The sequence below is a fragment of the Conger conger genome, chromosome 16 (assembly GCF_963514075.1).
Source record: "Conger conger chromosome 16, fConCon1.1, whole genome shotgun sequence".
NCBI classification, from domain to species: domain Eukaryota; kingdom Metazoa; phylum Chordata; class Actinopteri; order Anguilliformes; family Congridae; genus Conger; species Conger conger.
In genome coordinates, this window is record NC_083775.1 from 12,597,952 (window position 1) to 12,742,130 (window position 144,179).

The window sequence follows — 144,179 nt, forward strand, 5'->3', positions numbered from 1 at the left end:
ACAGAAACGCCTTGTTAATGAGAGAGGTCAGAGTAGAATGGCCAAACTGGTCAAATCTGACAGGAAGGTTACATGCAGAAGAGTGGTATGCAGAAGAGCATCTCTGAACACACAACGCATCATAACTCTAAGGCTACAGCAGTAGAAGTCTCCAAAATAAGTCTAATAAATACCTAATGAAGTGCTCACTGAGTGTACATACGAGACAGTCACTTTGTAATGGAAGTATTTATTAGGAGTCATCCTGAATGGCATTGTATGGAAGTCTTTCAAAATGTACAAACAGAACCAGGCAAGACCAGAAGATTCTGGCTATTTTGGGTATTCCTAATTTTATTAATCCCCTTTGAATACCTTCTCTCAGCAAAATATTTCAATAACAAAACACAGATGTCCACAAATATAAGCCTATGCAAATTATCTGTCACCACGACCCCTTCCAGCCATTTTCTGCTTTCTCAGACAGACTCAGAGCTGTACAGAGGGGGTTGCTTTCCTGCTCTTGAGTGCTCTCTATGCTATTTGCTGCACTGGCGGCAAAGGGGGGGGTGGGGGGTGGGTGCTGTAGTGTAGCGTTTCCTAAACCCTTTTCCTTTCACGGCACACACTGAATTTCATGGTCTCAAAAGCAAGCAACATCGCACTGACGTTGATGTGACGTGAACAGTAGGCATAAATGTTCTTTCAGGGTTTGAAATATTATTCTCACAAACTGTAAACCCCCCGCCTTCTGGTCCGCTTACTTGGCTCATTTGCAGCAGGCGAGATCAATAAAGCACAGAAAAGTATTTGAATCCAAAACAATTACGTGTTTGTAGGTCAGAGTGCGGTGGTACACTGGCTGTGAAACCCTGCTGTGGTGAATTGGGCTGGAAGATGCCCTGTTCTTGTACACTGTATTACACCATGAGAGAGGAACAGGGATATGCATTAGAGGAATTCAACCTGCCATAGACGCTCTGGATTTAGTCCCAGACCAGGGAGTATTTCACAAAGCAGGAGTTAGCTGGATAACTGTGCTGAGTAAAACCCATTTCTGAATTCAGCAATGTATTAAGTACAGATATATGCTCAGTGACCACTTTATTAGGTAGACCTGTACACCAGCTTGTTAATGCAAATATTTAATCAGTCAATCATGTGGCAGCAACTAAATGCATACAAGCATGCAGACTTGGTCAAGAGGTTCAGCTGTTTTTCAGACCAAATGTCAGAATGGGGTTGAAATGTGATCTAAGTGACTTTGAACATGGAATGATTGTTGGTGCCAGACAGGGTGGTTGGAGTATCTGAGAAACTACTGATCTCCTGGGAACAGTCTCTAGAGTTTGCAGAGAATGGTGCGAAAAACTAAAAAAAAACATCCTGTGAGCAGCAGTTCTGTGGGTGCTCACTGAGTGTATAATGTATTTGTATAGTTTTGACAATACTTGGGAATACTTTTTAAAATTATTTGAAGGTCTTCTGTTTATTTATGATTGTGCATTACTTTTTTATATAGTTTTTGTGTCACTTTCTTTCAGGGTAATTCAAACTTGGATGTTTATTGTTTTCCCAACTTGGCAGTATGCCTGTATTATATTCTGACAGTGTAACTATAATGTTAGTATTGTATTATGTAGGTTAATAGTAACAATCCTTGTCTGTACTAATTTGATCACTATAAAAGTATAAGGCATAGTACTATGTAGCCTAGTTATTATTGCAAGTTATTTATGTAGAAATTATTGTCACAAAGCAAAATACATTAAAAAGAGAGCAAGATATAATTCATGGCAAATCATCCGTTCGCCTGTTCGGCTCCAGGTCGTAACAGACGGTTCAGATTGTTTACCTGCAGGTTCGCGCAAAGGTCCCCCGTTTGCGTCACCCGCTTCCCCACAGACGCACTCACTGGCGCGTCAGGGGACCGCCAATCGCCTTGGCGTCGTAACCCCGTGCAGAGCGTCGGCGACATCGTTACATCATACCATCAGGCTGTACCGGGGGTGCATTGCAGTGCCGGTCCAGCAGTTTCATCATCCCCGCCTTCTCCATCGCCATGCGTCTTGTGATTTGCTATTATAGGAACGTGTTATTATTACCGACGGTAAAATGGCACGATGCCTAATTCCACCAATTTTGCTGATTAAATCTGAGACGTACATGCCTTGCAGACGGTGCCATTATATTATCTTGCAATTTGCCGGTTCAGTGCGTCTTTTACCGTGCATTTCGTCCCACCAAAATAATAACGCCGAAAATAATAACGTTTTTACGCCAGGTTTAACAGAACTACTATATTTTATATGTTAACGTTGTATACCTATGAAAAATGATGAACCAAAATATATTAAGGTCAAAAATAAATAGTGAATATTTGTAGATAAAATGTAATCATAAATTAAACATAGGAATACATTATAAATGTATAGGCTACCTCACATACAATTTCGTTGCTTAATTGTTTTGTCTGTTTGCTCAATTAGTATTTAGATATTTGGTAAATATTATCACTATATACTGTGTATGTATATGTTATTTTGAATTGATCCAGTATGGACAAAATAGCCTATGCTCCTCAGTGGCCAAAACAAGCTTGGTTTTTGAAGTCTGAAATGGACCTCAGTCCCAGCCAAAAAAAGGTGTGGTCAAATAAAAATAAAAAAACAGCGCAGATTTTAAATCCCTGATGTGCTACACAGGTCTTGCAATTTATACAAATGTGTTTCAATAATAATCAGAGCAAGCAGGTACCTGGCTTTAGGTGAAATGTTTGACTTGTTTGACTGGGTGATTTGGAGTTATGGTGACCACTACCAGGGAAACACGGCTCCCCCAGGGACTTGTTCTGAATGTTGTTTTCAGGCATCGGTGCAGTTGAGTTTCCTCACATTTCTTATTCTAGCGTTTCTGGAAGCTTCTTTCCTGAATGGAATTGTGTCTTTCGTGAAAAGGTTTGTGGACAGAAAGGGCAGGTGGTGGCAGCCTCTGGCCAGGCGTCCGTGGTCTGGATCCCCTGCACTCTCAGCCTTGAGGAGTAGGAGCTTCAGATGAACGCTGAGACCGGGGGAGACCAGTAGGAAGCGAGGCCTCCCCCTTATGAGCGCTACCTAAAGCACCCACCGTTTCCATTACTCCCTGTACGGTAGCTCGAGAGAACGTCCGCCAAATGGAGCCGTTTTCACAGCCTGCAGACTCACGAAAAAACCCCCCATTTTGCAGCCCTCTTACAAGACCATTCACCCCTGTGCGACTGTGATAATGAGGAGATGAGAGCAAAGAGATCGTTTAATAAAGGTATTTTTTATTAAGTTGTAGTCAGTCCTAATTCTACAAACACTGTTTGTGTGGCACAGTGCAACGCCGCAGGAACCATTTGAAGTCTGCACTATATTTACTTATTCATGACAGTGAGAGTAAATTGGTTGTTGCCAGGAGACCATTCCTCAATTAGTCGGCTGCTAGTACATGCGGCAGTAATTGATTTATTTTTCATTCAATTTCCCTGATATGGAATAGCATTGTGTACCAACGTGCTGCATTTTAAACATCATTGTGCGTTTAAGGTTGCTGTGATCTTTTCTGTTATCTGGAGAGATGCTGGTTACCGACTGGGAACATTTGTCTGCCAGGCCCTTCACAAAACACAAAACGGTCTCAAAATGTTGCTGCTATTTAGTGGCAATTTTATAACATTGACAAAACATTCCAGTAACACCGTGAGAACATTTGTGTTTGATGGAGTTTTTGTTCCCCTTCTCCCATTTTAACACAATGAGTGATCAAGCTTCTCTGTCCAGGTGCTCAGAATGTGGAATTCTTTACCAAAAATGATGAAGGTCTGTCTTTTAAATCCCTTTTAATAATTCTTTCTTATTTTTTATTTATCCATAATTTTTGTACGATCCACTTTAACGGCCATTTCCCGCTTGCCCTTTCCTGTCTTGTTCTCTTGTTTTTATTGTACATTGCCTTTTATGGAAAGCTCTTTGGTTGCCTGTATGAGAAACATTTTATGAATAAATAAAATACATTTCTCTACAGTTCAAAATGTAATTTAGTCCTAGGCTTGCTCTTCTGGGGGTTTAGGCCAGGGGTTTCTGTGAAGCGTGTTGTGATAATTGATTTTGATAAATATATTTTAATTTGATTTGAATGCAATTTCCTCAGAGTCACAGCAAGCTGACAGACCAGGGGCTTATTCCAAGCCCATATCTTTCTCTACTTGTTTCCTTTCCTTGCTCCTGACCCGGAAATCGATCAAGCTCCACCATCTTCCAGGACATTCCAACCCCTTAAATGCCGAAGTAGAAGTTAGGAACTCCCAATCTTTCCTTTGAGCAAGGAAACATCAGCACATCCTTTGCGGAAGTATTTTTTTAGGCAGGCCCGACTTATAAACGATCGACCTGTGGATCCACCTCTCCCCATCTGCCATGTATGGAACAGATGTGGCTTCAAACTGACATTTTAAGGAGCGAGGGCATTCAATTTGCCTAATTCACGTTTTTCTTGGATACCCCGTCTTTACTTATTTTTCTTACATGAAATAAATTGAAGATATGGTAAGGATGCCACATAACCCAGCCCAGTGAGCCCCTGCAGTAGTTCTGCCACTCTCCAGTGCACCAGGCCCATGTCTCTGGCCTGAGGCGTAGTACTGAGGAAGGGTTTGGCCTGAGGCGTAGTATTATCTGTAATGTTTCCTCCAGGTAGCATCTTTGTCTTTAAACGCCGTGAGAGAGGCCATTAGCCACACCCCGGGGAGTTTAGGGGGCTAACCGCGGAAACGAAGAGTGAACAGGTGTCCACACATTTTTGAGCTTGCAGAAAAGGGCGTTTTTGTTCAACATTGTTGGTTTGGGGCTGCTGAGTGGCTCATCTTGTTAGGGCACTGTTCTCATGTGGAGATGGGCCCCGTTCTTGCTTAGTTCCTGTGGCCAGGATCTCTGCAGGCTGATGCTCAGTCGGCTGTAGTGCCGCTCAAAAACGGGAGTTCTTCTGTTGGCCATGATGACAGCATTCCTCCAACTCGTGTCTGTGCGAGCCTGGCTTTGTGAATTGCGGTGAAGCTCGGAAGTGCAATTTGCGGGGAAGAAGCATTAAAAGTTGGCTAGTTGTTCCTCAGCGCTCCTTTTCCCATGATATAGAACAGTCTGTTATAATTACCTCTCTGGAGGAACTGGCCAAAACGCTCAAGTTTTATAGCCCTCAACATTTAATAGTCGGCCCTGTTCTCTAGGTGTGCGTTTTCTTTCTCTTGAAATTGATTTATCGTGGTTTTTAGAATGTCTTCTTTTTCTGTGTGTCTTCATAGTGATTATGTATGTATATGTGGGAGTACTCGATTGACTTAAAGAACGTAAAAGAAAAAAATACTGCGAAAAAACGGTACCTTCAGGTGTCCTGGAGCAAATTCTGCTTCTCGTCATTTCAGCGCTTACTGAAGGCCAGAATGAGCAAAAACCCATACAAACAAAGCTGTGTTACTAATATGGGATTCACCTGAATCATTCGTCTGACCTGCCAAAATATTCACTCTTTTATGTGTGGTGTGAACGTTAGCCAACAGTCTAAGGCAAACAAAGATGGCTGCAGATGAGGAAGACACAGAGAGAGCAAGTAAAGTGACTATCATTTGGTTCTTATAATTCACTGTGCCATTCATGACAGTGCTGGCTGGACTTGTATAATTCCCATCACATCACGACCGTTATCTGCATCATTAATATTGCGGAAGTCGAAGTGAAAATGACCAACCTGCTGTCTATTTTTATTTTTAAAAAGTGTTGGTGACAAACTAAATAGAATGTTCATTGAAACTTCAGTGCGAACATTTGCCTGATTGAACACACGTCTGCCAAGGCAGCACTGGGCATGAAAATGAGAGATTACAGGATCAACCTGCAGGTGAGGCTTAGATGTTATTCCCTGCCAGATACTCCACCCGAATAGCTATTGGATGTTATGGATGGATTACGTGTGTATGCTAGGCAAATGGGTAATTGTGTGATGTCATTTTAATATCTGGCACTTAGTATGGAAGGTTAAACTGCATTTACCCTGCCGTTCCCATGGTCATAAGTATGGAATTGGCTGCGTTGAAACATAAAATGTGTTTTTGCAGGCATTTTCTCTTATCCAAACAGCCTGTTTCGAACAAAACCTTAAAGAAATTTGAAATGCATTTAATTATAATTCAGCTGGCTTGAAAAGTGTGCATAAATAACCAATGCAGTCAAAAGGTCTGTTCCTAGCGGAATAACATGCCCATTTGCTGTGTAAGAACATTGGGCCTCATCCAAGAACCATGTGTTAAGACTCTTCCTGGGATTAAGAAAATCCATCATTTCATCAACAGAATACAAAAACCCGCAATAGTTGGCGCTGTTTTTATTCCACATAAATTAAAAGAGATGATTTCCGTTAGATCCCATTTACGAGGCATCTCGAGGACTTTTACATCCCATCCTTTTTATCCTTTTAACACAAAACAGGAATACACCACAAATCAGCGAGGTGTACTTCTAACTGTTATACAGTGAGTGGTGTGTGATTTTCAGAAGAACAAAAGTAACAAACTAACTAACCAAGCATTAATCCAGTTTAAGTTTTTATGAATGAACTGAATGCTATGTGGTTATGGGTTATTAGTGTTGATTGACAGGGGGAGACTCTGATTGACAGGCCAGAGACAGTCATGTGACCTCTCTCCACAGGGTGCCAGTTCTCCCATATCCCAGCTTTTTATGAAAGGGGAAAATTCCATTCCTCTTTTCTTTCTCCCTCTTTCTCTCCCATTACTTCACTCACTTTCTGTGCCTTACTGCCTCTCTCTTCTGTCTCTTCTTCCCTCCTGCCCCTGCAGTGGATCAGGTGGCAGGTGGTACGTGTGGGAGCCCCAGGCTTCAGCCTCGACCTGGGGGAGGTGCCCTGCCGGGGTGTTGTGCCACAGGTTGTGTGTTTAATTGCTACAGTGTTTGAGCCCAGCTTGCTGGCGGCGTATGTTGGAAATATGCTATTAACTCCAGCGATGGAAGCAGGCAGCCGTGGGTAGAGAAGTCGGGCCGTACCATCTCTCCATGCCAGGGGGTGGCCTGCGGTCTCGCCCTTATCTGTACACCAGTGGCACGTTCCTGCCACACACAGAGCGAGCAGCCAGTACTCCACTGTTCCCAAGAGGCCTAATGTTTTTCTCTGTAAACGCATGTGTGTGTGTGTGTGTGTGTGTGTGTGTGTTTGTGTCCGTGTGTGCACACTGGTAAATCCCTAGCTAATGAATCTGCCTCATCCACTCATCCATTCACATCTGAAAGTGCATAGCATGGCTCTGTAAGACAAAACCGAGACACGCGGATTCCAGATCATTCCGAGCGGTTACGCACCTCAGTTGACTGTAGCAGCACTCCTCAGTTCTCCTAAAGCGGGATTATCCATCCTGTAGAATGTCTTACAGACCACACATAGACTGAGACATTGCTGAGGCTTATCGGTCTTAAATTGTGGTCTGAAAATAAGCCTCTCGCTGTGTGCAGGGCTTAAAGAGAATGAGACCCATAGTTTCTGCGATGCTTTTCCTCCATTCCCTCCCCAACATGGAAAATTCCCTTCTTTATTTAACAGTACTCAATCTTTGCCTTGGATTTGTGAAAATGCATACAGGCATGTGTCTGTTTGGGGGGGCGGGGGGGGTCTAATTATTTTGTGTGTTTGTTTAGGGTTTTATTGTTACTATGTATACTAAGCATGTAGACCTATACTTAAACGAACCATGCAATAATCCAATCATTTTGGTTATGATTATGAATGTTTAATGAAAGTAAAGTTCTATTTCTCTGTCACTTATTGCAAAACACAAACAGTATTATTGTTTAAAGATTCACAGCGTACCTGGATGAGTGGATTGTTCGGTGCCCTGGCTTCTGAGTGCAGGGCAAGGGTTAGGTGTAGTCATGACAACTAGCAGCAGTGTTTTTGCACTTTACGGAGAGTATGGCAGCCACGACTTTCTCTGCACATTGGGATTTTTTTCCTATTTTTCTGTGGCATTCACACTTATTCTTGAGGAGACAAAAATAGAATCAGTAATCCACAATATAGTGTAGTTATGGAACATTGCACTTGCAGCTTAGCACCCGGAGAACAGCTCTCTTGATTGGCTGAGAGGATGTAATGACTGAGAGCACCAAAACACAGGCAGGTGCTGCAGAACGTGGAGCAAATAGCACGTATGAATCTACCGTTTTTTTTCTCTCTGACATTGCTATTACACATATTAATTTAATAATCAGCTGTACTTGTATTTTTTGTGAGTTAAAATATAATTTGCACAAACAGCTGAAATATTATACGACAACACACAGAACAGCTTTGTGTGGTCCAACAGAAAACATCTGAAAAAAGAAAAAGGCATAGCCCATCTGATATATCACATTGTCTTTGATTTATTGTGTCATTTTCCAAAAACCATACTGAAATCTTACAGGTTAAAGTTGAAGCATGGAGTATAAAAAGCAGCTGTTTAAGATGCAACACTTTCAGTAACAGTGTTATGTATGCTTTATAGCATCTTGTAGGATGTGTGTGTACATATGACCATAACCATGATTCTGTTCAGCAGAATTAACTCTCCCAGACCCCATAGAACTGGCAGAGCCTGCAGAAACCTGTGTGTGACTGTGTTTAAATAGCAGAAACCTGTGTTTGTGTGTGTGAATGTGTTTGATTGGCAGAACCCTGTGTTTGTGTGTGTGTGACTATTTGAATAGCAGAACCCTGTGTTTGTGTGTGTGTGTGACTGTATTTGAATCAGAGACCCTGTGTTTGTTGTGTGTGACTGTGTTTGAATGGCAGAACCCTGTGTTTGTGTGTATGTGACTGTGTTTGAATCTGAGAACCCTGTGTGTGTGTGTGCCTGTGTTTAAATAGCAAAACCCTGTGTCACTCTCTGACTGATGAGCGCCGGCCTCTATTTGTCGGTGTTTTGTGTTTGTGTGTGTATGATAGGGCCCTGTGTTGGTGTGAGAGACTGGGTTTTTACATATGCTGTGCTTTCCAGTATCCAAGGCAACACATTTATTTGCAAAAAAAAAAAAAAAACTGTTCCCAGACATTCCTCCAACATTGTGGTAGCATTCTGTCAAATCCTGAAGTACACACACGCGTGATCACACTCACACGTGGTCTAATCCTGAAGTACACACACACGTGATCACACGCACACGTGGTCTAATCCTGAAGTACACACACGTGTGATCACACTCGCACATGGTCTCTGAACACTGAAATACTCTGCAGCACACACAAACAAGCATGCACACCCACCCACAAGCAAAATGGATCAATTCCCTCTTTTCATATAAAAGCACTTTCCCTTTGTTAAAAACACATCCGACCCCCGACCACTTGCAGAGCTGTTTGATAGTCCAAAAAAATAAAATAAAATAAAATAAAATAAAAAAGCACAGATACCCAGGGCATATCAACCCCCTCAGAGAACCCCAAACTCCCCCCTCCCCTATCTATTCCTGCTTACTGTTGTCCACCCTAACAACTTCATTCTCAATTTAACAGACGGCTCACCTATAGCCTGGTGGCTGAGGCGCTTGACTGGGACCTGGAAGATTGGTAGTTGAAGCACCAGTGTAGCCGCAATAAGATCACTGCAAGATCATGTTGGGAACCTTGAGCAGGGCCCTTAGCCCCATATTGCTCTAGGGGGGGATTGTCCCCTGATTAGTCACTTTGGATAAAAGTGTCAGTGTAAATAAGGAGTGTAACCACCCGACCCCACGGGACAGGTCCGGGAATGGGACAGCCTCATTCCCAGACCCAGTCATCCCGTTTCCCAACGCCCCACTTCCACCCCGAGGGGGGCGGAGAAGAGCCACGCGTGTTCACATGAGGGGCCCTCAGTGCTGGGGTTCAGCTCGGTCAGAGGAGAGAGCTGTGGTTCAGTACACATCTCTCAGGAACACACACACACACACGCACACAGACAGACAGACACTCACGCTCGCACACACCTGTTAAGCGTTACTAACTGTCACCACCACACGGATCAGATCCCAGCCTGTGAAGATGAGAAACGACACACACACACACACACACACCCTGTGAAGATGAGAAACGACACACACACACACACACACCCTGTGAAGATGAGAAACGACACACACACACACACACCCTGTGAAGATGAGAAACCACACACACACACACACACACACACACACACCCTGAGAGGATGAGAAACCACATACACACACACACAAACACACACACATATCAGGCTCTTCGGGTGTACCTCTGCTGTTTTTCTTTTTAGAGAAATGATTCTGAAAGAGAGAATTATGGTTTGTTTGGGAGAGGAGGTATTGTAGGTGAGGGTAAATAAAGAATGTGAAACACGTAGCAGGCAGGGAAGGGATGAAAGCTTTCTCTCTCACTCTGTACCCCCCCCTCCTCTTGAGGTCCCTGTTCCCTGCAACAGCAGGAGTTTCATTAACCCCTCCGACCATTCCACCCGCCTCATTACCAGCCACTCACGCTGAGGGGGCGTGGCCTACCTCATTACCAGCCACTCACGCTGAGGGGGCGTGGCCTACCTCAGTACCAGCCACTCACGCCGAGGGGGCGTGGCCTGCCTCATTACCACCACTCACGCTGAGGGGGCGTGGCCTACCTCATTACCAGCCACTCACACTGTGGGGGCGTGGCCTACCTCAGTACCAGCCACTCACACTGAGGGGGCGTGGCCTGCCTCATTACCACCACTCACGCTGAGGGGGCGTGGTCTGGCTCATTACCACCACTCACGCTGAGGGGGCGTGGTCTGGCTCATTACCACCACTCACACTGAGGGGGCGTGGCCTGCCTCATTACCAGCCACTCACACTGAGGGGGCGTGGCCTGGCCTGCCTCATTACCAGCCACTCATGCTTAGGGGGTGTGGCCTGGTCTGCCTCATTACCACCACTCACGTTGAGGGGGTGTGGTCTGGCTCATTACCACCACTCACGCTGAGGGGGTGTGGTCTGGCTCATTACCACCACTCATACTTAGGGGGTGTGGTCTGGCTCATTACCACCACTCATGCTGAGGGGGTGTGGCCTGGTCTGACTCATTACCACCACTCACGCTTAGGGGGTGTGGCCTGGTCTGGCTCATTACCACCACTCACGCTGAGGGGGTGTGTCCTGATTCTTCAATCAGAGCAACACATATGGATACTTTCCCCCTTTATAATGTTACATTGCTACCCGGAAATGAGCTGGCGAGATACAATGAGGTAACGTTAGCTGGATTCTACCAGTCTGTCAGCATGCTCTCCCTAGCTAGCTGGTGAAAGAGTCTCACTGTGAGTTTCATATGAGTTTCACGTGAAGTCATTGTGGTAGGCGTATTGAGAGCCCAAAGTCTTAAACTAAATAAAAAATGTATTTGCTATATAATGCAATTTTGAGGAGTGTAAAACATTGCATTTAGCGATGTGCTAGTTTTTGAAGCACGTCTATGGGATTCCCCATTATATTACGTAACGTAATGCAAACATACTAAATGCAAGTCATAGTTTTTCAACAAGACTAAATACAAACACAAAAAAATAGAAACACGCTGGTCAACACACTGTCTAGGCCTCCAGCAGCACTCCCATTCACCATGGGGAACACACTTCTGCGCACATATACACACACACACACACACACACACACACACACACTCTCTCTCTCTCTCAGTTTGAACTGCACAGTGCATCTACTCTAGCGTCACCTAAACCATATTTTCTAAGCAGGTTAAGCCTGTCCCCTCCGTCTATGACACAGGCCTTACAGTTAGACCACAGGGTGATCTTATCATCCACGCAGTTACCATAGCAGTCCCATAATCCCCCTCTGCCAGCTAGCGGCACCGAGCCGATGGCAGGGAGAGAGGCAAGGCCCCGTGTATCAGCACGCCTGTGTGTCAGCGCGTTTAGCACACACACTGTTCGCTCTTCTTCACTTCTCACTGCAGCGTCTTCCACGTCTGTTTCATGGCCTATCCCCTTTCCAGCTCCCCTTTTGAATCTGACAATCAAGAGAGATCAAATCTCTCTCGCCGTCTCAATTTATTCTATTCAATATGCATTATTACTGCAGCAAATACTGCCAGAACATGATATACAATACTGTGCAAAAGTCTCTAAAAATAATGAAGTTTCTAAATATTGGGAAATTGACTATTAAGAGCAGTAAACCTAACTAAATCCTTCACCTTTAAAACTGCATTAATTATCTTAGGTATACTGTCCTGCAGTTTTATAAGAATGTTTGGAAGTCTGAAATCTGCTATTTTCTGCTGACACACTACTGCAGAAAGCAAAAAAAATTAACATCTAAGACCAAATTTATATAAAGGAAGTCTAGGGGGCCCTGCGATGGACTGGCGACCTGTCCAGGGTGTATTACTGCCTTTTGCCCAATGTATGCTGGGATAGGCTCCAGCCCCCCTGCGACCCTGTTCAGGATAAGCGGGTTCAGATAATGGATGGATGGAAGTCTAGAGGACTTTTGCACAGTACTGTATGAAAAACAAAATAATTTGAAATATAAGGAAAAAGAAACACAGAAAGCATTTAGTTATTAACTGTAATTATAATACTTGCACATAACACATTGTACAGTGGTTATGCTCTTTCTGGGTGGTTGCTCACAGTCCTTCAGATTGTGACAGTTCCTTCAACTGTCAGGGAAGGAAATGTGTTCATATAAATTTAGTTTATATAAATTTAGTATTTGCTGAAATATTTCTCAGAAAATTTCTCACAGTCTAGGAGGAAGTGCATCAATGTTTCCATCTCTCTATCACTCACAGTTTCTCAGACAGACACACATACACACACTCACACACACACGCACACACACACACACACACACACACACAGTGATAACCAATGTTTCCACCTCTCTATCACTCACAGTTTCTCTCAGACAGACACACATACACACACACACACACACACACACACACACACAGTGATAACCAGTTTTCACCTATCACTCACGGTTTCTCAGAGACAGGCAGACAGACACACACACACACACACACACAGTGATAACCAATATTTCATAACTTCCTTTTCCTCTCCATACAGTCTGTTTATCAGTTAAAAAGCCAACACACACCCTGTTTGATAAAAAATGCCTACATTTTAGCGTAGAATGGGTGATATCTTGATGATTTCACAATTGTTTGTTGACGAACATGCTCACATCTGCCAATCAAGCCATCACCAAATGTATATAACGGTTAGATTTTGATATCTGTGGTCTCATCAGCAGCAGATAATCTCACGGAGCTCTGAAAAGTAATTTTATGCACGTCCTCCCAAAATGCACTACACTCACGAGTATTCATTTTCTCCATGGCAACATACCAGATCAGAGCTGAGCGCACGGTGAAATCCACCTCTCCGATTGGCTGCTGACAATAGACCCAAATACACACGCGATACGCGCACAGTCGCACGCCAGCTCACAGAAGATCAACACATGTACATTCAGAAGCATGCACACATGCACGCAGTGGTCTTGTGCGGGGGGACTACCCCCCGAGGTGGTCTGCCGTTTTTAGGCTCCTGGAGGGCTCCTGTTTCCCAGCTAAACCCAGCTAGCCCCGGCTAACCCCGGCTAGCCCCGGCTAACCCCCTAATCTCTGTCAGTTTCAGACAGAGTGGCTGTTACATGACACTAGTTGTTTTGAAAGATTGCACATCAAGAGAGCGAGGCGTTGAGTTGCTAATGTTACATTCTGACAGCAAATTTGGGAAAGATCCCCCCCACCCACCATGTTAGAGTGGCACTTAGCGCACCGCAGAGAGGACTGTCCTCGTACTCGTCCCGCTCGAGTGTAGGTGGAAAGACTACAGATTTAATCCTTAACGCCCTCATTTGCTTTTCTTCTCCTACCATAACATTGAATGAAGTTTCCACTAGGGCCGTATCTTCGCCCGGCAGGTGTAGTGAGGGGGTGGATTTGGCAGCTACCATTCGCTCAAATTACCATTCCCATCCCCAACACGACCGTCAAATATATCGCACAGAAAAGGCAAAGAAAAAAACGTCTCAAATACTGTCGAGTTCGGTTCACCCAAGGTTCACCTGACAGCCTTTGCTTTTGCTTAAATGTGTAAGCTAACGCGCTAATGCTAGTGCGAGAGGAGGGGTGCGTCCCAGTACTAAAATATATCCTCCTTTCTTCCACTCATCTCCCCCCTCCCATACTTGCAGTGTCAGCAGATAGGATGTGACTGCAGGAAAGAAAATTTTCTTTTGTATTGGGACACCCCCTAGGAGTGTGTGTAACGTGGTCAGTAAGGGTGCTAACACTGTGACTGGCAGTCCTCTGCTGTGTCTGAACAGAAGGTGACTGCTGCAGCGTTTTCACTAACAGGAGAAGTTTCAGCAAGCCGCTCAGACCTTCGCCAGCGAGACACGGGTTCCATAAATCGCCTGAGAAACTCCACTGAGTTTCACCAGCACTAAATGGGTTTGATATTGCCCAGACCCCAATAAAATTCACCTTATTGCCTCGTTATTGCAGGTTTTCCAGTTGCCGCCCCGCTTGTGACTCCTGAAGCAAACGGTCCTTTTCAACCGCTCTTCTTAAAAGCAATCACGGTGTTGCTGCAGGCATCGATCTCAGCGGTCTGCCAGCCCCAGGTCCCGCCCGCTTCTGTTCACACCTTAAAAATCAGCCACACCCAGCGGTTCTTCAGTCTGAATGTGGTGAGTCAGCAGCGTTAACTGACAGCTGCTTTCATCGACAAATAATAGATGGATTGATAAAAGGGTAAAGTAAGGGTGTGCTGCGTTTAGATTTGGATCAGAACTCAGAAGCGGGTGGGAAAATGGCAGTTTTTTTTATCCTAATGTAGTTACGAGGAAACTGGCATCTGTGTTGTTTTTACTTGCTTTCGCTCAGAATAAATGTGCAGAGAGATTTGTTTGATGAACAGATACTGAACCTGCAGACCCCTCATGCTGAGCGACCCCTGAACACCGCTTAGCACCCTGCGGCTTTCCGGGGCCCAGGGTCACAGCGCCCCGACATATCTGATCCTCTCTCTCCTCTCCGGAACATTCTGTCCTCTTTACAGAGGTGTAAAAGTGTCCCTGTCTCTCACCCCTTGCAAGGCAGAAAATACAAACATTTCCAGGATGAGAATGAGAGCTCGCAGCGTCTCAGATGGCTGCTGTCTACGGGATGACTGCTGGATGGAGACGGCGAGGCCAGGAAGCTACCCCGCTCCATTCCGACAGAGGCCGTTTCTCACGTAAACAGATTCCCCTCCTTCCCTTCAAGATCCTTCTCTCCTTCAGCAAACAAGCCGCACCTATGGCTCTCGTGGTGTTTTCATGCAGTTTATAGGATTCGGGAGAGCTCCAGAAATGGAGTTGTGTCTGTATGTATATACTGTACACAAGGCTTTACCGCAAGGATAAGTCTGGTAAAAACAAACAAAAAAACCAAACAAAAAAAAGGACCCACGCGTACAAAAGGCCGTCTGATAAGATCGAGACGAGTTTCAGCCAATCAGGTTGCAGAAACAAGTTTATACGTGTATGTAAGGGGGGTATATTGTTATACATGTTGTTGAGATGCACCGTCCAGCGTCCAAAGTCATACCCAGACTTACCCATCCGGCAACAGCTCAGAGGTCTGCCCTCTTTTAAAAATAAGATGAATATACTGTGTGGCCCAGTGTCTCCCGGGGCTAGCTAATGCTAGCGTCCTCCTCCCTGGAGCCAGTACAGGGGCGAGTGCGGCCCCCTGCTCATCAGCGGTTTCAGTTTTAGAAAAGGAACACAAAGAGAAGGTACCCTTCCCACCCCCTGCACCCCCTGGTAGAGTGTTGATTGTAAAATGGCGGGGGGGCGGGGGGGGGGCAGCAGCGGGTGTTTTCCTCATTATTACTTTAGTTTTTTTTGCACCCTTTCTCCTGGTCAGCCCACACTCAGGACTGCTTTCTGAAGTTGAAGATGTCCCTGGTCTTGGAGCCCCTCTTGCCCTCGGCGGGGAGGGCCGGGAGCGGGGAGGGTGGAGGCGGCAGGGGGGTAACGGTGCCTCCATAGGGGCAGCTCTGGGAGTCGGGGTGCTCGCCGGAACATTCCACGGCCGGAATGTAGCGGCTGTCCCACATGCCCGGGCCGCACAGCTTGCAGAGGTCGTGTAGGCTGCAGGGGATTCTGGGTAGGAGGCGGAACTGGTACAGCAGGCTGCGGGCCTGGGGGAAGGGGGGGGGGGGGGAGCAGAAGCAAGAAAATAAGGGTGCAGACACATTTGAGAAAAAACACAGACAAATGACAGGATCCCAAAAGTATCCCAATAAAATATTTATTTTTCCATCTTGGTAAACAAACATGAGCCCTGCTGTAGGCATGATGATAACTCATGTGGGATTGCGCTCCCAGGAGAGGCTACTCCTACCAAGGGGCTTCATTAAGGCTCCACAATGCCAGGAGGACAGGCCTGGATGTGCTGAAGGGCCTGATCTGGTCATCATGCACCTTCACCAACCTCCCTAGATGACTGACTGTGGTATTACCTCATGCAGGACCAGTTGATCATGCATACTTCCCTAGAGAAGCACATCATCTAGTTTGCATCTAGACTAACACAGTGGCCGCTGTGGCCGGTTGTGGCATTACCTTGCGCAGCACCAGTTCTCCGTTCATGTGCATGGACAGATTGCTGAAGTGCAGGAGCATCTGGTCGGTGGCCAGCTGTTGCTCGGTAACATCTTCCCCGTACAGCACGATGATGGCCACGCACAGGAAGAGGTGGAAGTAGTCCGTCTGTCGGGCGGGGAGTGGGGGAGGAGGGGGATGAGGGGTTAGGTTGTGGCTGTGTTTTGTGATGAAATCTATCAGTAAAAGAGTGCACCTGCCAGTAAGTGCATGCATGTGGTAGTGCGTGTATGGTTACCTAATGTGTGTGTTTGCATAGCTCAACGGTGTGGTTACTTAGCAGTAACAGCCTGCATTTCCACCTGCGTGTATCTGTCTGTCTATGTACACGTATGTGTGTTGACAAAAGTGTGTTTACCCAGCCCTGTGTATTTAAACTTTGAGTTTGCGTTCGCATGGCTGCGGTTTGCATTTAATCCTGACAGTGTGTCTGCTGCAGGAACATGCACACATAGACCTCGAGAGGGGATCTCAAGCCCCTGCCCTTCTGCCCTCTCACTCAACGAGTGCCCTTTTGTACGCCGGTGTTTATAATTCGTATTTTATATATGCACAGGAGCTTTAGTGCCATGCATAAGCGCTCTTTGGTGACCCCTCAGTTGCAGTAACAGTGCTGCCATTTTGTCTTGATCGACCAACAACAGTTGCCCACATTGTTACGGATGCGCACTGCTGTACTGATACTGTGAATTTACTACTACGTACCATGTCATTACAAAACTATCTCCATTGAAACAACACTTACAAGGCTCAAAATAGAATAAGCTGTATTACAGTAGTCGGATTTGCCAATTTTAGATTAGGTTAACTTATTCTACACTAACCCACAAGCAAGCTAGTCTAGCTAATTATGGTTAGCGATAATTAATGTCAATAGCCCTTTTGTCAAGCAAGACAGCTTACAAATACGCAATGTTTGAAGCATGTAGCTAAGTTTGGTGATTGTTGTAAGTGTGCCCTTCCTTTATGTCATGGACGGTAGTCAATTTGTTTAGAATCATGTTTTAAATTAATGGTTGTGGCACGTTGCTAACTTAAAAAATGTAGCCTGTTTAGCATGCCATTGGTTACTCAGAACATAAAAAGGGAAGTAAGATTCGGCATTACCGATATTATGGGTCAAAGCTGACAGTAAGGTGACAGTAACGCAAATGACCACACATTACAACAGTGGTATGCAGAAGAGCATCTCTGAACACACAACGCATCAATCTTTAAAGTGGATAGGGTACAGCAGCAGAAGACTTAATTATTAGACTTAATTATTAGACTTAAGTCTAATAAGTCAAATAAATACCTGATAAAGTGGTCACTGAGTGTATATTGGATGTTGAAATCATCCCTCCATTGTGACCCTGTTGTGCTTTTAGTGAGTGTGTGTGTTGTGACCCTGTTGTGCTGTTAGTGTGTGTGTGTTGTTACCCTGTTGTGCTGTTAGTGTGTGTTTTTTTGTTTTGTTTTTACCCTGTTTTGCTATTAAGAGTGTGTGTGGCTCAATGCTCTGGCTCGCTGTGTTATCAGTCACTGTAGGGGAACCGCTTCCAAGGTCAGGTGCCTCTTGCTCAGAGGGAATGCTGGGATATTAGGGTCAGAAGGAGGTCAGTGGTTGCTACAGAAACCGGTGCGTGTATACCCGGCTCTGATAAAGCACTGAGCACACAGGCTTTCTCATGGGTCACTAGTCTATTTACAGTATCACCTATGAGATATGCTGGGTTATTAGAACCACAGGCATTAAGTGTTCTTTACCACCTGACCTGAGTGATGTGTAGATAATGCTGGCTAAGGCAATGTTGTGTGCCTGCTGGGTCACATGAGAGAACTACTGGCTCTGTGATCATGAATTAGGAATGGGAAAGCCCAAAGGTACAACAGTTTGTGTGACTGTGTATGTGTACACAGTGTGTGTGTGTGTGTGTGTCTGAGTATATGTAATGTAATAATGTAATAATAATAATAATGTAATAATGTAATGTAATGAGTATGTGTACATTGTGTGTATAGTGTGTGTATTGCATGTTTGTGTACAGTGTATGCTGTGCATGTGTGTATACTGTGAGTATGTGTAGTGTGTGTGTGTGTGTGTGTGTATGCTGTGTATATGTGTGAGTATGTATAGTGTGTTTGTGTAGTTGTGTGTATAGTGTGTGAGTATGTATAGTGTGTGTGTGAGTGTGTGTGTCTGTGTGTATACTGTGAGTGAGTATGTGTAGTGTGTGTGTGTAATTGTGTGTATAGTGAGCGAGTATGTGTAGTGTGTGTGTGTAAACTGTGAGTGAGTATGTGTAGTGTGTGTGTGTGTGTATACCTTGAGTGAGTATGTGTAGTGTGTGTGTGTATACTGTGAGCGAGTATGTGTAGTGTGTGTGTGTGTGTGTGTGTGTGTGTGTATACTGTGAGTGAGTATGTGTAGTGTGTGTGTGTGTGTGTGTGTGTGTATACTGTGAGCGAGTATGTGTAGTGTGTGTGTGTGTGTGTGTGTGTGTGTATACTGTGAGCGAGTATGTGTAGTGTGTGTGTGTGTGTGTGTGTGTGTGTGTATACTGTGAGCGAGTATGTGTAGTGTGTGTGTATACCGTGAGTGAGTATGTGTAGTGCGTGTGTGTGTGTGTGTGTGTGTGTACCTGGTAGTGGGCCCAGCAGGCCTCCCACATGCGCAGGGCCTCGGTGTCGGGGAACTCCCTCTTGAAGCAGAGCAGGACCCAGCGGTGGCAGAAGAGCAGCTGCAGCCCGTCCTCCCCCAGCTGGGTCAGGTGCTGGTGGAACCTGGGCAGCATGAGCCGCAGGAGCTCCCGCAAGTACATCTACACACACACACACACACATACACACTGTCATCAGCTTTACACACACACACACACACACACTGTCATCAGCTTTACACACACACACACACACACACACACACACACTGTCATCAGCTTTACACACACACACACACACACACACACACTGTCATCAGCTTTACACACACACACACACACACACACACTGTCATCAGCTTTACACACACACACACACACACACACACACTGTCATCAGCTTTACACACACACACACACACACACACACACACTGTCATCAGCTTTACACACACACACACACACACACACTGTCATCAGCTTTACACACACACACACACACACACACACTGTCATCAGCTTTACACACACACACACACACACACACACACACACACACTGTCATCAGCTTTACACACACACACACACACTGTCATCAGCTTTACACACACACACACACACACACACACACACACTGTCATCAGCTTTACACACACACACACACACACACACTGTCATCAGCTTTACACACACACACACACACACACACTGTCATCAGCTTTACACACACGCACACACACACACACACACACTGTCATCAGCTTTACACACACACACACACACACACACACTGTCATCAGCTTTACACACACACACACACACACTGCCATCAGCTTTACACACACACACACACACACACACACTGTCATCAGCTTTACACACACGCACACACACACTGTCATCAGCTTTACACACACACACACACACACACACACTGTCATCAGCTTTACACACACACACACACACACACACGCACTGTCATCAGCTTTACACACACACACACACTGTCATCAGCTTTACACATATACACACACACACACACACACACGCACACACACACTGTCATCAGCTTTACACACACACACACACACACACACACACACACACACACACGCACTGTCATCAGCTTTACACACACACACACACACACACACTGTCATCAGCTTTACACACACACACACACACACACTGTCATCAGCTTTACACATATACACACACACACACACACACACACAGACACACACACTTCCATCAGCTTTACACACACACACACACACACACTGTCATCTGCTTACACACACACACACACACACACACTGTCATCAGCTTTACACATATACACACACACACACACACACACTGCCATCAGCTTTACACACACACACACACACACTGCCATCAGCTTTACACACACACACACACACACACACTGCCATCAGCTTTACACCCACACACACACTACCATCAGCTTTACACACACACACACACACACACACACACTGTCATCAGCTTTACACACACACACACACACACACACACACACACTGCCATCAGCTTTACATACACACACACACACACGCACACTACCACCAGCTTTACACACACACACTACCATCAACTTTACACACACACACACACTACCATCAGCTTTTGTATGTGGGTGTGTGTATGTGTGTGCGTTTGTGTTCACCAGCTGCCTCTCCATGTCCTCGTCTCGGGGGGAGCTGATAAAGATGGTGTTCTCCATCAGCCCCACGAAGCACCAGAAGGTGTCGCTTTCGTCCTGCACCTCTGTCAGCAGCGGGGCCACCAGGTCCGACATCCCCTGGCAGTACCCCATATCGGGGTTAAACACCGCGTAGTTCAGCAGGATCCGCCTGCACAACCAGAGACCGGCCAGTCACAACATTTATACACTTACACCACTTCCATGCGTCTCCTGGCCCAAGGCTAGCAGTAATCCTGAGCTAGCTTCCATCACACTAGCTTTCAATAGCCCAGGGCTAACTAACTAGCGGATTAGCATAGCCTCCTAATCCGTTTTGAGAGGTCTCCCCTCAACATCAGTGTTAGCCTCGCCCCCTAGCGGGGCAGCGGTAACCCCACACTATGGCCAGTGTCATTCCACACAGGACGCAGGTGTGATACAAAACTTAGCCTGGGGGCCTAACAGCTCCATTAGCCCGAGGGGATGAATCTGCTAGAATGTTTTTTAGCACCAGGGTTACGGAACGTCTGAAATTAGCCCCATCAGCAAGCCATCCACAGTTTGGCCATAAACAGAATGACTGCACGTGCAGTGCATTTAAACATCATGGTGTGTGTAACTGTAGTGCGCTAATGTCTCACCTAGTGGACAGTCTGTGTATACCTGACACTGTGTTTATCTGTATAGTAGATACTGGACGATGCTCTGTAGAGTCTTTCTCTGGTGGTGTGTGTGTACCTGATGTAGAGTGTGTACCTTTAGTCTGAATAACAAGTCTGCACAATGCTATTAGAGCTTCTTATAATGCATTATTTTTAGTTTGAGTTTGAACTACAGTATATTTAACATTTTTTAACACAATGAAACTTGAATTCTTTTAAGCGGTAAAAGCAGGACATCCTGCCATATCTGTGTTGAGTATAAATTAAAGCACAAAATAAAGTCTGTGCATTTAAATGAAAAAAATGTAAAATATAAGAAAACATAAAGCATACTGTGGAAATGGGCCCACGTCACCGAGCGAGGGAGAGCGTGTGCGTGCGTGTGAGCATGCGTGCGTGAAGCTCAGACCTCATTATCTCCACGTTGGGGTTGTTCTCCCCCCTGAAGAAGTGGTTGCTGCGGTCCGTCCTCACCACGTCCTTATCCACGGTGAACTGGATCTTTCTCCAGAACTCGCTGTGCTCCTCTGGACTCATGGACAGCCTGAGGACAGGACAGGACACGGAGGGGCGATGGGCGGTGAACGGACGGCCTCGAAACATGACATCCACAGCGTTTTAGAACACAAAGCTCACCAAAAAAGCCTGGGGCATGGCGCTGGGTCAGAGGAACGTACCGCGTTAGGACCGGAAAGGAAATGCACACACACCCGCTTCATGCTCCAAAAAAACCCCCCAAATGATAGTATTTATTTTGCCATGAGAACAATTAACGTTTCGAGCAGATCGGTCTTCATCCGAACCATGACTTCCCATATGGGCTCTGAAGAACAGGGAGATCCCAGGTCCGCTGATCTCAGATCAGTTCTCCCCTGTCCAAATCCAGTGTCTCCCATAGACTGCGGAAGAAATATGGACCCAGTGCATGTTACGTCACCCGCTAGACTATTCATGGCCTTGTGATAAGTGTTTTGAAACTGCAGAAGTCAAGTTTACAGGCACTGACCGCCATGTTGTACAATTGAGAGCAAGTAGGGCGACTGAGTGCTGCTCCTCCACTGCATGTAAGAGAGTGACTCGTCAGTGACGGAAACTATCCCCGATTCATCCACAAAGCATTACTGTATTGCCCTAATAACACAATAAGTTATCGGGAGACATTAGCCGAAGAAAAAAAAAAAAACACTGACTGCGATTACAAAATAATATTGACCATTGACATACATTGAAAGGGTGGCTGAAACACCGATACTATAGCCAACCACAGTGGCGCTAGTGAGCAGCATCTCTGGATAAGACCAGGAAATGAAGCCTGGTTTTGGCTGCTTGGTGTATCCATTATGGGCTAAAAGGCTAAACTGATTCCAGATCAGTACTACTGCTTTGGCTTTATGAGCATCTTTTCTGAACTGACAAACAGAAACTGTGGGAAATGCTGTATGGTTGGAGTATTGTACATTTATAGAACACAGTATGTTTGTAGTATGATATGGTTAGAGTACTGTACATTAATACAGTACTGTAGGTTTAAAGCAAATGGTAAATGGTTGGCATTTATATAGCGCCTTTATCCAAAGCGCTGTACAACTGATGCTTCTCATTCACCCATTCATACACACACTGACACACCGAAGGCGATTGGCTGCCATGCAAGGCGCCGACCAGCTCGTCAGGAGCAATTGGGGGGGTTAGGTGTCTTGCTCAGGGACACTTTGACACAGCCCGGGTGGGGGATCGAACCGGCAACCCTCTGACTGCCAGATGACTGCCTGAGCCATGTCGCCAAAGTATGGTATGTTAGAGTACTGTACATTCATTTGGTAATGTATGTTTAAAGTATGGTACAGTTATAGTACTGTACATTAATCGAGTACTGCACATTTAGAGTATGGTACAGTTAGAGTACTGTACATTAATACGGTACTGTAGGTTTAAAGTATGGTACGTTTAGAGTACTGTACATTACTATGGTACTGTAGGTTTAAAGTATGGTATGGTTAGAATACTGTACATAAATACAGTACTGTAGGTTTAAAGTATGGAATGGTTAGAGTACTGTACATTAATCGAGTACTGCACATTTAAAGTATGGTACAGTTAGAATACTGTACATTAATACGGTACTGAATGAATGAGTTTAGGGAATTTTATAAGGATAATTACCTACTATTTACAAAGTAAGGGGCATCCTTGAACTGAACTGTACATCCTTGAACTGTACAAATCCTGCACTCTCCATCTGAATCTCAGAAATACTTTGCTTTTACTTTAACGAATGCAGAAGTAAATACTTTCAATCCCCCCCCCCCAGAACATATTTGCACATTAAATAAAAAAATATGTTATGATCGTGGTTTAGCGGGGGGGGGAGGGGACATGAAAAATGTATTTAAATAAACTTGAGTGTAAGATGGCCGGTCGGGCTGAGGTGTGTGGTGTGAAGCCAGGGGGGGCCTGAGGTGGCCTGGGGGAGTTCAGACCCCTCCCCGGCGGGGGAGGCGCACAGCTGGTCTCCGGTCGCGCCAGGACTGCGGGGAGGGCCCGAGGAGCCCCGTTTGTTTTGCTGAGCGCCGCCGAGAACAACATCGCAGCCTGATGCAACCCCACGCAACCGCGCAGTTACTGTGACCGTGACGTCCGTCTCCAGGCGCCTGTGCTTTTGCCTGCCGCCCCGGCCCCGGGGACCCAGCCTGGCAAACAGGGCCTGCCCCTCGCCTCCCGCCACCAGGAACCCAGCCCCGCTCACCGCCATTACCACACAAACGACCCGGCTCACAGCTCAGTCAAACCCCCTCACCTCCTTCACGTTCTGTCCCTCTCTACTCCTCCCCCCTATTCTTCTCTCTCTGTCTGGGGGACCACCGGTTGCATACCTCACCCATTTTCATTTACCTTCACCTTTTCAAGGAGCCAGCGAGAAAATAATAAACCAGAAAAAGAATAAATTTTTACTTGGGACCGCACAGCCATTTTGTGGAGGGGCAATATTCTGAGAAACATCCGGTTAGATCAGTATATCTGATGCTCAGTGGTACTGCGATAACGCATGTGCTGCTGCAGAACAAACACGAGTATTGCAGTATTAAATTCTACAGCCATTATTAATAATCACTAAATGTTTGTTATAAAGCTTGAGAGTACATGTTACATTTATATTTTTGTCATTTGGCAGACGCTTTTAATCCAAAGCGATTTACAAGTGCATATGGTTTGTGAGTGGTTGCTTGCAAAAATTTGGTTTTAAAGTTAAAAGTATGTTTCAACACATTAAATGTTCAAAGCTCCTTGAGCGATCCCTTGTTGTTTGGGTTTTTCATATAATACTTTAAAATACAAAACTTTTCTATACACACATCTAAAGGAAAAGGGCATAGCTGCAAACATGCACACAAAAATATTATGGAAAAAACTGGCTCATGAGTACTGTCCTCTGTCTCCAACTGCCTGAAAGCTTGACACAAACTGCCATAGTTCACCACAGAACTTTCCGTTCAACAGAGAGCGCTGCATGATGCCTTTGATGCCTTTCAGATGAAAATGGTGTGACACAATTCGCTCTCATGGGCTCGTACCCCAGGGAACAACCCCCCACCCACCACCCACCACCCGCTACAAAACAAATCTTTATATATTTGCAATGCCACCACTTGCTGAGTGGTTCTAGGTGAGGAAGACCTGCATGTGAAAATCACAGGGCATATCGGCATTCTGTGAAGATCACAGACACTCTTGGTAAGGCTATCATTGGCCCCATCCTCTGTGCCCCAAAGCGAACACAGTATATGGATTGAAGTACTGGCCGAAATCCAGAAGAGAACTGTAACAGAACAGGGTACGCTGTAGTCTCTCAGGACCCAGCGCAAGCCCACCACAGTCTCCTCATCTAGCCTCTCCAACATCATGTGCGCATAGGGTGACATAAACAAAGGGTGATATTCAATGTCTGGCTAAACTGGTAAAAAAGAGTACCGGGATAAAGACAATTAGAGTAGGAATTGGGCAACTGTAAGAGGCTGACACACAGGAGGGAGGCATATGATGAGTATGTCAACCCTTTTTTTGTGTTCTTTGCTTTATTCAGACAGGTGGAAAGCAGAGTGAGGAAAAGATGCCTTGGTTGGGATCGGACAACCCCCCCCAACCCCCCGGGTATGGCTTGAGTATGAGCTACACATCTCGCCATATGTGAGGTATTTAAAAAAAGAACCAGGCCAAAACCCTCTAACACGCGTCCTTCCACGCTCAGGCTCAGTTGAGAGTCATTAAGCGCTGTGTGCTCGTAGCAGCTCCCGGACAGCAGATCGCTCAGCGAGATGCTGATGCGGGTTATTTTCACCAGGCAGCCCACACGCATTCCTGAACCAAACAATGCAGACTGAGGGAAAGGGCCCAGCAGTGGACAAATAGCTGCTTTATGAAAAACGCTAAACTGAGAACTGAAAGGCAAGTACAAAGTCGCTAATAAAGGCAACGCGGAGAGTAATGATCTAACCCGTCGTAAAATACCCTGCAGGAACAAAATGAATGGAAATCTGCCAAAAGCTAATTACCCAGAAGGTTAAAAAAACAAGATTTTTCAATATTATAGTAAAAAAAAATACTAACAGGAATGTCAGGATAGTGTTTTATAATAAAGCATCGCAGACACACTCAGCAATTACTGTCCTACTGAAAAGCTCACTTATACACTGCAAAAAACAAAAATATTAAGTCAATCTCAGCAAGTATTTTAGTCTTATATTGAAATTGTATTTCTGGTACTTTCTTTCCAAATAGGACAAAATAATTGCCAATGAGGTGAGAGAGCTTCACTCATTTCATCCATCTGCAGCAGATAAACACAAAACACTGAGGGAAACAGAATAAACATAATGACAGATAAGGCTGTCGGTCTCGATGGCACTCCGCCAAGGATTCTTTAAGAGCTTAGCGAGATTGTATAAAAACTATTCGCAAAAAAAAACTGGAGACCAGTCAGAACACAGGAGACGTTGAGCAGTAGCAACAATATCTATGTATCTGGGATACAAGACTCTTTGTCTAAAAGTGTCTGCTAAACAACTAAATTGTAAATTACCACTGTAACATAATGGTTGATACTGATCCAAGAGATTTCAGGCCAGTCATTTTAATCGCCTACAATATTCTAGAATGTATAATTATGGGAAAGTCACTAATACCTGGTCCAAAATTGCCTTTGGGATAGTAAACATCAGGAAATTTCAAGCTCAGTAAATGTGGAGCGTGAGGCTCCGTACCTCCTGTGTTGGACCTCCTGGTACTCCCCGCGTTTTTGGAGTCTCCAGGCCTCCCGCTCCTCCGATGTGGAGTCACAGCTGTAGTACTGCAGCAGGAACGGCCACACCTCCCCGCGAATCGCCGGGTCGATCCCCCCGAAGAAGATTGCCTGGGAGGAGCAGATAGGCCTTCAGCATGAGTGTGTGTGTGCGTGTGTGTGTGTGCGAGAGAGAGAGAGAGAAAGAGAGTCCATGAATCCACTATTGTCTATGATTAACTGTGAACTCAAATGTGAAGAATTCAAAAGTGTGTATCTCTAAGAGAGAACTGAGTAAGTGCACAGTGCACATACGTATATGACACCATATGCGTCAGTGGGGAAAGGTTCTCACCCTGCAGTATATGCTATATACACCTGTATGTAGGTGGGGTTAGGGTTAGGCCATATATACCTGTACACAGGTGAGGTTAGGGTTAGGCTGTATATACTTATATGCAGGTGGGGTGGCCTGTAGCGTAGTGGTTAAGGTAAATGACTGGGATCCGCAAGGTTGGTGGTTCGATCCCCGGTCTAGCCACAATAAGATCCGCACAGCTTAGGGGATCACAGTTAGGGTTAGGGAGTCAGGGTTAGCGGTAGGGGGTCAGGGTTAGGGGGATCACAGTTAGGGTTAGGGAGTCAGGGTTAGCGGTAGGGGGTCAGGGTTAGGGGGATCACAGTTAGGGTTAGGGAGTCAGGGTTAGGGGTTAGGGGTTGGGGGTCAGGGTTAGGGGATCACAGTTATGGTTAGGGAGTCAGGGTTAGGGGGATCACAGTTAGGGTTAGGGAGTCAGGGGTAGCGGTAGGGGGTCAGGGTTAGGGATTCAGGGTTAGCGGTAGGGAGTCAGGGGTAGGGGGATCACAGTTAGAGTCAGGGAGTCAGGGTTAGGGGGATCACAGTTATTAGGGTTAGGGAGTCAGGGTTAGGGAGTCAGGGTTCGGGGGATCACAGTTATTAGGGTTAGGGAGTCAGGGTTAGTGGTAGGGGGTCAGGGTTAGGGGGATCACAGTTAGGGTTAGGGAGTCAGTGTTAGGGGTAGGGGGTCAGGGTTAGGGGGATCACAGTTAGGGTTAGGGAGTCAGGGTTTTCTCCCACCTTGAGCAGTTTGTACTCCTCCTCCACCTGGCCGCTCTGGTTGAGGTGTCGGAGCCAGGGTTAGGGTTAGGGTTAGGGTTAGGGGGATCACAGTTAGGGGTAGGGAGTCAGGGTTTTCTCCCACCTTGCGCAGTTTGTACTCCTCCTCCACCTGGCCGCTCTGGTTGAGGTGTCGGAGCCAGGTGGCCACGTCCAGGCGGCGGTACAGGCGCTCCTCGGGGTGCGTCTCCGCCGACGGCAGCGTGGGCCGCCGGATCGAGAACTGCATGCAGGACCTCTCCTCCGAAACCTGGGACGGGAGAGGAGACGCCATGGAACGAGGGAATGGGGAGAAGATAGCGGGAGAAGGGGAAGAGAGGATGAGAGAAGATGGAGAGAAAGTGTGAGTAAGAATGAGAAGGAAGAGTGCGTGAGGGAGAGAGAAGGGGAAGAGGGCAGGAGAGAGAGGGACAGAAGCATTACATTACATCACATCATACTGTAGGTCACTGGACAGCAACAACATAATATGACCGGTCGGATAAGGTAAAATTCACATAAGGCATCAGTCATCTACAGCCATGAACATCATATCTAGGTCACGTGGTAAATGTAGGCTAAGTATAATAAAATATATGCAAAGTGGAGATCAGTGTCGGACCAGTGTTGTGGAACGGGGGATCAGTAAGGGGTAATATAGAGGTACAGTGAGATCAGTGTAGGACCAGTGTTGTGGTAGGGGGATCAGTCAGGGGTAATATGGAGGTACAGTGAGATCAGTGTAGGACCAGTGTTGTGTTAGGGGGATCAGTCAGGGGTAATATGGAGGTACAGTGAGATCAGTGTAGGACCAGTGTTGTGGTAGGGGGATCAGTAAGGGGTAATATGGAGGAACAGTGAGATCAGTGTAGGACCAGTGTTGTGGTAGGGGGATCAGTCAGGGGTAATATGGAGGTACAGTGAGATCAGTTTAGGACCAGTGTTGTGGCACGGGGGATCAGTCAGGGGTAATATGGAGGTACAGTGAGATCAGTGTAGGACCAGTGTTGTGGCACGGGGGATCAGTCAGGGGTAATATGGAGGTACAGTGAGATCAGTGTAGGACCAGTGTTGTGGTGGGGGGATCAGTAAGGAGTAATATGGAGGTACAGTGAGATCAGAGTAGGACCAGTGTTGTGGCACGGGGGATCAGTCAGGGGTAATATGGAGGTACAGTGAGATCAGTGTAGGACCAGTGTTGTGGCACGGGGGATCAGTCAGGGGTAATATGGAGGTACAGTGAGATCAGTGTAGGACCAGTGTTGTGGCACGGGGGATCAGTCAGGGGTAATATGGAGGTACAGTGAGATCAGTGTAGGACCAGTGTTGTGGTAGGGGGATCAGTAAGGAGTAATATGGAGGTACAGTGAGATCAGTGTAGGACCAGTGTTGTGGTGGGGGGATCAGTAAGGAGTAATATGGAGGTACAGTGAGATCGGTGTAGGACCAGTGTTGTGGTAGGGGGATCAGTAAGGGGTAATATGGAGGAACAGTGAGATCAGTGTAGGACCAGTGTTGTGGTAGGGGGATCAGTAAGGGGTAATATGGAGGTACAGTGAGATCGGTGTAGGACCAGTGTTGCGGTGGGGGGATCAGTAAGGAGTAATATGGAGGTACAGTGAGATCAGTGTAGGACCAGTGTTGTGGTGGGGGGATCAGTAAGGAGTAATATGGAGGTACAGTGAGATCAGTGTAGGACCAGTGTTGTGGTGGGGGGATCAGTAAGGAGTAATATGGAGGTACAGTGAGATCGGTGTAGGACCAGTGTTGTGGTAGGGGGATCAGTAAGGGGTAATATGGAGGAACAGTGAGATCAGTGTAGGACCAGTGTTGTGGTAGGGGGATCAGTAAGGGGTAATATGGAGGTACAGTGAGATCGGTGTAGGACCAGTGTTGCGGTGGGGGGATCAGTAAGGAGTAATATGGAGGTACAGTGAGATCAGTGTAGGACCAGTGTTGTGGTAGGGGGATCAGTCAGGGGTAATATGGAGGTAAAGTGAGATCAGTTTAGGACCAGTGTTGTGGCACGGGGGATCAGTCAGGGGTAATATGGAGGTACAGTGAGATCAGTGTAGGACCAGTGTTGTAGTAGGGGGATCAGTCAGGGGTAATATGGAGGTACAGTGAGATCAGTGTAGGACCAGTGTTGTGGCACGGGGGATCAGTCAGGGGTAATATGGAGGTACAGTGAGATCAGTGTAGGACCAGTGTTGTGGTAGGGGGATCAGTAAGGGGTAATATGGAGGTACAGTGAGATCAGTGTAGGACCAGTGTTGTGGTGGGGGGATCAGTAAGGAGTAATATGGAGGTACAGTGAGATCAGTGTAGGACCAGTGTTGTGGTAGGGGGATCAGTCAGGGGTAATATGGAGGTACAGTGAGATCAGTGTAGGACCAGTGTTGTGTTAGGGGGATCAGTCAGGGGTAATATGGAGGTACAGTGAGATCAGTGTAGGACCAGTGTTGTGGTAGGGGGATCAGTAAGGGGTAATATGGAGGAACAGTGAGATCAGTGTAGGACCAGTGTTGTGGTAGGGGGATCAGTCAGGGGTAATATGGAGGTACAGTGAGATCAGTTTAGGACCAGTGTTGTGGCACGGGGGATCAGTCAGGGGTAATATGGAGGTACAGTGAGATCAGTGTAGGACCAGTGTTGTGGCACGGGGGATCAGTCAGGGGTAATATGGAGGTACAGTGAGATCAGTGTAGGACCAGTGTTGTGGTGGGGGGATCAGTAAGGAGTAATATGGAGGTACAGTGAGATCAGAGTAGGACCAGTGTTGTGGCACGGGGGATCAGTCAGGGGTAATATGGAGGTACAGTGAGATCAGTGTAGGACCAGTGTTGTGGCACGGGGGATCAGTCAGGGGTAATATGGAGGTACAGTGAGATCAGTGTAGGACCAGTGTTGTGGCACGGGGGATCAGTCAGGGGTAATATGGAGGTACAGTGAGATCAGTGTAGGACCAGTGTTGTGGTAGGGGGATCAGTAAGGAGTAATATGGAGGTACAGTGAGATCAGTGTAGGACCAGTGTTGTGGTGGGGGGATCAGTAAGGAGTAATATGGAGGTACAGTGAGATCGGTGTAGGACCAGTGTTGTGGTAGGGGGATCAGTAAGGGGTAATATGGAGGAACAGTGAGATCAGTGTAGGACCAGTGTTGTGGTAGGGGGATCAGTAAGGGGTAATATGGAGGTACAGTGAGATCGGTGTAGGACCAGTGTTGCGGTGGGGGGATCAGTAAGGAGTAATATGGAGGTACAGTGAGATCAGTGTAGGACCAGTGTTGTGGTGGGGGGATCAGTAAGGAGTAATATGGAGGTACAGTGAGATCAGTGTAGGACCAGTGTTGTGGTGGGGGGATCAGTAAGGAGTAATATGGAGGTACAGTGAGATCGGTGTAGGACCAGTGTTGTGGTAGGGGGATCAGTAAGGGGTAATATGGAGGAACAGTGAGATCAGTGTAGGACCAGTGTTGTGGTAGGGGGATCAGTAAGGGGTAATATGGAGGTACAGTGAGATCGGTGTAGGACCAGTGTTGCGGTGGGGGGATCAGTAAGGAGTAATATGGAGGTACAGTGAGATCAGTGTAGGACCAGTGTTGTGGTAGGGGGATCAGTCAGGGGTAATATGGAGGTAAAGTGAGATCAGTTTAGGACCAGTGTTGTGGCACGGGGGATCAGTCAGGGGTAATATGGAGGTACAGTGAGATCAGTGTAGGACCAGTGTTGCGGTGGGGGGATCAGTAAGGAGTAATATGGAGGTACAGTGAGATCAGTGTAGGACCAGTGTTGTGGCACGAGGGATCAGTAAGGAGTAATATGGAGGTACAGTGAGATCAGAGTAGGACCAGTGTTGTGGCACGGGGGATCAGTCAGGGGTAATATGGAGGTACAGTGAGATCAGTGTTGGGGGTCCTCACCTGGTCTTTCAGCTGGGTCTCACGGCAGTACTTCCACTGCTGGAAGACCTCAGCCAGCTTGTCCAGTCCGGCGTGGTGGAAGTGCAGGATCTTGTACTGGCTCTCCCTGCTGGCGATGACCAGCTGGCCACTGGTACAAGCCTCGTCACTGTCAGAGAGAGCGAGGTTAGCCTCCCAAAGGCAGCGAGGTTGGCCTCCCAAAGGCAGTGAGGTTAGCCTCCCAAGTGTAGGGAGGTTAGCCTCCCAAAGGCAGCGAGGTTGGCCTCCCAAAGGCAGTGAGGTTAGCCTCCCAAGTACAGGGAGGTTAGCCTCCCAAGTGCAGGGAGGTTGGCCTCCCAAGTGCAGGGAGGTTGGCCTCCCAAAGGCAGGGAGGTTAGCCTCCTAAGTGCAGGGAGGTTAGCCTCCCAAAGGCAGGGAGGTTAGCCTCCCAAGCAGAGCGTGGTTATGGGGGGAGGAGATGAGGTGGAGGCTAACCTCGCTGCGTTTGGGAGGCTAACCTACAGTGGCGGCCTGTAGCGTAGTGGTTAAGGTACATGACTGGGACCCGCAAGGTCGCTGGTTCGATCCCCGGTGTAGCCACAATAAGATCCGCACAGACGTTGGGCCCTTGAGCAAGGCCCTTAACCCTGCATTTCTCCAGGGGAGGATTGTCTCCTGCTTAGTCTACTCAACTGTAGGTCGCTCTGGATAAGAGCGTCTGCCAAATGCCAGTAATGTAATATAATGGGGTGGTAGTAGAGTAAAGGAGGATGCATTTTTCGAGTATTGGGACGCACCCCCTCGTCTCTCTCACCTGAAGAAGAGGCGGAGGGATCTCATGTGACCCAGGTCGACCCGGAACACTCCGCACAGCTGCTCCAGCGCCATGACTTTCTGCTGCTCCTCCCACCGCACCCCCTGCGAGTGGCTGTTCTCCGAAGGGGCGTGGCTGTCCAGGCTGGAGGCGGAGCTGGCTGAATGAGTCATGGACTCGTCACACATGTCCCTAGATGAGGAACCAGTAGAAGGGTTACACTCCAGCCCCCCCCCTCTCTCGACACCGTGAGCCACACTTTCCACTGGATTTTCTTTTAAGTATACACTCACTGCAACTAAATGTATAAAAATATGCAGACATGGTCAACAATTTTTCAGACCAAATGAAGAAATGTGATCTTTTTTTGTTTGCAGAGAATGGTGAGAAAAACATCCAGTGAGCAGCAGTTCTGCAGGCAAAAACACCTTGTTAATGAGAGAGGTCAGAGGAGAAGGGCCAGACTGGTTAAAGCTGACAGGAAGGTAATAGTGACGCAAATAATCACACATTACAGCAGTGGTATGCAAAAGAGCATCTCTGAACAGACAAGGCGTCAAACCTCTAAGTGCATAGGCTACAGCAGCAGAAGACCAATAAGTCTAAAAAATAAGTCTAATAAATACCTGATGAAGTGCTCACTGAGAGTACATATAAATTTGGCGCCCAGTGGCTGAGCATGTCCAGTTCCCACCTTAATTTATAATGACCAATCATCTGCATCCGCGTTAATGCTGGAACCCCGCGCTGCTTTTTCGGGAGACTGTCGACAGCCAACGTTCTCAACCTCACCATGTGGTGTCACCGGCCGCTTCTTGCCGGAGTGCAAGACTTCAGTAAGCTCTCACAGGGTGTATTCAGAGGAAGACCTTTCATTTTGCGGCTTTCGCTGCAGTCCACAGACCCCCCCCGATCGAGCAGCAGGGGTGGCTGTAGAGTGATGAAGAGCAGGCCCCCTGAGCGACTGATCCCTTCTGTTTCCGTACCCTGGGCGAGACAATCGCCAACTGCACATCGCCCTGTGCGGCTACTGTCTGGATTCGATCCGGGGACCAGGAATTCGTAATCCAATCCATCATCCCATTACTGAAGGGAATATTAGAATACTTTCTCAGGATGTCTTGATATCAGTGTGCGACGGCAGGTTTTGTAGCAGTCAGCTCGGGTTGCTCAATGGCACTAAGTCAGCTGCAGCAGCCAATCACAAACATTCACTCACTTCTGTTCATCTGTACTAGCCCCCTACATAGAATCTTTATTAAAGGTACAATAGGTAAGAAGTCCATTGTTAATCCCAATGGCGTTTCAACTTCAGCGCGTTCACAGAGAAGGGGTGAGATAAACAGGCTTGTGGTTTGAGCATATTTGTTGCTGCAATTCCTCTCTTGAATTAGAAATCCAAAATTACCTATTGTACCTTTAATGTGAAAAACGGGTTTGACCATTCTGCTTTGAAGGGAGAATAATAAGAGGTTTAACTGCTCTCCGTTCAGGAACCTTGTGTCCTCAAAGCTCATGAACAGGACAGCCAGTAGATCTATAAAGGCACGCTCCTGAACAGTGACCATGACAGTAACAGCGTGTTCAGTTTAAAAAGGTAACAGTGCACGTTCAGTTTGAAAAGGGAGCGGTGCAGGTTCAGGCAGACGGTGAAGGTCAGTGTTGAGTCGGAGACCAGTAAAGGTGCGTGTTCGGTTCAGGACGGTATAGGTACACCGCGTTCAGGTTGACACGCTAAGGTGGCGTGTTCAGGACGTGCCGTACTGCATGCGTGTCAGCGTGATGAGGCTAGTTAGGAGGCCGAGGGCCTGCGGTCCCTGGCTGGGTGAGTCCCCCGGGGGGGCCTGACTACAGACGTCACACAGAGGCCCAGGGGCAAGGGTACGAGCAGCTCAGGGACGACCCGCTCCCACGACAGAACTAAATATACTTGGTATTAAAGGGGCAGCCGGTGCTGATCCTGGACACCCATAGGTGCTGCTGGTTTCCATAGTTACTCAGTATTTGGTTAGCAATCGGTCAATTGAAGCAGCTGATTACACGGTTAACTCGCCTCCCCTGGCTTCTTGGGTTTTAAAACGGTTGCTGATTTTGGTGTAATTCTTTTTTTTATTGTTATTTTTATTTTATTTAAGTCTTTATACATGCATGGTACTGTATCATTTGTATGAAATATTTTAATGAGATGGATCTAATGGAAATGGAAGTCAAGACAGAGGTCAGGAACATATTGAATAATATCCATCCATTTTCTAAACCGCTTACTTCTGGTCAGGGTTGCAGGGGGGGGGCAGGGCCTATCCCAGCATGCACTGGGCGAAAGACAGGAATACACATTGGACAGATTACTAATCCATCACAGGTCCACACAGCACTCACTCACTCATACCTACAGTTAGAGTCTCCTAATAGCCCGCATGTCTTTGGACTGTGGGAGGAAACTGGAGTACCTAGCAGAAACCCACACAGACACTGACATAATCAAATAATATCCATAAAATCCCTAATGAAAATAATAAAGGTGGATTATTACATATCATACGTAATTTAATAATGGCACGGCATTAATTGCAAGGACAAATGTATCTCAAAAATGTTGTGGTAATTTTGCAGGCGGAATACTGATACCTCTTAACATATAGGCCAGCGGAGGATGGGCATCCCCCTATAGCCGGGTTCCTCTTTGTTCCTTTTCTCTCGCCACTGTTTGAGGGTTTACCTCATATGCTATTTGGGGGTTTAGGGGCCGATATTTCCCACATTTCTTCCCCTCTGTAAAGTGTCTTTGTGACAGTCTACTGATCCCATGCAGTATTAGCACATTCAGATGGACAGGGCTGGGAGCTTCCCCTGGGAGTCCTGTCCATCTCCTCCGTGTCCCTCTAGCCGAGGCTAGCGCACGGCTACGTTCGCAGAACGTGTACCCAGCGGCTGACCTTTGACGCGCAGCCGTAACCTAGAGACACCTCTGCTTCAGTAAACCCGCTCGCACCGGCCTGATCCGGCTGAAGCCACTTACATTTGCACACCTCCCGAAGTAACGCCTCGTCACGTTTTCCCAGAGGGCCGTGCGTGGACGCTTTATTACCCATTCGTGTCGCAGCTGGCATGGCAACATCTCGTGAGCGCTCTCAGATCGGCGGAGTTTGGTTTCATCTCTCCTGTCTTCTTCAGGAGCCCTTCATATTGGTTTTTTTGGTGACTGATATGTTTGTTTTTAGGTCACCTCACAAGGTTTATCCCTGTCCTTGTGTGGTGTTTAATGTGACTTTGTTATCCAAGGCATTCTCTTTTCTTGCAGGTTGGAATGGGGAGTAGTCTTTGTAGGCTTGTTTCATCTCTGAAATGTCCTCAGCCGATCTGAGAGAGCTCACACACACACACGCACACACACTCTCACACATACACTGTCACACATAGGCACACACACACTTGCTCACTCACACACTGTACACACACACACGAACACACTTTCCTCGGCTGTTATTGAGCAATCCCATACTGGTGTGTATGTGTATGTGTGTGCAGGCTTTCAACCAGTTACCCTGTCTCATTTAGGGAAGTAAACAGCAATGCTGGGTCACTCATAGATTAAATCGCGGTAAAACATTATCACACAGCGACACAAGAAACGGTCACCGGGCTTATCATGAAATTTCAATGAAATGTCAGGTCATGTGACCGACTGAGCTGGTGAACAAATTAAGAGTGTAAGAGTATAAGCATGAAGTTGAAGTTCAGGAAAAGATACATCCTCCTTGCCCACCCCTGTTTCAAAGTGTAACAGCAAATACACTTGCAGAGAACCTGCAGAGTTGAACTGACTACAGTTCAACTCTGACTACAGTTGACTACAGTTCAACCCCCCCCCCCCCCTACAGCCAGCAAATTATGCTGAGGCACAGCTGAATTCCTGCCTGGACAGACCCTTCCAAACCACCCCCACCACACTCACTCCCTTTCCATTATTCAGCCCTTTTGGCTTCCTCACTGTCACTGGACTCTCTGCCTCCCCCTAGTGGCCACCGGTTCACATTGCACAATAAGAGACAATACAATTTATAGCACAGGTGGGCAACCAGGGCTGCATCCGTTTCTGGGTTTTCATGCCAACTTCTGGCCTTAATCACTTAATTAGCGCTAACATTCATGCCATCTGACGTTTCAGCTACATTTCTTCATGAATGACATCTGAAGGCTGCTCTTGTGTCCCTATAGGAGATGTTTAACAGTGATCTACTTCATCTGTGAACCAGCGTTGGTGTATACAGCCAATTGACTCATTGAGCCAAGGTAACTGGTGGAAACAAAAACCTGCATACCCACTGGCCCTCCAGGACCGGAAATGCTCACCCTTAATTTATACTATATATCATGGAAAATAAATGTTCCCCTACCTATTGTAACAGTCAGAACAATAAGTTTCTACCCTTTTTGGCCTCTCAGTCCCACATCAATAATCCCCAAACGGTTATCTCCCACGCCCTGATACCAACACAAGATAAAGCACACGTGTATTTTCTATTTGGAAATTTCTGTGCCATTTTCAAAGGCTTGCCCCACTTATTGCCACAGAAAGACAAAATTTGTTTAAAAAAAAATAAAAATAAAATCAGACCAGAATTTAGTTTTCTTAAACTGAAGTCTTCTCGATTGGAACCACTTTCCGGCCAAAGTCATATTCAAAGCAGCAGCTCAATGTATTTGCATCGACCACGTGCAAAGGGGAGGGGATTACTGTGCGTTACATCTCGTTGGACATAAACTGTCGTAATTGCTTCAAGCTGACAGGAGCACAGGTCTACTTCATGTTCCACAGTAAACACTGGGCCACCGACAACATTTGGAAACAAACAACCAAAATGAGTTCTTGGAGACTGAGCGCATTAAACAGGCCAAATTAGAAGCACACAAAGTGCTTTTGTTTTTGAAAAATGCTTATCAGTTTCACTTCCCGAAACCTCTCCAGAACACTAAAACATCTCTCAATTATGCAAGAAACAAAATCCAGCTTTAGCTTATCACTACTAAGTAATCCTTAGCCGAGCCTGTTGTTATTTGTAGGGCTTTGTTTTGCCAAATAAATTGGTATTTTATTCTGATTTTCACTATGCCTAAGAACCTCACTTCCCAATATGTAACATAAAATACATTTTCTCTGTACATTCTGACAAAAGCAAGCTTGGGGGAACATTAGGGGAACTGGGTGCCCCACAGTTTTCCTTTCAAAGCACGTTTACAGCGAAACTCTTTCTGCAGCTGAGCACATTCCATAAAAATATGCTCAATATATTTCCACCACCAAAGCAGAAAGCTCACAGTGCAGTCTGCCTCTGCCTACAGGCCGTTCCAACGGCACCGTGCCAACGTGGCTTTTACCGTTTTATTGGATAATCTTCATCATATTTAGGACTATTAGCTACGCTTCTTTTCAGAGGGTCACAGAATCAGGCTGGGTGAAATATTTCTGTACTAGTGATGTCCTGTGAAGTGGAGTGTAGTATAGGTGCAGCTGGTGCGCAGATTGAAGAGGCCCGAGCAGCCAGCACGGTATAGGTGGGGTGTAACATACCTACTAAAAATCCCCCTCCCCAGGGAGAACCTCATAATGGTAACTCTAGCCTGGGTGGCTATAATAGTCATCTAAGGATTATGGGGGCTGGACCTCTGGCTCCCTCTACAGGCCCAAACCACCACTGCACAGAATTGGGGAAAGCTCTACGCTTCCTTGCTACCAGGGGTAGATTTACAAGATTACCTTATTAGTGGGCCCAACATGAGGTCCCCACTGCTTGGCTGGGAAAGGGCAGAATTGAGAAAAGAGCCAAAACTCTCACACTCCGAGAGAAGCACAGCCCTCCAAAAGGGCTCAGCGCTTGAGCCACAGCTCAGAGAGGAAACCTGCCCTTTTCCAGGCTCTGGCAAGCTGCCCAGGAGCCTCCACAGAGATGAGCTGTGTCCCAGTGAAAGCAGGGTCCCAGGTCAATTTTATACTCTGATCCTCTTTGCTTCACCGTGCACTACAGAACACAAACCCACAAATAATTATACCCTGGGGCCGTTTAGACGGAGAAGTTTGTTCTTAATGAATTCACCAAATTTTTTCTCAACAATTTTTGGATTGCCACCGCTACACCACCTGCAACCATGATGTGAGATGCACTGCAACTGAAGCGCATGCTTCACCCCCCCCTACAGACCGCACAGGGTACTACACGGGAGCTAGCTCCAACCAGAGGGTTAAGAGAGAGGAGTATCACACACTGATGACAGCTGGTAGCTAGCAGCAGGAACCAATGCAGCCAACCAATGCGGTCCTCCACCCGATGCCTTGAGGAAATAAACCATCTGTGCATTTCCACTGAGGACACATAGCAGGCTACTCACAAAGCCTAGGCTCGAACCTGCAGCGACTTGGCTTCTGGGCTCAGTCTGTGCCTGTGGTGAGCGCCTCTTTACACAGAGCCCTGAAGCGAGAATTTTTAATCAGCCTGTCTGAGGGAAACGGTCTGCTTCTGGACAGCGGCCAATCAGGCCAAAGGCAATAAACTGCAGAATCCTTAATATAAAACAAGTACTGTTTGAACGGAGACAAATAAGAATGGGTCCTCAAATGTTATTACATAATCTACAGACATCTACAGACAATTAATCACATGGATTTACAGAACAGACAGAGAGCTGCCTTCACACAACACTCATGTGAACTAAGGAGGGCTGTCTTCATAAGCCTTTATACTACAGACACATAAATCACTGGACATTGTGCTAACCTTTACATAAATAAACTATAGAGAGCTTTATGACAGAGAAGTTTATATAAACTACAAAGGACTGTCTTCAACAAAGGAAGTGTACCCAACACAGACTTCAGATTCCTGTAGAACTGCAGAGACGTTATATATATTACAGTCCAGAGCAGGGATTCCCAAACTGAGGATGGGGTCGCCTGAACAGTTTTGTCTCTTTAAATTATGTGAATGTAGGCTACTACAGTACAGTCAACAACCTGACTATAATAAAGCAATAAGGCATGAGAGGTTGTGGCATGTCGGCAATATAGTAATGGCTAAAGAGTGTTGTTGGTGTGGGTGAGTTGTGGGGGTCACGTACATTTTTTTAACATTGGTTCAGGCATTAAGAGCAGTCCTCTGGCAGTCGGAGGGTTGCCAGTTCGATCCCCCGCCCGGGCTGTGTCGAAGTGTCCCTGAGCAAGACACCTAACCCCCAAATGCTCCTGACGAGCTGGTCGGGGCCTTGCATGGCAGCCAATCGCCGTCGGTGTGTGAGTGTGTTTATGAATGGGTGAATGGAGAAGCATCACTTGTACAGCGCTTTGGATAAAGGCGCTACATAAATGCCTGCCATTTACCATTTACCATTTGAAGTCTCATCAGGGAAAAAAAAAAAAGGTTTGGGGACCCCTGGCCTTTGGAGGAGCCTTCTCCTTCATGTCCACCTTCCCCCCGTTCCCTGCCCCCGCCCCGCGTCCGGTCTCACCTGTTCTCGTTGTCCAGGAAGACGGAGCCACTGCTCTCGGCGAGCGCCTCGCTGACAGGCGACAGGCAGAAGGGCGAGGAGAAGGTGTCCGAGTCGGAGCCCAGCGTGCTGTCACGGCTCACCTCGTCCGCCGACAGGTCACATGACCCTTCGTCCCCCTCCTCCTGCTGCTGCTGCTGCTGCTGCTGCTGGTTTTGGGACTCTGCCCCACCCTCCCCGTCCCCCGTCCCCCCGTCCCCCGTCCCCCCGTCCTCCTCCTCCTCCTCCTCGGCGGGCGGGGGCCTGGAGTGGGGGCGCCGGGTGCGGCGGCGTGGGTTTCGGCGCACGGGCGAGCTTTCGGGGGTGATGTAGCGCAAGGCCTCCTCATCCTGCCGCTGGATTCGGGAGTTGGGCACCCAGGTGAGGATCAGGGTGCTGCCCAGAGCCTCGTCCTTCTCCAGGTGAACACATAGGTACCCTGCGGAAAGACCCGGAAACACACACAGGTACCCTGAGAAACGATCCGGAAACACACACAGGTAGGAACAGGGTCTGGTGAGCCAGTTTGGTTCAGCTCTACAGTGGGAAACGGCTATATTGAGCCAGCCTGGTTCCAACTCTACAGTGGGAAAGGGCTATATTGAGCCAGCCTGGTTCAGCTCTACAGTGGGAAAGGGCTATAATGAGCCAGCCTGGTTGCAGCTCGACAGTGGGAAAGGGCTATAATGAGCCAGCCTGGTTCAGCTCTACAGTGGGAAAGGGCTATAATGAGCCAGCCTGGTTCAGCTCGACAGTGGGTCTGATGAGCCATCATGGTGAGGAAGGTGAAGGTCACCGTGATGTTTGGGAAGAGGCAGGGCAGGGGGGGCTGGGGGTACACAAGGTCGTCAGGGTCCCCCTACCTGGGTGGTGCTCAGCGAGGCCCGGCAGGGGCTCCGTGGGGTGCACGCACACATTGTTTTTGGAGAAGATGATCTCGCCGTCCAGCACACTCCGCGAACCCCCCGACCCGGCATTGAAGGTCAGGAGGTCAGAGGCTTTTGAGGAGGCCCGTCGCAGAAGTCGTCCCAGAGACATCTCCTCCAGCGCCCGGACACTGAGCCCATCCTCTGGGAGAAGGAGGGAGAGAAAAAGAGACACGCCGCCATTTTACACTTCCTACACTCTGCCCAACTGAACGCATCCTTGTGGCGTCCTTAATACACAAAAGTGACAAAGATGAGAAATGGCTGAGTCTTGAGGACTGGACCCAAGCTGAGTTGATCTCAATGTAAATGACCTTCCTTGTAATCCTGCGAACACCGTGGAGGTAAACACTGCCAAAGCTCACTGAAGCTCGCCTGGGAATGTTTTCATTGACTGGGACCCCAGAGGCCTATCACATTTATTGAATTAGCAGACTTTCCCCTATGACGGAATCAACGTCAGCTGGAAGCCAGGACTGTCGTTTCGACCACCTCCGTTAATTCAGGAGGACACAGGCAAGCTTCCTCTCAGCTGCAACCCGGGCATCTCAACTCTCCTGGAATCTCCTACGAAATCAGCAATGTACACCACAGGCGAAAGTGAAGTTTAGAAAATCGCATTATCCCCATGGAAATTGATGAAGTGCTGCAAACCCAGGAACCATAAAGTGTGGGGGGACTCCTCCTAGCGTCATGTACTGTGCAGAGGGGGCCCAATTCTGGTCGATATCCTTCTGGCTAATTTTAGCGAGGGTGGGATGTCTGACAGCCCTCCCTACCTGAGAGATACTATGAGCAAATATGCATTGCCTACTGGGGCTGTAGTGGATACAGGGCTGCTTCAAAGTTTGTGAACTCAACACAGGGTGGCCTTTGTTGCAGTACCTATTTTTGGAGCAATTTCATCTCATCGATGGATGATGGCCTGACGTTCTCTTCAAGAATTGTCATCATGCTTGATAATTGGGATAAGGTTTTTTTTTTGTTAGCTGGTGACGTGTCAGGTCTTCGACAAACATGACATTTCTTAACCAAAAAGATCAATTTAGACTAATCATCAGATGCTCTTTTGCAAAATTACATTGCAAACAGCAAAGCAAAGGTTTCTTCCCGGCTACCCTCCCATTGCCATTGAGTTTGTGTTTGTGTTTCGGCCTGTAGCGTAGTGGTTAAGGTACATGACTGGGACCCACAAGGTCGGTGGTTTGATCCCTGGTGTAGCCACAATAAGATCCGCACAGCCGTTGGGCCCTTTAGCAAGGCCCTTAACCCTGCATTGCTCCAGGGGAGGATTGTCTCCTTCTTAGTCTCATCTACTGAACGTACTGCCAAATGCCATAAATGTAATGTAATATTGTTGAGGTGTTACCATTGACATCAGCAGCAGGAGGCCTGCAGATCCCTAGATTCTGGGGGGGGGGGGTTCACCGCCTGTATGTTCTTGTTGCTCTGTGGGAAACGGTTGTCTTCAGGGTCTTAAATCTCTTCCATGAGGAAAATCTTAATCTTACAGTTCACTGATGGGAGCCCAAAACATTTGCAAGGAGGCTAAAACCCTCTCCAGATTCCCTGAGGAGGTCTGTTTAGAACGAGGCACGGTGGGTTATACTAGCCAGTGTGGGTTTTGTCCTGCTCTTTCATTGGCTAACTTAGTGCCCTGGTAAATAATGCAACTTGAGGTTCATTTATTTATGCACTAATACTCTAATTCTCATCTTTACTCAGGAATTAATTAATTAATTCACTCAGGCATTAATCCCTCAAAAAAATACATGGGATCTGTAAATAAACCCTTTTCATTTAGTAAAGACTGCTTTTTCGTGAACAAGGTTTCCACAGAAAAAAATGATGAGCTTGGTATGGTGCTACAGTACAACCTGAACAGCCACATAATTGTTGACATAATGTGGGAGGGATTCTCAGGGTGGAGTCAGTGAAGTTTGAGTGGTTTTAGGGTGGTGTAGAATGCTGATAAGATTAGGATGGTTTTATGGTAATGTTGCAATGGTCTAGGATGGTCTCAGGGTAGTATGGGATGGTTTTAGGGTGGTGTTAGGTAGGTGTAGCATGGGTTTAGGGTGGCATAGGATGGTTTTGAGGTGGTCTGGGTGGTGTACAATGGTGCTAAGATTATGGGAGTTGTAGAATTGTGGTTAGTTTAATTGTGGTTTTGGTCGTGTTAGCGCGGTGTAGGATGGTTTTATGGTGGTCTTTGGGTGGTGTAGGATGGTTTTATGGCGGTTTTTGGGTGGTGTAGGATGGTTTTATGGCGGTTTTTGGGTGGTGTAGGGTGGTTTTATGGCATTTTTTTGGTGGTGTAGGATGGTTTTAGGGTGGTGTGAGAGCAGCCTGGTGTCTGGGGGCCTGAGGTCATGTGAACAGAAGCATCAATAGCATCTACTGTTTGCACAGCTAAGCCTGCGCAAATATGCCAGGAGTGTGTGTCCGGGACGTATTTATTGTTGTGAAAGGTGTGTATCCGTCTGTATGTGCGTAATGTGCTGTCGGTGTACTGTATGTGCATAGGGCCATACAGTAGTGAAGTAAACAGCTGTTATTGTGTTTATAAGAAATGCTACATGACGCGTTCTCCCCTGTGAGTCAGTGTACTGGAACTGTTATCTGGGGCTGAGAACACCTGTCCCGCCTTAAATAAACACTGGGTACAAGGGCTATACTGTGCACTGTGAGTGTGCGTGTGTGCGCGTCTGTATGCGACCGTGTGAGAGCGCGTGTGTGTCTCTGGAGGTGAGCAAGTGTGCATTTGTCTGTCTGTCGATGAGTGTGCTCTGTAGAAAAGCTGTTCTGAATGGTTGAAGCTCCAAATTGCACCAACAGCTCTAACACAGCCAGGCTTTCTCATAATGAAGTCATGGATGAGGTTTGGGGAAAGAAACTGGGCGTTCTCGGCAAGTCCCTCAGGTTTCATTCAGATTATGCGTTTAGACATTGAAATGGGCACATTAAATGGCTCAATTTAGCTGTCATAAAAAGTAGCTTATTATTTGGTATGCTCATTTCAAACTAATACAGAACACCCAAATATTCAGCGTGTAAATATGATCGCTGATAGTTATTGCTCTACCTGTTATGCTTGATGGCACTCGGCCTAGTTTTGTTTTCCCCTCTTTTGTGCAGTAGAGAAGCGATTGCTCAGCATTATGTTCATTGGAGACGAATCATGAGGGTGGCACAACCAGCTAAAGCAAGAGGTAGCAATACAGTGATACAACTCTACAGGCTGGAACCAAGTCCCTGTGCCAACTCTCTCCCACAGACAAAGATGGCAGAGTGACTGACGGAGAGTTGGGCGTTGAGAGCACTCCAGTCAACAGGGCATCCCCTGCTTAGTCTTAGAACTGTGAGTTTTAACACTTTCAAACAGTATATCCTGTGAGCATATTGATTGAATGTCACCGTGGAGAAAAGGAATGAATGCCGAAAAAAAAAAAACCCCACCTCCGCCCAAATTAAATTAAATTAAAGCGATGGTATACAGTAAAGCAGTAAAGGTCTGTGTTGTTGGGTTGCCTTGTTTATGCCATTGACTGAAATAAATAAAAAAAGTCCTACAGATTGGATGAATCAGAATATAAATCCATTCCAACAGATTGGTGAATTGATAGAAAATCTCTCCTAAAGGCACCTCTGAAACACTGATTAAATATCATATGACCCTGCAGTCTTCTCGCCTTCCCAGAATCCCCTGTTCTACTGCATCTGTCCACTGGTAAAGACCCCCAACGCCGGCGCCCCTGCTCAAAAAGGCCACACCACAATGCTGTTTCCTTTTTCCGTTTCGGAAAGCTGAAAATCACTCCCTTGGAATACCAGAGTGCCTCTCAGCCAGCTTCCGCTGCAGAAGGACTGAACAGGATATCCCGCGCAGCCGACGAATGAGTCAAGGGCCAGGGACAGAGCCAAAAAGACGAGTCAGCACTTTAACATTCGCCACTCCTCCCTCGCTCTCCTTGCCACGGCCCCGCATAGCCGGCTCTCTCTCGCTATCTCTCTCTCTGACACCGGCACGCCAAATATCTGCTCTGCTCAAGCAAATTACACTGCAAATCAGCACCGACGCAGATCAAACGCGGCTCTGAGACGACCGGTTTCACACACGGAGCTCACAGCACAACCCCCCCCCCCCCCCCCCCCCCCCCCCCCCCCCCTCAGTGACACTGAATGCAAAATGAAGTCATCCTAACAAACAAAAAGACTCTGTGGTTGTAGCCACAACAACAAAGCACCTTAAAGAAAACAATGAGATATTTCAGATGGTACTAGTACTGCTTTAACTGTGAGTGAGTGATTTAGCCATGCGCTTGAACAGAGGCAGTAGTATAAATGGTAAATGGCAGGCATTTATATAGCGCCTTTATCCAAAGCACTGTACAATTGATGCTTCTCCATTTACCCATTCATACACACACTCACACACCGACGGTGATTGGCTGCCATGCAAGGCCCCGACCAGCTCGTCAGGAGCATTTGGGGGTTAGGCGTCTTGCTCAGGGACACTTCGACACAGCCCGGGCGGGGGATCGAACCGGCAACCCTCCGACTGCCAGACAACTGCTCTTACTGCCTGAGCCATGCCGCCCCCTATGTCGCCCCCGTATAAGAAAGAAAGTCTCACAATGGACTCTCAAGCAAACAGATTCCACTTTACCTCTAGACCAAAAGAGGTGTGTTTCACAGCTCGATCTTGAGCCGGTGACTAAATAAATAAAACTGGCTGATTCAAACCTGACAACTACCGTCTGCTGAACCCTCGCTATCATCGCCCCAGGCCCTTTACCCCCAACCCAGTGCAGTCTCTATCCAGAGCATCATGGCCCCAGTGGTGAGCCATCAGGCTGCCCCTTGTCATGGAAATATCCCCTTATTCCTTTTTTAGCAGAGGTTGAAGAACCCGGTTCAACACAACAAGAGTATTTCAAAATTGTACTTGCAAGCCAATAAAGAATGGGCGAATGTGCTTACTGACACTTTCCCCCAAAATGCAAGCGGGGCCGTCCCTTTCCATACCTGTTGCTTCGCTTAACACAAGACAGAATTTTAAGCTGTCTAAGCATTCACCAGTCTTACAATGTCCAAGGTACAATGTTAGGATTCATAAAGATGTTTACTACCAAAGGGTATGTGTATCATATTGTGTGAACACAGTGAACACAGATGCCAGGGCTTCATGTCATACCTTATCTTCTCTCGTAAACATGTTATTCCCCCACTTGAATATCGCTCTTCCTTATTCAACATTACCTTTTGCTCAATGTATTTTGAAGCCCAAAACCCAGCCTCCCCTTATCAACTTGTCAAAAGCTGCAGTCTGAATGTTTCTGTGTTTTACACTTATACTTTGTAGGATTTAGAAAATTTCCCTTTATACCTCTTCTCCCAACACTGATGCCACGACTGGGGATGGTGGACAGAAGGTTCCAGAAACAGGCCTGTGTCGGATACGCAAATTGTTTTGGATTCAAATACTTTTATATGCTTTACTGGGCTTGTCTGGTATATTGGAACCTATGAAATACTCTCAGAATGTGTAAACCCCACCTTCTGGTCCTCTGGGTTGGCGCAATTGCATTTGAATCCAAACCAATTATGTAATTATGTAACATAACATTGAGACAGGCATTCAGCCTAACAATTCTAGCAAAAAAAAAAACCTGACCACTAACGGACACCTTGTGCTCACCATTTACTTACAAACTAGTTGGCGATGCAATGCATTAGATGTAGAAATGGGTCAGGAGCTTCAGTTAATGTTCACATCAACCATCAGAATGGGGAAAAATGTGATCTAAGTGACTTTGACCATGGAATGATTGTTGGTGGCAGACAGGGTGGTTTGAGTATCTCAGAAACTGCTGATCTCCAGGGATTTTCACACACACTAGCATCAAGAGTTTGCAAAGAATGGTGCAAAAAGCTTTTTTAAATCCAGTGAGCAGCAGTTCTGCAGACAGAAACGTCTTGTTAATGAGAGACGTCAGAGAAGAATGGCCAGACTGGTCACAGCTGACAGGAAGGTGACAGTAACGCAAATAACCATACATTACAACAGGGGTATGCAGAAGAGCAACTCTGAACGCACAACGCATCATAACTCTGAGTGAATAGGCTACAGCAGTAGAAGTCTAAAAAATAAGTCTAATGAATACCTAATAAAGTGCTCAGTGACTGTATATATAGCCGGGCTATATATTATAAGCTATATCTGACAGAATTCAACAAGAAGAATCATTTGTAGTTCACTTCAATGCATTTTGTGAATTTAAAAGCCTCAATGAAATAGCTCAAAATCTCCTTTTAATAAGCTTGAAGAGATTAAGTTTCTCAAGTCTAATAACTTCTATCTTTCATACCAGGAACCAATGTTTTCTTTGAACCTTTCCACAGAGCCCCTACGGTATATCTTTGTTGTAAAGTGCCCAGAACTGCCTACAGTACTCTGTGTGGTCTGACAAAGGTATTGTATAACAAAAGTATAGCTTTCTTGGATTTATATTCAATACTTTTGGCTATAGGCTATATCCCAGTATCCCTTTCTGCTGCTACAGCACAAAGACTAGAACCTGAATGGCATTCTTCAACTACTACTCGGACATCTTTTTCAAAGTGAGCACATTCCGATTTTTTTCTTCCCATAAAATAGTCCTGCCTTTAGGACGAAACCCAGAACATTAACATTCTGAATTCATTCCTTTGCCTTTTTTGTCCAAAGCTATTATGCTGGGAGGATTACTAGCAAAAGCCATTTCAATACATATTTTACTGAAATGAGTTCTAACTTCACATGATCCACCAATATTGTTACAGCCGACTATCAATTTCATTACACCGAATACAGGGACAGGGAATTAGCTGTCGCCTATAGTAAGAGAATCCAATTGAGAGTAGTCCTAGCTGAAAATATAGGAGCACTGTGATACATATATATATATATATATATATATATTTTTTTATATCAAGTTCTTAGAAGATTTAAAAAAAATGAATAAAACGTTACTGGAAAGTGGACTCAGATGGAACCTTGATGTTCAGGGCTGCTTTATATAAATTACACCCAGTTAAAAAATGCTTCGGCAAAAAAGGAAAAGCAAATATTTGCACTTTAGGTTCAGCTACAGTAGAAACATTAGTAGAGAGATTTGCATAAGTAGCTATGTGAACAGGTTTTAAGGTCAGAATGAATGCACTGTGAAATGTTTTTGCCGTTTTAAATAAATACTTTTCAAACAGTATTTTGTATTAAAGCACATATTTAGCAAACTGTGAACTATTTGTTGCAGGATTACAGTCTTTGAGATTACCACTAAGTGGTATTTCCAGAATTTTGACAGACTAAATATTATTAGCATAAGTTATAGCTACCGCGGTAGAAATGTTAGAAGACGGGTTTCCTGCAAGTTTTCAGACATATTTACATCAGGAATTTGTTCCAGGTTCTTTGTCATTCACAGTGTAACAAGACACTCGTCCGAAACGAATACAAGTAACACAGGTTTGCTCACGAAACGGCATGTCATTGTGCACACGCGAACGTTCAAGTATGTAAATAAAATTCAACGGTTGCCAAGCAAGTGATCTCCTTGCAACTGCTGGAAACAGTTATACCAGCACCTCTGCTATATACGGTATACCGCTTTACTTTATCCGAGCGTTCAACACAAATACTATCATTGCTGTTCAGCGAGCTCAGCCGTGTAGGATCATGAAATATTAACAATATCCTAGTCCACCAGCCATGGTTACAGTATCCCCTGGAGCGCTAACGTTACTAAAGGTGGGTAGGGTTAGGATAGTTTATAGTGTATCCTATGACAGGCGTGCCGCGTGCTGTTATTCCGCCTCCCCTTGACACGGATGAAGGGGAAACTCATTCTTGCGGTTACCTTGAGAATCAAACTGGTGTCGCTTGCTTTAGGCTTTTTCATTACAACAAACTGCATGCTTTCAGCTACGTTTGTGCGACGTCAGTTTAATATTATTGCCACAAGCGATGTTAGCTAGCCATGCTAGCACTATCCATGGAGCTGGGGTAGCCTAAACATCCATCACTGTGACCCCCAGACTCCATATCGCGTCAACATCCTTTTCAATTCAACTTCCATGCAAAGACAAATGCTATTCAGGACGTGGTGATGTTAACCCGAGGTGTTGGTTCGTCCACAGTAAAAAAAAAAAAAAAAGATAATCGTCCCGAACAGTACTGCATCCAACTCAAAATAAATGGTACACCTGCGCGAGAAGGCAATATGTTATTGAATAGCCAGATAGCCTGCCGTTAGCCACACACAGGGTTGCATATGAGAAACGAGCAAGCTTGCGTTCAACCCCTCTCACCCTCTGCGCCGCTCGAGACTGTTGTCAGTGCCGCTCGTCCATTTCTACTGCGGTGCAGTAATTTGTGGTCTCCGTACGGGTGCCGCGTGTAAGCTCCGATGCCGTGTTTTTTACGCCGAGATGTGTGTTTATCCGCGCTACTCCCTACTACACGTTGCTGCTTCCATCGTTCATCCCAACCCCCCAAAATTCCGCTGCTTCCGGGATGACAGCCTGTTTCCTCTCAGGAAAGCAGGCACATAACGTGCGGGAGTTCAGAAAATGTACTGGGATGGGGGTACCAAGGACTGTTACGCAAACCGAGAGGCATGAAAACGAATTAATACAAAATAATTATGAAACGTCATAGTTACATTCAAGTCATGGATTCCCTGACACATTAACATCAGCCTCCCGATCAGATTTGATAGCAGGACCTGTCCTATAGGCTACATAGTATTTGAGATAAGTTGTTTTATAAAGGTTCGAAAATGATAGCCTACTTAACTGTAAAAGTTCGTTGATGACATTGTAGTTCCAAGAATACAATTTTGTACGGCTATCACTACAGTGTACACAATGTCCTTTATTTATTAAAAACACAAGAAGACAACTGACAAGATTTTTTATAAAGTTTCTGTCGTGATCGAAGACAGATTAAATCTTTTCAGTGAAGACTATCAAAAGAGGGCAGGACAGCTGTAGGATGTAGGTTCGTTTTGCAAAGCAACAACAACAAGGAAAACATAAAATGTAACACAATTATACGCATTTGTATTTTGACTGAAAGCTCAGTTTATGATCCATTTTTAAGATAATTTTCTGACAACCAAATAAAAGTTCATAAACTGTGGCCCATTAGCCATCATAGGGTTGGATGGCCCTGGTTTCTGTAATCTATAATTTTCTTCCCCGTTATTATAATTCCTGATTTTATTCATGTAAGCCTGCCCTGTTTCACATGGGCAACCCTGCAGTGTGGGGTGATGTCATGGCAGCAAGGACAACGTCATTGCTTTTCAATGTCCCTGATACAATGCAGCGCATCTAGTATTGGGCGTATTGGCCCTTGTTTCTGGTGGGGCCCAGATAGAGCCACAGGGACACATCCCGCGTTATTCTTTGAATAACAGGGAGGAGGGGGGAGCAAGAGAAAGAGAAAATTGCATCAAGCCATGTGTTCAAAGACAGAGCACCCCAGGCCAAGTATGTCACACACCTGGATATAATCCGTCAGTGGCCTGTCATCACGACATGGCAGTGGGTCGTATTTCAATATCCGCAAGATTGTAAACTATGTCTTCTCTGGTCTCGTTTAACAGTTTTTTTTACTTCAAAGGCACTGACATCAAAGCTAGGGTGATATAAATGTGTGCCTCTCGCTCTCTCTCTCTCATATTCAGACTATCCCACTCCAGAAGAACGTGCAAGCAGCAGAAGATAATGCCACTCACATCTGGTTTATCTCACAAACGCACTGTCACTCCCCAAGGTAAGGGCCTGGAGAGGGCCATGAGAGAGTCTATGTAATAAACACATGCTACATGTACTGCTTCATGTACTGTATGCCTGCAGCGCACCAAGATTTATATACAGTGGTGTGAAAAAGTGTTTGCCCCCTTCCTGATTGCTTTTTTTTTTTTGCATGTTTGTCACACTTAAATGTTTCAGATTATCAAACAAATTTAAATATTAGTCAAACACAACGCAAGTAAACACAAAATGCAGTTTTTAAATGAAGGTTTTTATTATTAAGGGAGAAAAAAAATCCAAACCTACATGGCCCTGTGTGAAAAAGTGATTGCCCCCCTTGTTAAAACATAACTTAACTGTGGTTTATCAAACCTGAGTTCAATTTCTCTAGCCACACCCAGGCCTGATTACTGCCACACCTGTTCTCAATCAAGAAATCACTTAAATAGGACCTGCCTGACAAAGTGAAGTAGACCAAATGATCCTCAAAAGCTAGACATCATGCCGAGATCTAAAGAAATTCAGGAACAAATGAGAAAGAAAGAAATTGAGATCTATCAGTCTGGAAAAGGTTATAAAGCCATTTCTAAAGCTTTGGGACTCCAGCGAACCACAGTGAGAGCCATTATCCACAAATGGCGAAAACATGGAACTCCTTCCCAGGAGTGGCCGGCCGACCAAAATGACCCCAAGAGCGCAGCGACGACTCATCCAAGAGGTCACAAAAGACCCCACAACAACATCCATAGAACTGCAGGCCTCACTTGCCTCAGTTAAGGTCAGTGTTCATGACTCCACCATAAGAAAGAGACTGGGCAAAAATGGCCTGCATGGCAGAGTTCCAAGACGAAAACCACTGCTGAGCAAAACGAACATTAAGGCTCGTCTCAATTTTGCCAGAAAACATCTTGATGTTCCCCAAGACTTTTGGGAAAATACTCTGTGGTCTGACAAGACAAAAGTTGAACTTTTTGGAAGGTGTGTGTCCCATTACATCTGGCGTAAAAGTAACACCGCATTTCAGAAAAAGAACATCATACCAACAGTAAAATATGGTGGTGGTAGTGTGATGGTCTGGGGCTGTTTTACTGCTTCAGGACCTGGAAGACTTGCTGTGATATATGGAACCATGAATTCTGCTGTCTACCAAAAAATCCTGAAGGAGAATGTCCGGCCATCTGTTCGTGACCTCAAGATGAAACAAACTTGGGTTCTGCAGCAGGACAATGATCCAAAACACACCAGCAAGTCCACCTCTGAATGGCTGAAGAAAAACAAAATGAAGACTTTGGAGTGGCCTAGTCAAAGTCCTGACCTGAATCCTATTGAGATGCTGTGGCATGACCTTAAAAAGGCGGTTCATGCTCGAAAACCCTCCAATGTGGCTGAATTACAACAATTCTGCAAAGATGAGTGGGCCAAAATTCCTCCACAGAGCTGTAAGAGACTCATTGCAAGTTATCGCAAACGCTTGATTGCAGTTGTTGCTGCTAAGGGTGGCCCAACCAGTTATTAGGTGTAGGGGGCAATCACTTTCACACTGGGCCATGTAGGTTTGGATTTTTTTTTCTCCCTTAATAATAAAAACCTTCATTTAAAAACTGCATTTTGTGTTTACTTGTGTTGTCTTTGACTAATATTTAAATTATTTTGATCTAAACATTTGTGTGACAAACATGTAAAAAAAAAAAATTTAAAAAAAAAGAAATCAGGAAGGGGCAAACACTTTTTCACACCACTGTATACACTCACAGAGCACTTTATTAGGACTTATTACTTATTATTTCTACTTCATTACACCTATTATACTGTGATTATCTAATCAGCCAATTGTGTGGCAACAGTGTAATGCATGCAATACATGTAAATACAGGTTAGGAGCTTCAGTTAATGTTCACATCAACTGTCAGAATGCGGAAAAAATTTGATCTAAGTGACATTGACCGTGGAATGATTGTTGGTGGCAGACCGGGTGATTTGAGTATCTCAGAAACTGCTGATCTATTGGGATTTTTACACACATTAGCCTTACACGTTTGCAAAGAATGGTGCAAAAAATCCAGTGAGCAGCAGTTCTGCAGACAGAAACGCCTTGTTAATGAAAGATGTCAGAGGAGAATGGCCAGACTGGTCAAAGCTGGCAGGAAGGTGACAGTAACGCAAATAACCACACATTACAACAGGGGTATGCAGAAGAGCATCTCTGAACACACAATGTATCATAACTTCAAGTGGATAGGCTACAGCAGTAGAAGTAAAAAAAAAAAAGTCTAATAAATACCTAATAAAGTGCTCGGTGAGTGTAAATAGACCGGACCCTTATAAATTGTTATAATGGCTATGATTTCATCTTCATTCATAATTCTGTAGTGTTTTTCTGCTTGATGTGTGCTGGTTTCTGCTTTAATTCTAAAACCATTTTGTAGCTGGAAGGGGTATTATTGATCCAGTAAGGGGCAATATTATCGTGGCCATGCTCCAGCACCACGATGGGGACACTGGGCTCATTCCAATCACTTATTTTTCTCCTCTTTTTTATTTTTCTTGCTCCTGACCAAGAAATCGATTGAGGTCCACCATCTTTTAGGACATTCCAACCTGCTAAATGTTCCTTCTAGGAACTAGAAACTCCCAATCTTTCATGTGAACTAGGAATCATAAGTGCATCCTTTGCTGAAGTAGTTTTTGGAAAGCCTGACATATAAATGATCGACCTGTGAAATCCACCTCTCCTCATTTGCCACATCTGTAACTGACGTGGCCTCGAACTGTTGTTTGAAGGAGCAAGGACATTCCATTTGTACAATTCACGTTGTCTTGCTTTCCCTGTCTTAATGTATTTTTCTTGCCTCTATTTCTAGCCTCTCCCAATGGATGGAGCTAGGAGTAGAAAAAGGATCAAGAAAAATAAGAAAAGAGGAGAATAATAAGCCGTTGGAATGAGCCCTGTGCTTAAGGAGATTATCTGTCCCATGGTATGTTAGACTGGGCCCCTAAATAAGATCAACCTTCCTTTTTTAGGAATCTACAGTAGTTCTAATCTTATAGATATCAATATATACTGGAAATGGTTTCAAATAAATCATTTATCGTAACATACACCCTTTTAACATTATCCCTGTTGCCAAGACTGAGAACTAGAGCACATGACGGTTAATCATTGTCAATCAAAGATAGATCAGACAGATGTCAGTGAGCATTCTGAATTCTGAGTCTTGCCATTGGAGGATATCTTAATGCTGCATCCAGACCTAGGTTAAATACATAATTGTTCTGGATTAAAATACTTCTATGCTTTACTGGACTTGTCTGGCATATTGGAACATACTCTCCAAAAAAAGTACAGACCCAATCTTCTAGTCATTTCAGTTGGTTCAGTTGGACCAGGCAAGATCAATTGAGCACAGAAAAGTATCTGAATCCAAAACAATTACGTATTTAAGACAAATCTCTTAATCTGGATTTTTCACCTCTGCTTCTGGACCTTGGTGAGTTTGGTTTCTGAATTTCTGTTTGGGAATTACATATAATGCAAGGGGAGTGAGTAGGAAATAGAGGAAGATCCATACAAATAAGCCATGGCAGCCCATTGATTACAAATACGGATAATTTAATACAATGCAAAAAAAGGCAAAAAAGAAAGTATTAGTGTTAGGACCCAGCTTCTCTTGGTGGAATCAAAGCTCTTGATCAGCTCTTTACTGCTAATTAAGTTGAGAAATATTGCTAATTGAAATGTCATTCATTTGTTCAGCTCCAAAATGTTCTGATCACCATTAATGGCCGAAAAGAATTTTCATGCATCTGTACTCTCTTGCCTTACTACTGTCGATGAAAGTACCACCACCAAATTCCCTGGTAGATCTCGTTATTGTCATCTTCAAACTTTCCCAACCATGTTATTCTAAGGCTTATTAGATAACCTCAGCCTCATTAGCAGCGTGAATTAATACTTGAACTTTGCACCTTGCTATTGTTCCTGATGAAAATTGGCGGCAGTCCCATCCAAGCATAAAAAAAAACCTCGCTTGGACATCTCCAGCCTACCGTTTATTGCCAAGCTTCCGGAATGTGATGGCTGCATCCAAACACTACTTCTGACTCCTCTTCTATCGAGTTTCCATTCTAAATATAGCTGCAGGGCTGCGGGCAATTAGTCTTCCCTGGCATCACAGACACTGTACCTGCTTAGTTTCAATCAGACAGATGGCAATTCATCAACTTCGGCTATAACTGGCCCTTCGGCCACGTTAGGTGTTCCTCAGGGTTCTACGTGTGGCCTTCTACCCTTTATCGCTTTAATGCCAGCCCCTTGGGCCAAACTGTGCAGTGTTTAAGTGTGATATCAATTACGCGAATTCCCTTCCCCAGGATATGTGACTATTCCTGATAAATTCGGAGCTAATGTTTAACACAGTTTAAAAAGCAAAAAAGTTAATGTGATTTAATTTGCATGTTCTTGCCAAGAAAAAAATATGAAACTTGTCCTTCTTGGAGAATTGTGGGTAATGTGCAATATATTCTGTAATGCCTTCCCCCTCCTTAATCTTCCAATTTGGAACGGCATTTACCAGTTCTCATTGCTATAACCTGAACTATACATTTGGGAGAACTGTCCCCCAAAGAACGCAAGGTGAAATGGCATTACATATCCAAAGCGACGTACAGTCGATTTAGACTAAGCAGGAGACAATTCTCCCCTGGAGCAATGGGTGTGTGGATCTTATTGTGGCTACACCGGGGATCAAACCAGCAACCTTGCGGGTCCCAGTCATGTACTTTAACTGCTACGCTACACTTCCCCTCATACTGCAGTCACAGATGACGCTCATCACCTTGATCGATTTCCGGGTGAGGTGAGGAGGTGAGGAGACAAGGATGTTAAAAAAAAAAAAAGAAGGGGTTTAAATGGGCTTGGGTTTTTACATTGAAGTCAATGGGCAAAAAGCTCTTTTGCACAGATGTGAGTGGCAGCAGCCATACTTCCTGGTGTTTCACTGGCAGAACTCTCCCACAAATTTTCTTTCAAGACTTTACAAGGTTTTACATCATCTTGTACCACTGGGCTTGTATGCCGATCAAATGTGTCAATTTTCCATTCCCCTCCAATCAATATCCTCGTTATACAGTGGTACACATCGTCATTTGACGCCCCTCTCCTCACCAGACGTCAATCAAATCTCTGCCCTTCTCAAATTCCCCCAAAAGATCTGTTTCACTCATGTATACGTCAAATTGTGGAAACTACTGCTGCTCTTCCGTTTCAGCTTGGTCTTTACCCTCAGAGACCTAAGCATATTTTGGTTGAGTCTGCCTTCACCTTCACCATCCAGCCACAGCACATTGTTTTCAGAACAGGGTCAGCTACAGGAACATCCCGGCCCAATGAACCACGGACCCCCTCGCCCCATGGAGCTGAATCCCACAGCCAGCTCTGGCCCGGCTCAAGACTCCACACCAGAACACGGCCACCAGTCTGTCTTTAATCAATTTAATAAAAACACAGATTCAATCTTAACGAAATCACACCATAAACAGCATTAAACAGTGCAGTGCAAAATCAGTTTTCAAGCATGACCCTGAGGGTCATTAAGCATGACCCTGAGGGAGGAAGGCCGTTTGGCGTGTCCCAGGATCCTCAGGGCTAAGGACCCTCACAGCCTCCAGCGCATAGTAAAGCTCTCCGCCATTGGAAGGGCCAGGTTGGCTATCGTCAGCACCTGCAGGGACGGACAGGACACCACTGAAAGAACAGCCGAAACCGGCTCGTCAGGAGCATTTGGGGGTTAGGTGTCTTGCTCAGGGACACTTCGACACAGCCCGGGCGGGGGATCGAACCGGCAACCCTGCGACTGCCAGACGACTTACTGCCTGAGCCATGTCGCCCCCCATATATAGTCCCAATATGGAAAAAGCCCTGTACAAATAAAACTTAATTTAACAGCAATGAGAGTATACTTAGTATACAGCTAAACAGTTCAGTTCACACAAATGTATGCATTACATATTAAGCAACAGGTCAGTTAGTTTGTAGCAGTGCTGACAGCTAGGTAAAACAGTTGTGTGTTCAAACATAGCGACTGTGAATAAACTCAGGGATGATAATGCATCCAACTCTGATATTTATCCAGCCAGTTAGCTAAGAGAGCAAAGGTAGGGTTGCTATGGGAGCAAGGGTACAGAGGAAGGAGGTGCAGGTAAGCTCACCTGGGTGTCGGAGCGGTAGGAGAAATCCTCCAGCCTCTCGCTGTTGACCCACACTTCCAGAGGTGGGGAGGGCACCCCAAAAACTCGCACCCCACCCAGCACCAGTCCATCTAGAGCCCCGTTTGTCTTCAGCGGTTGGCTCACCAGCATTGACTAGGAAATGGGAGGGGGGAAGGAGAGTGAAACCCGTCATACAGAAAAGGCTATTTTACTTATCTGCAAAGAGAAAGGGCCAGATTAATCCTAACAGGTGGTTTTCACCATGGAAGTACTGAGACAAATTCAGCCATAAACCAAGACACACCGAGGGGGGAAGCAGGATTATGGAGTAATCACTACACTAAACTAGCCGGAATAACTGCACCCGGAACAGCTCTTTTTATTTCAGTCCATGTTCCAGGCGGGAACCGGGTTTTATTCAGTGCAGTTACCTGGCTAACTCAGTAATCCTGCTTTCTGGAACAGTCCCCAGGCCAGCGCAGGATTCAAGAGGACTTCAATAAGACTGAAGATATGTGAATGTAGATGAGTTTATTCCTTGGATGGCAAACCTTGACCATGACCATAAGCTGTCGTGGGCTGCAGTATGCAGTCACATAACAGACGTTATGATGAGAGAGAACGGGGAGAGTAGGCTCGTGTGCATGTTAGTGTGAATGCGGCCCTCACCTCTCCAGCGATGAACATCAGGAAGGAGTAATCGCCCCTCTCGAAAGTGTCCAGGCTGTCCCCATCGTCCCAGAACAGCTCGCCCCGTGCCCAGCCCCCTGTAGACAGCGCCACCGTCAGGAGGAAGGGGTTAGTGCGGGACGCCGGGGTCGTCAAAGCCGGCTCCTGCAGCAGACACAGGTTTGAAACAGACAACTGAATTTCAGCACAAACATGGATGGATGGATGGATGGATGGATGGATGGATATCGTAGATACTGAGCAGTCCATATGTATTTGGACAGTGAAACAATTTATGTCCTTTTGGCTCAATACTCCAGCACATGATTGGAATTGGAAATGCAATGAATACGAGGTGAAAGTACAGAACCAGAATGATTGGAGTGCATCTGAGTGCTCTGTATATATGGGGTGGGGGCGGAGCGATTATTTAGAGCTGTGTGCTACTGTATGTGCCCTGCGTATATTAATGCCCAGACCTGGATCAAATACACAATTTCTTTGGATTCAAATACTTCTCTGTGAGTACTTCATAGGTTCCAATACACCAGATGAGCCCAGTAAAGTGTAGAAAAGTGTATTTGAATACAAAAGAATTAGCTATTTGACTCAGGTATGATAATGCTACTGACCAACCTGCTGTGGGATGATGTGCCCCCCCCTCAGGTGGACGTTGATGGTGTCCAGGGGGGCGGGCAGAAGGAGGTACTGCCCCTTACTGTGGAATGGCTGTCCCTGTCAGGGGAGAACGGAGAGGGCAGGTTTGAGTGACAGCTGAAAGTAGAGGAATCTGCTGTAGACTGATGATGTCACAAAAGAGAGATGTTTACATCGTGCAGACTGTACCAAGTCCCCGGGGGGAGGTAGGCAGCCAGCTCCACTGATCCTTGCTCCAGGACAGGGCTGATGAGCAGTGAACGACCCCACAGGAACTGCCTATCTACTGTCTGGCAGTTAGGATCAGAGGGGAACCTGTAGGGGAGAGAGAGGAGAGAGAGGGATGGGGCAGAGTGAGAGAAGGATAGAGAGACTGGCAAGAGGAGAGATAAGGGAAGGATAGAGTCAAGCAATATCAGAGTGGTCCTATTTGACGAACACAAAGATTGCTACGTAAAATTACAATTTACAATTTTACAATTACAATTACAACTTACATTACAATGGCAACATCCAATAAATCAGCTCACCAACTGTACAACAGACCTACTTTACATTTGGATTAAGATGTATTATTCCAAAGTAAAAGACTCCAGAGAAGACATTAAAAAGCCTTTATTGTATGAATAAATCAAGAGAAAAACACATCCATGCCTGTCGGTAACTCACCCTGATGGAGGCAGTTGTTGCCAAAATGCATTGGTGTGTTTTCATCATGAGTTAGTTGTACAATAAATGCATTTTAATGGCCTTTTTTTCTGGAGATTTGTCTTGGAGTTTTTGGGTATGTATGTAAATGTACCTGGACATGAACCCCACCCCTCAACGAGCACCTCTCCATTCGGATAAGTATTTCCACTATTCGAAGCCAGGATAGCGCTGGGACTGTCGCAAAAGCTTAGTTTACGATGAAAACGCAGCATTCATTAAATCAACATACAGCAGCATCTCAACATCGCCATGAGGCCTACGGTGCATCGAGCCTTCACTTGCACTCAGATGTTATATTATTCAAATATGAAGAAAAGCTGGTACTCCAGGAAGAGGGCCCGGGCCACGGTGCGGGCGGAGGAGTGGGATTGGTGGAACAGCGTGTAGAGGAGGGGCAGGAGGGAGTATCGCAGCGTCAGGGCGCTCCGCATGGCGTCCTGGGCTCGCTCCCCAAACACGTAGGGCTCCTGGGGCTGGAACAGGGAGAAGGCCCTTAGCAACCGTTACCGCGCACACGCAAACGTCAGCGCGCACCCCCCAGGACATTAATGCACCTGCGGGACCATAGTCCACCTTAAATACTGCACCTGTACCGCAGCCGCCATTAGTACCTAAAATGTACCGTACTAAGAACTGAACTAATAATTAAAGGTACAATAAGTAAGATTTTTGTGTTAAAACATTGTTACAAGACCATTGTAAATCCCTTCCTGTCATTGAAAAAAGCTCACTGACATGTTGACTCACCCTCTGCCTGTGTTTATAGTCCTTAAATTCAGGTTTCAAAATATACAGCATTATAAACAGTGTTGTTATTTGAAGGTGTTTGTTGCTGCTATTCTCTCTTGACCATTAGAAGTCCGAAATGACCTATTGTACCTTTAATGTTACAGTATGTTGTAGGTTAGCATAATGGCACTCATCTTGGTATTGTAAGTGCTATTTGCCTTACCTTCACACAAACACTCTCTGGATAAGTGTGTGTGTGTGTGTGTGTGTGTGTGTGTGTGTGTGTGTATGTGTGTGTCTGTGTGTGTGTGTGTGTGTGTGTGTGTGTGTGTGTGTGTGAAATTACTCAGTGTAACTGAGACAAACAATAACAGGACTGCATTTAGGGAGGAGGAGGCTCTCAGGAAATTGGACCTGCTTATACTGTAGCACCCAGATTACCGGGTTGAGGTTCAGGAAGGCGGAGGAACAGTCTCTCACCTTGTTGGATCTGTCATTGTGGTTCCTCATGAAGGGGTAGAAAGCCCCCAGCTGCATCCAGCGCACACACAGCTCCTCTGAGGTGTCGCCCTCGAACCCACAGACATCGGCCCCCACCAGGGGCACCCCGTACAGCCCAAACAGCAGCACGGCTGGGGGAGGCAGGGCAGAGAGGTGGGAAGGGATGGAGGGTTAAGGATGGAGGGTTAAGGTGCCGGAGTGGTTAAGGTAAATGACTGGGACCTGCAAGGTCGGTGGTTCGATCTCTGGTGTAGCCACAATAAGATCCGCACAGCCGTTGGGCCCTTGAGCAAGGCCATTAACCCTGCATTGCTCCAGGGGAGGATTGTCTCCTGCTTAGTCTAATCAACTGTATGTCGCTCTGCATAAGAGCGTCTCCAAATGCCAATAATGTAATATAATGTAATGTAAATGTATAATATAAGCCTATGTGAATGCCTACAGGGACACTCCAGCTAAATCAGAGTTTGAGTTTACGATCTACTGTATGAAATCACTCCATACCTTTCAAAGGCACTTCATTCAACCGCTAGATCTCATTTAACTGCTAATGAGTAGAATTAGTTGAAGGGTTGGAGCGAAAACCTACCAGGAACAGGTTTGGGAGCCACTGGTTTAGCAGCTTGGACTTGCGGCAGAAGCTCAGAAGACAGAACGAGCCTGTGATTACAGGGAAGCAGGCCCACTGCACAGCCGGGCTGCGCAGACGACCTTCGACCTCACCGGGGACGGAATAGCGTAGCTGCTCCCAGTCGCTCCGCACGTCTCCCGTCCAGTGGGCGGAATACCGGCCCAATCCCGGGAAGGAGGAGCGGGAAAGGATGAAGGGGCGGGATCCCCGAACCTTCAGCAGGGCGCTGTACACAGGAAAAAGGGTCATAAGATTAGATGCCATGCATTTTTTAAATATGGCGGGTGGTCTTTATTTCTTTCTTTTTTCAATATGAAAAATTCTACAGGTCCTGGAGCATCTGTTAAAGATAGACATGATCATGAACACCAGTACGTACCAAGATATTTAAATAACAAAACAATGAACCCCCCCCCCCCCTCCCAATGAGCTTCCAAGATTTCCATTTTCATTTAAGAATTAAACTTTTGAACGCAATTCACTTATGATTATCTGCATATATAAGTACACATATCTTATAATGAAGTATTAAGTGTTTATAGACAAGTCTATACAGTTTAAAGCATTTATAATCATGAAAAAACTGGCTTAATGTTGTGGCTGATCTGGGAAAACAAAAATCTCTCAAAGCATCGGGTAGGAAACCACTAAAAATTCAAAGAGCAGTCCATTGGAGAGAGGTTTTAAAGCAGCCGAGCAAGCAATATAATATTTTCTTTTGTTTGAGCATTGAGGTGCAGTGCTGTTGAAGGTCCTTGACTTTTTGTCACCTTTTTTGCTACCTTACTTACAGTATGCTACCATATCAACCGTTGAAAACATTCTATGATATAAGGCACAGTACCTGACTGTGTTTATTCAAAACAAAAATCAACACTGAATAAATAATGTGTGAAGGTCGTCCTGATTTCCTTGCGGTGCCGTGTCTGACCTGTAGGTGGCGCTGGCCTCTGTCAGCCCATAGAGGTTGTGCAGATTATAATGGGAGGAGATGTTCTGCTGGCTGGACATGCACAGGGTGCCAGAGTTCAGGTGGCCTCCAATCATACCTGCACAAGCAGAAGCTTCCGGTGAGGTCTGAACATTAAATAAATGAAACTCGGGCCTGTAAGACCCAGTGTCTTCACATGCATAAAAATCATAATATTAGCGAAAGACTATTTTAGGTAATTAGTTAAAAACATCTCATTTGCTATTCATTTAACGAGATACTGATTTTAGACGTTCACGTAAAATCAACCTTGTCTCGTCTACACTTGTGTGGTACTCTTGTAATCATAATATTTCTAAAAATGTTTTACAGAGATCCCAGATTTTTTTAGAGGTAGGTCCATGTAGTGGTGCATTACATGGACACAGTATGAAAGGTGTTAAAGAGTGAAGGAGGCAGATCTGCAGCCAAAAGGTGGCCATGGTAGGGGAGATAGTACCCCCGCATTAACCATTTGAAGAATAGGTTTTTGGAATGTTTTTTTCTTCTTCTTCAACATTCTAAGTCAGTGTTCTAGAATCTACAGTACTCTGTTGCTATACTTTATTGTTTGGTACTATGTGTTTTTTAGCAACATAACATTAGCTAAAGACATCTAGCTTCATCAACAGTGTCATGCAGTTGCGGCACCACTGACTGTGTAGGTTCTTCTAGTTAAGTGCTACGTGATTGGTTAAGATAATATCTTTTGTTTATTACGTAGCCCTATGTTCTAAAACCAGTCTGCAACAAACAGTCAACTTGAGACGAGACTTCACATGGTCAGTTTCGGAAACGCTAGCTGACGAGAGCAGACGTTCTAAAACCGGACAGTACACACCGCTAACAATTTCTTTTAAAAAAACGTTCAAAGAACGTTCCTCTCATCTCGAGTCAGTCGTTTGATGTAGACTGGGCTCTAAAGGGTTAATGGACAGATGAAGGCGAATGAGGGGAAAGGGCACTGTGATGCAAAGGGCAGGGGTCAGAGGTCAGAGGTCAGAGAGTTGTCTGGTGGGCAGACCTGGAACATAGGGGGGGCTCTCCAGGGCAGTGTCGGGACAGCCCTCCAGGGAGCCCTGCACAAAGCTGGCTGGCTCGTTCATGTCCTGGGAGCGTCGGGGGGAAAAAAGCAGAAAACATCAGAGTATCCACATCTGATATTTTTCTATATGTCCTACATGACCTACATGTCATTGAATGGAGGATTCATAAGAGGTGTAGAGGCTATGTGGGCGGTGTGGTGTGGTGTAGGGGGGGCACTAACAATCCACAGGCCATCGACGGGGACTTTGCTGTGGAAGTCCTGGATGTTCTCTTGCCACCAACGCTGCGTCTCGGGATTGGTGAAGTCCGGGAAGGCGGTGGGTCCCGGCCACACCTGATTGAACAGGTGTGGATGGAGAGAAGGCAGAGTCGAGAGTGGAAACAGGGATGAGGAGGTCAGATGGTGTTCTTAAACTCTCTTCACATATATTTTAACTTACAATCCATTAACAGAGCTGAATATCCACTGTGTTAATTCAGGTTAAGTACCTTATTGCTCAAACCTCAAATCTGGGAACCAAAAATGATACGACACTGCAACTTGAAAATGGAAGAAATTATACAGTAAATAAGTCAACTAATCATTAAATTGTAATTGTAGCACTCTTAACCCACGTGTTCACAATTCTGACACTCTGAACATGAATCCTGTACAAAGCAAAAGTAAGTCACAGGCTCTTGCACTATTAGCAGGGCTCTGCAGTGCTCCTATTTTAGGAGCATTTTCTCCTGGAAACGGATGTGTGCTAACTAGAGAAATCATTTAGGAGCATATTTACAAATTGGGGTGCATTAGTGTGCTCCTAATTTTTTAAAGCATGTGTGCTCCATGGAAGAAATGTCAGGGCAGAGCCCTGAGATCCTTGCAGGACAGAGGTGTACTGAAGGCATAATGCTTGTGGTGCCAATATCTCCACAGAGGCCTCTCATCACCGTTATCCAGCTGACTGAGTAATCTCCTGCTCTGTGACACAGGCCACCATGATGGAGAGCTGCGGGGTTTTGCTGCTTGTGTGTTTCTCCCAAAAAAATCAGCAACCATGTCATAGCCATGAAAACATTTTGGAAAAGATTTGAGTAACAATAAAAGCCAACAGATCCTGGGACTCAGCAGGTCCATTTCTGTTTGAAAACTCTGTCTGATCTTGTTAAATTTACTATGTGTTACCTTCCCGAAACATCTACTACTTTTTGAACCGGTTTCTGAACTACAGTATAATAAGAGTCACTTGCGTTGGGTGCTGCATCGGGTGTGGTTGGCTCGGTTTAACAGTACCTTCCCAATAAGAGGCTGGCCCGTGGTATTCCTGATGAAGACACCCCTCCGTAGCCCTTCATCAAAGGGTCTGTAGGATCCGGGAGGACTCGAGCTGCTGATGCCTGGGTCCTGGGACACAGTGAGGTCACCGACAAGAAAACGTTCTGTGACTTCTGCGATTGCATGTACGGATTCTGACTTCTGCTGCCCCCTAGTGACCAAAGCATGGATATGCGGCTCTTTGGCCTAAGGCTTCAGTGATAAAAACTAAAGTGTTTCCCAGTCAGCCAATTCGGCACCATCTCACCAGAATGAGGACATACTTCATCCCCTCTTGGTGGAAGTGCTTCACCATTTCAGGAAGGTCCCCGAAGCGCTGGGGGTCAAAGGTGAAAACTCTGCGCTTGTCCGCGTAGTCGAGGTCGTTCCACTGCACATCCTAGTGGAAACATTGGTTTGAGATCTTTCTGCTTGCGCCTCTTTCTGCACAGCTTGATTTCAAAATAGTTTTCGTCGTACAGGTTGAATTTTAGATTTTTTCCCCCCCGCAAAATCAAATTTTAAGGTCACTTTTTACTGCACAGGCTAATTCGACAGTCCGTTTAACTGCACAGGCTATTTTTAAGATTTGGATTTTTTTCAGCCTTTGTTGATGATTTCAAAATAGTTTTCACCGTACAGATTGAATTTAAGATTTATTTTCACCGCAAAATCAGATTTTAAGATTACTTTTTACCGCACAGGTTAATTTGGCTGTTCTTTTTACGGCACTAATGTCAAGACTTGTACTTGTTCTGCCTGTGTTTATGAGCCGTGGGAGGTGGGGGCAGTGAGGCAGTGTGGGTACCAGGGGAAAGTGGGCGTCGTGCATGCGCTGAGCTACAGCTCGGGTGGCATTGGTGGTGGGGTAGCCCCAGCGGCACAGGTGGAAACCCAGAGACCAGTAGGGAGGCATCATGGGGTACCCTACATGGAGAAAGAAAGAGACGGAGAATAGGAGTGAGAGAGTGAGAGTTTCTTTCTTTGTCATATTCTGCCGTGATGGTGTGTGTTGGATGGGCAGAAGGCGAGACGGTTAGAGACAGAGCGAGAGCGAGGGAGGGAGAGTAATAAAGTTTTACTGTCCAAATACTTATGGGATGAAGGGACTGAGGAACAGGGCCCTACTGATGGCCTGTGGGGATTGAGGAACAGGGCCCTACTGATGACCTGTGGGGACTGAGGAACAAGGCCCTACTGATGACCTGTGGGGACTGAGGAACAGGGCCCTACTGATGACCTGTGGGGACTGAGGAACAGCCCTACTGATGACCTGTGGGGACTGAGGAACAGCCCTATTGATGACCTGTGGGGACTGAGGAACAGGGCCCTACTGATGACCTGTGGGGACTGAGGAACAGGGCCCTACTGATGACCTGTGGGGACTGAGGAACAGCCCTATTGATGACCTGTGGGGACTGAGGAACAGGGCCATACCGATGACCTGGTGGTACTGCTGCACGACACTCTGAGGGTCCGGCCCCAGGAAGACATACAGGTCCAGGACCCCTCCGATTGACACCCAGGTGAGTGCCGGGGTGGGCTGGAGCACTACTTCTACAGAGAGAGAGAGGGAGAGCAGAGATAGATAAATAGATACAATAGATACAAATCATTTTCAAATGTGAGTAGTAGGCACCAGCACCAGTCCATTTTTACCAGTCAACAATTTTATTATTTCAACCTGCAAAGAATTAAAATGTATATTCTGATCATATGACGCTCCCTTCACATGTTCAGAAAAAAAAAAAAACTGAAGGTACATGACTGGAACCCGCAAGGTGGCTCGATCCCCGGTGTCACCACAATAAGATCCGCTCAGCCGTTGGGCCCTTGAGCAAGGCCCTTAACCCTGCATTGCTCCAGGGGGGATTGTCTCCTGCTTAGTCTAATCAACTGTACGTCGCCCTGGATAAGAGCGTCTGCCCAATGCCATTAATGTAATAATGTAATGATCCACCAAAACTGAGAAATTAAGGATTGACACACTAGAGGAACATGAAACACGCCAAGGGGGTTGTTCTGCCCCCCTCTCACCCATGGCGTTGCTGTTGAGCAGGAAGACTCCGTGAGCCTGGCCCTCCCCTTCCTGTACCAGGTAGAACGGGTGGGACCCATACAGGTTGGCATCACTCTGTGATAAACAAGGTGTCAAGAGGTCACTGCCATCTGGACTGGTCATTCCGAAAAACAAGTTTAGTGGTGGCTTGCATGAAGATAATACGGGTTACAAATGTCTATCAGCCAGTCTGATTTGCTGACTACCCTAAGGATGAAACATAAGTGATGAAGATTACAGTGATGATGAGTGACAGTGAGGAAGTGAAACCAATCTCCTGATCAATTAAGTTTGTTGAAAACGTGTTTAATTTCTACCGTAGTTGTGTAGTTAAAGTTGCAGGTTTGGCCTGCTGTGATTTGACACAGATGGATTCAGTTTTTCCACACCCTCAGCAAACAGAAACCGTGGATAAAGCAGAGTAAAATATTTGAATCCAGAAACAATTACGTATTTGACCCAAGTCTGGTGATGGTGGCGATGAAGATGATGACGAAGATGACAGTGAGGATGTCAGACTCACGTGGGGGGCCATGTCCTGGTTCCACAGCGTGAGTGAGGTCCAGTTTAGGTCCAGGGTAATGGGGGTGTAGTGCTCTCCCAGGCCTGACAGCAGAGAGGAGGGCAGGGAGGTGGACAGCTGTAGATACTGGTCAGCAAAGAGCAGGGGGGCCACTGTGGTGTTCATGCTGAGACCCCCAAAAACAAAACCAAGGACACAGACACACACACAAACACACGCAAATAAAGCACACCAGTCCGAAACAATACACACAGAAGAACACAGACACGACCCATTACACACAAAACATGCGTTGGAAATTTTACCTCAGCATAACCATTAAACCATCAACTCGCCACTTTTCTGCACACAGATATTTGAACGCAGGTCAATATAATCCATGGCGGTTTTTGTATTTTTTGGGACTGGAGAGCATGGCAGTGATTGTGACAGAAGTCCAGACTCACAGCACGCGGCCATTGGATTTGCGACGCACTATGAATCCAAAAGGGTCAGGATGAATCTCAATGCTGTAGAGGGTTTCTTGCCCATCTGGGCTCTTCATCGGCTGGGCCACGGACAGGGGGACCTCGTACCTGGGATGTGCAGGATCCTTCAGCTACAGGTGGGGATGTAAACACAACAAATAAAAATTCTACCATAGATCATGCCTTTCAGAGATACCAGTAACACTCCATGGTTTGCAGTGTGAGCCATGCCAGGTTTTACAATAAAAACTCCTTACTGATCCCACTTACTGATCCACGTGATGTCACTTCCTGTGTCTGTCTATGTTCACGGGCCCAGGGGGGTATATCATGAAACAGCTGGATTGACTACACCTGGAATAGCTCTTTTTACGTCATTCTGTGTTTTTCCAATTTTGGAGGGTTTTACTTCCGGGTTTTACTCAGTGCAGTTATCTAGCAGTTATCTATCAGCAGCAGCACCATAAGACAGCAGCAGTCAGCCTTCGAAATAGGCCGCCTGCCCTCTTACACTCTGTGCGCACGGACATTACTCCCGCGCCCGGCATCACTCTCAGAGGCTGTAGAGGGCTCATTGGTACCAACCCTGTCATGGTAGCTTGTCAGGAAGGGGGGTAAATAACGCTTGACAGTTACGCTAAATTTTGGTGAGGGAAACTAAGGGCCAAACCCAAATAAATACATCATACTGTTCGTCTATTTTAGAGAGATTGACCCTTAAATATCAATTTTGTATAAAGACTTCTTGATTTTGAATGGTTATTTATTTTATAGACCACTAAAGTTTGCACAGTGGCACTGCTTTCTTTGTTGTTGCCAATGCTTGTCCTACAGATACAGAAATAGTGAATGCTAAAGACCATCGTCTCTGTGTGAATTGATAGTCATTTCATAGAAACCTGTTGAGTATTAAACATCTGCATGAGTGTATGGGTATTGAAATAAATAAATAAATATGTAAGTAAGTACAAGATGTGCCACTGCGGTAACATTTTTTTTTTCAATAAATAAGAGGGGTGCCCCTTTTTTTTTTTTTTTTACTTGAGCACCTGCCCCCCAAAATGTCTGTGCATGCCACTGGTACATACTACTGTTATATATGAAAAGACTCACCCTGTAATGTATTGGGAGTGTTCATTACATGCCAGTCACTGATACTACAAGAGCCATCCATGATATTGAAAGAGATAAAACAGGAGCCCACGGAGAAGGGTTTGACACTCACTGTGATGTGCAGTCGACCCTCCAACTCCTCCATGACCTCTAGTCGTAGGGTAGAAATATCTCTGGGGAGGTAGGAGGGTGTGGGGCGGGTTAGGGTGGCTGCCTGGCCACGGGGGCTTGGGGAGAGGGGTCCCATTTTGTAGCCAGGGTATGACGGTGGGTAGAAGCACCACGGAGGTCCGTTAGAGAGGTTGTCCCTCAGCGGGACGTAGCAGCAACCTCGAGCCTCGCATTCTGACCGGCTTACCGACCTGTCCCGCGCACAGTCAAAGCGTTCCTCTGGGGCCAGTTGACATAACTCCTCTCTTGGTGCAGAGCGGGACGCCTGGGAGCGTTTTAACTTCCGTTCTGAAAGAAAGGGGTAACGCTGCTCGTCCGCGACTGTTCTTAGATTTCTGCGTGCCCTTTTCAGACTGTCTCCCCCGAGGTTTAACTCCAATTCCAATGCCGTTATCCGGGTCACTGTGGGCTTGTTGTCTGACATGCACACACACAGAACGTATGCAAACAGCGCTATGGTCACCACGGAGAGCGTGAGACACACAACTGGGGTATGCGCTGAGACGCCCATTTCTCCCACAGACGCCTCCGGTAAGTCATTAAGAACGCCCTCTTACAGGTGTATGGAGGACAAGTTCAAACTGCAGTCAAGGGATCCTCAGTGGCAACAAACGAACGACCACAGTACGCTGACCTGAAAGTCACACGGTAACATTAGCTATTAAATGACAACGTTGCAGTCAGCTTGCTATGTTTAGAGCTGTTTAGCATGACGGTAACAATATTTTGCAGCGTGCTAAGCTAACCTGCTTATTAAATAACGTTAAAATAAGGTAACTTGCTATCCTTATTTTAAAATGTCCTAATCTGCGTCTAGCTTATCATAAAGTATACATTCACGTTTTAGCTAATGCTCATGGTGTTCGGCTAGCAAACAAGTTCACTTAAACGCACTTGTTTACTAATTTAATGCTAACTATTTTGTAATCAATTCATACATTTGCATGTCACGTAAACGCCGTACCAACTTACTACAGTTCATCACTGTGTTCGGAGGCAGCCTGAAACACGTCACAATCAGGAAATCCTGGTTGTGGCGCAGAACAGTCCTGTGCCTTATGAGCAAGTTAACTTAACTCTCATTACCGCTTCCGTGGTGTTTCTTGGCGAATTTAAAATCAAATACAGAAGCATGACGCCACCTGCTGTTCTGTCCTGTGGAACGGATGATGATCCCAATATTCACCCTGTTGATACATTAATTTCATATTGTATTTTTTCTACAGTCTATGATTCTTACCCGCGAAGGTCCTGAAATCAACAATTGCGAACCATTATGTTCTTGCACTTGAGGTCCGCCCAGTCTGTTTTGACTAGTTAGAAGCCTGTTCCATTAGACCAAGCCCTACCACTGAATCTCTACTTTTACTCATAAAAGCTGAAAGCTTTGAGGAAATCCACATCGAATCGTTCAATGCAAAAAAGACGAAGAAAAATGCTTAATGTATTGCATGACATTAATGAAGTAATGCGTTTCCCAACGTTTGTCTTTCAGCCCTATCTGGGGCAGTTCATGCCTGGGAGAGCAGACAAACCCTTCCCTCTGTGGAATGAATGGGGATAAGCGATCTACACAAGGAGGGAAAACTAATGTATTTTCAAGAATTTTCAGCCAAATTAAACTTAACAAGCAAATATCTTTTAAAACATTCCGAACTAAGATGTTTTATATATGCACGTCATAATCAAGCATATATTGGCACAACCTTTTCTTTATAGGAGAAAATTCTTCTTCTTATATACTTTTTCTTAGTTGTCTGTGGGAGGGTGAATCAAATTTCAAAATTGAAGTTGCCATGTGTATTGACATTTATTGCAAATTGGAAAATCAATTAAAAAAATTAAATAGGTATCACTTTGTGAAGAACAGTACACGACTATATTGGTCATATGACACCGTATTGTTCATTCACTCATTGTAAATCAGAACAGCGTTATACCCCCACGGTTGACAACCACTCCTTGCAGGGGAATTTTGAAATTGTTGTGGTTGCACCACTAACATTTTCAACTCAACAGAATTAGGACCTTCTCCTTGGTCTTCATGATGAAATGGCAAATGTCCTTAAAATAGGAACCAGTAGGAGTGCTAAGTGAACAGACATTTTCTTACAGTTAAAAGTCTCCTTATCTCAGCACAAAATGTACAGGGATCTGATGTAAAGCAATTTGCTCAATCAGTTCCTCATGTCACTTCAAAATGACACAGGGCTCTGGCATACAACATTAATCTGGAGCCATTGTGTGTGGGATGTTACTTTTAACATATCCTTAAACTCTTCCAATAGGACGAGCCAATTCTATCAGGTCAATAAGTTGTCTTGTGTAACACCGTCTTCATAGGATGTAAATAATAGTTATACAAAAGGCAGGGACACACACATTTGGTTCGGAATTTTTATTTACTGGGTTAAGGGATGCATTTATGTCACGTTCAGGTCTGTCTTGCCTTGTTTATTCATTTTGTCTTAGTCACGTATTGTCTTATCATGTATTATGTTAGTCTAGGTTCGTCATGTTGTTTAGTTTATTTCTTGTTACGATAAATTGTCTTGTCATGTCTAGTTATGTTTTCGTTACGATTATTTTACCTTGTTATGTTGAGTGGTTATCGTCTTAGTTCATTTAGTGTTATGTTTTGATTTATGTTTATTGTTACGCAGACTGGTTGTTGTTTAAACATACACTTTTACATGCCGTTCCGGCTTTCTCTCTCTCTTTCTGTCACTCACACCCTAATTGTTTCTATTTGTCTATTTACTAAAACTACTAATGCTAGATCAGGATTGGGTAATACTAACAGACTAATCATGTGTTCATGTTACCTTACGTTTCTCGTGCATGTCATTTACTAATTTACTAATGCTAGGGCAGGATAGGTTTATTACTAACGATTACTAATTACCTTGTTGAACTTGTCATCCATCGCACCTGTTTTCCATTCCCTTGCTGCTCTCTAACTAATTGTCTACACCTGCATTTATAGCCCAGTCGCACTTCTGTTGGTGGCGAAATTGTCTGCCTCTTGTCCGTCAAAGCAACTCTTGAGCATTATAACCATTGATTACACGTTAAGATCCAAGCCTGTTTATCCATCCATCCATTATCTTAACCCGCTTATCCTGAACAGGGTCGCAGGGGGGCTGGAGCCTATCCCAGCATACATTGGGCGAAAGGCAGGAATACACCCTGGACAGGTCGCCAGTCCATCACAGGGCACACACACCATTCACTCACACATTCATACCTATGGGCAATTTAGACTCTCCAATCCGCCTAACCTGCATGTCTTTGGACTGTGGGAGGAAACCGGAGTTCCCGGAGGAAACCCACGCAGACACGGGGAGAACATGCAAACTCCGCACAGAGAGGCCCCGGCCGACGGGGATTCGAACCCAGGACCTCCTTGCTGTGAGGCGGCAGTGCTACCCACTGCACCATCCGTGCCGCCCGCCTGTTTATCGACCACTGTTTATTGATTTCTGTTTCATTGACCATCGCTTGTTTTTGACCACGTCCTCGCCTACTGTTTTTGTACCTTTGCCTCGCTGTTTGTTTTATGGTTTCGACTTCCGCATCGCCCTCGACTACAACTCTGCCTGCCATCCGCCTGTACTTCTGCCCCGCTGATAGCTCCCCTGCTACCGGACCTCCCTGCACATCTACCGACTACGAGTTTGCCTCTTCCCTCGGCACCGTGCTTTCTGATTGTTTATTGTTTTATTGGCTGGATCTACGTGTATGGACTTTGCTTGTTTTGACTACGCTCCTGGGATTCGTCCCGAATAAACTTTTTACTATTGTTTCGGAGTCGTGCATTTTGGGTCCAACCCCCACGCACCCGTCTCAATTTAATTATGCTGTATGTTCAGTTATTTAGACAGACTGGAATGCAATAACTGGAATGCATCATATTGACTATGCCATGATATACAATTCTTATTAATGACATGTCTCCCCAGATACTGTATACATGATTAACATGACTTTATTGATTACTTAAGTATTTCTACTAACAAGCACACAGGAATAAAACGAGGAAGAATCTCTGTCGAGTGCAGACCTCCACCAAGGCACAACAATCTCCCCTCACATGAATTTGCACTGAACCAGTCTTGGTAATCCAGTCATTATTTTTAAGGACATGTTTGGCCTGATGGTGGCAGTAGGGGAAAGGCCAAGATTAGCCAGTTTCTTTCCTCTTGGGAAGATGAATGTGCAAAGCAAATTTCATGACCATTCAGCCATTCATTTTTGAAATATGTCAATCTGGGTTACATTGACTCAGGCGGTAAGAGCAGTTGACTGGCTGTCGGAGGGTTGCCGGTTCGATCCCCCACTGGGCTGTGTCGAAGTGTCCAATATAATACAATGTCCAGCCTTGAACAGGCTTCAAAAGTGTTTAAAATGTCCCATATTGTAGAAAATGACATTTCCATTGCTATGTGGATGATAAAGTTCAAGGTGCTATTAAAACATTGTGAAAGCATCAAAAGACAGTCAAATAACTCCACACAATCTGTATGAAGAAGATATGCATTTTTCCATTTGGACTTCTGTGAAGTTGTGACCACTACGATATGCTCACTTGCTTCAGCATGGTCCACACTGTAGCTGGAAACAAATCCAAGCGTTTGGCTCAGACGGCGTTCATCTCACTTGAGCCAATCGGAACAGAGGTTTATTGCTTGACACAGTCACTAAAACAGGCTGTTATTGGTATAGAGACTGTTTTTTATACTCAACACCACACAAACGCGTTCTTATAGATATCCATCCATCCATCCAAACATTATCTCTCCCGCTTATCCTGAACAGGGTTGCAGGGGGGCTGGAGCCTATCCCAGCATGCACTGGAAAGGTGTACAATATGGGACCTTTAATTTCTGGCTTTTGTCACACCTCACCACTTAATTCTTTTGACACAGACAGCTTCTTTGTGAGACTCTCCCCTTTGCCCTTGTGTGAAATCTTGTCCCGTCCATTTCCATTGTTCAGGAAAACGTGAGTGTAAATTCTCCTTTTCCTATGGGGAATGTCAGTTCGGTCCAGTAACTTTTACTTTTAATTCAACAGCTGACATTGTCTTCTGGCTTAAAATGCAACGGTGAGCAAGAAAATAGCACTGGATAAGATTTTGCTCTTTTCATCAACTGCTGACAGAGATTCTGAAGATTTGCTCAAACTTTGAAGAAAGGTGAATGCAGTTGAAAGACAACCTAAGGCAATCTAAGATGCTATGTAGTTCACAAGATCCATTTCATGGCAATCCTGCCATTACCTTTGAGATATATCTGTCATGGACATATGGATGCATAGAAGTATTTACATAACCTCATTGACGTTGGTGTAAATTAAATAATTATCCAATCAATTTGTTGTACATAACTTACATTTTCTAAAAATGTATTCAATGTTTCTGGAGAGCATATCTACTGTACAAAACTTAATGGCCTGTTAACTCCATGGCAATTATTTAGATAATCTATTATCCATGGTGTGGACCATTGTTATTTTCCATTTTATTCTATTTCAGTTATGTTGTTGGCAACGGGCCCTCTAAATGTGAAGCCCAAGTAGAAAGTAACATTCTCATTGCCATAGGGTACTGAGGCTGAATTCAAAGCTTGAATCTGGAACTTCTTCTTCTGTGGACCCTGGAGAAACACATTCCCATCCTCTGTCCAGCCATGAACAGGCTTCAACAGTGTTTTAATCTCTGGCATTTTCCACACCTCCCCGCTTAGCCACTTCATCCTCTTTTCTGACACAGGGAGCTTCTTTGTGAGACTCTCCACTTTTCTCTTGTGTACAATCTTGTCCCGTCCATTTCCATTACTCAGGAAAAAGTGAGTGTAAATTCTCCTCTTCCTTTGGGGAATGTCTTTCATTTTGGTCATGTAACTCCTACGCAGGCATGCAACAGCTGACATGACAATTTCATATTTGTTTTCTTTATCATCATCATTGTCTTCTGGCCAGAAAAGTAAGGTGAGCAAGAAAAGAGCACTGGATAAGCATTTGCTCTTCTCATTTGGGAACTGCTGGCAGAGATTCCGAAGATACTGAATTGGTGCAAGCTTCGGAGACTGAGTTGAAAGGCAACCTAAAGCAATCTGAGATGCTATGTAGTTCACAAGGTCCATTTGGTCCAGCCTTGCATTCAGTGGGTTGGAAGGATACAAGGATATTATTTCCTCCAGCACTTGGATTTGTCCCCTGTCTGTTTGGTCATGCAGGAGGGAGAAAATTGTCATTGTATTCCCCCCTCCAAGATGGTATATCTGCATACGCTTCATGAAAGGTGTCACTGGATTTAAATTTCCTTGCTGCTGAACTGTGCTGCTGCTGAAATATTTTCCATATGCAGCAGATGTATTTACCAACCAGTTCTTCGGATTGTTTATTTTTATCTCGGAGGTCACAACAGTGTCTTCCTCCTCTACATTCACATCAGTCTGAAAGTAACACAAGTCTTCAGAGATCCATTCCAAGGCACTGTGCATGGACATCTGAAGGCTTTTCAGTTTCATGTGGAAGCTTTCCCAAGGAGTCTTAACAGCTTCAGGGATGTATTCTGTAACCAGGTACTTCAGACACTCAGAGCTGCCACCAGCTTTACTTGAAAACAATTGCAGAGAAAAGATTAACTTCACCAAGTTGCATCCAGTGTCCACTGCAGAAAAAAAGCCTGAATTGTTCATGAAATCAGGATCGGAGATGGATGCCATCTGACAGTTCTTGAAGCAGTCTATGGCTTTGAGTGCTTTTTCAATAGCATCTGCCGTGTTTTGTGGTGTCTTTGTCTTTTTTTCAATCTCTTGACATTTGGCATTGAACCATCTCCTATACACCTGGCCTTTAGTGTCCAGGATGTAGGAGTTTTGGGGCATCTTTTTTGCAGCGATTTCTGCCCATTGTTCTGCCTCTTCAAACTTTTCATGGTAGTAGTTGATTCGGGCAAGCTGCTGAGCAAAGAAAGCATCTTTGTTGAATCCTGTGTATGCTTGTTTTAGAAGCTCGATTGCCTTGTCTGGGCATTCGTCTCTCATCACATGTTCAATGAGAGGAGAGAATAAACTGTCTGACTCGTCACCTTTAATGATTCTGCTGCGTCTCATGAACAAAGCTCTGAGAAACTTTACATACTCCTCTTTTCCAAACCTGTTCTCATAAAGCACATTGTCACATAGAAGATCCATTGCAATTCTGCTTTGCTTCTGCTGGCTACTTGACAACTGCTGGAGAATCTCCTTTGCCACCAGTGGATGAATGATACGGATTGAATGAATGTGTGTCTTGTCATCTCTCAAATGTATGAAGATAAGCTTAGCTTGCTCACTTAAAGAACTCTCAAAGGTGTGTTGCCGGAATCTGTTCATTGTGAAGGTCATTCTCATCAAGGCCTCACAATGAGACTGGGAGATGAAGGAGTTCTGCACATATGCATTGAGCAAGGCCACATATTGAATGAGCGTTGTGACAACAGATTTATGGTCAATGTCTTGCAACAAATGTTCCACAAAGTCTTCTATGTACTTTGGGTCAAATTCTTCACTCATGAGGACAAATGTCAAGATGAACTCTGGCTGATACTGTTGTTCGAGCTTCTCTCTTTTCCCAGAGAACTGCCTCTTCTCCTCTGGTGACAATTTGTGGGTCACAGCGACATTCTGGAGAGGCGACTCTTTGCATTTTTTCTCTGGATTGGGTGAACGCCTGCAGCTCAAAAGAATGAAACAGGGCGTCCCTTCTCTTGGTGTAGACGGCAGTCACCAATTAATTCCGAAGGTCATCCAAGTAGTCATTCTCACAGTCTTCCACCAGTAAGAGTACTGGGAGGCATTTTTGTGGGGGTTCTTTTTCTTCATATTCGCGGAGCTGAACTGCATGCTCGGACACATTTACTGCCGAGTATGAAGGCTTCACAACTGCACATCGTAGGTCTTTTCTGTTGTTCCAAAATACCTGTCGTGCAACTGTGCTCCCACCACTGCCCGGATGGTGGTATATATTGATGCTGCTCACAGGTACTTGGTCTGCACCTCTTTTCTGAATGTCGCTGAGCAGTTTTGAAATTTCCATGTAGGCATCCCTCTGAATGATTTCGTCAAGAAACTTCTTCTCTGCAAGCCAGAAATTCAGCCACTTCACTTTACCGCCATGGTAAAACTGCCTTTCCAAGTTTTCTTTTTCTGCCTCAATGAAGTCGGTGCTGGTGTCGTCACACTGATCAACACTCAGGATCTCTAAGGAGTACATCCTTTCCTCCTCTTTAGTTTCAAGGAGGCACTCTCCTTTTGTGAAAACTGACAAATGTTTGGTCGCTCGAGATGTCAGAGGCTGAATGCGTTGCAGAGTAGCATTCACATGGCTCATTTTCATCCCCACAACGCTGGAACGGTTAACCATTTCGGCACTACAGTATGCCTCGGCAAAGCCTTGCCACTTCTGAAAGTTTTTTTCACATTCTGCAATGCATATGATGTCTTCGTGACCTTCCATGTCAGTGAAAAACTCATAGAAAGTGTGCAACTGAGGCTTCTCTACAGGGGAAGTGAGAAGAAAGATCACCAAGAAGGAGCCCTTCGGCAAGATCTGTTTGCATATTAGCGATACAGATTCCCTCAGCAGTGTCATTTTGGTTTTGATCCAGGTCATTTCATCACAGGGGATTTCATTTCCACGGAAATCATTTCGTCCATTGCAAAATATCCAGCTTGTCTGTTCAAACAAGTGTAGGTGGCTCTCAAATTCTTTGATGCTCATGTCACTTGGAATTTTGTAATTCTGCATGAAATGCAGATTTGCGGCATGGTGCTGAAGGTATTTGCCACAGAATCCAGACACTTTTGAATCTGGGTCAAAGTCAAAAACACAGAAAATCTTCATGTTCAATAAAAAGTCAATGTTTCTCAAATGGTCCTCCTCGAATTTGTTGGTGACAAGGATGTACCATTTTTCCGTGTCTATGAACTTTTTCCCGCTGGTCACAAGCATTGTGAGTTTCCTGCCCAGGTCTTCACAGAAATCTGGTGCGTTGAGAAATTGTGACTTCTCAACCTCTTCTCTCTGATCATCTCTATCTTTCACACGTTCGTAGAAGGCAAAAACATTTTGATCAATAACTGGTTCTGTTTTGGATCCTACTCTGCGATAGATTGCTTCCTTTTCAAATTCAACCTTGCTTGACTTTTCCTTGAAGTTTGGAAGGCGGACAGAGTACACTTTGTTCTTCACTATGTTCACTGTGGGGACGATGTCAACCTCCACAATGTAACGTTTTTCTGTGCTGTTTATGTCTATGACCTCGATAAACTGTGGTGGGCGTATACACTGTCGCCCATGTTCGCTGTCAGAAGTAAAACACCGTTCTATATAGTCTAACGCATCAACGAAGATGTCTTTCTCTGTTACAGGAATGCCAATTATTTCACTATGTGTATAGTCTATGTCATCCCTACTGTCCATCACACCAAAGTGTATTGTACCATTTGTTCGAATATTCATGCATCCAGCACCAAATTTGAGAACCTCCTTGGCAAATTTTGCTTGTAGCCTTGTCCTGTCCAATTTAGTAGCATTTGCCAGGGATTTGTACTCATGGCAAGGTGTGATAAGATCAATGACACCACATTCTGGCAGTAGAACATTATTCTTGACGTATGTGAAGTCAATGCCTTCTTTGCCAAAAGGCCTTGGTTTACAGTCTTTCTTTGCGGAAAGTCCAGTATCTAATTGGTCCTTGTATGTAGGTGTCTCTGGATAGGACTGATTGGTGCCAGCACCAGTGATCACATCACCTCTGCCTTACTGCTCATTTTGTCTTCCAGTTCCTCTGAGCCTAGTTGGCTGAGTTTTTTTGGTCTTTTGAAGTCTGTGTCCTTGAAAAGATTCAACAAGCTCATTTCTTTTTCTGACTATTAGGAGAGCAGGGCCAGACTTCATGCCAGTCTCTTTTTTCAGATAGTCCTCGGTCACCTCCTTGAGGATTTTGCCATCAACTTCCTCTTCTTCCAGCTTCTGAACATACTGCTCCTTCACTCCTATTGACCTTAACCAGGAGCTCACGTCCGATTCCGTCCATTCTTCAAGCGGTTTTTCAGCCAATTCAGCTGAGGAAGGAGGATACAACAGGACATCAAATATAGTGCAGATGATCTTCTATCCCAATGCAGGTGATCTTAAGAACACTTTACTAGTTGTAGGGATGAGAAGGTGAGGAATACATTTTATTATTTCAAAATGTATAGTGCAAGAACATACAAGATGTTGCTATGCAAACATAGGAGAACCTAATATGGTGCTGTACACTAATATGGTCCAAATATATTAGTATATTCCAAAATATAGAATTGATGAGTCAAATTGAAATTGCTTGCAGAATTAAAAAATGAGGACAACAAATTACATGGTATATGTACCCATTACTCACTCGTGGCTTTGTTCATTTGAAGGAAAAATGCCCACATTCAAGATCTGTGTACTCCATCTGAGAAACATTGGACAATATAATCAATTCAAATCTGTATTCATCATTGTATCATGTACACGAGGCAGTGTAGAAAGTAAAACAATTCTGTAACTACTAGTTTAGTGAGATCAGATGTAATGTATCTCCGTACAATTAGTATATGTGCTGTATATACAGCAAAACTTTCACAATAGTAACGCTAGGAATAATGGATTTGATCCTTCACCACAAGACTGGGACCCAGAGCCCCTTCTTCCTGGATAACTTGCCAATTCTGATAATTTGCGTCTTCGGGGTTTGAAGTCTGAAGATTTATTTATTTTTCACTGATGTTTGCAGAGGTATCCAGGGCCATGTGTTCATGTTCATATTTTACAATAATAACAACACCCAAAAGACTCCCACAAACTCTTTTCTGTACCCGCAACCCACTTACAGTGAAGACATTTTATTTGACCACCCCTTTTCATCTTAACATGTTGATCTTAACAAAGGAACAATAGATCATTTTGCACTTCTAACGGTCAAGAGAGGAATAGCAGCAACAAACACATTCAAACCACAACACTTTTTATCCCTCCCCCATCTCTGTAAACGCACTGACGTTGAAACACCATTGGCTGAGGCAATTAGAACCAATTTTCAACCAATGAGCTTGAATTATTATAGTTATACAATGTTTTGGAGAGTTGGGCCGCCAACTGTATAATTTGAAACTTTAAGGACAATAAACATAGGCAGAGGGTGTGTCAACATTTTCAATGAATGATCGGAAGGGTTTTACAATGGTCTTGCAACAATGTTTTAACATAAAAATCTTACCTATTGTACCTTTAAGCAATTCATGTTTTTTTACATGTCATGTCAAAACAACTAATGCATTCATGAATGTGACTGTCATGAATTAAAAGTATTACAATCAGTTTATAGCAAATTTAGAGGCTTTCATTATGGTCCTTAACCAATAATAGATTAACCTATGCTGACATTTAACTTGGACATTGACCTTTCAGTACTGCGTGCAATGTAAACAGAAATGGGCATGGTGAACCTGGCAGGAGATCACATGCCTACTGTATGCAGATAAGATAAAGAATCGCTTGTTATGAAACCGGTTCGGTGGCAAACCGAAACAGTTCTGTGTTGATGGCTAGTTTTGGGACTTTGAGGTTAGTTTTGATTTTTGGAAATTCAACATAGTTGGATGTGTTACAGTTGGCTCAGTTAAATGTTTTTTTTTTTTTTTTTGTATCGGCAATATTGACGGACAGAGCGCATTTCTCGTATTTGATATAACATATTGTACGTGCCACGGTTTTATGAGATAAATGGCAGGATTTCCGCATATAAGAGTCATGTGCCACTGCAGCGAAACAAATAGTCTAATGTTAACCCAACTTCACCATTAGCCTACTTATAACATCGCTTCTAATGAGATATTCAAGCCTAGTCTTGAAAGCACTTAGAAATCACACTCAAAGTAATTTGCGTTTTTTTCATGTACTTTTCAAGAAACCTACCATAAACTCATCAATTGTAACTTCTTAACATTTTAATGGCATTCATAAATAGGCTTGGTATGTGCAGGGTGTTTATAACCTCACCGAAAAAATAAATAACGTTTATAAATCGTAGTGATGCGGTATAAACGGTGGTATATGCTCGTGTAGACTATTATAGCTACAGTCTTCTGTATTCTGTTTTTCCCAAGTTTTCCAATTGGTAATGACCATTCGGCCATTTCCTTACCTCTTTCATATTGATGGTACCCTTAATAAAAATGATCGCCATTTTATTTTATTTTCATCGAGATTCATTTTTGACTCACCATATTTAGCCATAGACAAGTGCAGACGATTTATATCCCAATGCGACGGAAATCAAAGCGAGGAAAATCATTGCAAATTAATCATCTGAAGAGCGAACTGAAAACTACCTGAAATTCCACTTCTCTGTGAATCGCTTTGAATATCATTGAATATCTTTAATGTGCATGCAGGTAGCCCGCTCCCTGTTTGAGGCGTGGCATAAAAAAGGGGGCGGGCTACCTGCATTTATATGAAACTTTAGATTTCTGGAAAGGGTGACCTTGATTTTCACACCTGGACACGGTCCAATGAACGTGGCACACACCAATAAACGCAAGGTACCCTCTTAAGCCACATTATCTCAGACACTGCTATACATTCATGAAGAATAGGAAAACAGGGAAAATAATCTAAACATGAAAATCTTGGATGGTGATTGTGGTGGGATCCAGTAGGGCTCAGTTTTTGAAATCTATTTTTTGCTATTCCAGATCAAATCACAATCTCTTTGGTTTTCTCCCGGGTTTTCAAATAATTCTCTTATTGTGATCCAGATACGACAAGATCAGGATTACAGAATCTAGATTTGCAGTCTTTGGATCTATCTGCTTTTGTCCACAATGCATGGGCCAAAGTCTGAATAATTTCAACATACAATGTCTCACTGAATAATACAAATAATTCAAAACACTAACTTTAAAAACGAATAAGAAATAACTTCTAAACACAACTGTTTTGAGAGCATAATGCATTTTCTTGATCAATTGACCATAATTGAAATAATGGTTCACTGCAGTGTGTCTCTGACTTTCCAACTGGTCGATCTGAATTCTGGTATAGCATTTTTGCACCTACCCATGAAGCAATTATTTTAGAATAGATAACAAAATATATTTTCAAATAACACATAACATCCCAAACCATTTTCCATTTTTAAGGCTTTATTTAGACCCCTTTTAGTGTTGTGGGTTCTTCGTGAAAATATTTACATCGACCTTGAATTGATCCTGAATCCACCCTTTCCACCCTTTCAAGATCATGCAGATTTTCAGTACCAAATTTAACATAATTTCCACCTTATAATTTTGAAATATCCAAAACCAACATTTGATCTAGACTCTTGGTAGGATAGGTTTCCAAAATCCTTATTCAGGCTTACAGGATCAGGATCACAGCTCCTAGTTTTTAAATACCAAATTTAGTGATTTAATGCTATCCAGTTACTGAAATCCTGTCCCAAAAAGTTTGTAAATACTGGTCCCAAAGAAAAAACACCAAGAGAATAAGCAAAATAAAAAGTTAATTAAAGCAATAAAAAGCAATTACACAGTGTACAAAAGAAAACTGAACCCCGACAAAACCTAGGTGACTAGATGTACGTATTAAGAGTTACATTTATTACATTTATTAACCAAATTAAAAAAATTATTCCACAGACCACCAAGCTAACACAGATGTTGAGGAAGTGAAGGTTAAGGTGAAATATTGTCAATTTCCGAATCCAGTTTGGTAACAATGTATAGTTTTTGAGTAATTAGCTAAGCAAATGAGATGCTAGTGAACTGAAAGACTATAGCATTGCATGCCCATACCACACTGTAAAAACAGCAACAATTGCTGGGAACATGATTTCACAGAAGTACAATATTAAAGATATAGGTCTATAGATTAAATGTATATCCCTTTTATTTGGTAACAATTTATAGTTTTGGAGTCAGCTATGCAAATCAGCTAGTATAATTAAAAGTATAATATTATAGATATTGGTCAATAGATTTAATGTATGCCCCTTTTTATTTGGTAATATTTTCTATTACATGCAGTAATCAGGTGTGCAAATGAGCTGGGTCTGAACTGACAGTGTAAAGCAATTTATGTCAAGCCTACATCATAGTAACTCGTCAAATGGCAAGCTAGCTGCTTGCCGATTTTCACAGCTCTGCAGCTTTTATTTTGACGAAAACATACAGGAAGTTTCGACCGGAAGTTCTGGCTTCACGTAGCTCACGTATGCGATCACGTTACTACAGTTCATCAATACACTTCCCTCTGTGCAATGAACGGGGATAAGCGATCTACACAAGGAGGGAAAACTAATGTCTTTTCAAGAATTATCAGCCAAATTCAACTTAACAAGCATCTATCTTTTAAAATTTTCAGAACTAAGATGTTTTATATATGCAAGTCAGAATCAAGCATATATTGGCACAACCTTTTCTTTATAGGAGAAAATTCTTTTTCTTAGTTGTCTGTGGGAGGGTGAATCAAATTTCAAAATTGAAGTTGCCATGTGTATTGACATTTATTCAAAATGAGAAAATCAATGAACATTTTTTAAATAGGTATCACTTTGTGAAGAACAGTACATGACTATATTGGTCATATGAGGCCGTATTAATTGCATATTGTTAATTGTAAATCAGAACAGCGTTATACTGACACAGTTGACAACCGCTCCTTGCAGGGGAATTGTCATGGTTGCACCACCAACATTTTCAACTCAACAGAATTAGGACCTTCTCCTTGGTCTTCATGATGAAATGGCAAATGTCCTTAAAATAGGAACCAGTAGGAGTGCTAAGTGAACAGACATTTTCTTACAGTTAAAGGTCTCCTTAACTCAGCATAAAATGTACAGGGATCTGATGTAAAACAATTTGCTCAATCAGTTCCTCATGTCACTTCAAAATGATGCAGGGCTCTGGCATACAACATTAATCTGGAGCCATTGTGTGTGGGATGTTACTTTTAACATATCCTTAAACTCTTCCAATAGGACGAGCCAATTCTATCAGGTCAATAAGTTGTCTTGTGTAACACCGTCTTCATAGGATGTAAATAATAGTTATACAAAAGGCAGGGACACACACATTTGGTTCGGAATTTTTATTCAGTGGGTTAAGGGCTGCATTTAATTATGCTGTATGTTCAGTTATTTAGACAGAGTGGAATGCAATAACTGGAATGCATCATATTGACTGTATCTATGCCATGATATACAATTCTTATTAATGACATGTCTTCCAAGATACTGTATACATGATTAATATGACTTATTGATTACTGAAGTACTTCTAGTAACAAGCACACAGGAATAAAACGAGGAAGAATGCACTCTGTAGAGTACAACAATCTCCCCTCACATGAATTTGCACTGAACCAGTCTTGGCAATACAGTCATTATTTTTAAGGACATGTTTGGCCTGATGGTGGCGGTAGGGGAAAGGCCATGGTGTGATCAAAATTAGCCAGTTTCTTTCCTCTTGGGAAAATGAATGCACAAAGCAAATTTCATGACCATTCAGCCATTCATTTTTGAAATATGTCAATCTGGGTGACATTGACTCAGGCGGTAAGAGCAGTTGCCTGTCAGTCGGAGGGTTGCCGGTTCGATCCCCCGCTGGGCTGTGTCAAAGTGTCCCTGATCAAGACGCCTAACCCCTAAATGCTCCTGATGAGCTGGTTGGTGCCTTGTATGGCAGCCAATCGCCGTTGGTGTGTGAGCCGGTGTTTGAATGGGTGAATGAGAAGCATCAATTGTACAGAACTTTGGATAAAAGTGCGATATGAATGCCAACCATTTACCATTTAGCATTAAAAATTTGGCCTGATAGTGGCACTGGAAGAAAGATCGCGTCACCAAAATCAATAAGTTACTTCCTCATTGGAACTTGAATGCGGACAGCAATTTTTCCAGATATGTATGTCAGGGACACATGGACGATGGATGTCTTCACATAACCGTGGCGGAGGTGAAAATAAAATAATTATTGCTGCATTCTTTTCTCGACTTTGCATCTGATATCTGTGGAGTGTGCATGTACTGTAAAATAAAATAAAAAGAATTCATGGAAATTATTGACAAAACTGTATTATGCAGACCAATGTTAAGGGATTTCAGAGACGTGGTTGGAAATGGGAAATGTGAAGCCCAAGCAGAAAGTGACATTCTCATTGCCGTAGGGTACTGAGGATGAATTCTAAGCTTGAATCTGGACACACCACTTAGCACTGTTAAACATACCACTTAGCACTGTAACAGCAATAATACAATGTCCAGCCTTGAACAGGCTTCAAAAGTGTTTAAAATGTCCCATATTGTAGAAAATGACATTTCCATTGCTATGTGGATTATAAAGTTTAAGGTGCTATTAAAACATTACATTACATTACATTATTGGCATTTGGCAGACGCTCTTATCCAGAGCGACGTACAACAAAGTGCATACCCATAACCAGGGATAAGTTCGCTGAAAGACCCTAGAGGGAAGTACAATTTCAATTGCTACCTGTACAACAAAGATAAGGACAAGGGCCATTTTCTTTTTTTTTTTTTTTTTTTTTTGAACAAACAAACAGAGCAAAAGTGACCAAAGTTAACTATCCAAACACTGCTTACCTAGCCAACTAAAAATACCGATACACAAAGCAAGTCACAGAGACAACAATCAAGGTTCACAGGGAGGTAGGGAGGGATGGGGAGAGGTGCTGCTTGAAGAAACATTGTGAAAGCATCAAAAGACAGTCAAATAACTCCACACAATCTGTATGAAGAAGATATGCATTTTTCCATTTGGACTTCTGTGAAGTTGTGACATCACAACGATATGCTCACTTGCTTCAGCATGGTCCACACTGTAGCTGGAAACAAATCCAAGCGTTCGGCTCAGACGGCGTTCAGCTCACTTGAGCCAATCAGAACAGAGGTTTATTGCTTGACACAGTCACTAAAACAGGCTGTTATTGGTATAGAGACTGTTTTTTATACTCAACACCACACAAACGCCTTCTTATGGATATCCATCCATCCATCCAAACATTATCTTTCCCGCTTATCCTGAACAGGGTTGCAGGGGGGCTGGAGCCTATCCCAGCATGCATTTGGCGAAAGGCAGGAATACACCCTGGACAGGTCACCAGTCCATCGCAGGGCCTTCTTATGGATATCCGGACCAAAAATAAAACACTGGAAAGGTGTACAATATGGGACCTTTAATTTCTGGCTTTTGTCACACCTCACCACTTAATTCTTTTGACACAGACAGCTTCTTTGTGAGGCTCTCCCCTTTGCCCTTGTGTGAAATCTTGTCCCGTCCATTTCCATTGTTCAGGAAAACGTGAGTGTAAATTCTCATTTTCCTGTGGGGAATGTCAGTTAGGTCTAGTAACTTTTACTTTTAATTCAACAGCTGACATTGTCTTCTGGCTTAAAATGCAAAGGTGAGCAAGAAAATAGCACTGGATAAGATTTTGCTCTTTTCATCAACTGCTGACAGAGATTCTGAAGATTGGCTCAAACTTTGACGACAGGTGAATGCAGTTGAAAGACAACCTAAGGCAATCTAAGATGCTATGTAGTTCACAAGATCCATTTCATGGCAATCCTGCCATTACCTTTGAGATATACCTGTCATGAACATAACCTCATTGGCGTTGGTGTGAATTAAATAATTATCCAATCAATTTGTTGTACATAATTTACATTTTCTAAAAATGTATTCAATGTTTCTGGAGTGCATATCTACTGTACAAAACTTAATGGCCTGTTAACTCCATGGCAATTATTTAGATAATCTATTATCCATGGTGCGGACCATTGTTATTTTCCATTTTATTCTATTTCAGTTATGTTGTTGGCAACGGGCCCTCTAAATGTGAAGCCCAAGTAGAAAGTAACATTCTCATTGCCATAGGGTACTGAGGCTGAATTCAAAGCTGGAATCTGGAACTTCTTCTTCTGTGGACCCTGGAGAAACACATTCCCATCCTCTGTCCAGCCATGAACAGGCTTCAACAGTGTTTTAATCTCTGGCATTTTCCACACCTCCCCGCTTAGCCACTTCATCCTCTTTTCTGACACAGGGAGCTTCTTCGTGAGACTCTCCACTTTTCTCTTGTGTACAATCTTGTCCCGTCCATTTCCATTACTCAGGAAAAAGTGAGTGTAAATTCTCCTCTTCCTTTGGGGAATGTCTTTCATTTTGGTCATGTAACTCCTACGCAGGCATGCAACAGCTGACATGACAATTTCATATTTGTTTTCTTTATCATCATCATTGTCTTCTGGCCAGAAAAGTAAGGTGAGCAAGAAAAGAGCACTGGATAAGCATTTGCTCTTATCATTTGGGAACTGCTGGCAGAGATTCTGAAGATACTGAATTGGTGCAAGCTTCGGAGACTGAGTTGAAAGGCAACCTAAAGCAATCTGAGATGCTATGTAGTTCACAAGGTCCATTTGGTCCAGCCTTGCATTCAGTGGGTTGGAAGGATACAAGGATATTATTTCCTCCAGCACTTGGATTTGTCCCTTGTCTGTTTGGTCATGTAGGAGGGAGAAAATTGTCATTGTATTCCCCCCTCCAAGACGGTATATCTGCATACGCTTCATGAAAGGTGTCACTGGATTGAAATTTCCTTGCTGCTGAACTGTGCTGAGAGAAACACTGCTGAAATATTTTCCATATGCAGCAGATGTATTTACCAACCAGTTCTTTGGATTGTTTCTCTGTATCTCAGAGGTCACAACAGTGTCTTCCTCCTCTACATTCACATCAGTCTGAAAGTAACACAAGTCTTCAGAGATCCATTCCAAGGCACTGTGCATGGACATCTGAAGGCTTTTCAGTTTCATGTGGAAGCTTTCCCAAGGAGTCTTAACAGCTTCAGGGATGTATTCTGTAACCAGGTACTTCAGACACTCAGAGCTGCCACCAGCTTTACTTGAAAACAATTTCAGTGAAAAAATTAACTTCACCAGGTTGCATCCAGTGTCCACTGCAGAAAAAAAGCCTGAATTGTTCATGACATCAGGATCGGAGATGGATGCCATCTGACAGTCCTTGAAGCAGTCTATGGCTTTGAGTGCTTTTTCAATGGCATCCGCTGTGTTTTGTGGTGTCTTTGTCTTTTTTTCAATCTCTTGACATTTGGCATTGAACCATCTCCTATACACCTGGCCTTTAGTGTCCAGGATGTAGGAGTTTTGGGGCATCTTTTTTGCAGCGATTTCTGCCCATTGTTCTGCCTCTTCAAACTTTTCATGGTAGTAGTTGATTCGGGCAAGCTGCTGAGCAAAGAAAGGATCTTTGTTGAATCGTGTGTATGCTTGTTTTAGAAGCTCGATTGCCTTGTCTGGGCGTTCGTCTCTCATCACATGTTCAATGAGAGGAGAGAATAAACTGTCTGACTCGTCACCTTTAATGATTCTGCTGCGTCTCATGAACAAAGCTCTGAGAAACTTTACATACTCCTCTTTTCCAAACCTGTTCTCATAAAGCACATTGTCACATAGAAGATCCATTGCAATTCTGCTTTGCTTCTGCTGGCTACTTGACAACTGCTGGAGAATCTCCTTTGCCACCAGTGGATGAATGATACGGATTGAATGAATATGTGTCTTGTCATCTCTCAAGTGTATGAAGATAAGCTTAGCTTGCTCGCTTAAGGATGTCTCAAAAGTGTGTTGGCGAAATCTGTCCATTGTGAAGGTCATTCTCATCATGGCCTCACAATGAGACTGGGAAATAAAGGAGTTCTGCACATAGGCATTAAGCAAAGCCACATATCGAATTAGCGTTGTGACAACAGATTTGTGGTCAATGTCTTGCAACAAATGTTCAACAAAGTCTTCTATGTACTTTGGGTCAAATTCTTCACTCATCAGGACAAATGTCAAGATGAACTCGGGCTGATATTGTTGTTCAAGCTTCTCTCTTTTCCCAGAGAACTGCCTCTTCTCCTCTGGTGACAATTGGTGGGTCACAGCGACATTCTGGAGAGGCGACTCTTTGCATTTTTTCTCTGGATTGTGTGATCGTCTGCAGCTCAGAAGAATGAAGCAGGGCATCCCTTGTGCAATTCTCTTGGTGTAGACGGCAGTCACCAATTCATTCCGAAGGTCATCAAAGTAGTCATTCTCACAGTCTTCCACCAGTAAGAATACTGGGAGGCATTTTTGTGGGGGTTCTTTTTCTTCATATTCGCGTAGCTGAACTGCATGCTCAGACACAATAATTGGCGAGTATGACGGCTTCACAACTGCACATCGTAGGTCTTTTCTGTTGTTCCAAAGTACCTGTCGTGCAACTGTGCTCCCACCACTGCCCGGATGGTGGTATATATTGATGCTGCTCACAGGTACTTGGTCTGCACCTCTCTTCTGAATGTCGCTGAGCAGTTTTGAAATTTCCCTGTATGCATCTCTCTGAATGATTTCCTCAAGAAACTTCTTCTCTGCAAGCCAGAAATTCAGCCACTTAACTTTACCGCCATGGTAAAACTGCCTTTCCAAGTTTTCTTTTTCTGCCTCAATGAAGTCGGCGCTGGTGTCATCACACTGATCAACACTCAGGATCTCTAAGGAGTACATCCTTTCCTCCTCTTTAGTTTCAAGGAGGCACTCTCCTTTTGTGAAAACTGACAAATGTTTGGTCGCTCGAGTCGTCAGAGGCTGAATGCGTTGCAGAGTAGCATTCACATGGCTCATTTTCATCCCCACAACGCTGGAACGGTTAACCATTTCGGCACTACAGTATGCCTCGGCAAAGCCTTGCCACTTCTGAAAGTTTTTTTCACATTCTGCAATGCATATGATGTCTTCGTGACCTTCCATGTCAGTAAAAAACTCATAGAAAGTATGCAACTGAGGCTTCTCTACAGGGGAAGTGAGAAGAAAGATTACCAAGAAGGAGCCCTTCGGCAAGATCTGTTTGCATATTAGCGATACAGATTCCCTCAGGAGTGTGATTTTGGTTTTGATCCAGGTCATTTCCTCACAAGGGATTTCGTTTCCACGGAAATCATTTCGTCCATTGCAAAATATCCAGCTTGTCTGTTCAAACAAGTGTAGGTGCCTCTCAAATTCTCTGGTGCTCATGTCATTTCGGATTTTGTAGTCCTGCATGAAATGTAGATTTGCAGCATGGTGCTGAAGGTATTTGCCACATAATCCAGACACTTTTGAATCTGGGTCAAAATCAAAAACACAGAAAATCTTCATGTTCAATAAAAAGTCAATGTTTCTCAAATGGTCCTGCTGGAATTTGTTGGTGACAAGGATGTACCACTTTTCCGTTTCTATGAACTTTTTCCCGCTGGCCACAAGCATTGTGAGTTTCCTGCCCAGGTCTTCACAGAAATCTGGTGCATTGAGAAATTGTGACTTTTCAGCCTCTTCTCTCAGATCATCTCTGTCTTTCACACGTTCGTAGAAGGCAAAAACATTTTGATCAATAACTGGTTCTGTTTTGGATCCTACTCTGCGATACATTGCCTCCTTTTCTAGTTCAACCTTGTTTGATTTTTCCTTGAAGTTTGGAAGGCGGACAGAGTACACTTTGTTCTTCACTATGCTCACTGTGGGGACGATGTCAACCTCCACAATGTAACGTTTTTCTGTGCTGTTTATGTCTATGACCTCGATAAACTGTGGTGGGCGTATACACTGTCGCACGTGTTCGCTGTCAGAAGTAAAACACCGTTCTATATAGTCTAACGCATCAACGAAGATGTCTTTCTCTGTTACAGGAATGCCAATTATTTCACCATGTGTATAGTCTGTGTCATCCCTACTGTCCATCACACCGAAGTGTATTGTACCATTTGTTCGAACATTCATGCATCCAGCACCAAATTTGAGAACCTCCTTGGCAAATTTTGCTTGTAGCCTTGTCCTGTCCAATTTAGTAGCATTTGCCAGGGATTTGTACTCATGGCAAGGTGTGATAAGATCGATGACACCAGATTCAGGCTGTAGAACATTATTCTTGACGTATGTGAAGTCAATGCCTTCTTTGCCAAAAGGCCTTGGTTTACAGTCTTTCTTTGCGGAAAGTCCAGTATCTAATTGGTGCTTGTATGTAGGTCTCTGATTGGTGCCAGCACCAGTGGTCACATCACCTGTGCCTTGCTGCTCATTTGTACTTCCAGCTCCTCTGTTGAGACTGCTCCCTTGAGCTTTCTTGGTCTTTTGAAGTCTGTGTCCTTGGAAAGACTCAACAAGCTCATTTCTTTTTCTGACTATTAAGAGAGCAGGGCCAGACTTCATGCCAGTCTCTGTTTTCAGATAGTCCTCGGTCACCTCCTTGAGGATTTTGCCATCCACTTCCTCTTCTTCCAGCTTCTGAACATACTGCTCCTTCACTCCTATTGACCTTAACCAGGAGCTCACATCCAATTCCGTCCATTTTTCAAGCGGTTTTTCAGCCAATTCAGCTGAGGAAGGAAGATGTAGCAGGACATAAAAAAATGTAAATGTACAAAGTGCGGAAGCATAACTTTACTAATTGGAGACGTGGTGAAATGTGGAATTTTACTTGTTTTAATTGAAAATTTATCGTAAAAGAAGATGCGCACACTTTGCATGTACCATAGCAACGTTTTAATTTGCAGATCAACCTTCCAAAATTAATCATTAATTTGTGCCATAGCATATCTCTTACAAGGCTGCAAGACTGTAGCACTTACAGTCGGTAAACTAAGCATTAAGTATAGTATAGTGGTAAGAAAAGGTGAGCATTGCTGGGCTGAATGGCCTGTTCTCATCATTATCTTATGTCATTTATTTCCCCTTTTCATACCATTTACCAACTGTTCGGGCAAATCTCCTGACAGTATGGATAAACAGAATTTAAATGACTTGTTTGCGGAATTTAAAAATGATGATAACTTATCATATATATACGTACCCATTACTGACACATAGCTTTGGTCTTTTGAAGGAAAAGTGCTCAAGATGTTTGTTCTCAATCTGAGAAATTGGAGAAAAAGAAAATCTCAATGCACACTTGAAAGTTACTTTTGACAATGTTGCCAACTTTAGGTTCTGTTCCACTGAAAACATTTAATTTACCCTTTTCTGTTTACTGCTGCAAATCATCCCTTAACTATTCAACTTTCAGGATAATACCTCCTTTTGAATGATTACGGCATATGTATGGTGACTAGTTGGTGCCTGATGATAGTTCGTAGTGACAATTTTTAAAAATATATTTAAACCATTCAATTTTTTGCCAGACCCATAGGGACTGGGCCACAATCATATGTCTCTATTATCAAATGACTGACGTACCTTGTTGAAAGGCTTATGCAGAAGGCTTGGCAGTACATACAATTTAGTGTCTGCTACTGTACAGACGATTTGGCCAATTTCTCCAGAAATGTGTGGTTTATGGACACTGATGAATAATGATAAAAATGGGCTATTGGTTATAGTTTTATAGACTACAATGTGTCTATGCTAGTGGATTGGCTTGTGTTTTTCTACAACAGAGTGTTGATGTTGTTGAACAACGTAATGCATTTATAAGTAGGCAAGAGTTCTTACTTGAACTAATATGGTCCCTGTTATTTATTGATAAGGAGGGTATCACTGTGGTTAGTGCATGTGGCCACAGATAAACCCTTGAATGATGACTAAGCATATTCTGCATATGCCACTATTATTCGGATTATTGGAGCACTATTTGGGCACGTATACAGCTTATTCAGAATAACCATCTCATTTGGGGTTTTTACCACAATTTGCAACACAAACTCCCTTTGGGCGTTGCTTACTTACCATCGTTTTTCAAATTACCACGGCTCTTAGGATTGTCAAAATATATTCCAAAAACACTGAAATATTGTTTTAGGTAATTTTTCATTCTTAAATTTGAGAATTCGAATATTTGTTTAAGGACTAGCATTTTCTCATTAATATAGGCTAAATATTACAGTGCGTGTTTCAAGCACCATCGCGACTATCTTCAATGTCTACAGTCCATGCCATGAGTAGTTATCGAACAAAACGTCCATGTCACATCACAAAAAGAAAACAGACAGGCTAAAGTTAGCACCGTCTAATTTTCCATGGCACTATGAAGTGATGCGTGTCTAACACCACGGGTAGCTTTCTCTCAGACCGCTAGAATGCTAGCTAGCAGTTTTCCGGTCACAAGGATGGAAGACACAGCATTTTTGCATGGTGGGAGAAATTATCCAGCACTTAAGCATTAAATAAAGCACTTAATGTACGTAACGTTACCTGGCAGTAAATACATTTAATTGTACTATGTACGGCTGCATGTAATATTTAAAGAACATTCATTTCTTAGTAGCCGCCTAAAAACATCAAGAGATATGCCTATTCAAGTTTTCACTCACCACATTTGGCTATAGACACGTCTGGATGTTATTTTTGCTTTATTCATCAATGCGAAGAAAATAATTGTTGCCAAAATGGTCTAAAGAGCGAATTCAAAACTAGCGGAAATTCTACTTATAACTACTCTAACGGCTCTGAATCTAAAGTAACCGAATCTGACCTAGTGCATGCGCGTTCCCTTGCCAACTGGGCGTTTTTTAGTTCGACAAAATAAAGCCTTAAAGCCACACCACAAAAAGGATGTGAGCGACCTACATATGCAGTACTGGAGGCGCGCAACTCCTTTCATGAAAGTTTCGATTTCTATAAAACGAACGTTTAGCTACAGGCTAGGGAAACCCCTATCCAAAAACGTTCTTGTGCACGCGCATTTACGCGCCTATGAACGCTCTCAATTTGTCTCCATTGCCGGCCATGATGCTGTACACTGAAACAGATTTTTAATGACCAAAGAAAGGATGGAATCAGAATAGATTATTATTGACTTCATACGCTCAAATGCATGTATAAATACACTGCCTTCCATAATGTTTGGGACAAAGACCCACAATTTGAGATTTATAATAGAAAAAAATCACACGTGGTTAAACTTGCACATTGTCAGATTTGAATACATTTTGGTTTCACCATGTATACATTACAGCAGTGTTTATACACAGTCCCCCCCATTGCAGGGCACCATAATTCTTGGGATGCAGCAATATTATGTCATTGAAAGTAGTCATGTTTAGTATTTTGTTGGATATCTTTTGCATGCAATGACTGCTTGAAATCTGTGATTCATGGACATCACCAGTTGCTGGGTGTCTTCTGGTGATGCTCTGCCAGGCCTGTATTGCAGCCATCTTTAGCTTATGCTTGTTTCGGCGGCTAGGCCCCTTAAGTTTTCTCTCTTTAGTTGCTTTAGTATGTTTGGGATCACTGTCTTGCTGTAGAATGAACCGCCGGCCAATGAGTTTTGAGGTATTTGCTTGAACTTGAGCAGAGAGGATGTGTCTATACACTTCAGAATTAATTTAGCTACTTCCATCACAATAGCATCAATTAAGATATGTGAGCCAGTACCTTCTATGCCGAGGCCATAACACCCCCGCCACTATGTTTCACCGATGAGGTGGTATGCTTTAGATCTTGTTCCTTTTCTCCTCCATACTTTGCTCTTGCTACCACTCTGAAATGCCTTCATCGTTATCTCATCTGTCCACTAGACCTTTTTCCAGAACTGTGGTTGCTCTTTTAAGCTCACCAGTGCTCTTCTTAATTATGTTCCAGTTGATTTTGGTAAATCGCTTTGACAAAATCACATCTTTGATTTTCATTGGCACAACTTGGTCCATGTTGATAAACAGCAATAATACATTTCCAAAGGTGATCGAAAGACTAGATTAAAGACTAGGTGCTGAGAGCTGTCTTATACCTGCATTAAGGAGGCAATGAAAAAAAAAAAAGGGTCAAATTTTATCTGCAGTGAGACTGGATTTAACCTTTTTTTAACCAGGTGAGTCCCATTGCGTTTACAAGATCTCTTTTTCGATGGAGCCCTGGCCAGGAAAGCAGCAATACAGTGTTACAGACAACATAAAAGCAACATTAAAAACATTTAGGGAGAGTGCGCTCCTTCAGACTGGAGACAGGAACATTTCAACATCTCTGGGAGCGCTGGCCACAGTGCTCCCAATTGTACCAACAGCCCTGTACTCCGCCCACTGGGCACCCTTGAAGTAACAGCAAAAATTAGTAGCACAGGTACAGAGCAGGGGCCGTAACATGATATTAATAAATAATGCATTTCCCAACCTTTGCCCCATTTCAGCCCTATGTGGGGCAATGCAGAGCTGATGCCTGGAAGAGCAGAGTAAGGGTTCCTCATGTGTGATGTAAGGGGATAAGCGATGTAAGGAGGGAAAACTCAGTCCTTTCAAGAATTATTAGTCAAATGTAACTTACCAAGCAAACACCTTTTAAAATATTTACAACCAAGGAGTTTTATACACTCAGTGAACACTTTATTAGGTCGACCTTTATACCAGCGTGTTAATGCAAATATTTAATCAGCCAAACATGCAGGCATAGTCAAGAGGTTTGGCTGTTTTTCAGACCAAATGGGGAAGAAATGTGATCTAAGTGACTTCGACCATGGAATGATTCTTGGTGCCTGACAGGGTGGTTTGCATATCTCAGATGCGGATCTCTTGGGATTTTCAGCCTCTAGAGTTTTTAGAGAATGGTGCGAAAAACAAAAAACATCCAGTGCGCAGCAGTTCTGCAGGCAAAAATGCCTTGTTTAATACGAGAGGTCAGTGTAGAAGGGGCAGACTGATCAAAGCTGAAAGGAAGGTGAGAGTAATGCAAATAACCACGCATTTCAACAGTGGTATGCAGAAGAGCATCTCTGAACACACAACACATCATAACTCTTAAGTGGATAAACACATTTTATATGTACACTTCATATGTATTGAATATATCACTTTCCTAATCCATCCAGGTGATATAACAGAAAAATATACATTTTGGGGGCATTCTTTTCACTTTTTGGACATAAGCCTATATCTTAAGTCTTATGTATTTTCATGATGTTCTGGAAAAATCCTTTTCATTATAAAGTTCTGAAAAAACATTAGATTCAATTTACTTCTCCATATTTAGTTTTTACTTTTTGGACATAAGCCTATGTCTTAAGTCTTATGTATTTTTATGATTTTCTGGCTAATGTTTTTCTCATTATATATATATATATATATATATATATATATATATATATATACAGTACTGTGCAGAAGTCTTAAGCACCCTAGACTTTATTTATATGTTTCTTTTTTTGTGTGTGTTAGTACTCAATAACACATTTGATATATCCAAATATTCATTTTCCAAAAGATTTAATGTTACAGAGACATATTTGTATTTAATTTTAAAAGTAACATATTACTGTAAGCAATTTACTACTTTTTACATAAAAACTTGATCAAGGCTGTCTGAAATCAGAAGCAAGGAGCCGACCAAAGTCTGCAGAAGAACTGTGGCAAGTTCTCCAACATGCTTGGAACAACCTCCCTGCTGATTGTCTTAGCCAATGCTGTCTTGCAGTTCTATATCTCAGAAGTGATGCAGTTTTACTGCGGAAGGGTGGTCACAAAAAATATTGATTTGATTCCGTTTTTAACTATTCTGTAAAATTCCTAAAATGTATCGCATAGTATGTTTATTTAGGACCTTTAATTGAATTATTTTTGAATCTTTTCTGTACAGAATGTTAAGACATATAAAATAAAATGAGAAATATATATACAGTGCATCCGGAAAGTATTCACAGCGCTTCACTTTTTCCACATTTTGTTATGTTACAGCCTTATTCCAAAATTGATTAAATTAATTTTTTTCCTCCATATTCTACACACAACACCCCATAATGACAACGTGAAAAGTTTTTTTGAGAAGTTCGGAACCACCAGGACTCTTCCTAGAGCTGGCCGCCTGTCTAAACTGAGCAATCGGGGGAGAAGGGCCTTAGTCTGGGAGGTGACCAAGAACCCGATGGTCAGTCTGTCAGAGCTACAGCGTTCCTCTGTGGAAAGAGGAGAACCTACCAGAAGGACAACCATCTCGACAGCAATCCACCAATCAGGCCTGTATGGTAGAGTGGCCAGAGTTTGCCAAAAGGCACCTGAAGGACTCTCAAACAAAATTCTCTGGTCTGATGAGACAAAGATTGAGGCGTCATGTTTGGAGGAAACCAGGCACCGCTCATCACCTGGCCAATACCATCCCTACAGTGAAGCATGGTGGTGGCAGCATCATGCTGTGGGGATGTTTTTCAGCGGCAGGAACTGGGAGACTAGTCAGGATTGAGGGAAAGATGAATGCAGCAATGTACAGAGACATCCTGGATGAAAACCTGCTCCAGAGCGCTCTTGACCTCAGACTGGGGCGACGGTTCATCTTTCAGCAGGACAACGACCCTAAGGACACAGCACAGATATCAAAGGAGTGGCTTCAGGACAACTCTGTGAATGTCCTTGAGTGGCCCAGCCAGAGCCCAGACTTGAATCCGATTGAACATCTCTGGAGAGATCTGAAAATGGCTGTGCACCGACGCTCCCCATCCAACCTGATGGAGCTTGAGAGGTGCTGCAAAGAGGAATGCGCGAAACTGCCCAAAGATAGGTGTGCCAAGCTTGTGGCATCATATTCAAAAAGACTTGAGGCTGTAATTGCTGCCAAAGGTGCATCAACAAAGTATTGAGCAAAGGCTGTGAATACTTATGTACATGTGATTTCTTAGTTTTTTATTTTTAATAAATTTGCAAAAATTTCAAAAACTTCTTTCATGTTGTTATTATGGGGTGTTGTGTGTAGAATTTTGAGGAAAAAAATGAATTCATTCCATTTTGGAATAAGGCTGTAACATAACAAAATGTGGGGAAAGTGAAGCGCTGTGAATACTTTCCGGATGCACTGTATATACACACATATTCATATACAGTACTTTGCAAAAGTTTTAGGCAGGTGTGGAAAAAATGCTGTAAAATAAGAATGCTTTCAAAAATAGAAATGTTAATAGTTTATTTTTATCAATTAAGAAAATTCATGAACAGAAGATGTGAATGAACTGAAGAAAAATCTAAATCAAATCAATATTTGGTGTGACCACCCTTTGCCTTCAAAACTGCATCAATTCTTCTAGGTATACTTGCACACAGTTTTTGAAGGAACTTGGCTGGTAGGTTGTTCCTCCCATCTTGGAGAATTTGCCGCAGTTGTGGATTTAGGCAGCCTCAAATGCTCCTGTCTCTTCATGTAATCTCAGACAGACTCGATGATCTTCGAGTTGAGATCAGGGCTCTGTGGGAGCCATACGATCACTTCCAGGACTCCTTGTTCTTCTTAACGCTGAAGATAGTTCTTAACAACATTGGCTGTATTTTTGGCGTCTTTGTCCTGCTGCAGAATAAATGTGGGGTGAATTAGATGCCTCCCTGATGGTATTGCATGATGGATAAGTATCTGCCTGTACTCAGCATTGAGGAGACCATTAATTCTGACTAAATCCCCAACTCCTTGTGCAGAAATGCAGCCCCAAACTTGCAAGGAACCTCACTGTTCGCTTCACTGTTCTCTGCAGACACTCATTATTGTACCACTCTCCAGCCCTTCAGCGAACAAACTGCTTTCTGCTACAGCCAAATATTAAAACAAATATTTTGACTCATCAGTCCAGAGAACCTGCTGCCATTTTTCTGCACCCCCGTTCCTGTTTTTTCGTGCATAGTTCAGACACTTGGCCTTGTTTCCACATTGGAAGTATGGCTTTTTGGCAATTCTTCCATGAAGACCACTTCTGACCAGACCTCTCCACACAGTTGATGGGTGTACCTGGGTCCCACTGGTTTCTGCCAATTCTGAGCTGATAGCACTCCTGGACATCTTCCGATTGCGAAGGGAAGTAAGCATGATGTGTCTTTCATCTGCTGCACTAAGTTTCCTTCGCCGACCACTGCGTCTACGGTCCTCAACATTGCCCGTTTCTTTGTGCTTCTTCAACAGAGCTTGGACAGCACATCTGGAAACTCCTGTCTGCCTTGAAATTTCTGCCTGGGAGAGACCTTGCTAATCCAGTATAACTACCTTGTGTCTTGTTGCTGTGCTCAGTCTTGCCATGGTGTATGACTTCTGACATTAAACTGTCTTCAGCAACCTCGCCTTGGAAGCAGAGTTTGGCTATTCCTCATCCAGTTTTAACCTTCCGACACAGCTGTTTCTGTTTCAGTTAATGATTGTGTTTCAACCTACATATTAAATTGACAATCATTAGCTCCTGTTTGGTATAATTGGTTAATAACACACCTGACTATATGCCTACAAAATCCCTGACTTTGTTTAAGTGTACGTAGAAGAATTTATGCTGGTTTGGAGGCAAAGGGTGGTCACACCAAATATTGATGTGATTTAGATTTTTCTTCTGTTCACTCACTTTGCATTTTGTTAATTGATAAAAATAAATTAACATTTTTATTTTTGAATGCATTCTTACTTTATAGCATTTTTTCACACCTGCCTAAAAATGTATTTTTTATTTTTTCACTTTTTGGACACGACTACATATAGTCTTTTTATGATTTTCTGGAAAATATTTACCTCATGACATGTATGAAAATGCATTGTATGCAATTAATTTCTTCATGTTTATTGAACATTTATTGGGGGGAAGGGAGGAGGGAGGAGGGAAATCAAGAAATCAATAAATCTCTGTGGTTGGATCCTGTAGGGCCCAGTATTTCAAAACTTAATTATCAGGATTTTAATTTTCATATAATCTCCACCTTAGAATTTTTAAATATCCAAAACCAACATTTGATCTAGACTTGGAAGGATTGGATTACAAAATCCTTATTCAGGCTTAGAGGATCAGGATCACAATGTATAGTTTTTGAGTAATTAGCTATGCAAATGAGATGCTAGTGAACTGAAAGACTATAGCATTGCATGCCCATACCTCACTGGAAAAACAGCAACAATTGCTGGGAACATGATTTCACAGAAAAGACTGTACACTATTAAAGATGTATATCCCCTTTTATTTGGTAACAATATATAGTTTTGGAGTTATCAGCTATGCAAATCAGCTGGTAGAATTAAAAATATAATATTATAGATATTGGTCGATAGATTTAATGTATGCCCCTTTTTATTACAAGCTGTAATCAGGTGTGCAAATGAGCTGGGTCTGAACTGACAGTGTAAAGCAATTTATGTCAAGCCTACATCATAGTAACTAGTCAAATGGCTGCTCCACGGCTTTTATTTTGACGAAAACATACAGGAAGTTTCGAATAGAAGTTCTGGCTTCACGGAGCTCACGTATACTATCACGTAACTACAGTTCATCAATGTGTTCGGAGGCAGTCTAAATCACGTTACCGTCAGGAAATCTCATCATGGCGCAGAAAAGTTATGTCCCTTATAAGCAAGCTAACAAACTCCCGTTACCGTACATACTTTCTGTTTCTTTGGTGTTTCTTGGTGGATTTAAGATTTCAAATACAGAAGCATGACGCCACCTGCTGTTCTGTCCTGTGGAATAGATGATGATCCCAGTATTCACCCTGTTGATACATTAATTTCGTATTGCATTACAGTCTATCATTCTTACCCACGAAGGTCCTGAAATCAACAATTGCGAATCATTATGTTCAATTTTTCACTTGAGGTCCGCCCAGTCTGGTTTGACTAGTTAGAAGCCTGTTCAGTTAAACCAAGCCCTACCACTGAATCTTTTACTCATCAAAGCTGAAAACTTTGAGAAAATCCACATCGAGTCATATAATATATATACAATAAAATAAAATGTATTGCATGACATTCAGAAATAACGTTTGTCTTTCAGCCCTATTTGCGGCAGTTCATACATTACATTACATTATTGACATTTGGCAGACGCTCTTCTCCAGAGCCACGTACAGTTGATTAGACTAAGCAGGAGACAATCCTCCCCTGCAGGGTTAAGGGCCTTGCTCAAGGGCCCAACGGCTGTGCGGATCTAGCCGCAGCTTAACTTTCCTTAACTTTTCCCATTCATTCTCAACGGAAGTTCTTATCACTTCGGATGCGATATATTCTTGGCCGCACGTTGATATCGCGGCGCTGTTCCGAGAAAAACGAACGACGTCCTTACAGCGCGGATTCCTTAATTTTTCCCATTCATTTTCAACGGAAGTTCTTATCACTTCGGATGCGATATATTCTTGGCCGCACGTTGATATCGCGGCGCTGTTCCGAGATAAACGAATGACGTTCTTACAGCGCGGATTCCTTAACTATTCGAAATCGCCTGGCGCGAATCATTTCCATGGGCTCCTTTTGGTAAGTCTTATCTAGATAATTATTTTGCAATTAACGGGTCCTCGAATGATATTTATGTTGTTGAGGTATTCCCGATGTATTATTGTTATTTTGAATCTTCCAATTGTTCGTTTTTTTATGTGGGAAAATTACAGGTAAACGGGATAATGTCTCTGCATGTCTGTTTCTCAACGTCGTAGCCAGCTACATTAACATGCTATCGCATTACGGTTTTAAAATATCACCGTCATTAATAGTATTGACAATTTGTATACACGTTTGATTCGTGAAGGTTTAGACATAAAATGTATTATTGTTGCTCTTATTTCACTGCCAATTGTTTATTGACATAGGCCTAACTTACTGTCATTCAGACATCTTGGTATATGTTCCTTTATTTTCCATTAATATATTATTATTGTTGTTGTTGTTGTTGTTGTTAACTTGCCCATATTATGTAGTTGCCCAGCTAAGTACTTAAATAATAGAGCAGTTTCCACAATTATTATATTATACAATATTTACACCCATGTTACCTTCAATTATATGAATGTACAGTAAATACATATACTTTTTTCTTTGTTTAGTACAATAATGACTAATGCCAGGCATTACAGTATAATTAGGCACACAGTATAATTAGTACAGGTCTCTTGGTTACTTTCATACATTTCATAACTAATGTTACTTTGATTTCACCAGGTGATCAGCATGTGGAGGCGTGTATATTTTCTCCCAGGTAGGCTGCAGATGTACTTCCGAAGAGGTCTGTGAAGTCCTTGGCAAAATCGGAACAATACCAGTACTTCAGGAGACCCAGCCTTCACCTTCCCTCCTGCCCTGGCTATTCCAACTGCCCCAGTCCCAAGCCCAGTCTCCTTTAATACCTATGCATATCCACCATGCTAATATTGTTACAAACAACAATATATAGTTATTCATTGATATTTTTGTTGCTGTTGTTGTGTTTATATGTTCATAAGAATTGTAATATGCAATGCCCTCCGTAATGCTTGGGACAAAAACATTAATTTAGCTCACTACACCACAATTTTGTATTCATAAACAAACGATTCAAAGTGCAAGTTCTCATATTTTATTAAAGGGTATTTTTATGCATTCTGGTTTCACCATGTAGACATGACAGCACTTTTTATACATAATCCCCATTTCAGGGCACCATAATGTTTGGGACATATTTATGTGATGTAAATTACAGTCATGTTTACTGCATATTTTCTGTATGCATGACTGGTTGAAGTCTGTGACCCACTGAGACATGACTGTGGTCTTCTGTGGACAGTAGTCTCTGACACATCCACACCTGCCTCCTGAAGGGTGTTTCTGATCGGTTGGACACATGTTTGGGGATTTTTCTTCATTATGATGAGAATTCTTCAGCTATCAGCTGTAGAGGTCTTACTTGGCTTGCCATGCCCTATGCCCCATTACATGTTCTCTCTCCTTAATGCTTTTCCAAACAGTTGATTTTGTTACACCTAAGGTTTGGCATAACAAAACAGACATTACAGACTTTTTATTTAAATTTTTCAGTCTCATAATGGCTTCCTTGACATTCATTGGAACAACTCTGGCCCTCATGTTTAATGACAATAATACAAACCAAAGGCAAGAAAAAGCCTAGAAAAATATGATGTTTATTGTTACTATATATAAAACACACTGTAATTTCAATATGGTGAAACCAAAGTCTGTAAACATGCCCTTCAATATTTGCTGAGAATATGCATTTTTGATTACAAATCTAAAATTGTGGAGAACAGAGCCAAATAAAAAAATGTCTTTGTCCTAAACATTACAGATTGCACTGTATATAACATTGTAATCTTTTTTTGGTGTATGTAATAAATTGCAATAATTGATCTAATGTCAGTAGTGATGAAATGTCAGTTCTACATCTAATGTAGAACTTTCCACATATTGTTATACATTGCTATTTTCACATACATACTACTGTACTACTTTTATGTTGCCTCATTGTGTAAGTGTAAATATGTTTATACGGTTCTGTACTTTAATAAGCTATACCCTTCACCTCAGTTACATATTTTGCATCTTCTATTTGACAATATACACTCACTTTATTAGGTATTTATTAGACATATTAGGTCTTCTGCTGCTGTAGTCTATCCACTTAGAGGTTTGACGCATTGTGTGTTCAGAGATCTGTTCACTGATGTTATGTGCAGTTATTTGCATTACTGTCACCTTCCTGTCAGCTTAGACTAGTCTGGCCCTTCTCCATTACCTCACTCATCCTCAAGCCATTTCCGTCCGCAGAACTGCCGATCACTGAATGTTTGTTTGTTTTTCGCACCATTCTGAGTAAACTCAAGAGACTGTTGTGGATGGAAATCTCAGGAGATCAGTAGTTACAGAAATACTCGTACCTGGCACCAACAATCATGCCACAGTCAAAATCACTATTGGTTGATATGAACTGGAGCTCCTGACCCATATCTGCATGATTTTATGCATTGCACTGCTGCCACGATTAGTCGCATGACTAAATAGGTGTACAGGTGTTCCTAATAAAGTTCTCAGTGAGTGGATATTTTGGCAATTGTTGTCTGTATCTGTGTGCATGGATAGTAGACAAGTTGTAAATAGTGTTCTCCTTCAGTTGCCATAAAAACTTTTACCCAACATCCAACCAGCTGCCTGCCTTTCATTTTATTTCCTGCTTGATATTATTAATTTGAATGTAAAGTTTGTCAGGATTAGAAGATATTAAATTATGTACTTCATTATCTGTCACGACCTGGCTCATTGGCCGTGACAAAGAGGGAGACGCACACTGACGCATTTAAAAAACAAGGTCAAATTTATTTGAAATAACCAGTTAACAAAAATGTGGAGTGTGAAAGTCAGTTGCATCAGTAGTGTGAGTGAGTGGATGTGTGAAAAGTATGCTGAAGCAATGTTGCCTGATGCAAACCCAAAAAGAACCAACAGGTACGTGGAAAGAGAGTTCCCTCCTTCAGACAAGAGTCAGGCACATTTTAACATCTGGTCACAGGTGCTCCCAATTGCGCAAACGACCTGGTACTCCACCAACAAGGTACTCCACCAACAAGGCACCTGTGAAGTAACGCCAGAATAAGTAGCACAGAGCAGGGGGCCGTAACATCCATAATTTTAACAATTTTAAACTAAAATTAAAAAATTAAAAAAACATTTACAGAGTTAGGCGGCACGGATGGTGCAGTGGGTAGCACTGCCGCCTCACAGCAAGGAGGTCCTGGGTTCGAATCCCCGTCGCCCGGGGCCTCTCTGTGCGAAGTTTGCATGTTCTTCCCGTGTCTGCGTGGGTTTCCTCCGGGTATTCCGGTTTCCTCCCACAGTCCAAAGACATGCAGGTTAGGCCTATTGGAGAGTCTTAATTGCCTGTAGGCATGAGTGTGTGAGTGAATGGTGCGTGTGCCCTGCGATGGACTGGCGACCTGTCCAGGGTGTATTCCTGCCTTTCGCCCAATGTATGCTGGGATAGGCTCCAGCCCCCCTGCGACCCTGATCAGGATAAGCGGGTTCAGATAATGGATGGATGGATTTACAGAGTTACAATAACAGCCATTAAAAACAATGTACGTAAAATAAATTGCATATCCCATATTGTTCAGAGTGAGGGGGACAAAGCCAAATACCTTAATTGTATTTGAGATATTTAGTAGAATGATGGCAGAAAGGATTTCCTATCCGTAGTGAAATGGAGCTGGAGATCTAATGACACAACAAACATGATTATGGAACAATTCTACAAGGAAATAGTTTCCATTGTTTATGTCATGGTTGGCCAAAGGGCGGATTCGAGCAGTGGTGACCATCGTAGGGCTCTACACCTACACATGGCTGGCCCAATGTGGCTACCCTGGGATTTGAACCACCAACCTTGCCTGTCCCAGTCATTTACCTTAACCACTACAATATAATAATGTCTTTTCAAGAATTATCAGCCAAATGCAACTTAACATGCATATATCTTTTAAAATATTCAGAACTAAAATGTTTTATAGGTCAGAATCAAGCATATATTGGCACAACCTTTTCTTTATAGGAGAAAATTCTTCTTCTTATGTACTTTTTCTTAGGTGTCTGTGGGAGGGTGAATCAAATTTCAAAATTGAAGTTGCCATGTGTATTGACATTTATAGCAAATTGGAAAATCAATTAAAAAAATTAAATAGGTATCACTTTGTGAAGAACAGTACACGACTATATTGGTCATATGACACCGTATTAATTGCATATTGTTCATTCACTCATTGTAAATTAGAACAGCGTTATAACGACACGGTTGACAACCACTCCTTGCAGGGGAATTTTGAAATTGTTGTGGTTGCACCACCAACATTTTCAACTCAACAGAATTAGGACCTTCTCCTTGGTCTTCATGATGAAATGGCAAATGTCCTTAAAATAGGAACCAGTAGGAGTGCTAAGTGAACAGACATTTTCTTACAGTTAAAAGTCTCCTTATCTCAGCACAAAATGTACAGGGATCTGATGTAAAGCAATTTGATGTAAATACTAGTTGTACAAAAGGCAGGGACACACACATTGGTTTGGAATTTTTATTCACTGGGTTAAGGGATGCATTTAATTATGCTGTATGTTATTTAGACAGAGTGGAATGCAGTAACTGGAATGCATCATATTGACTGTATCTATGCCATGATATACAATTCTAATTAATGACTCCCAAGATACTGTATACATGATTAACATGACTTATTGATTAATGAAGTACTTCTACTAACAAGCAAACTAAAAAATAAAAAAATGAAACTAGGAAGAATGCACTCAGTAGAGTGCAGACCTCCACCAAGGCACAACAATCTTCCCTCACATGAATTTGCACTGAACCAATCTTGGCAATCCAGTAATTATTTTTAACGACATGTTTGGACTGATGGTGGCAATAGGGGAAAGGCGATGGTGTGACCAAAATTAGCCACTTTCTTTCCTCCTGAGAAAATTAACACGCGAAGCACGTTGACCATTTGGCCATTACTTTTTGAAATATGTCAATCACACTTTCAAAATTTGGCCTGATAAGAAACATCTGGAAGATCTGGAAGAAACATCATGGAGTCACTAAAATCAATAAGTACTTCCTCTTGGGAATATGAATGTAGACCACCGATTTCATGGCAATCCAGCAATTACTTACAGATATGTCTATGTCTTCACATAACCTTGGTGGAGGTGAAAATAAAATAATTATCAGAATCAATTTGCTGCACATAACTTAAAAAAAACCAAAACAACTTGGAGTATGCATGTACTGTAAAAAAAAAAAAAAGTCTTAATTCAGAGAAATTATTTACATGAATGTAAAATGAAGACCAATGTTAATTTTCAATTTCCTGCTATTTCAGTGATGTGTTTGGAAATGGATCCTCTAAATGTGAAGTAGAAAGTAACGTTCCCATTGCTGAATTCTAAGCTGGAATCTGGAAAAACTTATTTTGAAGACCTTGGAGAAACACATTCCCATCCCCAAGTTGACCATCAGAAGTCAGGTAATGAAAACAAAAACATACATAAAGGGTTAAACATACCGCATAGCACTGTAAATGCAATAATAAAACTGCGTAAAACATGTCCAGCCTTGAACAGGCTTCAAAAGTGTAAAAAATGTCCCATATTGTGGAAAATTACATTTCCGTAGCGATGTGTTCTATTAAAACACTGTGAAAGTATCAAAAGACAGTCCCCAAATAACTCCAGAAAATGTGCATTTAAACGAGCTGTTTGGACTTCTGTGAAGTTGTGACCGAACAATATGCTCATTTGCTTCATCATGGTCCACATTGTAGCTGTAACGAAGCCAAGCATTCTGCTCATCTTAGCCAATCAGAACAGATGTTTATTGCTATGAATTAGCCTAAATGATACAGTCACTAAAACAGCCGCTTCTCAGTATATCTTTTTTTTCTGGTACTTGAAACCATACAAACGTCGTCTTATGGATATCCGGACCTAAAATAAAACATTGGAAAGGTGTACAATATGGGAACTTTAATCTCTGGTATTTTTCACACCTCGCCACTTCATCCTTCTTTTTGACGCAGGGAGCTTCTTTGCAAGACTCTCCACTTTGCTCTTGTGTACAATCTTGTCGCGTCCAGTTCCATTGTTCAGGAAAACGTGTAAATTATTCTCTTCCTATGGGGCATGTCAGTTTGGTCCAGTAACTTTAACTGAGGAATTCAACAGTTGACATTGGCAACTTTGTATTGGTTTACTTTATCAAAAATTAAAATCATCATAATTCATGGACTGTCATCACCATGCCAATTAATGACATATTTACAAGTACTAGACTAATCCATGATGCAGATCAATGTTATTTTCCAATTTTATGCTATTTTGGTAATGTTGTAGGCCACGGGTCCTCTAAACGTGAAGCCCAAGTAGAAAATAACATTCTCATTGCCATAGGGTACTGAGGCTGAATTCAAATCTTGAATCTGGAACTTCTTCTGAGGACCCTGGAGAAACACATTCCCATCCTCTGTCCAGCCATGAACAGGCTTCAACAGTGCTTTAATCTCTGGCTTTTTCCACACCTCCCTGCTTAGCCACTTCATCCTCTTTTCTGACACAGAGAGCTTCTTCGTGAAACTCTCCACTTTGCTATTGTGTACAATCTTGTTCCGTCCATTTCCATTACTCAGGAAAAAGTGAGTGTAAATTCTCCTCTTCCTTTGGGGAATGTCTTTCATTTTGGTCCAGTAACTTTTATCAAGGAATTCAACAGCTGACATGACAATTTTGTATTTGTTTTCTTTATCATCTTCACTGTCATCTGGCCAGAAAAGCAAGGTGAGCAAGAAAAGAGCACTGGATACGCATTTGCTCTTCTCATTTGGGAACTGCTGGCAGAGATTTTGAAGAAACTGAATTGGTGCAAGCTTCGGAGACTGAGTTGAAAGGCAACCTAAAGCAATCTGAGTTGCAATGTAGTTCACAAGATCCATTTGTTCCAGCCTTGCATTCAGCAGGTTGGAAGGATACAGGGATATTATTTCCTCCAGCACTTGGATTTGTTCCCTGTCTGTCTGGCCATGCAGGAGGGAGAAGATTGTTGTTGTATTCCCCGCTCCAAGACTATATATCTGCATGCGATTCATGAAAGGAGTCAAGGTCATTGGATTTGCATTGCCTTGCTGCTGAGCTGTGGTGGGAGGAACACTGCTGAAATATTTTCCATATGCAGCACTCTTTTTTACCAACCAGGTCTTTGGATTTTTTATTCTGAACTCTGATGTCTCAACTGTTTCATCCTCCTCTGCATTTACATCAGTCTGAAAGTAGCTGAAGTCTTCAGAGATCCATTCCAAGGCACTGTGCATGGACATCTGAAGGCTTTTCAGTTTGCTGTGGAAGTTTTCCCAAGGAGTCTTAACAGCTTCAGGAATGTATTCTGTAACCAGGTACTTCAGGCATTCAGAGCTTCCACCAGTTTTGCTTGAAAACAATTGCAGTGAAAATATAAGCTTCAACAAGTTGCATCCAACCTCCACTGCAGCAAAAAACCTTGATTTGTTAATTGTTGGAAGATCAGACTTGGCTGCCATCTGACAGTCCTTGAAGCACTCTATGGCTTTGAGTGCTTTTTCAATAGCATCTGCTGTGTTTTGTGGTGTCTTTGTCTTCTTTTCAATCTCTTTACATTTGGCATTGAACCATTTCCTGTACACCTGCCCTTTAGTGTCCAGGATGTATGAGTTTTGAGGCATCTCTTTTGCTGCTATTTCTGCCCATTGTTCTGCTTTTTCAAATTGTTCTTGGGTGTAGTTGAGTCGGGCAAGCTGCTGAGCAAAGAAAGCATCTTTGTTGAATCGCTCATATGCTTCTTTTAAAAGCTCGATTGCCTTGTCTGGGTTTTCGTCTTCCATCACATGTTCAATGAGAGGAGAGAATAAACTGTCTGATTCATCACCTTTAATGACTCTGCTGCGTCTCATGAACAAAGCTCTGAGAAACTGTATATACTCCTCTCTTCCAAACCTGTTCTCAAAAAGGACATCATCGTGGAGAAGATCCATTGCAATTCCGCTTTGCTTCTGCTGGCTACTTGTTAACTTCTGGAGAATCTCCTTTGCCACCAGTGGATGAATGATACGGATTGAATTAATGTGTGTCTTGTCATCTCTCAAATGTATGAAGATAAGCTTAGCTTGCTCGCTTAAGGATGTCTCAAAAGTGTGTCGGCGAAATCTGTCTATTGTGAAGGTCATTCTCATCATGGCCTCACAATGAAACTGGGAGATGAAGGACAGATAGGCATTGAGCAAAGCCACAAATCGAATGAGTGTTGTGACAACAGATTTGTGGTCAATGTCTTGCAACAAATGTTCCACAAAGTCTTCTATGTACTTTGGGTGAAATTCTTCACTCATCAGGACAAATGTCAAGATGAACTCTGGCTGATACTGTTGTTCGAGCTTCTCTCTTTTCCCAGAGAACTGCCTCTTCTCCTCTGGTGACAATTTGTGGGTCACAGCGACATTCTGGAGAGGCGACTCTTTGCATTTTTTCTCTGGATTGTGTGATCGTCTGCAGCTCAGAAGAATGAAGCAGGGCGTCCCTTGTGCAATTCTCTTGGTGTAGACGGCAGTCACCAATTCATTCCGAAGGCCATCCAAGTAGTCATTCTCACAGTCTTCCACCAGTAAGAGTACTGGGAGGCATTTTTGTGGGGGTTCTTTTTCTTCATATTCACGTAGCTGAACTGCATGCTCGGACACGGTTACTGCCGAGTATGACGGCTTCACAACTGCACATCGTAGGTCTTTTCTGTTGTTCCAAAGTACCTGTCGAGCAACTGTGCTCCCACCACTGCCCGGATGGTGGTATATATTGATGCTGCTCACAGGTACTTGATCTGCACCTCTTTTCTGAATGTCGCTGAGCAGTTTTGAAATTTCCATGTATGCATCCCTCTGAATGATTTCGTCAAGAAACTTCTTCTCTGCAAGCCAGAAATTCAGCCACTTCACTTTACCGCCATGGTAAAACTGCCGTTCCAAGTTTTCTTTTTCTGCCTCAATGAAGTCGGTGCTGGTGTCGTCACACTGATCAACACTCAGGATCTCTAAGGAGTACATCCTTTCCTCCTCTTTAGTTTCAAGGAGGCACTCTCCTTTTGTGAAAACTGACAAATGTTTGGTCGCTCGAGTCGTCAGAGGCTGAATGCGTTGCAGAGTAGCATTCACATGGCTCATTTTCATCCCCACAACGCTGGAACGGTTAACCATTTCGGCACTACAGTATGCCTCGGCAAAGCCTTGCCACTTCTGAAAGTTTTTTTCACATTCTGCAATGCATATGATGTCTTCGTGACCTTCCATGTCAGTGAAAAACTCATAGAAAGTGTACAACTGAGGCTTCTCTACAGGGGAAGTGAGAAGAAAGATCACCAAGAAGGAGCCCTTCGGCAAGATCTGTTTGCATATTAGCGATACAGATTCCCTCAGCAGTGTCATTTTGGTTTTGATCCAGGTCATTTCATCACAGGGGATTTCATTTCCACGGAAATCATTTCGTCCATTGCAAAATATCCAGCTTGTCTGTTCAAACAAGTGTAGGTGGCTCTCAAATTCTTTGATGCTCATGTCACTTGGAATTTTGTAATTCTTCATGAAATGCAGATTTGCTGCATGGTGCTGAAGGTATTTGCCACAGAATCCAGACACTTTTGAATCTGGGTCAAAGTCAAAAACACAGAAAATCTTCATGTTCAATAAAAAGTCAATGTTTCTCAAATGGTCCTCCTCGAATTTGTTGGTGACAAGGATGTACCATTTTTCCGTGTCTATGAACTTTTTCCCGCTGGTCACAAGCATTGTGAGTTTCCTGCCCAGGTCTTCACAGAAATCTGGTGCATTGAGAAATTGTGACTTCTCAACCTCTTCTCTCTGATCATCTCTATCTTTCACACGTTCGTAGAAGGCAAAAACATTTTGATCAATAACTGGTTCTGTTTTGGATCCTACTCTGCGATAGATTGCTTCCTTTTCAAATTCAACCTTGCTTGACTTTTCCTTGAAGTTTGGAAGGCGGACAGAGTACACTTTGTTCTTCACTATGTTCACTGTGGGGACGATGTCAACCTCCACAATGTAATGTTTTTCTGTGCTGTTTATGTCTATGACTTCGATAAACTGTGGTGGACGTATACACTGTCGCGCATGTTCGCTGTCAGAAGTAAAACACCGTTCTATATAGTCCAACGCATCAACAAAGATATCTTTCTCTGTTACAGGAATGCCAATTATTTCACCATGTGTATAGTCTGTGTCATCCCTACTGTCCATCACACCAAAGTGTATTGTGCCATTTGTTCGAATATTCATGCATCCAGCACCAAATTTGAGAACCTCCTTGGCAAATTTTGCTTGTAGCCTTGTCCTGTCCAATTTAGTAGCTTTTTCCAGGGATTTGTATTCATGGCAAGGTGTGATAAGATCGATGACACCACATTCTGGCAGTAGAACATTATTCTTGACGTATGTGAAGTCAATGCCTTCTTTGCCAAAAGGCCTTGGTTTACAGTCTTTCTTAGTGGACAAGGATGATTGGTCCTTTTGTGTCTGTGTCTCTGGATGGGACTGATTGGTGCCAGCACCAGTGGTCACATCACCTGTGCCTTGCTGCTCATTTTGACTTCCAGCTCCTCTGAGCCTAGTTGCTTGAGTTTTTTTGGTCTTTTGAAGTTTGCGTCCTTGAAAAGATTCAACAAGCTCATTTCTTTTTCTGACTATTAGAAGAGCAGGGCCAGACTTCATGCCAGTCTCTGTTTTCAGAAAGTCCTCGGTCACCTCCTTGAGGATTTTGCCATCCACTTCCTCTTCTTCCAGCTTCTGAACATACTGCTCCTTCACTCCTATTGACCTTAACCAGGAGCTCACGTCCGATTCCATCCATTCTTCAAGCGATTTTTTACCCAATTCAGCTGAGGAAGGAAGATACAACAGGACATCAAATACAGAAAATGTGCAGATGATCTTCTATCCCGATACAGGTGATCTTAAGAACACTTTACTAGTTGTAGGGATGAGAAGGTGAGGAATAGCATGTTTTATTTGAAAATGTATAGTGCAAGAACATACAAGATGTTGCTATGCAAACATAGGAGAACCTAATATGGTGCTGTACACTAATATGGTCCAAAATATGTAAAGTGAATATATTATAAAATATAGAATTGATGAGTCAAATTTAAATTGCTTGCAGAATTTAAAAATGTTGACAACAAATGACATGGTATACGTACCCATTACTCACTCGTGGCTTTGTTCATTTGAAGTAAAAATGCCCACATTCAAGATGTGTGTACTCCATCTGAGAAACATTGGACAATATCATCAATTAAAATCTGAATTCACTATTGTAACACGTACACAAGGCAGTGTAGAAAGTAAAACAATTCTGTAACTACTAGTTTCGTGAGATCAGATGTAATGTATCTCCTTACAATTAGTATATGTGCTGTATATACAACAAAACTTTCACAATAGTAACACTAGGAATAATGGATTTGATCCTTCACCAGACTGGGACCCAGAGCCCCTTCTTCCTGGATAACTGGATTATTCTTTGGATAATTTGTGTCTGTGGAGTTGGAAGTCTGAAGATTTATTTATGTTTCACAGATGTTTGCAGAGGTACCCAGGGCCATGTGTTCATGTTTATATTTTACAATAATAAAAACACCACCCCTTATTTGACCACCCCTTTTCATCTTAACATGTTGATCTTAACAAAGGAACAATAGATCATTTCGGACTTCTGACGGTCAAGATAGGAATAGCAGCAACAAACACCCTCAAACCACAACACTTTGTATCCCTCCCCCTTCTCTGTAAATGCACTGATGGTGTTTTTATTGGCTGTGGCAATTAGAACCAAATTTCAACCAATGAGCTTAAATTAAATTGGAGTTATACAATGTTTTGGTACTGAGTGTTGGGGCACCAACTGTATATAAACACAGGCGGAGGGCAAGTCAACATGTAAGTGAGCCTTTTTCAATGATAGGAAGAGATACAATGGTCTTGCGACAATGTTTTAACCTAAAAATCTTATCTATTGTACCTTCATATGTTTCATATGTTTTTTACATGTCATGTCAAAACAACTAATGCATTCATTAATTTGACTGTCATGAATGAAAAGTATTAAAATCAGTTGATTACAAATTTTTCATTTCATTATGGTCCTTATACGATAATAGATTCGCCTATGCTGACATTTAACTTGGACATTGACCTTTCAGTACTGTTTAAAGCGAAATGGGCATGGTCAACCTGAAAGGAGATCACACGCGTACTGCATGCAGGTAAGATAAATAATCACTTGAAACCGGTTGGGTGGCAAATAAAAAAAAGATCTTACCGAAACAGGCGCTGTTCTATGTTGATGGCTAGTTTTGGAAATTCAACACGCATCTGTGAATGCGTTACAGTTGGTTCAGTTAAATTTCACACACTGATTTGAAGTTAATGGATTCCTGTTTGACACAATACAGTAAAAATATGAAGTTTTATTTTATCGCAATATTGATTCGGTATTATATATATATATATCGGTATTTCTCGTATTTGAAATAACATACTGTATGTGCCACGGTGTTGTGAGATAAATGGCAGGACTTACGTGTATAAGAGTCACTGCAGCGAAACAAATAGTCTCATTGTTGGAGCCAATTTGGGTATTGCTATATGTTGAGTGTGTTATGTGAATGTTGTCATTACTCCACCTGCACACTAGGGGCATAAGCAGCAGGTAATCATGGTGTGCACTGATACAAGGGGTTCACAGGTGTAGGTAATCAGGGACTTAGTAGCCAGGAAGCACACAGTTTTTCAACCGTGGGTGCAAGAGACTGTCCTGTTGGTAATGTGGTAGTGTTTGATCCATATGTAAATAAATGGCAAAACGTGGACACATGGCAGACCTCATTTTTGTAACACGCGTTGGAAATGCCGACAAGAAAACAAAGTTCCCTCTGGTGGCTATTTTTTGTTGTTAGGTAGCCACCACATTTTGTTGAAAAACTTTGCTTCAGCCAGATGGATCCCTTTGATGTGCAACATGGAAGGACAACAGTGTTCCACCCGGAATCCGGTATGGAATGCCTGATGAAAGCAAGCGTCTGAGAAAAGGTAGGACTATTTTGGAATTGTTACAAGCTGTGTGGAAGAGATTGGCCTTCTAACAAAGAGGATACAGGTGAATCCTACTACAATTCTAAATAAATCCTGTCAGCGCTGCTAATTCATTATCAAAATGAGTAAAGTGGAAACTAATGCAAATGTCAATCAAGGTGAAAAAGAGGACCATGCTAAAAGACAGGTTAAACTCACTTTTAAAGCATTGGAAGCAAAAATATTGTCTCATCAAAAGGAAAGGACTTCTAGGATAAAGAAACTATACAAACTAACAAAGGAAGTTGAGGAACTGATGGTTTCAAACCAAAATATTTCTGAGGTGCAGACAAAATATCAAACGTTTTTGAAACTGTCTGTGGAAGCAACAGAGTTGCATGAATTACTAAAACCATTGATATCTGAGGAAGAAATGTCTAAACAAAATGAATGGTTTGAAATCCAAATGCAAAGCAACAAAGAAATAACACAAAAAATTGAAAAGTGGTTACATATCAGAGAGCAATGCAAAAAGAATGATGATGTCAATGACAATGCTGTGACAAATGAAATTGTGGAAAATGATGATATTCAGCCAGGTGACAGTGTTTCTAATATGGGAGGAAAAACATGCACATCAGTTGGCCGTACCAGCCATAGGTCTACAAGATCATCAACTTTCTCTGCATGCCGTAAAGCAGAGGCTGAAAGGGCAGCTCTCCTTGTTAAAGAAGCTGCTCTCAAAGAACTACATGAGCTGGAGCTTCAGGAGGAGCAAATCAGACGAAAAAAGGAATTGCTTGCATTGCAAAGTCAAATTGCTGCCCACACAGCAAAGGTCACTGTGTACAGAGGTTCTGATGTGAGTTCCAGAGCTCATTCAGATGGAATGAATTCATATTTGGAATATTCAAAATCGCAACACAAATCCTCTCTCAAACCCTCTGCTCAGGAATTTGTTCCACAAAGATCAACCCATCAACTCAATCATCCACCAATAGGAGGCAGCAAACCTGCTATGCCAATGTGGTCACTGCTCAAGGATTCAAACTATCAATTCAGTCCTCCACCAGTAGGGGGCAGCAAACCTACAATGTCAATGGGGGCACAGCCCAAAGGAACTAGTTCACAAGAAGTTGAATCAAAAGCTCTGAATCACAAAGCAAGTATGCCTCAAGGATTTCAGCAAACATATCAAACCACACATCTCACACAGGATCCCACTCAGCATGCTGCTTTAGCACAAACCAATAAGGACCAAGACAATCTTCTTCCCATTATGGAAAGGCAAAATGACATAACCGCTCTACTAGTGCAACAGCAGTCCTCACTATCATTACCCCCAAGGGATATACCAACTTTTTATGGAGACCCTCTTGAGTACAACACATTCATCAGAGCATTTGAGCATGGAGTGGAGGGAAAGGCTGCTAGCAATGTAGACTGTTTGTACTTTTTGGAGCAGTACACCAAAGGACAACCCAGGGAGTTGGTTAAAAGCTGTCAACACATGCCACCTGATAGAGGATATCAAAGAGCAAGGACACTTCTACAAGAACGCTTTGGAAATGAGCAAAGAATAGCCACTGCATACATGGAGAAAGCTCTAGGATGGGCATCTGTGAAAGCAGAGGATGTCAAGGCCTTACAAGTGTTTTCCTTGTTTCTACGCATCTGCTGTAATGCATTGGAGGACATTAGTTATATGTCAGAGATGAACATGTCATCCAACATGCGTGCGATAATACTGAAGTTACCCTACAAAATGAGGGAAAAATGGAGAAACACTGCTTATGAGCTACAGGAAAGGCACCATCATCAAGCAGGTTTCAGTGATATTGTCAATTTCATTGAGAGACAAGTGTCTATTGCTTCTAATCCACTCTTTGGAAATATTCAAGACACATCTACTGCACCACCAAAATACAAGGATGGAAATAAAGTTTCATCACATGTTCGCATTAAAGAAAAAGGAAGCAGTTTTGCTACCTCTGTGGCAGCTGTTAATTCTAGACCCACAGCTCAAATGCAAAATGAGAAGCCAATACCTGATAAACCAACAAAGGTGTCATGTCTGCTGTGTGGAGAGGGTCACAGATTGGAGTTGTGCCCCAAAATTTGCATCGGGAGAAAATTGACTTTCTAAAGGAGAAAGGCATTTGTTTCGGGTGTTTATCTGTTGGACATATTAGCAAAGACTGTTATAGGCCTCTGTCTTGCAAGTTGTGTAACCTGAAACATCCTACCATCCTTCATATTCATTCAAAGGAGAAAGAAGCCAAAGCAGCAGACACACAGCAAGAAGTATCAGAGAATAGTCTAACAGTTTCTCTTAAGACCTGTGGCCATATAGGGGCCGGAGCTCAGGATTGTGTCTTGCCAATTGTGCCTGTACAGATTAAGGCTAAGAAAGGCAGCAAAATGCTACAGACCTATGCATTCTTAGATCCTGGCAGCTCAGCCACTTTTTGCTCCGAGCGACTATGAGGGAGCTAAAGGTGAAAGGAAGAAGCATCAATATCCTCTTGAGAACAATGAATCAAGAAAAGTTTGTCAATAGTCATGTCATCTCAGGACTGGAGGTAGCTGCATTTGACAGTAACACCTACTTTGAACTGCCTGATGTGTACACACAGTGTAAGATGCCTGTGACTCATGATAACATTCCACAACAGGAAGAATTAAGCTTGGCCACACTTAAATTCTGTGGAAATTCCCGTCATTGACGCTGATGTGGAGCTGTTAATTGGAACTAACGCTTCAAAAGTAATGGAACCATGGGAAGTGGTAAACAGCAATGGTACAGGACCATATGCTGTCAGAACCCTACTAGGGTGGGTTGTCAGTGGACCACTGAGAGGAGGTAATGAGACTGGGAGTAGCTGCCCCACTATCACAGCCAACCGAATATCCATTGCTAACATAGAGGAATTGCTGGTGAAGCAATACAATCAAGACTTCAGTGAGAAAGCAACAGAGGAGAAAGCAGAAATGTCAAGAGAAGATCTCCAGTTCATGAAAATTGCTAAAGGTTCAGCTGAACTCAACAACGGACATTACTGCTTGAGATTACCTTTCAGAGAGGACAATGTTACCATGCCCAATAACCGCCATGTTGCTCTTGTTGCTCTGCCTGAAAAGAAAATTGGAGAAAAATGCCACACTTAAAGAGGAATACACCAATTTCCTTGGTGATGTCATCGATGAAAGCTATGCAAAGACGGTGCCAGAAAGTCAACTGGAAGGAAAAGAAGGAAAGGTCTGGTACATCCCACATCATGGCGTGCACCATCCTAAAAAAGGAACATTGAGAGTGGTATTTGACTGCGGTGCAAGCTTCAAGGGAATGTCACTCAACAGTCAGCTACTCCAAGGACCTGACTTGATGAATTCCTTGCTAGGAGTTCTCACAAGGTTCCGTCAAGAACCCATAGCAGTGTTGGCCGACATACAAGCTATGTATCATCAAGTCAAAGTGGCAAAACAGGATGTAGACTTTTTGCGCTTCCTGTGGTGGCCAAACGGTGACCTGACACAACGTCTCACTGAATACAGAATGACTGCTCATCTGTTTGGCGCAATATCATCACCCAGCTGTGCCAGTTTCGCCCTAAGAAAAACGGCTGAGGACAACAGAGAAAAGTTCCCAGCACATGTGACTGACACCATCAAGCACAATTTCTATGTGGACGATTGCTTGAAGTCCTTGCCTTCAGAGGCAGAAGCCATGGCCTTGGTGAAAGATTTGACATCTATATGCCAGTTGGGAGGATTTCAGTTGATGAAATGGATCAGCAACAGCAGGTCAGTGTTGGCATCTGTTGATATGGAAAAAAGAGCCAAGGAAGTGAAAGAGTTGGATTTCGACAGACACAGTCTTCCAATCGAGCGAACACTGGGACTACAGTGGTGTGCAGAAACCGACACCTTCAAATTCAAGATGGCAGTCCAGGAAAAACCACTCACAAGACGGGGTATCTTGTCTGTGGTAAGCTCTGTGTACGACCCCATTGGATTTTTAGCACCCTTCACCTTACCTGTCAAGTTGATGCTGCAAAAACTCTGTAGGCTGAGCTACGGTTGGGATGAGTACATTCCCCCAAATTACCAGCTGCAGTGGGTGGGGTGGCTAGAAGATCTAAAGATCTCCTGCATCAACGCACTGCGCAGATTCATTTCCAGAAGAGGTCAAGTATCACACTTCAGATCAGACAATGGAACCAACTTTGTTGGCGCAGAACGTGTGTTGAGAGAAGCTCTGTCTGATCTGAACCACAGGAAAATTCAAAAAATCTTTGCTTCAATCTGGAGTGAAATGGAGCTTCAACACTCCCGCTGCATCACATCATGGCGGAGTTTGGGAAAGAGTAATTTGCATGGTCAGACAGGTGCTGAACTCTGTACTTCATCAGCAAACTGTTGATGATGAAGGATTGCAAACTCTCCTATGCGAGGTGGAGGCCATATTGAATGACCGTCCCATAACAAAGCTCTCAGACGATCCTAATGATCTAGAGCCCCTGACTCCAAATCACATCCTCTTGTTGAAAGGCAAACCTGCTCTGCCACCTGGGATTTTTGAAAAAAGTGACTTATACACCAAACGACGATGGAGTTCAATTCCTCTCAGATCTCTTTTGGCACAGATGGATGCGAGAGTACTTACCACTGTTACAGGAACGGTAACGGTGGTCAAGGCACAAGAAAAACTTTGTCACAGGAGACATTGTAGTTGTAGCGGACTCTACTGCCCCTCGTGGATCCTGGTTGTTAGGGAAGGTACTGCAGACCTTTCCTGACACACAAGGACATGTGCGGTCTGTTAAAATCCAGACCAAGTGCAACATATTGGAGCGACCAATTACAAAGATCTGTCTTCTGCAAGAAGCTGAATAGACACTGATAGAGACTTACAGGAAGCGTTCCTCTGACCTCAGATGGACTCGTATTGACACATGCATGAACATGGCTGACTTGGGGCATGCACTTGCTCTGTGGGTTTTTCATTGGCTCCATTGTTGTGTATAATTGTTAATTGAATTGATGTAAATCTGCAGTAACAATTAGGGGCCGGTGTGTGCCAATTTGGGTATTGCTATATGTTGAGTGTGTTATGTGAATGTTGTCATTACTCCACCTGCACACTAGGGGCATAAGCAGCAGGTAATCATGGTGTGCACTGATACAAGGGGTTCACAGGTGTAGGTAATCAGGGACTTAGTAGCACACAGTTTTTCAACCGTGGGTGCAAGAGACTGTCCTGTTGGTAATGTGGTAGTGTTTGATCCATATGTAAATAAATGGCAAAACGTGGACATTTTTTGTTGTTAGGTAGCCACCACACTCATGTTAACCCAACTTCACCATTAGCCTACTTATAACATCGCTTCTAATAAGATATTCAAGCCTAGTCTTAAAAGCACTGAAAAATTACACTCGTTTTTTAAATGTACTTTTCAAGAAACCTACTGTTAAGAGTAAGTGTTCACATGTGTCCTCAGTTGTTACAGAAGGATTGTGTCAGGCTGTACTGTTTTGTATGCAATTTCACTGGGGGTGCAGTATTATTATTATGCCACTGTGAGGCGCTGAAGCGCTAAGTAAGGATGCATGCTTGCGTCATAACTTCTTCTTCTTCGTATGGGTAGATGATGTTCTCTCCAGTCCCCCAGTCATGCGTTATCACAGTTAGTGAAGAAGTGTATGTCTACATGACATGCAGGTGTTAAGACAATAAATACAGCCACGGGCTAAACAGTTCACCGTCTCCGTCAAGTGTTTTCCCTCCGAGTGCAACGCAGAAGAAGCTGCCATCCTTAACGCAACACCTACCATGGTGAGAAACGTATAAACTCATCAACTGTAACTTCTCAGCATGTTAAGGACATTCCTAAACAGGCTTGGTATGTGCAGGGTGTTTATAACCTCACCGAACAAATAAAAAAAGCAAATGTATTCTTGTCAATATGCAAAAAACATATCAGTTTGGAAACGTTTATAAATCGTAGTGACGCGGTATAAGCGGTGTTTGCTTATATATATATATATCAGTGGAGGCTCCTCCATAGAGGTGGAGGAGGCCTGGCCTCCCCAATAATTTGAGAGAAGAGAGAGATTTAAAAAAAACAATAAATATATTTATTTTATTTATTTATTTTAACAAAAAACATATTTTTTATTTTTTATATTCATATTATTTTAGTTTTGTTCATAAATCTAAATTTTCCCATGGCTAAAACCCAATATTGCAATTGTAAAGCAACAGGCCAGATTTCCCTATCAGTTTGTATTAAGGGAGGCCAGGCCAGGCCAGGCCTCCCCTAGGAAATGAGATTCTCATAGAAGTCAATGTAATGCATTTTTTTTCATGCCAATATGTGATTGGCCAGATCACTGAAAATGGGTGGGCAACGGAGGCCTGGCCTCACCATGCATTGTGTCCAGGGCAAAGATTGACATTTTGTTCGTCCAATCACATGCTACTGGTTCATTTGGAATCAACTATCCTTTCCTTTCTATTCAACACAGAAGCCATTTTGAGAATTCGCTAGTCACTTCAGTCAAACAAACACTCGCCATAGTGGCTACGAGTGTCCTATCAACTTGTGCTTTTCAGGAAATTTAGAGAACACCCCTGGCTATCAGACGGTGGAGTTTATAGCTCATTTGGCCAAACACTTTTGCTTAAAACTACCTCGGAAGTCGGCGAGATTCTAGCGCAATTTGAGATCTTGGGCTGGAGATATGCAGATTCCAGATACTAGGGAGTGAGAATGACATTCAATAGGTCATGTTAGACACCATTTGGGATTTATTGAACAGTTTTATTTTTAATGTAGTCCATTTCGTTTTATTACAAGTCAATTTAATAATCTTCCATATCAAATTACCGAATTGTTGCTCTGTGAGGAAATTCACTCTAAATACGAATAGAGTGCTGCCCTCTAGTGGATAACGTTAACGTTAGATAAAGCCAACTGGAACCATATTTTTACATATTTTATATTAAATATATTGAATAAAACTACATATGATAAAGAAAGTGTTATCTTATCTTTTTTATATGCTAAACTTGATTAAATTGGTGATTACATGTTGAAGCTGTAGAAGAATGAAAAATGTAAGCTAAACAAAATTGTTTTTAACTACATAATTAAAATTCCTGCCTTTTACACATGTTCACTTGGCATTTATATTACATCCAAATGTCATTTCTCAGCTTAATTATCAGGCAGGCTCATAGACTTACAGCAATGTCATTTCTTCAGGAAGGCACAAGGCTAAGCTCTGCACAATGAATTTCATCAGCCAGAACTTTCTGACTGTAGCTTACACTCCAAATAGTATGCCTTTGGCCAGCACAAAGACAGATAAGAGAACAGGGAACATTCCATCGCGAGTGAAGTGAGCAAGCGGAAAAAAATGGCCTCCTCAATTCTGGAAGTCACCAGCCTCCACTGATATATATATATATATATGCGCCCGTGTAGACTATCATAGCTGCAGTATTCCGTTATTTAAGTAGCAAAGTGTTTTTCCCAAGTTTGCCAGGTAGTAAGGGCCATTCGGCCAATTCCTTACCTCTATCATATTGATGGAACCATTAATGAAAAAGATCGAAAATTATTATTTTTTCATCGAGATTCATTTTTGACTCACCATATTTAGCAGTAGACAAGTGTAGACGATATTGTTGTTTTATATCCCAATGCGACGGAAATCATTAATCATCTAAAGAGTGAACTCAAAATTACCTGAAGTTCTACTTCTCTGTGAGACGCCTTGAATATCATTGAATTTATTGAATGTGCATGCAGGTAGCCCCCTCCCTTTTTGAGGTGCGGCATAAAAAAGGGTGCTGGCTACCTGCATGCACATGAAAGTTTCTATTTCTGGAAAAGTAAAGTTTGGCTCCAGATCAAGAAACATGAAAAAACATGATTAAGAAAATTGACAAAAATCTTACCTATTGTACCTTTAAATAACGGAATACTGCAGCTATGATAGTCTACACGGGCATATATATATAAGCAAACACCGCTTATACCGCGTCACTACGATTTATAAACGTTTCCAAACTGATGTTTTTTGCGTATTGACAAGAATACATTTTCTTTTTTTACTTGTTCGGTGAGGTTATAAACACCCTGCACATACCAAGCCTGTTTAGGGATGCCCTTAACATGCTGAGAAGTTACGGTTGATGAGTTTATACGTTTCTCACCATGGTAGGTTTCTTGAAAAGTACATTTAAAAAACGAGTGTATTTTTTCAGTGCTTTTAAGACTAGACTTGAATATCTTATTAGAAGCGATGTTATAAGTAGGCTAATGGTGAAGTTGGGTTAACATGAGACTATTTGTTTCGTTGTAGTGGCACATGACTCTTATACACGTAAGTCCTGCCATTTATCTCACAACACCGTGGCACATACAGTATGTTATATCAAATACGAGAAATACCGTAAATATTGCCGATAAAATAAAATAAAACTTCATATTTTTACTGTATTGTGTCAAACAGGAATCCATTAACTTCAAATCAGTGTGTGAAATTTAACTGAACCAACTGTAACGCATTCACAGATGCGTGTTGAAATTCCAAAACTAGCCATCAACATAGAACAGCGCCTGTTTCGGTAAGATATTTTTTTTATTTGCCACCCAACCAGTTTCAAAACAAGCGATTCTTTATCTTATCTGCATGCAGTATGCATGTGATCTCCTGTCAGGTTGACCATGCCCATTTCGCTTTAAACAGTACTGAAAGGTCAATTTCCAAGTTAAATGTCAGCATAGGCTAATCTATTATCGGATAAGGACCATAATGAAATGAAAAATTTGTAATCAACTGATTTTAATACTTTTCATTCATGACAGACAAATTAATGAATGCATTAGTTGTTTTGACATGACATGTAAAAAACACATTGCTTAAGTAGCAGTGTTAAGTGTTTTTCCCAAGTTTGCCAGGTAGTAAGGACCATTCGGCCAATTCCTTACCTCTATCATATTGATGGAACCATTAATGAAAAAGATCGAAAATTATTATTTTTTCATCGAGATTCATTTTTGACTCACCATATTTAGCAGTAGACAAGTGTAGTGTACCTGAAGTTCTACTTCTCTGTGAGTCGCCTTGAATATCATTGAATATATTGAATGTGCATGCAGGTAGCCCCCTCCCTTTTTGAGGTGCGGCATACAAAGAGGGTGCGGGCTACCTGCATGCACATGAAAGTTTCGATTTCTGGAAAAGGAAAGTTTCGGTCCAAATCAAGAAAATCCTATCCACTTAAAGGTGCCCAGATTTTCAAAAACACCTGGACACGTTCCAATGAACGTGGCACGCTCCAGTGAACGCAAGGTACCCTCTTAAGCCACATTATCTCAGACACTGCTATGCATGACATGAAGAATAGGAAAACCGGGAAGATAATCTAAACATGAAAAAACATGATTAAGAAAATTAACAGTTTGTTAAAAATCTGGGCGATTGTGGTTGGATCCAGTAGGGCCCAGTATTTCAAAACTTTTAATCTAGATCAGAATTATCAGGATTTTGAAATCTATGTTTTGCTATTCCAGATCAAATAAATCTTGTTGGTTTTCTCCTGGGTTTTCAAATAATTTTCAGATAGGATCATTGTGATCTAGATACCACAAGATTGTTAGGTTGAGGCTGGGCGGAGAGCCAGATGCGACCGAGGAAAAACCCTCTAAAACGAGCACACGAACGTGTTCGTCACTAGATCCCAGGATACAATGGGAATGGGATTTAATCAACAGAAACTGAGCATAAAAAGAGAAAAGCCAAAAAACGGCTATAAGAAAACAAAACAACCCTCTTAAAACAGGGCGAACCGCACCACTGACTTGGTGCCCCAAACAACTGTGGACCAAAAAATAGAAATACAACCTAGCCGGGAAAAAGGCTAGGCACAAAAATAAAAACCTTGAGACGCAGCTCGGGACCAAAACGCAAACCAAAATACATACCAGGGGACAACGTCCCCCAACCACCGACTCACACGAGTCCAAAGAAAGAAAAAAGAAAACCAATACCTTAGAGGAAGGCGCCAGCGAACACAACACAGCTGAATGCCTTCCTTACCTTTTAATCTTTTTGTTTCTTAACAGTGAAACACACACCAGCACAGTACCGGACTCTTAACTCTCACAGAGTCTACCAAGTGCATTTACCGGCTTTGTGTCAGAGCGCACAGTGAACACAAAAGCATTGGTAGACTGCCAGCACTGGCCTTAAATACTCTTTAGGAGGGGGAAAACTCCTCTGCCAATAATGACAACCAGGTGAAGCCAATGAGCACCAGCCCTCTGGTGGACACCTTAGGTGTTACCTCACCATGACAGGACCCCCCCACTAAGGATCGACCCCAGGCAATCCTTCAGCCCCCCGCCTGCGAAACTCGCGAATTAGTTCTGGGTCTAGAATGTCCCTCGAGGGGACCCAACAGCGTTCCTCCGGGCCGAACCCCTCCCAGTCTATCAGGTATTGTTTACCTCTGCCTACGCGGCGCTCCGCCAGGATGCGCCGCACGGTGTAGACCGGGCCCCCGTCAATTAATCGTGGGGGTGGTGGAGGAACTTCCGCAGGGGCCAGTACGCTTGTCAATACGGGTTTAAGGCGGGAAACGTGGAACGTGGGGTGAATTCTCATGGAGTGGGGCAGCTGGAGACGCACCGTGACGGGGTTGATTTTTCTAATGATTTTAAACGGCCCCACATAATGAGGGGCGAGTTTACGCGACTCAACCCGCAAGGGCAAATCACGCGTGGACAACCAGACCCGTTGCCCCACCCTATAGCAGGCGGCCAGCCTCTTCTGGTTGGCAGTAGCCCTCAAAAGAGTAGTTCGCACCCTCTTCCAAGTGGCCCGGCATCGCCGAACAAAGGCCTCAGCAGAGGGCACTTCACCCCCTTTCTTCAGGTCCGGGAACAAAGGCGGAGGATATCCAAACTGCACCTCGAACGGCGCGAGCCCCGTGGATGCATTCTGTAGTGTGTTATGGGCGTATTCTGCCCACGTGAGTTGGCGGCTCCACGAAGTGGGGTTGTCAATAGCCAGGCACCGGAGTGTGTTCTCCAGGTTTGGTTGGTGCGTTCCGTCTGCCCGTTGGTCTCTGGGTGGAAGCCAGATGAAAGGCTCACCGTGGCGCCCAACAGAGAACAGAACGCCCGCCAGAACCGGGAAGCGAACTGAGGTCCACGATCAGACACCACGTCCTGGGGCAGCCTGTGAAGTCTGAACACGTGGTCAACCACCAACTGTGCGGTCTCCACTGCCGAGGGTAGTTTAGGTAGCGCCACAAAATGAGCCGCCTTGGAAAAATGATCCACTACCACTAAAATGACCGTTTTACCCCCTGAGGGTGGCAATCCTGTGATAAAATCCAATGCAATGTGGCTCCAGGGACGCCTAGGAATAGGTAGCGGACACAGCTGCCCTGCTGGGGGACGGTGGGAGCCCTTGCTGCGCGCGCAGACAGGACACGCGGCCACAAACTCACGGACATCCTTCTCCATCCCGGGCCACCAGAACCGTCAGGATAATAAATCTTTCGTACGGTGGACCCCGGGATGCCCCGCCAGCCGTGAGGCGTGTCCCCACAGTAACACTTGGGGCCGGACCCCAGCGGGCACAAAGAGGCAATTAGGCGGACCCCCTCCTGGATCCGGCTCTCTGCGTAATGCTCTACGCACGGCTGATTCCACCTCCCAAATAATCGGTGCCACTATTCTAACCCCCGAGAGAATAGGTTCAGGATCGCGTTCCCCATCAGTCTTGTCGAAAACCCTAGAGAGGGCGTCTGGTTTGGTGTTTTTGGACCCAGGGTGGCATGTCACTGTAAACGAAAAACGCGCAAAAAACAGTGCCCAGCAGGCTTGAGGTGCGTTGCGTGTCTTGGCGATCTGAATATATTCAAGGTTCTTATGATCCGTCCACACAGTGAACGGATGCTCCGCCCCCTCCAGCCAGTGCCGCCACTCCTCTAAAGCCCCGGACACACCAAACCGACGGTCGGCTGTCGGACGTTGGCGGCGCCCTGTCGGCCGAGTCTTTCCGGTGTGTCCCACACGCCGACACTCCGTCGGCGTGTTTTGGAGGGCTCCGAGCCGTCGGACGTCGGTGAGAGCTCTCTCATCGACGGCTCCGGGGGTCCGACGCCGACCGTTGGTTTGGTGTGTCCGGGGCTTAAGGCTAACTTGACTGCTAACAGTTCCCTGTCCCCCACGTCGTAATTTCTCTCGGCCTGTGACAGTGACCGAGAGAAAAAAGCGCAGGGATGCACTTTTTGGTCTTGGGGAGACCGTTGTGACAGAATAGCCCCTACCCCCAGCTTGGAGGCATCAACCTCTACAATTAATGGCAGGGATGGGTTCGGAGTTATCAGAATCGGCTCAGAACAGAATCGTTTCTTCAACTCGACGGACGCTGCTTCTGCACGAGGTGTCCACACAAAGCGCGCCAGGGCATTCTTTCTCGTGAGCGCAGTGATAGGTGTGACTACCGTGCTAAAATTACGAATAAAACGACGGTAAAAATTGGCAAAACCTAGGAACCTCTGCACCTGTTTCACAGATTCCGGGGTGGGCCAATTCTTCACGGCAGAGATTTTTTTCGGATCCATCTCCATTTTACCAGCAGAAACGATAAAACCCAGGAAGGATACCGAATTTGCATGGAACACGCATTTTTCAGCCTTAACAAAAAGGCCAGCCTCTAAAAGGCGCATCAGTACCAGTTTCACATGTCGATTGTGCTCAGAGAGGGTAGCGGAAAAAATCAGAATATCGTCTAAATAGACGAACACGAATCTCTCCAACATCTCCCTGAGCACATCGTTAACGAGTGCTTGAAATACAGCAGGGGCGTTGGTGAGGCCGAAGGGCATAACCAAATATTCATAATGGCCCGAATGTGTATTGAAAGCTGTTTTCCACTCGTCTCCCTCCCGTATGCGTACCAGGTTGTATGCGTTACGGAGGTCTAATTTCGTAAACACTGACGCCGTTTGCAATCGCTTGAACGCAGAGTTCATAAGCGGCAGGGGGTATCTATTTTTTACCGTAATAGTGTTCAGCCCCCTGTAATCTATGCATGGCCTTAAACTCCCGTCTTTTTTTTTAACAAAGAAAAACCCTGCTCCAGCCAGTGATGAGGACGGTCTAATGAACCCATTAGCTAAGGCTTCACGGATGTATTCTGTCATGGCCCAGCTCTCAGGGACCGACAGCGAATAGAGTGCACCCCGGGGGGGAACTGTACCTGGGTGTAGGTCTATTGCACAATCGTAAGAGCGATGCGGGGGTAACGTGGTCGCGCGTTGTTTGCTGAATACTTCAGCTAGCTCGCAATATACCCTAGGAACATTGGTAGGCAGCGGGAACCCTATAGCCCCTACCATCCGATCCTCGCCCCCACTGGCTGCGGTAGGGAACATACTCTCGGTGTCCCAGTCCGTGCCCTCACTGCCCTCACCCTCGTCAATGGGATGATTCCAATCATACAGAGAATCCCACTCCAGACTCCCCTCCTGCTCCTCCTCCTCCAGCCCCCAGACATTAGGACCAAGAGGCTCCCTAGCATCCTCCTCATCCCATTCAGACCCTATGTCCGTCTCTATGGGAGGGGCCGAGGGAATATACACACGATTGGAGTGAGTAGCACATTTTGGTCCCCACCGAGACACCGGATTGCTCCGGTTGCCCCAGTTTATTTGGGGTTGATGTTTAATTAGCCAGACATGGCCTAAAACTATTGGGTATGCTGGGGATTCAACCAAATAAAAATATATACGTTCCCAGTGTTCCCCAAACGGAATACGCATAACCACCCGCTCTGTCTTGTGGCGAACCACCCCAGACCCCAACGGGCGGCCATCAAGCGCCGTAATAGATTGCGGCTGCGGCATAGGTCGAACCGGTAGGTTTTCTTGTTTAGCCCACTGGCGGTCAATAAAGTTATCCACTGCCCCAGAGTCAATAAAGGCGTCTGTCCTCACTACGACCCCCTTCCACGTCAATTCAACGGGAATAACTGTGCGAAAGCTAATACCTTCACTAGGTCCCACTAGCGACTTTCGCTCCACTAGTGGGACTGATCTTTTACTGGATCTCGGGACAGTTTCTTATCCGATGCCCGGATCGTTTGCAGAAGAAACAGAGCCCTTCTCTCCAGGGTCGTCTCCTAGGACGCGCCAGGGTAGTACCGTCTAACTGCATAGGTTCCTCCGATTTGTGTGCCCCCTGTCTCCCCGTCTCTATACTCCTGCCTAGAGAAGGCGGAACCGGCCAATTAAACCTGCTGACTCTGCCGGCTCGTTCTCGCTCACGTTCCCGAATCCGGTTGTCTAAACGAATAGCAGCAGAGATTAGCGAACCCAGATCCCCAGGTGGTTCTAATGTGGCCAGTGCGTCTCTGACTGGGTCTGACAAAGCGGCTGTAAATAATGACATAAGCGGTTCGTCCGCCCACCCAGTCTCCCCTGCCAACGCCTGAAACACTACAGAGAACTCTGCCACGCTCTGGGTCCCCTGCCTCATCCACGTTAACCGGGCCGCCGCCTCTTTGCCCGTGATATTGTGGTCAAATACCCGGGTCATCTCCTGTATGAGAAGCTGGGAATCGTTCATTAAAGGAGATTGTGCCCAGATCAGTGGATCCGCCCAAGTCAGAGCAGTCCCGGTCAGTAATGATAAAATGAACGCTACTCGGGAATATGCAGTCGAGAAACGTGAGGGCTGGGCTTTAAAAAAAATCATGCACTGGGAGAGGAACCCCCTACATTTGCCCGCCTCTCCCCCGTACCGCAGCGGCAGCTGTAATTTGGGCTCCCTCACCCCGGGTGTAATGGACTGGAGAGCGGATCCCACAGGTTGGGAAGAAGGGAGTGATTGGGGGTTGTCGGGGGATAGCGCCTGTGCCCGTGATGAGCGGAACTCGCTTGCTAGTTGCTGAAAGCTATCGGCGAGCCCCATCAGCACATCTTGCTGCCTACCTAGCCTGGCCAGGATCTCATCCTGACGATGCAAAATTACCGTCTGCTGCTCTGTGGTAGCAGCCTGCTGTTCATGCAACTTACGCAGTGCCTGCTCCTGAGTCGCAAGAGCAGCCTGCTGGGCGGCAACCACCGCTTCAAGCGGTGAACCCCCCACCTCGTTCCCTGAACTGGTCGCTGGTCTCTCCATAGTGGCTTTTGTGTTCTGTTAGGTCGAGGCTGGGCGGAGAGCCAGATGCGACCGAGGAAAAACCCTCTAAAATGAACACACGAACGTGTTCGTCACTAGATCCCAGGATACAATGGGAATGGGATTTAATCAACAGAAACTGAGCATAAAAAGAGAAAAGCCAAAAAACGGCTATAAGAAAACAAAACAACCCTCTTAAAACAGGGCGAACCGCACCACTGACTTGGTGCCCCAAACGACTGTGGACCAAAAAATAAAAATACAACCTAGCCGGGAAAAAGGCTAGGCACAAAAATAAAAACCTCGAGACGCAGCTCGGGACCAAAACGCAAACCAAAATACATACCAGGGGACAACGTCCCCCAACCACCGACTCACACGAGTCCAAAGAAAGAAAAAAGAAAACCAATACCTTAGAGGAAGGCGCCAGCGAACACAACACAGCTGAACGCCTTCCTTACCTTTTAATCTTTTTGTTTCTTAACAGTGAAACACACACCAGCACAGTACCGGACTCTTAACTCTCACAGAGTCTGCCAAGTGCATTTACCGGCTTTGTGTCAGAGCGCACAGTGAACACAAAAGCATTGGTAGACTGCCAGCACTGGCCTTAAATACTCGTTAGGAGGGGACAACTCCTCTGCCAATAATGACAACCAGGTGAAGCCAATGAGCACCAGCCCTCTGGTGGACACCTTAGGTGTTACCTCACCATGACAGAGATCAGGATTACAGAATCTAGATTTGCAGTCTTTAGATCTATATCTCTCTCACAATGCATGGGCCAGAGTCTGTCTAATTTCAAAATGCAAGAATAAACTGAATAAAAAATAAAATAAAAACACTAACTTTAAAAACTAATATAACTTCCAAACACAACTGTTTTGAGAGCATAATGGTTATTCCTGATCAATCGACCATAGTTAAAATAATGGTTCACTGCAGTGTGTCTCTTTGACTGTCCAACTGGTCCATCTGAATTGTGCAATTAAGCAATTATTTTAGAATATATTACAACTATATTTTGAAATAACAAATAATATCCCAAACCATTTTCAATTTGTAAGGCTTTATTTAGACCACTTTTATTGTTGCGGGTTCTTCTTGAAAATATTTACAGGTAGGATTGGATTAAAAAATCCTTATTCAAGCTTTTAGAATCAGGATCACAGCTTCTAGTTTTTAATTTAATCCTATCCAGTTACTGGAATCCTGTCACAAAATGTTTGTAAATCCTGGTCCCAAAGAAGAAATAGCTAGAGAATAAGCTAAATAAAAAGTTCATCAAAGCAATAAAAAGCAATTACACAGTGTACAAAAGAAAACTGAACCCCGACTATGAAACTTAGGGGACTAGATCCCCAACAATTATACAAATTAAATAAATACATAAATCATAAAAAATATATATCTATTTAATAATAATAAATATAAATAATACAAATCGGGGGAGGGGGGTAGTTGAAGAAGTCAGGATGTCACCTGAGTTACTTTTATTACATTTATTCACCAAATTAATGTAATAAATGGGGAAATGATGGGTAAGGTGAAATATTGTGAGAGTATTGTGAGAGAATATTGATACAGAGTGGCCTGTAGCGTAGTGGATAAAGTGCATGACTGGGACCCGCAAGGTCGGTGGTTCATTCCCTGGTGTAGCCACAATAAGATCCGCACAGCCGTTGGGCCCTTGAGCAAGACCCTTAACCCATTGACTGTCTCCTGCTTAGTCTAATCAATTGTAAGTTGTTTTGGATAAAAGCGTCAGCCAAATTACATTTAATGTAATGTACAACTCACAATTAAGAAATTAAGAATACATTAACAAATGTATTATGTTACAACACAGATCCACATCAAATCTATAGACAAGTTCAACTACCTTAAACAAGGAAGTAACAGACAAGGACAAGTACCTGTTACAAAAGAAAACAATAAAATAAATTGCCAAACCCCAGCGTGTTTCTCGCAAAACAGTCTCACGAAACTGAAATGAAAGTTTCAGAAATGAAACTTAAATGAAAGTTTCAGAAATTAAACTTAAATGAAAGTTTCAGAAATTAAACTTAAATTAAAGTTTCAGTTTCAAAGGCCAGAAGGCAATTGATTCCTGTAAACATTGATGGAAAACTGAAAATGACCAGAGCAGCTGTAAGGCAGAATCCAAACAGCAACAGAGAACAACCCCTCAAATGTCCACTCTCTTGACACCCTGAAGTGTCAGTGTGAATAGCCCTCCTAGTCAAGGAAGGCCTGCATTTAATGTGCTTAAAACAAAAAGAGGGGGACCTTGGCCCCAGAGGGGCACAGTTGGAAGCTGGAAACTGGGAGAGACAGCGCTGACTTAGCTGAATTGGCAATCTACTTATTAAAGTTCCCTTACATTGTGTACAATATCAAAAGATATTGTCTCCTCTATGGGAACGAAACATGAACATTCTAAGCACAAGCTCAGTTTTTTGTATACCTCTAAGGAAATAGTTTATTTCTGGTTCTAACAATGGAGGTGATACTTGTAGACAAATAATTGCTAAATACAGTCAGTTTGTTGAACATGTTTCTTGAACCTGCACCTTCAAGAAACGTGTTCCACGCAGCAAATTCAAATCGCACTGCATTGGTTTCTACTCAAAGCTGGAATTGCTTCTAAAAATGCAGATTCAACAACCATTATTTATCTTTATATATACATCTTTAATATTGTACAGTCTTGGTGTCTTGGTGGCGCTGCCTGTAGAGCACTGACCGCATGCTCATTGTGAGCCACGACGTCGGCGGTTCGGGTCCGACCGTCTGACTATTTGTCGCATGTCTTTCCCTCTCTCTCGCCCCCATTCATCCTGTCTCTATATACTGTCCAATAAAGCTAAAAAAGGCCTAAAAAATATCTTTAAAATATATATATATATTGTACAGTCTTTTGTGTGAAATCATGTTCCCAGCAATTGTTGGGATTTATGTTACCCTACATCATTCAGCTCCTTGTTTTATTCTTTAAAAATACTTGTTGATCTGGGTGTGGCTGGCTGCGGCACTGATACTTAGTGCGTCATTAGGTGATGTGACAAGGACGGAATGTTACTTGAAACAGGTCCTACAGTACATGAATAAAGACAATAGAGGCTGAAACATTGTACAGTATGGAAGAATTTTTGGCCACGATATGCTTCCATAGACCAGTCGCCTATAAACAATGTCACCAATCTCTGTGTGTAATAGTAGAGCTAAAAGGTGTATCATGACTCAGAATGAACATTACTTATTAGTATAGTAGTATAGTATATGATATATCTGTTCCTGAAAAAGTTGCCAATTACTGTAGCCTACTATAATGACATAACTAATTAAATATACCTTAAAGTACATGATTGAAGCTAGCCAGTTATTGCTTTGTAGCTGACTACAATCAATGTTTGGCAATTTGGATAACTAATCACATCTGAAGGAACTGATAATAAGTCTATTACAGCCTACACCTGAAGAAATGTTTAATTAACAACACAAATTGTTTTTTACAAAAAACTAAAAAGATGAAGTAGCATAAATGTATGGATGTGCTGCTAAACATGATATAGGCCTAATTGTGATGTGTGCATGCACAATACCCCTTGGACAACTCGATTGGGACGATGAAATGAAACACCGGCTTCGCTGGGTGGGTAAGAAAGGAAAGAAGCAGAAGAATGACACTTTGTGGTTCCCACACAACAGCTATTGTTTTGGAGTTATCAGCTATCAACTGGGAACATGATTTCACAGAAAATAGTGTTCAATGTTAAAAATATATATCTGAATTAAATGTATACCCCCTGTCATTTGGTAACAATGTATAGTTTTTGAGTAATTAGCTATGCAATTGATATGCTAGTGAACTGAAAGGCTATAGCATTGCATGCCCATACCACACTGGAAAAACAGCAACAATTGCTGGGAACATGATTTCACAGAAAAGACTGTACAATATTACAGATATAGGTCTATAGATTAAATGTATGTCCCTTTTATTTGGTAACAATTTATAGATTCGGAGTTATCAGCTATGCAAATCAGCTGAAGCCAGACCGGAAGTTCTGGCTTCATGGAGCTCACGTATACTATCACGTTACTGCAGTTCATCAATGTGTTCGGAGGCAGTCTGAATCATGTCACAATCAGGAAATCTGATGATGGCACAGAACAGTTATGTGCCTTATGAGCAAGCTAACAAACTCCTGTTACCGTACATACTTCCTGATTCTTTGGTTTTTCTTGGTGGATTTTATATTTCAAATACTGAAGCATGACGGCACCTGCTGTTCTGTCCTGTGGAATAGATGATGATCCCAGTATTCACCCTGTTGTTACATTCATTTCGTATTGCATTATTTTCTACAGTCTATGATTCTTACCCGCGAAGGTCCTGAAATCAACAATTGCAAACCATTATGTTAAATCTTTCACTTGAGGTCCGCCCAGTCTGGTTTGAGTAGTTACAAGCCTGTTCAGTTAAACCAAACCCTACCACTGAATCTTTTACTACTTTTACTCATCAAAGCTGAAAGCTTTGAGAAAATCCACATCGAGTCATATAATGCAAAAATACAAAATTTATAAAAATAAAATAAAATGTATTGCATGACATTCAGAAGTAATGCATTTCCCAATGTTTGTCTTTCAGCCCTATCTGGGGCAGTTCATGCCTGGGAGAGCAGACAAACCCTTCCCTCTGTGCAATGAATGGGGATAAGCGATCTACACAAGGAGGGAAAACTAATGTCTAACTAAGAATTATCAGCCAAATTCAACTTAACATGCATATATCTTTTAATATTTTCAGAACTAAGATGTTTTATACATGCAAGTCAGAATCAAGCATATATTGGCACAACCTTTTCTTTATAGGAGAAAATTCTTCTTCTTAAGTACTTTTTCTTAGTTGTCTGTGGGAGGGTCAATCAAATTTCAAAATTCAAGTTGCCATGTGTATTGACATTTATTGAAAATTAGAAAATCAATGAACATTTTTTTAATAGGTATCACTTTGTGAAGAACAGTACATGGTCATATGACGCCGTATTAATTGCATATTGTTCATTGCAAATCAGAACAGCGTTATACTGACACAGTTGACAACCGCTCCTTGCAGGGGAATTATGAAATTGTCATGGTTGCACCACCAACATTTTCAACTCAACAGAATTAGGACCTTCTCCTTGGTCTTCATGATGAAATGGCAAATGTCCTTAAAATAGGAACCAGTAGGAGTGCCAAGTGAACAGACATTTTCTGACAGTTAAAGGTCTCCTTAACTCAGCATAAAATGTACAGGGATCTGATGTAAAACAATTTGCTCAATCAGTTCCTCATGTCACTTCAAAATGACACAGGGCTCTGGAATACAACATTAATCTGGAGCCATTGCGTGTGGGATGTTACTTTTAACATATCCTTAAACTCTTCCAATAGGACTAGCCAATTCTATCAGGTCGATAAGTTCTTCATAGGATGTAAATAATAGTTGTACAAAAGGCAGGGACACACATATTGGTTCGGAATTTTTATTCAGTGGGTTAAGGGCTGCATTTAATTATGCTGTATGTTCAGTTATTTAGACAGAGTGTAATGCAATAACTGGAATGCATCATATTGACTGTATCTATGCCATGATATACAATTCTTATTAATGACATGTCTTCCAAGATACTGTATACATGATTAACACGACTTATTGATTACTGAAGTACTTCTAGTAACAAACACACAGGAATAAAACGAGGAAGAATGCACTCTGTAGAGTGCAGACCTCCACCAAGGCACAACAATCTCCCCTCACATGAATTTGCACTGAACCAGTCTTGGCAATCCAGTCATTATTTTTAAGGACATGTTTGGCCTGATGGTGGCGGTAGGGGAAAGGCCATGGTGTGATCAAAATTAGCCAGTTTCTTTCCTCTTGGGAAAATGAATGCACAAAGCAAATTTCATGACCATTCAGCCATTCATTTTTGAAATATGTCAATCTGGGTGACATTGACTCAGGCGGTAAGAGCAGTTGCCTGGCAGTCGGAGGGTTCCCGGTTCGATCCCCCGCTGGGCTGTGTCGAAGTGTCCCTGATCAAGACGCCTAACCCCTAAATGCTCCTGATGAGCTGGTTGGTGCCTTGTATGGCAGCCAATCGCCGTTGGTGTGTGAGCCTGTGTTTGAATGGGTGAATGAGAAGCATCAATTGTACAGAACTTTGGATAAAAGTGCGATATGAATGCCAACCATTTACCATTTAGCATTAAAAATTTGGCCTGATAGTGGCACTGGAAGAAAGATCAAGTCACCAAAATCAATAAGTTACTTCCTCATTGGAACTTGAATGCGGACAGCAATTTTTCCAGATATGTATGTCAGGGACACATGGACAGATGGATGTCTTCACATAACCTTGGCGGAGTTGAAAATAAAATAATTATTGCTGCATTCTTTTCTCGACTTTGCATCTGATATCTGTGGAGTGTGTATGTACTGTAAAAAAAAAAAAAAAGAATTCATGGAAATTATTGACAAAACTGTATTATGCAAACCAATGTTAAGGGATTTCAGAGACGTGGTTGGAAATGGGAAATGTGAAGCCCAAGCAGAAAGTGACATTCTCATTGCTGTAGGGTACTGAGGATGAATATTAAGCTGGAATCTGGACACACCACTTAGCACTGTTAAACATACCACTGAGCACTGTAACAGCAATAATACAATGTCCAGCCTTGAACAGGCTTCAAAAGTGTTTAAAATGTCCCATATTGTAGAAAATGACATTTCCATTGCTATGTGGATTATAAAGTTTATGGTGCTATTAAAACATTGTGAAAGCATCAAAAGACAGTCAAATAACTCCACACAATCTGTATGAAGAAGATATGCATTTTTCCATTTGGACTTCTGTGAAGTAGTGACATCACAACGATATGCTCACTTGCTTCAGCATGGTCCACACTGTAGCTGGAAACAAATCCAAGCGTTCGGCTCAGACGGCGTTCAGCTCACTTGAGCCAATCAGAACAGAGGTTTATTGCTTGACACAGTCACTAAAACAGGCTGTTATTGGTATAGAGACTGTTTTTTATACTCAACACCACACAAACGCCTTCTTATGGATATCCATCCATCCATCCAAACATTATCTTTCCCGCTTATCCTGAACAGGGTTGCAGGGGGGCTGGAGCCTATCCCAGCATGCATTTGGTGAAAGGCAGGAATACACCCTGGACAGGTTACCAGTCCATCGCAGGGCCTTCTTATGGATATCTGGACCAAAAATAAAATGCTGGAAAGGTGTACAATATGGGGCCTTTAATTTCTGGCTTTTGTCACACCTCACCACTTAATTCTTTTGACACAGACAGCTTCTTTGTGAGGCTCTCCCCTTTGCCCTTGTGTGAAATCTTGTCCCGTCCATTTCCATTGTTCAGGAAAACGTGAGTGTAAATTCTCATTTTCCTGTGGGGAATGTCAGTTAGGTCCAGTAACTTTTACTTTTAATTCAACAGCTGACATTGTCTTCTGGCTTAAAATGCAGAGGTGAGCAAGAAAATAGCACTGGATAAGATTTTGCTCTTTTCATCAACTGCTGACAGAGATTCTGAAGATTGGCTCAAACTTTGAAGACAGGTGAATGCAGTTGAAAGACAATCTAAGGCAATCTAAGATGCTATGTAGTTCACAAGATCCATTTCATGGCAATCCTGCCATTACCTTTGAGATATATCTGTCATGGACATATGGATGCATGGAAGTATTTACATAACCTCATTGGCGTTGGTGTAAATTAAATAATTATCCAATCAATTTGTTGTACATAACTTACATTTTATAAAAATGTATTCAATGTTTCTGGCGTGCATATCTACTGTACAAAACTTAATGGCCTGTTAACTCCATGGCAATTATTTAGATAATCTATTATCCATGGTGCGGACCATTGTTATTTTCCATTTTATTCTATTTCAGTTATGTTGTTGGCAACGGGCCCTCTAAATGTGAAGCCCAAGTAGAAAGTAACATTCTCATTGCCATAGGGTACTGAGGCTGAATTCAAAGCTTGAATCTGGAACTTCTTCTTCTGTGGACCCTGGAGAAACACATTCCCATCCTCTGTCCAGCCATGAACAGGCTTCAACAGTGTTTTAATCTCTGGCATTTTCCACACCTCCCCACTTAGCCACTTCATCCTTCTTTCTGACACAGGGAGCTTCTTTGTGAGACTCTCCACTTTTCTCTTGTGTACAATCTTGTCCCGTCCATTTCCATTACTCAGGAAAAAGTGAGTGTAAATTCTCCTCTTCCTTTGGGGAATGTCTTTCATTTTGGTCATGTAACTCCTACGCAGGCATGCAACAGCTGACATGACAATTTCATATTTGTTTTCTTTATCATCATCATTGTCATCTGGCCAGAAAAGTAAGGTGAGCAAGAAAAGAGCACTGGATAAGCATTTGCTCTTCTCATTTGGGAACTGCTGGCAGAGATTCTGAAGATACTGAATTGGTGCAAGCTTCGGAGACTGAGTTGAAAGGCAACCTAAAGCAATCTGAGATGCTATGTAGTTCCATTTGGTCCAGCCTTGCATTCAGTGGGTTGGAAGGATACAAGGATATTATTTCCTCCAGCACTTGGATTTGTCCCCTGTCTGTTTGGTCATGTAGGAGGGAGAAAATTGTCATTGTATTCCCCCCTCCAAGACGGTATATCTGCATACGCTTCATGAAAGGTGTCACTGGATTGAAATTTCCTTGCTGCTGAACTGTGCTGAGAGAAACACTGCTGAAATATTTTCCATATGCAGCGGATGCATTTACCAACCAGTTCTTTGGATTGTTTATTTTTATCTCAGAGGTCACAACAGTGTCTTCCTCCTCTACATTCACATCAGTCTGAAAGTAACACAAGTCTTCAGAGATCCATTCCAAGGCACTGTGCATGGACATCTGAAGGCTTTTCAGTTTCATGTGGAAGCTTTCCCAAGGAGTCTTAACAGCTTCAGGGATGTATTCTGTAACCAGGTACTTCAGACACTCAGAGCTGCCACCAGCTTTACTTGAAAACAATTTCAGTGAAAAAATTAACATCACCAGGTTGCATCCAGTGTCCACTGCAGAAAAAAAGCCTGAATTGTTCATGACATCAGGATCGGAGATGGATGCCATCTGACAGTCCTTGAAGCAGTCTATGGCTTTGAGTGCTTTTTCAATGGCATCCACCATGTTTTGTGGTGTCTTTGTCTTTTTTTCAATCTCTTGACATTTGGCATTGAACCATCTCCTATACACCTGGCCTTTAGTGTCCAGGATGTAGGAGTTTTGGGGCATCTTTTTTGCAGCGATTTCTGCCCATTGTTCTGCCTCTTCAAACTTTTCATGGTGGTAGTTGAGTCGGGCAAGCTGCTGAGCAAAGAAAGCATCTTTGTTGAATCGTGTGTATGCTTCTTTTAGAAGTTCGATTGCCTTGTCTGGGCATTCGTCTCTCATCACATGTTCAATGAGAGGGGAGAATAAACTGTCTGATTCGTCACCTTTAATGATTCTGCTACGTCTCATGAACAAAGCTCTGAGAAACTGTACATACTCCTCTTTTCCAAACCTGTTCTCATAAAGCACATTGTCACATAGAAGATCCATTGCAATTCTACTTTGCTTCTGCTGGCTACTTGACAACTGCTGAAGAATCTCCTTTGCCACCAGTGGATGAATGATACGGATTGAATGAATGTGTGTCTTGTCATCTCTCAAGTGTATGAAGATAAGCTTAGCTTGCTCACTTAAAGAACTCTCAAAGGTGTGTTGCCGGAATCTGTTCATTGTGAAGGTCATTCTCATCAAGGCCTCACAATGAGACTGGGAGATGAAGGAGTTCTGCACATATGCATTGAGCAAGGCCACATATTGAATGAGCGTTGTGACAACAGATTTGTGGTCAATGTCTTGCAACAAATGTTCCACAAAGTCTTCTATGTACTTTGGGTCAAATTCTTCACTCATGAGGACAAATGTCAAGATGAACTCTGGCTGATACTGTTGTTCGAGCTTCTCTCTTTTCCCAGAGAACTGCCTCTTCTCCTCTGGTGACAATTTGTGGGTCACAGCGACATTCTGGAGAGGCGACTCTTTGCATTTTTTCTCTGGATTGAACGCCTGCAGCTCAAAAGAATGAAGCAGGGCGTCCCTTGTGCAATTCTCTTGGTGTAGATGGCAGTCACCAATTCATTCCGAAGGTCATCCAAGTAGTCATTCTCACAGTCTTCCACCAGTAAGAGTACTGGGAGGCATTTTTGTGGGGGTTCTTTTTCTTCATATTCGCGGAGCTGAACTGCATGCTCGGACACATTTATTGCAGAGTATGAAGGCTTCACAACTGCACATCGTAGGTCTTTTCTGTTGTTCCAAAGTACCTGTCGTGCAACTGTGCTCCCACCACTGCCCGGATGGTGGTATATATTGATGCTGCTCACAGGTACTTGGTCTGCACCTCTTTTCTGAATGTCGCTGAGCAGTTTTGAAATTTCCATGTAGGCATCCCTCTGAATGATTTCGTCAAGAAACTTCTTCTCTGCAAGCCAGAAATTCAGCCACTTCACTTTACCGCCATGGTAAAACTGCCGTTCCAAGTTTTCTTTTTCTGCCTCAATGAAGTCGGTGCTGGTGTCGTCACACTGATCAACACTCAGGATCTCTAAGGAGTACATCCTTTCCTCCTCTTTAGTTTCAAGGAGGCACTCTCCTTTTGTGAAAACTGACAAATGTTTGGTCGCTCGAGATGTCAGAGGCTGAATGCGTTGCAGAGTAGCATTCACATGGCTCATTTTCATCCCCACAACACTGGAACGGTTAACCATTTCGGCACTACAGTATGCCTCAGCAAAGCCTTGCCACTTCTGAAAGTTTTTTTCACATTCTGCAATGCATATGATGTCTTCGTGACCTTCCATGTCAGTGAAAAACTCATAGAAAGTGTGCAACTGAGGCTTCTCTACAGGGGAAGTGAGAAGAAAGATCACCAAGAAGGAGCCCTTCGGCAAGATCTGTTTGCATATTAGCGATACAGATTCCCTCAGCAGTGTCATTTTGGTTTTGATCCCGGTCATTTCATCACAGGGGATTTCATTTCCACGGTAATCATTTCGTCCATTGCAAAATATCCAGCTTGTCTGTTCAAACAAGTGTAGGTGCCTCTCAAATTCTATGATGCTCATGTCACTTGGAATTTTGTAATTCTGCATGAAATGCAGATTTGCCGCATGGTGCTGAAGGTATTTGCCACAGAATCCAGACGCTTTTGAATCTGGGTCAAAGTCAAAAACACAGAAAATCTTCATGTTCAATAAAAAGTCAATGTTTCTCAAATGGTCTCGCTGGAATTTATTTGTAATGAGAATGTGCCACTTTTCCTTTTCAATGTACTTTTTCCCGCTGGTCACAAGCATTGTGAGTTTCCTGCCCAGGTCTTCACAGAAATCTGGTGAATTGAGAAATTGTGAATTCTCAGCCTCTTCTCTCTGATCATCTCTATCTTTCATACGTTGGTAGAAGTCAAAAACATTTTGATCAATAACTGGTTCTGTTTTGGATCCTACTCTGCGATAGATTGCTTCCTTTTCTAGTTCCACCTTGTTTGATTTTTCCTTGAAGTTTGGAAGGCGGACAGAGTACACTTTGTTCTTCACTATGTTCACTGTGTACAATGTAACGTTTTTCTGTGCTGTTTATGTCTATGACCTCGATAAACTGTGGTGGGCGTATACACTGTCGCCCATGTTCGCTGTCAGAAGTAAAACACCGTTCCATATAGTCTAACGCATCAACGAAGATGTCTTTCTCTGTTACAGGAATGCCAATTATTTCACCATGTGTATAGTCTATGTCATCCCTACTGTCCATCACACCAAAGTGTATTGTACCATTTGTTCGAATATTCATGCATCCAGCACCAAATTTGAGAACCTCCTTGGCAAATTTTGCTTGTAGCCTTGTCCTGTCCAATTTAGTAGCATTTGCCAGGGATTTGTACTCATGGCAAGGTGTGATAAGATCAATGACACCACATTCTGGCAGTAGAACATTATTCTTGACGTATGTGAAGTCAATGCCTTCTTTGCCAAAAGGCCTTGGTTTACAGTCTTTCTTTGCGGAAAGTCCAGTATCTAATTGGTCCTTGTATGTAGGTGTCTCTGGATAGGACTGATTGGTGCCAGCACCAGTGATCGCATCACCTCTGCCTTGCTGCTCATTTTGTCTTCCAGTTCCTCTGAGCCTAGTTGGCTGAGTTTTTTTGGTCTTTTGAAGTCTGTGTCCTTGAAAAGATTCAACAAGCTCATTTCTTTTTCTGACTATTAGGAGAGCAGGGCCAGACTTCATGCCAGTCTCTTTTTTCAGATAGTCCTCGGTCACCTCCTTGAGGATTTTGCCATCAACTTCCTCTTCTTCCAGCTTCTGAACATACGGCTCCTTCACTCCTATTGACCTTAACCAGGAGCTCACGTCCGATTCCGTCCATTCTTCAAGCGTGTTTTCAGCCAATTCAGCTGAGGAAGGAGGATACAACAGGACATCAAATATAGTGCAGATGATCTTCTATCCCAATGCAGGTGATCTTAAGAACACTTTACTAGTTGTAGGGATGAGAAGGTGAGGAATACATTTTATTATTTCAAAATGTATAGTGCAAGAACATACAAGATGTTGCTATGCAAACATAGGAGAACCTAATATGGTGCTGTACACTAATATGGTCCAAATATATTAGTATATTCCAAAATATAGAATTGATGAGTCAAATTGAAATTGCTTGCAGAATTAAAAAATGAGGACAACAAATTACATGGTATACGTACCCATTACTCACTCGTGGCTTTGTTCATTTGAAGGAAAAATGCCCACATTCAAGATCTGTGTACTCCATCTGAGAAACATTGGACAATATAATCAATTCAAATCTGTATTCATCATTGTATCATGTACACGAGGCAGTGTAGAAAGTAAAACAATTCTGTAACTACTAGTTTCGTGAGATCAGATGTAATGTATCTCCGTACAATTAGCATATGTGCTGTATATACAGCAAAACCTTCACAATACTAACACTAGGAATAATGGATTTGATCCTTCACCACAAGACTGGGACCCAGAGCCCCTTCTTCCTGGATAACTTGCCAATTTTGATAATTTGCGTCTTCGGGGTTTGAAGTCTGAAGATTTATTTATTTTTCACTGATGTTTGCAGAGGTACCCAGGGCCATGTGTTCATGTTCATATTTTACAATAATAACAACACCCAAAAGACTCCCACAAACTCTTTTCTGTACCCGCAAACCCACTTACAGTGAAGACATTTTATTTCACCACCCCTTTTCATCTTAACATGTTGATCTTAACAAAGGAACAATAGATCATTTTGCACTTCTAACGGTCAAGAGAGGAATAGCAGCAACAAACACATTCAAACCACAACACTTTTTATCCCTCCCCCATCTCTGTAAACGCACTGACGTTGAAACACCATTGGCTGAGGCAATTAGAACCAATTTTCAACCAATGAGCTTGAATTATTATAGTTATACAATGTTTTGGAGAGTTGGGCCGCCAACTGTATAATTTGAAACTTTAAGGACAATAAACATAGGCAGAGGGTGTGTCAACATGTCAGTGAGCCTTTTTCAATGAATGATCGGAAGGGTTTTACAATGGTCTTGCAACAATGTTTTAACATAAAAATCTTACCTATTGTACCTTTAAGCAATTCATGTTTTTTTACATGTCATGTCAAAACAACTAATGCATTCATGAATTTGACTGTCATGAATTAAAAGTATTACAATCAGTTTATTGCAAATTTAGAGGCTTTCATTATGGTCCTTATCCAATAATAGATTAACCTATGCTGACATTTAACTTGGACATTGACCTTTCAGTACTGCGTGCAATGTAAACAGAAATGGGCATGGTCAACCTGGCAGGAGATCACATGCCTACTGTATGCAGATAAGATAAAGAATCGCTTGTTATGAAACCGGTTCGGTGGCAAACCGAAACAGTTCTGTGTTGATGGCTAGTTTTGGGACTTTGAGGTTAGTTTGATTTTTGGAAATTCAACATAGTTGGATGTGTTACAGTTGGCTCAGTTAAATGTTTTTTTTTTTTTTTTTTGTATCGGCAATATTGACGGACAGAGCGTATTTCTCGTATTTGATATAACATATTGTACGTGCCACGGTTTTATGAGATAAATGGCAGGACTTCCGTATATAAGAGTCATGTGCCACTGCAGCGAAACAAATAGTCTAATGTTAACCCAACTTCACCATTAGCCTACTTATAACATCGCTTCTAATGAGATATTCAAGCCTAGTCTTGACAGCACTTAGAAATCACACTCAAAGTAATTTGCGTTTTTTTCATGTACTTTTCAAGAAACCTACCATGATGAGAAACATAAACTCATCAATTGTAACTTCTTAACATTTTAATGGCATTCATAAATAGGCTTGGTATGTGCAGAGTGTTTATAACCTCACCGAACAAATAAATAACGTTTATAAATCGTAGTGATGCGGTATAAACGGTGTTATATGCTCGTGTAGACTATTATAGCTACAGTCTTCTGTATTCTGTTTTCCCCAAGTTTTCCAAGTAGTAAGGACCATTCGGCCATTTCCTTACCTCTTTCATATTGATG

The 144,179-nt window shown here is 43.4% G+C and overlaps 4 protein-coding genes and 2 pseudogenes across 9 annotated transcripts; all 6 read right to left on the reverse strand.

Annotated features, from left to right (window-relative positions):
• Positions 1-15,926: 15,926 nt before the first annotated feature.
• Positions 15,927-49,801, reverse strand: tbc1d16 (TBC1 domain family, member 16). Its single transcript, XM_061225031.1, has 12 exons — positions 49,628-49,801; positions 41,213-41,419; positions 40,332-40,788; positions 32,832-33,023; positions 32,039-32,186; positions 28,223-28,387; positions 26,983-27,131; positions 22,134-22,268; positions 21,045-21,231; positions 19,337-19,516; positions 16,674-16,820; positions 15,927-16,249 (listed from the first exon to the last, which is right to left on the reverse strand). Exons 2-12 carry the CDS (start codon positions 41,385-41,387, stop codon positions 15,980-15,982), a joined length of 2,205 nt encoding a protein of 734 aa, XP_061081015.1. The 5' UTR covers positions 41,388-41,419; positions 49,628-49,801; the 3' UTR covers positions 15,927-15,979.
• A 6,755-nt stretch (positions 49,802-56,556) lies between these two features.
• Positions 56,557-70,131, reverse strand: gaa (alpha glucosidase). 6 transcript variants are annotated; one of them, XM_061223886.1, is made up of 20 exons: positions 70,072-70,131; positions 68,773-69,465; positions 67,527-67,678; positions 67,081-67,246; positions 66,536-66,632; positions 65,936-66,055; positions 65,307-65,425; positions 64,767-64,898; positions 64,478-64,588; positions 63,422-63,535; positions 63,179-63,263; positions 62,116-62,233; positions 61,277-61,410; positions 60,533-60,684; positions 59,648-59,796; positions 58,786-58,927; positions 58,592-58,690; positions 57,956-58,120; positions 57,287-57,439; positions 56,557-56,799 (listed from the first exon to the last, which is right to left on the reverse strand). In XM_061223886.1, the coding sequence occupies exons 2-20, from the start codon at positions 69,340-69,342 to the stop codon at positions 56,734-56,736; spliced, it is 2,844 nt and encodes a 947-aa protein (XP_061079870.1). In that variant the 5' UTR covers positions 69,343-69,465; positions 70,072-70,131; the 3' UTR covers positions 56,557-56,733. The 6 variants fall into 6 exon arrangements, with proteins under 6 accessions (XP_061079870.1, XP_061079868.1, XP_061079869.1 ...); XM_061223884.1 differs by lacking the exon at positions 70,072-70,131 and adding an exon at positions 69,804-69,904; XM_061223885.1 differs by lacking the exon at positions 70,072-70,131 and adding an exon at positions 69,796-69,842.
• Positions 70,132-74,021: 3,890 nt separating this feature from the next.
• On the reverse strand, positions 74,022-79,282 carry LOC133114044 (sterile alpha motif domain-containing protein 9-like; annotated as a pseudogene).
• A 7,442-nt stretch (positions 79,283-86,724) lies between these two features.
• LOC133114045 (sterile alpha motif domain-containing protein 9-like) lies at positions 86,725-91,802 on the reverse strand. Its single transcript, XM_061223241.1, has 2 exons — positions 91,799-91,802; positions 86,725-91,325 (listed from the first exon to the last, which is right to left on the reverse strand). Exons 1-2 carry the CDS (start codon positions 91,800-91,802, stop codon positions 86,725-86,727), a joined length of 4,605 nt encoding a protein of 1,534 aa, XP_061079225.1.
• A 15,442-nt stretch (positions 91,803-107,244) lies between these two features.
• On the reverse strand, positions 107,245-112,466 carry LOC133113897 (sterile alpha motif domain-containing protein 9-like). Its single transcript, XM_061223023.1, has 2 exons — positions 112,403-112,466; positions 107,245-112,081 (listed from the first exon to the last, which is right to left on the reverse strand). Exons 1-2 carry the CDS (start codon positions 112,404-112,406, stop codon positions 107,481-107,483), a joined length of 4,605 nt encoding a protein of 1,534 aa, XP_061079007.1. The 5' UTR covers positions 112,407-112,466; the 3' UTR covers positions 107,245-107,480.
• A 24,982-nt stretch (positions 112,467-137,448) lies between these two features.
• LOC133114046 (sterile alpha motif domain-containing protein 9-like) lies at positions 137,449-142,342 on the reverse strand (annotated as a pseudogene).
• Positions 142,343-144,179: the final 1,837 nt, after the last annotated feature.

Bases quoted from the DNA above. Each gene is read 5' to 3' on its own strand.
- tbc1d16 (XM_061225031.1), bottom strand. From the start codon at position 41,387: ATGTCTCTGGGACGACTTCTGCGACGGGCCTCCTCAAAAGCCTCTGAC. The intron at 21,232-22,133 runs GTCTGAGCTTCA...CTGGTTGTGCAG, and splicing joins CCCAACGTGGAGATAATGAG to GCGGATCCTGCTGAACTACG. The intron at 16,250-16,673 runs GTAATGCCACAA...CCCTTCCCCCAG, and splicing joins GAGAACTGGTGCTGCGCAAG to GCCCGCAGCCTGCTGTACCA.
- gaa (XM_061223886.1), bottom strand. From the start codon at position 69,342: ATGGGCGTCTCAGCGCATACCCCAGTTGTGTGTCTCACGCTCTCCGTG. The intron at 67,679-68,772 runs GTGAGTGTCAAA...CCCCACCTGTAG, and splicing joins AGGGTCGACTGCACATCACA to CTGAAGGATCCTGCACATCC. The intron at 67,247-67,526 runs GTGAGTCTGGAC...TGGGGGTCTCAG, and splicing joins AAATCCAATGGCCGCGTGCT to CATGAACACCACAGTGGCCC.